Source organism: Chenopodium quinoa, unplaced genomic scaffold (genome assembly GCF_001683475.1).
Source record: "Chenopodium quinoa cultivar QQ74 unplaced genomic scaffold, ASM168347v1, whole genome shotgun sequence".
Lineage (NCBI taxonomy): Eukaryota > Viridiplantae > Streptophyta > Magnoliopsida > Caryophyllales > Amaranthaceae > Chenopodium > Chenopodium quinoa.
The window spans coordinates 1,458,470-1,586,581 of NW_018743033.1; the positions used below are offsets into that span (position 1 = coordinate 1,458,470).

Here is a 128,112-nt window from a genome sequence, read left to right on the forward strand (position 1 = left end):
TTGGCATCCCTCAAATACCCAACGGTTCAAAACCGGTGCCAAAGAGGGGGTTTGAACCGGTGCCTATTTGCCTTTTTCGCCTAGTGCCAATTCGAAATATCCCCCAACCACCCGCAAAATTGTCATCTTACCACCTTGAAAACCAAATCTCACGATGGTTTCGAGAGTGTTTTGAGGTCGGTCAACGCCGAAAATTAGGTCATCCATGGAGGAAATCCGGCCAAAAGTATAATTTTACAACATTTTACCTTTTATTAGGTAGTTTCTCACAAAATCAAGATTTTTATTAGGTAATTTCTCACAAAATAATCTAAAAATAAAAGAGCAATATTGGAAACATACACCTACTAGAGCGCGCGTTGAGCTAAAAGATCCCTTGATGAAGCATACGTGAAGATTGAATAGTCCTAGAATGAATGAAGCATCCAATAACTATGAAAATCAATACCTAGGGGCTTAACGACATCGATCTAATGTATTTTCTAGCTATAATTAGTAGCTGCTGCCGAAAGAAAAACACTTGGAGTGTTTTTAGATTGAAGGAAATGGATGGAAAGGAAGGGAAGAGAAATGAAAGGAAAGAATATCTTTCATTTGGATAACAAATTAGGGATGAAGGAAATTAAAGGAGTGGGATTAAATTTTAAAAAAAATGATCTCTCAACAATAGGGGTGTTCAAAAATTGGTCCGGACCGAAAAAATGGACAGGACCGGTTCGGACCGACCCCGGACTAGACCAGACCAAATTAATCGGCTTGGTCTTCGGGTTGAGAAATATATTTTTCCGGCCTTCGGTCCGATCCGGTCCAAAACCCAATTAAAACCGGTCTTAAACCGAACCGATTTTTTGCTTAAATTATACATAAAACCTTTAATAATAATTAAGATTATCCTTAACAAGCTTGGAAAACTTTAGTCGTATGAGCTTTTTTATACCAAACATACAAAAAAGACGTTAAAATATTGTTTTTCCTTTATTTTTTTCGTGTTTTCCATAAATTATTTAAAATTTAGGAAATTTTTTTATAAAAATTCTAAAATCGGTCCAAACCGGTCCAGTCCGGGTTTTGAAATGATTTTTTTGGTCCGGTACGGGTTTGGTCCTAGCTTAATCGGTCCGGTCATTGGTTCTTGAAATTCAATTTTTGTCTTCGGTCCGGTCCGGGTTGATCCGATCCGGTCTTGAACCGATAAACAACCCTACCGTCAACAATAGAGAGATTTAAAAGAAAAACCCATCATTCTTCATTCCCTTTCCTTCCCTTCACCTCTCTCCCCTTCTTTTTCTTCCCTTAACATTATATCCAAACAAACTGTTACTATCACATCTTTTAGTGCAAATATCTTGTTGTAATCAATGCCCTCCACCCGATATATGCTTTCCAAAGCCTTGGGCCAAACTATAGACCTAATTTGACTAATGAACTAACATGTACATCAACATTTCTTATCAGGCTACGCTGGTTTATTTCCACAAATTTATTTGGTTAATTAAATTAGGTAGCGTATTTAGTGTTTCTATTCATCTAAAAGTCATTTATCTTATTTAGCCAATTAACCATATTGGTATAAAAGTTAGCACCGTTCCCATGTGACATATTGGTATAAAAGTAATCGACGGCAACAAGTTGCGACATATTATATAAACGTTAACAAGTAACAATAAATTAATATAAAAGTTAGTGATTGGCGATGTTTAAGCCTTTTTTTCTTGCCTGAATGATTGCATATTGTACACATAATTATTCTTATTTTTGTAACTTTAAATCTTTATCTATTGCTTTTCTCCTCTTTTCTTTACTTTTCTATGCTTCAAATATTCATTTTCTTGGACACTATTGAAAGCAAAGAAGAAAATGGGGGAAAGATCGTAAGAGGGTTACATCAAATCATAGGAATTCTCATTCATTTTTGAGATTTTAAAATTAGTTGTTCATACAATTGTTTTTGGTTATTATTTTTCGATAATCTTAGTTGTATGGACTTGGAGAACAGAAATATGTGGGCATTAAATGAGTATTAACAAAAACATTAAAAAATGAAAGAAAATTGGTCAATGAATAAAAATAAAAAGGAATAGAGGAGTAGGTTACATTTTAATATTATTATGTAGAAGTATAAAAGAGGATGAGAATGTTGAAAGTTCTAGCATGCATTTTACAGTACTAGCTAGTTGTAACTTGTAAGCTAGTCAAAAACACATAATGATGACATGGAGTAGTTAACGTGTATTGATGATATTCTGTTCTTGGTATGATGAAATCATGGAAAGTTCAACCTTGATTAGTTACAGTCCAACTTGACTAGCCAAAGTGTTGTTACTAGGTGAATCAACTTACTGTTCGTTCCATAAGAAACAAAACAATTACAAAAAGTGGATAATGCTTTATTGACTGATTTGTTATTTCATTATATTGCTTCATGCATGTCCTAAATTATTCTGATGGAAACTTTGATGAAAAGAAAAATGGAGTGTATTATTCATTCAATGCCGCAACTGCTTTAATTTGTTCTCTTGAATAAATCCCCATTTAATTAAAATGCATGGTGGTGTATGCGGATGATATTTGAACTCGGCTGCGACTTTTAATTTATGTCACGCAAGCTCTTAATTAATACCATAATTAGATTAAATCCCGTGCAACATACGATTGTTACTAAATTTTATGGAGTATAATTTAACAAATTGATTGCAACATTAATTCATCAATATTGGTTCGCCATTATTTTTTATACTTATACCAATTTCAAGGCCATTAAAGCATTAGACTAATTTATTTATAAAAATACTCGTAATAATTAGGTATATGGGATTTTATATTAAAAATAAAAAATAAAAATCCAGTTTAATACCCATGCTGTCAATCAATAACATAATACTGAAACAGACATTAGGAATGACACATGTCAGTTTTTTTCCCTTCAAAACCTTTTTTTTTTCCTTTTTTTTTCGTCAAAACGTATTAGTGGAAATTACACGTGTTATTCCTGGTGTGTGTTTTAGTATTATGTTATTGATTGATAGATGAATAACTCAATCAAAAACTTAACTTAAATTAGTTGTTACTCCCTCCGTTTTCTTTTTTTTTCTTTTTTTTTATTTTTTTTTTTTAATTATTATTATTATAAGCTAGAGTTTCATTTTTGAAAATCTCTTACAATTTAATAATATTTCTTTACTCACTAATGTCCCTACTCTTTCTTACTTTATCATTTCTCACTTCTCCAATGGTCCCCACTTCCTCTCACACCACCTTACTTTTTAATAAAATAATAACCTTATCTAGCCCATTAACATCTTATTTTATTAAACTATCTAAAACTCCACATAATCCCATCTCTAACCTATAAAAAAAACGAGAGAGTAAAACACAGGATCGATTTTTATCTTCTATCATAAGAATCTAAAAACAAACTAACTAACTAAAAAAGAAAATGATGACTAAGTATAAAGCACACCGATTTATCCACGTTATGTCAAAAGTTTCTAAATTAAAACCACCACCGTCCCGTAATGTTTCTCTAGTATTCCATTTGTATCAAAATATTGAGCTTATTTCTAAACTTTTTATTTTTATTTCATACAAAATTACCTTTATATCCCCCTCTTACCTTCTTTTTCACACTAAGGCCATGTCCTGTTCTTTCTGCCTTAAAATGATAATATTAAGTAAAAATTGTTATGAAATTAAAGAGAAAGAGGAGAAAGTGGGGGAGAGAATAGATCTATATTCTTATTACTGAATGATATGGGAGTACATATATATATATACACATATAATACAATTAGGGTTTCCTTGTAGAATAATAAATCTAATATCTAGAATATCCTAGAATAATCATAGGGGTATAATGGGCATCCACTAAATACATATATTATATAACACCCCCCTTGTATGACCCTTATCGAATAGTGTGCCTCGTTAAAACCTTATTAGGAAAAACCATGTGGGATAAAAACCTAGTGAAGGAAAAAGAGTACAACACTTTCGTGATATGCCTTTTGATGTTGCCTCATTAAAAAACCTTACTAGGAAAACCCAATATGGGGCAAAACCATGGTTAAGGAAAAAAGAGTGCAACACGTATTTTCTCCCCCTGATGAATGCATAGCTTGAGATCTTCCAAGTCATCTGACACCTTCGGGTAACTTGCACAATACAATTGTAGTAGGATAACAAACATTCCGATTCTTAATAGCTGATCCTAATTAAACTTGAATCTTCAAATCTTCAATGTGAGTGACATCTTCATTTCTTCATACTTGTGAAAATAATACAAACACGTGTTCCATTTACCATTCTTATATATTTGATATTTGTGTTTCACATTGCCATAACCATTAACTTATGCCTTCTTCTGGAGGTCATATAAAGTAGTTATATATTGATAATCAAATATTGATCATAATATATGGCAACTTATGAATTATTAGTAATATATGTATTGTAAGTAATCATATAACTTGCTCATGATTCTTCTGGATCATAAGAAGTTTATTCTCACTATAAGATTATAACATAAAATATCTCATTGATATTTATTTTTTTGGACATTTTGTAATAATGTTCTCTAATGAATACAAAATCTAATTAACTTTTACATACTTAAAATTCAGGTTGAGATGTTAATAATTTAGTCATCAATACTCTTTGGGAGTTTGAAAATAACTTCAACACTGTGATATTCAAAATATAAAAACTGAAGGGCTAGATATTTGAATAAATAGTATATAAGTTTTTCGAGAACTTCTCAAGCATGATTCATAACATGTTATTAAATCGTTATCATATAGAATTTCATCATAACTATAAGCCCATCTGAGTATAAATTTCTTCTTGTAAGCCTTCATCATAATTGTAAACTCATCATACCATATTTTACACAAACATTCATATATACCACGATTATTGTATGAAAACTAGAATAGTAATATGAAATGTATAATTCTTAACATATATGGATGATGCAATTTAACAAAATATGCATAATGAATTATGCATCTAATGACTTCCTACACATGCAATAAATGATATTTTACCTATGACTCAAACATGCACATAAAAGACTCAAAATGCAAAAAACTATACAATGTGATTTTAGAAATCCATATTATTATTGCTTGGTCTTCTAGTCCATGACAAACTTTTGATCATCATCATTTACATTTCGTTGGACTTCTAGTCCATGATAAGATTTGATTGTTATTAATGTGTCGATATCAAGGTGGACAATAATTTTAGATCCCTTATTTTAAGCCCACCCCTTCTGCATATGCATAATAACCATCGGTTCCATCATATACCGGTATCATAATATAATTTGAGATTCAATTTTCACTTGCATGCTATTTTACAATGATATCTGACTACATTTCTCATTGGTACCATCATAACTTTTCTTACATCATAGATCATCTATTATAATAATTCAGATATCTATACCACTTTTGGGGTATTTCATACACTATGGTATTTATATACTATTACAATATTAAAAGTGTCAACTGCACTATCTTGCCATATATCACATCTTTATTTTGGAACCGATTATACAATATACACTTCAGGTGTAGTGATTCAAGTATACATAATTGACAAGCTTTATCTCAATGTATACACATGTTATGGCCAAAATGTATCTCTGTATGCTTCTAGATAGGTCATAACGGTATACAAATCAAATCATACATGTGCAACATATCTTGATAACATATGGACGAAAGTTGGCTAGAAAACATTTTAAATTACCATTATATATATAGGGATCATCAGTTTAATTAATTTTTTGTCAACTTACTCCAATTCTCCCCCTAAGTTGGTAAAATATCTCATATATAGGGGCATCACAATTCTTCACCAACTTAGTATACGAATTTGCAATAAAATTCATTTCATGGGATAATCATAATCAACAAAATTTATCTCTCAGAAGAATTATATTAAACAAGTTTTTATCTCTCCTAGAGAGCAATTTTAAAGAAAAATCATTTCTTCACTAACTATAAATTGCATAACGCATACGTATTTATTATTAAATCTTTCATAATCTGTTCTCTTCAGGAGATTAATAATTCAATATCAATGGGGAGACATATGTTGTGCAGTTTAATTTCCTTCTTTTCCCATTTTTTATGTGCTGACATACAATGGCCCCAATCAATAGAATTGTTATACAAATATAAACTTGATTGTAATTCTACTAGGTGATGATCTTCTAGATCACTAGAAACCTTGATAGTATAATACTAATTAAATATTCAGAATTTCCACATACAACTTGTATTTGGTGAGCTTCTGGTCACCAACATGTGACAACATATAAGTTATTTTGGTCAACTTCTAGTCATCTATTACTCTTTTGTATGAAAATTTATTCAAAACGAATATATTATCTCGTGAAATTTTCTTCAACACAAATCATTAAAAATCATAATCCAAATATAGCTCAATCTCAATGTTATGTCTTGTCATTCAATTCATTTTATATATCTAACATTGAGAGAGTGTCAGCACATTATCAAATGAAACTTCAGGTTTCCATCAAGGGTATTTATTGAACCCGGATGACCTAATTTAATTATCACATCCAATTGTTTATCTAAATTTAAATTCTGGTCATTTTTCCAACACTAGTGTTTACTTTATTATATTAGATATATTTTATGCATTGCCATGAGTATGATGTGATATTAGAACACCAATGTGTATTTCAGTATACATTTGGCAAGACAATCAACTAATACTTGAATACTTGATCCAATAAGAACTCGGCTCATACTCTGTTGGAGCATTGATTATAATCTTGATACATACTAATCTTGTTGGACATTTTATGCTCTTCTGGAGTATTTTATATAATCATGGTACATAATAATTTTACTAAACATATTCTCTTATATAGATCTAGCACAATGTATCACTTTCTCAAATTTGCTATTGTCAATAATTGCCCTAACCTATTTGAAAATTCTTATCTTTGGAACTTAATTGGCTACTACGCTTCAGGCGTGCTTTAGGATCATTAGAAATTATTGTTATCCTTCTGGGATATCAATTTTAATTGGAGCATTTACAGTTGGTATATAGTCAATGACATTTATTCATATCCATCTTCCGGATGGTGTCATTGTAAATTTGTAATATAGTTTATAATTATGTAGCCGCCCTATTAAATAAATCATCGACATTTAAGCTAATGTATGTACCAAACTGATCATCAATGTATCTTATTATTCATGTGCAAGGATTAGATATAATAATGAAATAAATGTTATCTCCCCCTAATCCTTGCATATGGGGGTATAGAACCAATTCTACAACCTTTATAAATTAATCCCTTGCACTTTTTAAGCCATAAATTCTTTTGACAATGTCATGCATCAACAAGGTAAAACTACTCTTATAAAACTCTTACTTGTTTCTCTTGCCCATTTATATTAATCTTTATATTGCAAATTCTTAAAATTATGGGCATATTAAATACATTTTTCGAGTAAGGTGCTCACAATGTCATGTTTAATTTCTTAAACTCATAAACACTATTCCTTGTTCAAAAAGATATTCTTATGAGCTTTTCCATGAATAATATTATCTAAATAAAGAACATCATGCAAATATGCTTAGTTTTCTTTCAATCATGCAATTTCTCATTCACTTCTGTGAATGAGCTAGTGAGTCTAGTTAGCTACTATTCACCAATTTGATCTCACACAGAGTTTGCTATTAAAAATATCCAACCAAAAGAAAGATACATCAACTCTTTACAAACGTTATATATATATATATATATATATTATATATATATATATATATATATATATATATATATATATATATATATATATATATATATTAACATTGTGGATAATCTAGTCAACATACTTTAGAAACTATATTAGTCATTTCTGTTTTGGTATTATTCTTGAGGGTCTTTGACCCTTGCTTTCATAAATTTAGGTAACTTTAGATCCATTATATGTACGAAAATTACATGTTCAAATAACTTCATCATTCCAATAATCCAATTTTACGTAGACATGTAATATCAAATACTATTGAATTTGATCACACATAAAACATCATGACAATTTATATTATAATACTATCATCTTAAATAGTAATATGACCATGATACTAAGTTCAATTCAATTGTAATTATAGTGCATGTACATGAACAAAATCTAGCTAATCCAAGGATGATGGAAAGACATCTGCAATATATTTTAAATTACTAGATTATTGCAAGTTACTAGCAGTACACTACATATATTTACCCATTTTCTAGAAAATCATGCAATAACCATTATTATCATCACAATTATAATTCATTAATCAACTACTTTCATATATGATTAACAAAATAAAGGATTGGACTCAAATTCATATTCAACATTAAAAGAAGATCATAGTGATTATACAACTCCTATCAACAAATTAAAACATCCACGTGGTCAATGAATTTAATTATGACACCGCATATAAAATAGTATGCTACAAAAATAGTGCAAAGAATTTTAATCACGGTAGCATAAAAATATCACAAATCAGTCACAAATACTTATGAGTTGCTATCAATTAATCGACATATATAATACCTTGAAGAAATCGTATTATATCAAAACTTTAACAAAAATTTCACATTAGACGACACTTAAATAATTAGATGTAATAAACCAATGTAAAATACAAGCTAGGAGTTAGGCACAAAATATGCTAACTGATTCCCTGAACATATGGGATAAATATTGACTATCCTAAAAGGCTGACTAAAGATATATACAATAAGTATGATAACTATAGAATATATGGTAAATATATCCTAACAGTAACGTATGATTACATAGTCGTATCTATAAGACTTATTAACTAATACAAAAAGTATGATTCTTAAACCAAAAAGTAATCCAGGATATTTGCCTAACCCAGCTTCAATACTAACAATCTAACATAGTACGACAATTTAGATAAAAACCTTAACACCATAATAAAGTACTCGAGTAATACCAAGGGAGTTTTCAATATGATGCAAAGTGATTAATGCAAAACTAATTCAACTGGCCGTAATAGTGAGTAAACAATAACAAAGTGGCGCACTAACACAGTAGAAACTGTTAATGGGTAAGTATTAAGTAAAACATATTAATACTGATGCAACTACTCGACTTCCTTTAATACTAGTATCCACTAAGTTATGTGTTAATTACTTGATAAACAACTAGTCGCAGAAGTTGTGCAATATGGGATTATATAATTATATAAAACAATATTATTTTTTAATTTTAATGCAATTTATACAAACAACCAGTATCCATGATTATAGATTAACATTCAACGAAAGTAATATGCATAATCAAATAGTATATATATAAGATCTTTTCACAAACAAAACCAATTAATCTGGTAAAGCCAAAGAATCCGAAACGATTTCATGCATGCTCATAATTATAGATAACAAAGTTTTATCAATTAATCACGCAAAATTAGTGAAACCGTAAGCGTACCTTCTATTGCGATCTAATTTAAATTGTAGTATAGAACAATCGTGATTAACAATATGTTCGCTCAGTCGGCTAGGATTGGTGCTGATAACGTGTTATGAAATTAAAGAGAAAGAGGAGAAAGTGAGGAAGAGAATAGATCTATATTCTTATTACTGAATGATATGGGAGTATATATATATATATATATATATATATATATATATATATATATATATATATATATTATGATACAATTAGGGTTTCCTTGTAGAATAATAAATCTAATATCTAGAATATCCTAGAATAATCATAGGGGTATAACGGACATCCACTAAATACATATATTATATAACAAAAATAATTTTATTTTATTAATAAAAGTTTTAGCTCAATAATTAATATATATATATATATATATATATATATATATAAAACTCAGTAAAAACCAGTAATTTCAAAGAATAAATATAAAAAGAGAATCTACAAAAATAATATATATATATATATATATATATATATATATATATATATATATTTTTTTTTTGAAACATACAAAAATAAGTTTTAATTAGTATAAACTAGTAATTTCAAAGAATGAATATGAAAGAAAATCGGTAAAAATAAATTTTAATCAGTAAAAATAATTTCAATTTAGCAAAATTAATTTTAATTTAGTAAATTTTTTTTTCAGTTAAGCAGAAAATATAAGGTAAAGGAAACCTGACCTAATATCCCCCAAAAAAATTTGATTACTACCGTTGACGGTGCAAAGTGATGATTTCACAAATCAACAAAGTACGTTAAATGCATTTTTATTATTATATACTACGAGTATAGAAGGGCTATATGAGGAGAACGGCGTTTGGCAGGAGGATGAGGAGAATTTTGAGACTATTGTCAAGTGACTACTACAATAATTTATTTAACTCTTCTTTGCCTTCGGAGTCGAGTTTACAAGAAGTGTTGCAACATGTGCAGTCTATTGTATCCCCTGACAATAATGGAGAGCTTCTTCGCCCGTATACAAAGGAAGAAATTTTTGCAGCTCTACAGCAAATGCACCTCTGTAAAGCCCCGGGGCCGGATGATATGCATGTTATTTTTTACCAAAAATTCTAGCATATTGTTGGTGACGATGTTGTAAATTTTGTTAGTAATATTTTGAATGGATTCATTTCTCCGGAGCATGTTAATAATACTAATATTGTGTTGATCCCTAAGATTAAAGAACCAACAGTGATGTCAGAATTTAGGCCTATTAGCTTATGTAATGTTTTGTATAAGCTTGTCTCGAAAGTGACTGTCCTCATATTGAAAAATATTCTCCCTGGAATTGTGACGGAGAACCAGAGTGCTTTTGTCCCGAGACGTCTTATTACTGATAATGCTCTAATTGCTCTTGAATTGTTTCATACAATGAACAAGAGAAGTCGGAGTAGGAAGGGTACAATTGCTCTAAAACTGGGTCTGAGTAAGGCTTATGACAGGGTTGAATGGGGTTTTCTGAAAAAGCTGCTTCTCACTATGGTGTTCGATGGTAGATGATGGGTTAATTTGGTGATGAACTGCTTGACGATTGTTTCTTACTCTTTCATCATAAATGGAAGTGTGTGTGGTAGGGTGTCTTCGTCTAGGGACTTCGGCAGGGGGATCCTCTTTCGACCTATTTATTTATTCTGGTTGCTGACGCTTTTTCTCATATGTTACAGAATAAAATTCAGAGGAAAGAATTACATGGGGAAAAGGCTAGTAGAAATGGCCCTGTCATTTCCCATCTCTTATTTGCCAATGACAATTTACTTTTTGCTAGAGCGAATCGACAGGAATGCGAAGTAATAGTTGATGTTCTCAACAAGTATGAAGTAGCATACGGGCAGAAAATTAATTATAAAAAGTCGAAGGTTTCGTTTAGCAGAGGGGTAAGCATTGAGAAGCAAGATGATCTGATGGGAATGTTGAGCATGAGGCGTGTTGATAGGCACACAAAATATTTGGGCATTACTACTATAGCAGGGAAATCAAAGAGAGCAATTTTTGAAGTAGTCACTGACAGAATATGGAAGAAATTACAGGGCTGGAAAGAAAAGTTACTTTCGAGAGCATGAAAGGAAGTACTACTCAAGGCGGTGATCCAAGCCATCCCGACATACCTTATGGGCGTTTACAAATTTCCATGCTCGGTAATCCAGAATATCAGATCCATGATGGCACGGTTTTTCTAGGGTCAAAAAGGGAATGCTCGTAAATTACACTGGAAATCTTGGGATGCCATGTGTACTCCGAAGTGTCTCGGAGGGATGGGTTTTAAGGACCTTGAGGTATTTTATTATGCACTTCTTGGGAAGCAGTCATGGAGATTGGTATACAAGGAAAACTCCTTACTTGCACGAGTTATGAAAGCCAAGTACTACCCAAATCGATCCTTCCCTGATGCAGCTTTGGGGTATGGAGGTAGCTATTCTTGGAGGAGCATTTGGAGCTCAAAAGCGCTCCTTAAAGAAGGCTTGACATGGCGGATTGGCAATGGGAAGAATGTGAATGTTTGGAAGGATCCGTGGCTAGCAGACGAGGAAGGGAGATTTATTACAAGCCAAGAAACCGAAGAGGTAACTCAGGTCAGTGATTGGATTGACTTATCATGTATGGAATGGAATGTAGAGCTCATCTCTTCTATTTTCAATGAAAGAGATAAAAAATGCATTCTCTCTATACCTCTAAGTTTAAGGGGTTCGAGAGATGTCTTGACTTGGGCTTTCTCAAAAGTTGGCTTGCATGTACTCCATGAAGACTTCTTATATGCTAGGGAAGGGCTGTAATTTTGATCTATTTCACCAGGTTCGGGTTGTTTGGGGCCTTGACGTTTCTCCAAAGGTCAAGCATTTCCTCTGGCGAGTGTGTACAAGGACGTTCCCTACTAGAGAACTGCTGGTGTCTCGTCATTTGCTTAACCAGGCTGCCTGTCCCTGGTGTGGTCTGGCGAGTGAATCAACACACCATGCCCTTTTTGAGTGTGGTTGAGTGCTTGATTTATGGGAGGAGAGTGGCTGTGCATCTATGTTGCATCATAATCACTACTACAAAAATGGCCTAAGAAAACACTCCAAAGGCACCGTATAATTCAAAAATTAGGTTTCTTAGATAAAGAAACCTCAATTAAAAGAAATTCGGTTTCTTAGGTGAAAATAAGAAACTGCATAGCCATAAATTCTGGTTTCTATGATTCTATTTAATATTTAATATTAAAAATTGAAATTCGTTTACGTAAAAATAATATAAAAAAATAAAAAGCCAAGTTGAAAACCAAATTTATTTGTAGAAATTAATAACCACCCGTAGACACCTGATTGTGTCTCCACAAAAACCAAACCTAGTGATGAGTACCTTTCACGTCTTTGATTTACAAGTTTGGTAAAGAGTTGAAGAGTCTCGTGAAGTTTCCTTAACCCTTGATCATGTTTCTAACTTTACTTAAAATTTTTTAAACCAAAATCATTCATTTCGTGTCTTCAAAATCATTCATTTCGTGTCTAATCCATAAAAACGTCCAAACCAGATTATTTTGGTCCATAATCCTGGTCAAATTATTATTTTTGTATGGGGTTTGAAAAGAGCTTTCCAATGATATATTATAAACCCAAATCCAACTAAAAACGAATAAGTTATGGCCAATATACTAAACCAAATCCAAACCGAGCCTAGGTTCACCTTACCTACGATCTAATGATCATGTGAGGGTTCAAATACCTTATTATCAATACTAAACCAATTAGAATTTCTTAGGAGCTTCTAGAATCCTATAGAAGGTTCTAATTTATCCTTTTTGAAAAGATAAAGATTAAAGAGTTCGAGATAGAATAAAACTCCTCTTTTTGATAATCCTTGTTCTATTCGAACTTAAAGACGTTCTAATATGATTTTCGTGCCTCATAATTCTTATCCAAATATTAGATGATTGGATAGCCCTTGAAATTATCTATACAATGATATATCATGATCCCTATTCCGAGCTATAACGAAAAAGATATGAACAAAATACCAAACTCTATCCAAAACCAACACTATTCCACTATTTTGGCCATAACTTTTATTCTACAGAAGATATCTATTTGATTTTAATTGGTTTAGAAAGTAGACTTCCATAGCTTTCGAATAATATATTATTTATCTTATTTCGATTTGTGGATAAAAAGTTATGATAAACAAAAAATCGCAAAAATTGTTGTCCAACGCGTTGCAATAGTTCCATTGCGCCACGATGGACTCTGTCGCGCTGCGATACTCTTATCGCGCCACGATACTCCTATCGCATCGCGATAAAAGGAGTTTTATTCCAATTCGAATTCAGATCTTTTCTAATCGCTTCGACCCTTTTTTTTCCTATAAATAGAGGTTGTTTCACCCCGTTTTCAATCACCAACAATCATCATCAATACCCTTTCTAATACTCTCTCTTTCTCTTGATTCTTCATATCCTTAGCCTTAGCCTAAACACATCCTTGATACTCATCCAAATCATTCAGAATGCCTCATTCACGAGATTTGAATACTCCTAGATATCCTCGACGTTGCCTTCGACCTCGACGTGAAATGTTTATAGTTCTGAGGGTTTGGTCCCAAATCTATATTTTAATTCATATTTGATTTATTTACTTTGTTGATTTAATCTTTCTTGAAGTTATTAACACGTTTGTTGTTTTAATAGCAAAAAATCCGAGGCATCAAAGTGAGTAGATCTACTATCTTTATTCTTTGATTTTGGAGTAGAAATCATGTTTACAATATTATTTTAATTCCTAGTATCATGTTAGGATATCTTTATGATTCCTAATATCATGTTAGGATGCCTTTCTTGATTTCTAGTATCATGTTTAGGATAATGTTTTGATTATGAATTTTATTAGTGACATGCAAGGATTTGTTATTAATCCGTTTAGTATCATGCCTAGGATTTTACTAATGATGTTCTGATGATATAATTATGATGATGATTGTTATGTTAATAAATCAATCATATGTTGCTTGATTATTCATGATTTATTATTATTGCTTGATCACGCCCCTTCTTGCAGGTTTAAAGGGAATTTGTACCTGAACTCACGCCTAATAAGATAATTAATAATTTGATTTAGGCTTAATATGATTTTAATTCAAGTGATCACCAATAATAGATTTGATTGTGCATTAATAATCAACCAACGTAGATTAAACAGGTTTAGGGCTAACTTGATGTATGTATGTTGATCGAAAAGCGCACATGAATATCATAAGAATTGAGTAGAGGCCGATTTAGGGCGGGTTCAATCTCTTTTAGATTGGATTCGTACCATTATCCCATAACATCCAGTCATGGTTTCGGACCACTATGGAGTTAGCGATCTCTGTGATCGTAAATGGGGTGTAACCTTCGCACCCGTGAATGGTCTACAAGTTCCTAAAACTTGTTGGCGACTCTTCTATCTCTAGCTCCCTTCCCTTGAAGCGCCACCATGCCTAAAAGCATGAACACAGTAGGGCTCAAAAGGTTGGGTTAAAAAATTCCCTACAACACCCATCTCCCCCTCATATTGCCGTTCTTCATTTGCTCTATCAACTTCCATTTTCATCCCTAGATCTTCCTCTCTCACCTCTATATTGGGTAATTTTCCCTGATCCTCACTGTAAGGAACAAGTTTTGTTCGTCATGGGGTATGTGTTAAGCTCACGGAGTTCCACTCATTACACATAGGCGGTCCCCACTAGTGAAAAACATCACATTATTTTCCAAAATGCCATTATGAGGAACCCGTGACGAGGAACTTGGGCTCCCTCCTCTATAATTCATCAAAAAAGTTTACTCATTGTTTTCTCAGTAAAAAAACTTAATTATTCATCAATTTTATCATTATCTCCAAGCAATTGTTGCACATCTTCTAGAACTCCCTCTTAATCACTGTTATTCACATTGTGCATGCCTTCATATTCGTTGCCGCTTGCTCGTCGTCGTGCCGTCATATTCACCATCATTGATCTACTCGTCGTGCTATCATACCTGTTCGTCTTCCTTCAACCTCCACACTTGATAAGATTATTTTTCCAATTATAATTTAACATTTGCATTGATTTATTTTTCTCTCCATTGTAATTCGCTGAATTTGTAAAATCTGATACTCAATAGCAATTACTTGTATGTTTTTGTCGAAGTATCTATGAAAGATATGGCAAAAACCTTACCTTTAATACTTAGTTTTTGTAATGTTGTCTCATCGTATTATTGAACTACAAATTTATTTATTTATTTGAAACCAATTTATTATTTTTTTTAATTAGAAGTATATTGCCGCAATTTTGTTGATACTAGATTATATAGTTTTTTTAATTTGATACAATATGTTCATTAATTGCAGAGAAATGATATTGAATCTGGCGAAGCCCGAATAAAAAGGTCATATGTTCAGTTGAAGGAAACAAATTGAAGAAGATTAATTTTAATTAATTGAATTGTTTCAAGGTGGAGGTTGTAATCTGAGTTTTATTAGTTATTCAAAATTATGTAATTTTTAATTTGTATCACTGAGTACTTCTTACGATTTGTACAATTTTATACTTTGAATTTTACCATTAATAGTGGATTTGTAATTAGTCATTCGCCTTCATATAATCAATATTTTCCATTATTTCGTGTTGAGATTTAATCATGGACGTAGCAACAAATTTGATCCAGCATTATTATTAATTTTTTTTTTTACAAAAATATAAGGCAAAGAGGCTGGTTATCTATATAAACTGGTCTCTTTGACTTTATCAAAAGAAAACGGTGACCAAAGATGTACGATGCCTTTGTTTCTGTAATTTAATGCTTTTTTAAGGACCTAAGAAACCGGTTGTCAGGTAAAACTGGTCTCTTTGATTATTCTAAGAAATCAGATAAAAAGTAAGGTCCCTTATGCTAAGAGACCTACTACCTAGGCACCAAACATTTTCCGGTTTCTTAGCTCTATTTTGTCCGGTCTCCTAGACCATTTTTGTAGTAGTGAATGGTGAAGATATGGTTGATCTGGTGGCTCGATGGATGGAGGCAGAGGCAAGTTTAAAGCAAAAAGCGGCTTATTTGGCTTGGGTGATTTGGGGTGAACGAAATCTGAAAATCTTTCAAGGAAAATGCACCCCAAATGACGTATTGTTGGCTAGACACCAGAGACTTGTGCGGGAAAATGGAGAGTATAATAAGAAGATCTATGCCACAACCCCAAAGAGAGCTAAATCGAGCAAGAAATGGGTGGCACCACCAGCTGGAAGGGCAAAAATTAATGCAAATGCAGCTTTGGGGGATGAAGGATGGGTGGGGTTGGGGGTGGTGGCCAGAGATCACGAGGGGAGAGTTGTGTTCGCTGCAACAAGGAGAACTTGAGCTTGGTGGCCCCCGGAAGTAGCTGAAGCAAAGGCACTCTTGCCCTTGCTGTGAAGCTTGCCAAACAGCATGGGTTGGAGGATGTAGTCCTAGAGTCGGACTGCCAGGTGTTGTGCATCATTTCTCAAAAGCTTCCATTTTTTTCACTGATTTTGATAATGTTTTAGAGGATATTCTGTCTTTGAGTTGTAATTTCAAGTCTTTTAGTTGGTCTCATGTAAAAAGGGATGGCAATTTTGTTGCGCAACACCTTGCTAAGCTAGTGCCATTTGGGATTGAACAAGTGTGGGTGAATCATTGCCCTTTGGAGATCTCTCTCTATGTACTCTTGGGCTTTTTGTCTTTAAATTAATGCATTAGCTCGGTTTTCCTATATATATATACTAAGGAGTACCTTTTTGTAATTATTCCAATGTACTTCACTTTTATTTATTTTTTATTTTTTTTGTGTGTGTGTATGCGCGTACACTCTCAAAAACAAGCAAAAAAAACTTTATAGATAAGACGTGGCTAAGCCACTCCAAAGTCTCCAACTACATCTCCATACAAAATTATCATCACCAGGAGCACCTTGAACATTTCATACCATACCATATTGCACACATGATCATTTTACATTACTTTCACTTTTCTTAATTTCTATGCAAAATGATAAATAAATACCACATTTTAAAAATGTATCTAATGCTTACCTACAATCTTTAACATCACCAAAAATAAAAAAAAATACTTAGTAATTGATAATAATCCTGTACGATTAAAAGTACAATAATTCGCTCACTAATTATTAACGAAGTTTAATAATTAGGAAAAATTAGAAATAATAATCCCAACTTTATGAATTTTGCCAGAATAATTCCAACTTTGGATTATTCTAAAATAATCCGAACTTTGGAGGTTCTTCTTTTTCTTCAATCCCTAACCGGTCAACAAAAGTCAATGACCTATTATGTTAGATCACTTGACACATGTCAAGTCCTGATTGGTCCAAAAATAAAAAAAATAAAAACAAAAACAATAATAATAAAAAAATAAAATCAGAAAAACCCAGCCCGCCTCCCCTCCTCCACCGTACCACCCTAACATCCACCACCACAGAGAGCCCGCCGCCTCTACATCGCCGAACCGCCATTCTTCCCTCGGTGGACCGCCACTCTTCCCTCGCCGTTTTCCCCCTTCCCCGAAATCCCCTCCAATCCCCTACGCAACCACCATAGAAAGCACTTTCCCACTTCCGAAAACCACCAAACACTCCTCCCCCACCTTGAAACCTTAGCAGCTAGGGTTTTCGATGGTAGGGGAGGAGTTTTTGGTGGTTTTTGGGAGTGAGCAAGGTTGTTTTGAGGGATTTTCGAGTGGGGTTGGTGGTTTTTGGGGATTTTCGAGTAAGGCTGATGGTGGCTTTGAGGGATTTTTTAGAGTTGGGCTGGTGGTTTTTGGGGTTTTCGGGAGTGGGGCCGGTGGTTTTTGGGGTTTGGCTGGTGGCATGGGAGTTTCGAGGAGGGGGGATGGTGGTTTGGCTCGGAGAGGCGACTTTAGTGGTGGGGAGGGCAGGCGGTCCGACGAGGGAGGTGGCTGGGCTGGCGGGTTGCCGGATCTCTTAGGGTGGTTGGGGTTTTAGCTGGGTGGTTTTTTTAAAAATATTTTGGTTTTTATTTTTTTGTTATTTTTTTATATTTTTTTTAACCAATTAATTTGTGACACGTGTCACTTTAACCAAAAGAAAAAAAAAAATTAACCCATTCAACCGGTATTTGGGATTGATGAAAAAGAAGAACCCCCAAAGTTCGGATTATTCTAGAATAATCAAAAGTTGGGACTATTCTAGCAAAATTCATGAAAATTGCGATTATTATTTCTAATTTTTCCTAATAATTCGCCCACGAATGTCATTATTACTAAAATCAAGCACTACTACAGTACTACTAGTCTACCGCAAATTTTAAGGTGAACTTAAAAATAGGTGCACCACGCCTACGCTTTTTAACATTTAGTAAAAAAAATCTGAACAATTGCAAATTTTGAACATCGCAAATTTTGAACATTTAATAAAGCACCTAAACAATCGCAATGCACCACGTCTATAGTAACACCCTAGAAATTTCTTTCCTTTAAAAATTACCTATTTTGCTCCTTTAAAATACGAAATAGGGAATTCTAAGACATTACCGCCACCGTGAAAACGGCTAAGACAATTATCAAAGACACACAGCGGAAGACTCACTTTAAAACCATTCAAAACAAGTTAACTTAAAAAGTCAGACCAAACGAAAGTAAAGTCAAACGAAGTCAACCTACAACTTGGAACCATTGTAGGCCCTTATCAAAACCCAAAATGAATAATAAAACCTTTTTGTTAGTCTCACAAGCAAATATATAATAATCAAAGCGAATAAATACATCATATTCTTATGGAAACTAAACAGGAATTGCCCTTCATTCATGCTCATCATGAATATGCTTCATCACCTGAAAAACTTCTCTTTACTTTGTCCCACTACTCGCCATTAGAAATGGGTCGTCGTAGGGCCAAGATAAAGACGAGGCCAAACAAACACACAATCAGCAAAGCTGAGTATATAAACGTAAACAGTACACACTAACATGCTTTTATCCTATCAACATACAACTTACCTTGTTGCACCTGTTTACAAGCATACAACACAACAAACCAATAAATAGCTAAATAAATTTCTTATTTAATTTTATTACGCATCGAACGAGTTTCCTACCAAATCCCTGCCCCAAATAAATTGAGGTAAACTACACCGGGAGCTAACCGGGTAGGCAAATGTCACATGAAAGTGACGGACGTCCTGCGCATAAAATAAATAAAGGAAAATACTGCGTCCTTTACTCTTAGTAGAAGCTATGGTTGAATATAAAACCCCATAACTCCTCCCATATGTTCATACTCAAGGTATATACATTCCAAGAGTTTTGGTGCGTAATCTCTTTCACTTTATGTTGTTTACATATTCTTAGACTTGGTGATGACTCTCAAACTATAACACAATCAATCATAATAAATCATTCAAGCAATCAAACATACCGATTTCATTCTTGAATAATTAGTGACCACATAAATTTAATGTTGAACCCTTTGTAAACTAGCTTGATGTAAAAAAAATACCTTAAGCGCATAAAGCACCGCAAATCCTATTCATCGGTGTTTAGAACACCTTAAGTGCATTTAGGCACCGTAATATATTTTATTCTTGTGTACTAAGACACTTAATAGCTCCACTCCCATGCTTAAAGCATCAATAAAAATTATATGAACCCTCATAAAATTCTCTTTTTATAATCCAAACAAAACTAAACATTTAGTTTAATTAAACATGCTCTAAATCATGCCAATAATAAAAGTGTGGTTCATATTCAACATACCAACATAATTAATTCCAATCATCTATTCACCTCAAATAATCCATACTTCACAAACCAATCACCAACATCAATTCAATCAACAATTTCAACCAATACCTATCATGATACTACCTTGGAATTAATTAAACAAAGCCTAGCATGCATCTACACAGTTAAATAAATACCGAGTACGCAAACGTACCTCGAGTATGATCTCAAAATCGCCACGACTACACGAAATCACTCACTTGGAAGTCTCCTACAATCCAAAATTACAAAGAGACATTAATACCTATTCATAATAAATTTCCAGCAATATATACACTCTTTAAATCACTTTTAAAACCTCTACAACATGTTGAAATTTAATTTAAACCACCTACTTTTATTCCTAATTAATGGGTAATTAAAAATCCTTTCAAGAAACATAATTCTAACCTTTATATAAAAAATCCAGCATTATAAATTCATATAAACTAGCTGTAATTTTTATTAAAACATTAATTTCAATAGTTTTCATCCACTGCAATCAAATCCCATCAGTAAACAATAATTTAGAAACCTAGGGTTTTCAATTTGGGATTTTTTAATTCAAAAACTAAATCTGAAAATTATATGCATACTAATCATAATTAAAAGATCATAAAATCATCACACAACCCAAAAACAATAATTAAATCAAGGCTAGATTATATTAAAACAAAGATTTTTTTTCTTTTTTTTGTTGTTAGTGTTGTTGGCGTTGCGCACGCACACACCACGGCAGGGTTGTTACCGCGCGCCTGTTGGTGTTGCTGCTGCCGGCGCTCGCTGGTGGCGGTGGCCGGCCGGTGGGTGGCTGTGGTGCGTGTGTGGTGTGTGGCATGGAGGTGATAAAATAAAAGAGGAGGGGGGAAAATTAAGGGGAATGAAAAATAAGAGAAGATAGAGAGACTTTACCTTTAGGTATATTCTCCACCTTAGGCAAAGTTAAATTTGCTCATATAATGGGTATTTATACCTTTTCTCAAAGCCCTCCTAACTTAAATTCTTTTTCTACCCTTAATGATTCCTACTTCTATTCAAGGTAGTCAGTCATTGACTTTCTTTAAAACTCCATTGACTTTAAAACTTACTTTTATAAAATAAATTAATGTGCCCCAAAGTTTCTAAATAATAAAATAAAATATTTCCAAAACGATTAAATAAATAAAAATGGACCTTTAATTAAGATAAACCTTTTTAAATTAATAAAATACCATAAATAATTCATTTCAAATTATTTAAATACTTTATAAAATAATGATTTAAATCAAAATACGTATAAATATACGGGGTATTACAGTCTACCCCCCTTAAAAGAAGTTTCGTCCCAAAACTTGGGTAACGAAAAATCAAACTTTTTCCTCACTTTGTGTAATATTGTTGTAGTCTTTTGACATACTTTTACCAACAAGTTGGTATTTAAACTCAGACACTTAACTTTAAGTCTCAGTTGACAAATATGTGGGCCCTTATCAATTTTATAATACTTTTAACTTTAATGTCTCTTGATATCAAAATTACTCGAAATAACCGTTAAAAATGTGCAAAAAGCACAAAAAATAACTGAGAATATAAGGAAAAAGTGCGAAAGTTTACCGCAGTCTACTCCCCTTAAGGAAAACGAGTTATGTCCCCGTAACTCAACATACCTTAAACAACTCAAGGTATTTCTTTTTCATCTCATCCTCGGCTTCCCAAGTTGCTTCCTCATATTCTTGGTTAGATCATAGCACTTTAAAAATCTTAACTTCCTTATTGCGTGTACTACGCACTTTACTGTCAAGGATCTTGACAGGTCTTTCCTCATAAGTTAAGCTTTGATCTAACTCAATTGTTTCAGGTTGTAGCACATGTGATTTATAAGGTATATACCTTCTTAACTGAGACACATGAAATACATCATGTACCTTACTTAGCTCTATAGGTAAGGCCAACCTATAAGCTACTTTACCTATTCTCTGTAATATCTCATATGGACCTATATACTTTGGGCTGAATTTCCCTTTCGTCCCAAATCTCATGACACCTTTCATTGTTGACACCTTAAACAACACTTTGTCACCAACCTCAAACTCTTCCTCCCGACGTTTCAAATCTACATAATCTTTTGACGATTTTGTGCTACTTGAATCTTAGCTTGAATCTCTTTTACCTGCTGGTAGGCGTGTCGCGTACCTATCAAAAATAACCTAACAGACCAATACTAATGTAGACTGGCAAGTAAGGGTCGGATCCCAAGAGACTACGGTTCAAAAATAATTAAATAGACTCGAATTTCTACTAAGCAAAAATCAATTATAATCAATTATCTACCGAACTAAGTATGAGAAGAATTCGAAAATAAACTAAATAAGATGATTAAATCAAGTACTTAAAACATCCAAGATCTAGTTTCACCACAATTATTATTGATGCAATTGTAATTCTACCCTTAACATACGATTTCAATCGAACGGGGAAAAGTAAACCCTAATAAATACCAAGGATCTCTCTCGAGTATCAATGGCTTCCCTAACATACAATCAATCCTATTCTCATGGTATCATGCATATTAAAGACGTTAAACACGTTACTCTTACTTCCCAATTATCAAACACAACTACTCTCGTGTTATGAATCAAACCCTAAATTAATTTATTCAAATCCGTTTAAACCCAACTCTCGTTGTGATAAAAACAATGGAATAATCGCAATACTATAGTTACGTCTAACCTAGCATTGGCATAATCACAATCAAATTAGCAATTCAATTGTTAAAGTTATTAAAGAATTTAAAGATTTAATTCATGCATCAATAATATTTGGGCTACACTAGACCTTGAATTAAAGAATCTACTCACACATTATTAAAGAAACAAAAACAATAATAAATAATGAAAGCATAATTAAATAACAAAGGATGAAAAATAAATACCAAATCTTGAATAAAATTGAAGGTAGAAACCTTGAATCTTGAATTACAAAACTTAGAGAAAAAAATAGATGGAGAACTAGTTCTTAATGAGAGAATAAAATAAAATATGGCTTCATGAATAATCAAGAAAAATAAGGCTAAAAAGTATTTATATGAGCCTAAAAAGATAAGAAAAACGGCTAAGCCTTGGCGCACAAGAATCCCAGGAGGCACGGACGTGCCTCTCTAAAAATAAAAACGCTGCTGAGTCTGTCTTCCAGGCGCGGACGTGCCTGATGCTGGGCACGGACGTGCCTGCTTCTTTACCTAGGCACGGACGTGCCTCTTCTGCTAGGCACGGACGTGCCTAGGGTCTTCCTTTGGCGCAGCTTCTGGCACAGAGGCACGGACGTGCCTAATGGGGAGGCACGGCCGTGCCTACCTCTAAAATGCCATTTTCTTGACTTTTCTTTAATCTCCAAACTCCATGGGCTTTGACTTACTTCGGGGATCTATAATTCATCCAAATTAGCTCCATTATTCCTGAAAATCATCAAAAACAACAAAACTACCCATAAAAGCATCGGATTATCCAAAGTAGAGCAAAATACGCCAAAACGGACTCAAATACTCAACTAAACTAACAAAACTAACTAAAAACCAAGCAAATAATATACACAAAACACGACTTATCAAACTCTCCCAAGCTAAACTAATGCTTGTCCTCAAGCATTTAACCATGAATCACAAGGGAAGAGAATGATAACTCCTCAAACAATCACAATGTGTCATCAAGTTCAAAACCACGATAAAAACGAAATCAAGAATCAACATGTACAAAAACCGCCATTCATCTCATATACTTAGACTTGACAACCAATCTTACCACACATCTCCCCATACCTACTCATACAAACATGAATAGTTCTCACTTTAGTTGTGAAAAATAAAAAACAATAACGCTCATGTGTTTTCGGGGTGAAATATGATGCCACTCAACCTAAGCATAGCATGCATATCAACTTCACACAACCGACCTCTTTAGGCTTGCAATGTAACTTTCTCCACTTTTAGTGATTGATGCAAACACGAAAATCATGAAATCCATATTAGGTAAGCTCGGTAGATAAGGGTTGGACGACGTAATTTGGGAATGTGGTGCTCAAAATAAAACAAATCCTAATCCCACTACACATTCCAATGTCGGGTTCAAGCCAACCTTATTTCCTCCAACTTCATACAATAGAAACATAGCCCTTTTATTCTTTCTTTCCTTTTTTTTTCCCCTTTTTTTTTTTTTTTTTTTTTTTATTTTTTTCACAAAGAGGAGGGAATTAATAAATAAGAACAAATGGAAGAACTCTCAATTTTTCAAAAGCCTTTAAGGCCACTTTTCTTTTCTTTCCTTTCTTCCCTTTTCTAATATCCCCTCTTTCTCTTGTTTTCTTTCTTTCTTTTTTTTTTTCATTTTTTTTTTTTGTGATTTCGCTTCTTTTTTTTCAACATCATTCACACTCATAGGGCTTAACAAATGTAAAACACCTTCAAAATAAACCTAGAAAAATAGCTCTAAAGCTTTAAATGTAGGGTATCAAGAAGGGGTTAATTGGCTCAAATTGGTTCAACCTACGGGTGAATGTAAAATAAAAAAAATAAATAAAAACAAAAAGAAAAAACATGAAGGCCTAGAATGTGGAGGCTCTAAATTCTACAAGGGAATTTCAATCATCTTTTCGCGACATGCATCATAAAGTCTCAAATAGTCAAAAAGCAAGACCAAGATTTCGATTATATGAAGGACAATCTAATCACACAAGAAGAAACATGACTGAGGTAGAGTGAAATAAGTCAAATAAGGCTCAAGACTCTCACCGGGTACACAAACTATTCACATAAGTAGAGCGGGGAGACCATCCTGGCCACTACCTAGCTCAATTCCAAGCACATCAATGAATGGGTTTTCGAAAACTCTCATTTTTTTTTTCAAAAAGCACACATATGTGATTATAATCATAGAAGCATAGTCATGCAATGGCATATTATTCGACACTAGAAAGAAATAAACTATCCAAAAACTGAAATAAAACTAATATATACATGGTGAAAAGCAAATCCTCCCCCAAGCTAAACCATACATTGTCCTCAATGTATGCATAAATCAAGGCAAATAAACAAGGGGAAGGGAAAGACAAACTACTGATCAGGAGGGGTGGGGGGGAAACCATACCTCGGGTCGGTACTAGGACCGCCCTGGAAGTGCTGTCTCATCATGCCCCCTATATCATAGAACTCAGACTTGAAGGCGGCAAGTTGATCTCGCAGGTCGCCGAAGGTGGTCGCCATGCTATCATGGGACATCGACATATTTGTGACCGCTCTCTGGGTCTCATTGACGTCCCTCCTCAAGTCACCCATGCCTAGCACGACATGGTTGAGATCGGCCCTTATGGAGGCTATTTGCTCCTCCAAAGTAGGTGGGGCGTGGGTCTCCTGATGTGGAGCATCTTGCTCCATGTGTGCATGTCCCTCACCACCATATGCACGCCCTTGTCCTCCATAAGCATGCCCCTCACCACCAGGCAACTGGACTCCCTCCCCCATAGGCATCGGGACTCCCTCCCCAGTCTGTGGTGGCCACATGAAATCAGGAGGGATAATCCATGTATCCCTCCCGGTCACCTGAGGGATCCCGAACTTCGGGAGGTAAGCATAAGGGACCGGTCGGGGCAGAGTGGGGCGGCCGACCAACCACACAAAACCTTGGGCGTTGCGGCGCCTCTTCACCCAGCACATCTGCTGGAAGCTCTAAAAGCTCATCGTGGTGGGGCCTCCAACCCTGTACTGGTCGATACCTGCCCAATCCTGCACATAGCCAACAACCAACAAAGAAAGCATACCACCTAAAGCAATCTCCCCAGATCCCATGGCTACATTATATAGGTGGTCTAAAAACCATGCCCCAGGGTTAATCATGTCTTCTGCCTCAGTGGGGTCGGGGTGGCAAAGCAAATGCCATAGAAATTAGAGTTCCTTGGCCGAGCAAACTCCTCCTGTGTTACATCTAGCAAAAAGGGTCCAGGAAAAGAGTCGGCAAATAAGTCTCATGGCCGCGTGGATTATACATGAGGTCTTAGAATGGCTAGGGTCATAGTCATCTAGCCCAGTCAAATCCCGCCACATGTTAAGGTCACTGTAGCCAGTCAACCTACTGTAGTTTGGCCTACCTATTTGGCCGAAGGTGGGGAAGCCTAACAAGACATTAACCTCCCTCACCGTAAGGGTGTGACGTTCACCAAACAAGCTGAAAGAAACGTCCCTAGGAGTGTGGTCGTCCGGTCTACGGCGGACCTCTAAGGTAGAAAGGAACTCATAGGTGATATTGGAGTAGGTGTTGGCATGTTTGGCTAAGAAACCGTCCCAACCTAGTCGGTTAAGAATGCGTTGAACCTCACCTCCCATACCCAAGCTTTCCATGGCCTCTTGGTCAAAAAACCGTGTAGGCACTAAGGGTCGTGATCTAATGCGAAGAAAATTGTTTAAGTGTTCTTCATTACCCTTAAAATCGATCCCAAAAGTCTCGATGGGTGGGATATGGGCAAGTGGTGTGGGAGTAGGGGTGAAAGGAATTCGGATTAAAACTGAACTGAACCGAACCGAAAACCAAACCGAATTAGTAATTCGGTTTGGATTTTTTTTGAATTCGGATTGGAAAAATTAAAAAATATGGATTACGGATTGGATTCGGTTTGGGGTTTTAAAAAACCGAAAACCGAATTTTAACCCAATACTTTAAGCCCATTTTCTTTTTCAAAGTATCCAACCACTTTCCCCTTTCATATATAAACTTAAAAATAAAGAACCTAATTCTCAATTCTCCTTTCTTGATATCTTACTCTCTCACAAAGAATGTAGTTAACAAGAAATGATTGTAGGAATTTTCGAGTAAAATTTGAGTTTCGGATTTGAATGTTGCAAAAGAAGGGAACAAATTTCGGTTTGGATTGGATTCTAATTTGAAAAACCGAATTAATTCGGTTTGGATTGGATTGGATTGAATCTTAATTCGGTTTGGATTCGGATTGAGATTTCCAAAACCGAATTAATTCGGATTGGATTCGGTTTTGACTATAATCCAAACCGCAAACCGAACTTTCACCCCTATGTGGGAGAAGGTTGTGGAACGGGTGGGGTTCTAAGGCCTTTGGTAGAGGTGTTCCTAGACCTATTTCTTCTTTGGTGAGACGAGGATGCCATGAGTTCAGTTAACAATCAATGTATAACAACTCAAGCACACAAACAAGCAATCAATCAACCACAATTTCACAAAGGTTCACAATAATTAAACAATACTCCAACAATGCTTCAAGATTAATAGTGGTTTTTCAGTCACACTACACCAAAATATAATCACAAATATCTAAACAAATAGAACCGACCAAACACGATTAACAATCTCTAACAATTTTTTATGAACAATTTATAACAATTTATTCATGAAAACCTAGAGAGAGAAAGTGTGAGAAAAGGGGTTACCCAAGGTATGGTGGGTGTTGGATGCCCACGAATGATCCACAATTGACGTATATAGCACCCTTGAATCCCTTCCTTGCCTTCCAATTGCTCCAAAGAACTTTAAATCAAAAAGCCCCAAATTGATTTTTTGAATCTAGGGTTCTTGAAAAATTGGGCAAAATTGTGTTTGGGATGATTTTTGTTGATAATGGAGTGTGAGAATTAAGTAGAAAGATGAGAAAGTTGAAGATTATGTAAAAATTTGTGAGTTTGGGTGATGGATTGAAGAGGGGAAGGCCGAAAATCTTGAGTGAAAGGAGAGGAGAGAGAAGCTCTTGAGTTTGAAAGTGGGGGAATTGTGGATGAAGAGGGGAGCCCGTGCCTATGTTTCGGGGGGGGCACGGACGTGCCTTCTGAGAGGCACGGAAGTGCCTCTTCAGAAATCGAGTTTCAAAAACAATCTGCCTCAGGGGCACGGACGCGCCTCTGAGCAGGCACGGACGTGCCTCTTATGCATTTTTTTTTAAATAATTCAAAAAAATAAGTACGGAAAACCGAGGCACGGACTTGCCTAGTGTGGGGGCACGGACGTGCCTCTGCAGAAATTTGTTTTTCTTTTTTTTTTCTTCCTTTTGGCGCTTTTCCTCCTTGTTTCTTCTTCTTTTTGCTCACTTTTCACCTAAATAAAAACCACAAACAACTCAAAAACTAAAACACAAGGATCAAACCAAAAAAAATCAAAACGAAACAAAGAAAATAAAAATAAAAAAAGAAAAATAACGAACTAAAAGTGAAAACTAGAGAATGGGTTGCCTCCCATTTAGCGCTTGTTTATGAGGTCTATAGCTCGACCGTATGGCTTCTCATGGGCTTGGTGATGGGGACGAGAGTGTGATATCCACCCCCTCATCGATGGGATCACCGACTCGGTAGTGCTTCACTCGTTGTCCATTGACTTTGAAGGGTTCCCCTCTTGTGTTTTCTAACTCAATCGTGCCATAGGGGAAAACTTTTCTAATCTTGAATGGTCCCGACCATCTAGACCGAAGCTTTCCAAAGAATAATTTCAACCTAGAGTTGAAAAGAAGGACTTGATCCCCTTCTTTGAACTCCCTTCTCACAAGATTCTTGTCATGCCACCTTTTTGTCTTCTCTTTATACAACTTCGAACTCTCATAAGCATCAAGGCGAAGCTCATCCAATTCGTTGAGTTGCAACAACCTATTCTCTCCCGCTGCTTTGGCATCAAAGTTCAAGCTTTTTATGGCCCAGAATGCCCTGTGTTCTAGCTCAACGGGGAGATGACATGCTTTACCATAGACAAGCCTGTATGGGGTCGTACCAATTGGTGTTTTAAAGGCCGTTCGGTACGCCCATAGTGCATCGTCTAGCTTCACAGACCAGTCCTTTCTTGTTCGCGCAACAGTTTTCTCTATGATGGACTTGATCTCTCGGTTAGACACTTCTACCTGGCCACTTGTCTGTGGGTGATAACCAATTCCAAGCTTGTGGTGCACTCCATATTTTTTCAACATCGCCTCAAATCGATGCTCCAAAAAGTGTGTTCCCCTGTCACTGATCAAAACACGTGGTAAACCAAAACGAGGGAAAATAACTTTCTTGAAAAACTTGCTTACCACACGAGCATCATTGGTTGGAGTAGCTATTGCTTCCACCCACTTTGAAACGTAATCGACAGCTAGCAATATGTAACGGTTGCCATGGGAGGAGGGAAACGGACCCATGAAATCTATCCCCCACACATCAAACAACTCGACCTCGAGTATGTTATTAAGTGGCATCTCGTTCTTCTTGGAAATCGTGCCTGTCCGTTGACATCTATCACATGCCTTGACATAAGCATAAATATCTTTGAACATCGTAGGCCAGTAAAATCCACATTGCAAAACCTTAGCAACTGTTTTCGAGGGGCCTGCATGTCCACCACAAGGTAGGTCATGGCAATGTGAAATAATATTACTTATCTCGGTTTCTGGAACGCATCTACGGATCATGGTGTCTGCGCATTCCTTGTAGAGGAAGGGGTCGTCCCAGTGGTATCTCCTTGCTTTAGAAAAGAATTTCTTCTTTTGTTGAGAAGAATAGCCATGAGGCATTGTACCTGTGGAGAGAAAACTAGCTAAGTCAGCAAACCAAGGGGATTCAGTCTGTAATAAAGCTAATAAATGTTCAGCAGGAAAAGAATCATCAAAAGGGATATCATCTCCATCTTCAGGGTCAAGGAGAAGACGGGAAAGATGGTCTGCAACTACATTCTCTGTTCCTTTGGTATCCCTGATTTCGATGTTGTAATCCTGTAGCTGGAGAATCCATCGAATCAGCCTTGGTTTGGCATGTGTCTTGGTCATCAAGTACTTCAATGTTGCATGATCTGTATGAATGATGACCTTGGAACCTACCAAATAAGAATGAAACTTGTCAATAGCATATATAACTGCTAACATCTCTTTTTCAGTTGTGGCATAATTCATTTGAGCAGAGCTTAAAGTCTTGCTAGCATAGTATATGGCATAAAGCTTCTTCTCCTTCCTTTGCCCCAATACGGCACCCACCGCATAATCACTAGCATCGCACATGATCTCAAACGGCAGACTCCAATCTGGGGGTTGCATGACTGGAGCAGTGATTAAAGCTTCCTTCAACCTGTTAAAAGCTTCAAGATAAGCATCAGAAAAGACAAAAGGGAAATCCTTGGCCAATAGCTCAGTTAAAGGTCTAGCAATTTTCGAAAAATCCTTAATAAAACACCGATAAAAACCTGCGTGACTAAGGAAGCTTCGAACTCCTTTTACAGAGTTAGGGGGTGGTAAGCGCTCTATAACCTCTATTTTGTCCTTATCAACCTCTATCCCTTTATTAGACACAACATGACCTAAAACAATTCCCTGTTGAACCATAAAATGGCATTTCTCCCAGTTTAAGATTAGATTAACTTCTTTACATCTTTGGAGTACCTTTTTTAGATTTTCAAGACATACATCAAAGGTTGTTCCATAGACAGAGAAATCGTCCATAAATACTTCCATAGAGTTTTCTATGAGTCCTGAGAAAATTGCCATCATACATCGCTGAAAAGTGGCAGGAGCATTACATAATCCAAATGGCATCCGGCGATATGCAAAGGTGCCATATGGACATGTGAAAGTAGTCTTTTCCTGGTCACAAGGACGGATGGGAATTTGAAAGAAACCTGAATATCCATCCAAGTAACAGAAAAAGGAATGCTTTGCCAACCTTTCAAGCATCTGGTCGATAAAGGGTAAGAGGAAGTGATCCTTCAAGGTGGCCTTATTCAACTTCCTATAATCTATACACATTCGCCATCCTGTGACAGTTCTAGTGGCGACTGGCTCACCCTTGTCATTATTAACAACGGTCATACCTCCCTTCTTTGGTACTACTTGTACAGGGCTAACCCACTTACTATCAGAGATAGGGTAGATTATACCTGCAGCAAGCAATTTCAGAACCTCTTTTTTAACTACCTCCATCATGTTAGGATTAAGTCTTCGTTGAGGTTCTACAGAAGAGGCATGATCGTTTTCAAGAATGATCTTATGCATACAAAAAGAAGGATTAATGCCCTTGATATCATCAATGGTGTACCCAATGACACATTTATATGTTTTCAAAACGTTGAGCAATTGCTCCAATTCTGTGTCCTTGAGTTCAGCATTGACAATAACGGGATATGAATTATTTGGACCAAGATATGCATATTTTAAGTTAGAGGGGAGGGGTTTCAACTCTACCTCGGGAGGCTTAGAACTCTCCCCAATGCTCATTGCTTCCAATGTCTCTCTGATCGGGTTCTGATTTGGATTGGCCTTTGCTTCATTAAGTAACCTGGTATACTCCTTAGACTGCCAATCTCCATTATCATCTTCCTTCCCTAAAAGCACTTGTTCGAGGGCATCATCATTCTGATTCAAGGGAAGTTGCTCGTTCTGCAGCTCATCGAGCACATCAACCTGACAAACAGTGTCTCCCATAGAAGGGGCACCCATAACATTCAAAAGTGAGTATTCCAATTTCTCATCACCTACTTCAAAAGTAATCTTACCTTTCTTCATATCAATAATTGCACCTGCAGTAGCTAAGAAAGGCCTACCAAGTATAATTGGAACATTCACATCTTCATCCATCTCCATTACAACAAAATCACAGGGAATGAAAAACTTACCTACTCGAAGGGGTACATCCTCAAGTACACCCAAAGGAAACTTCACTGACCTGTCTGCAAGTTGCAGAGATATGTGTGTGGGTTTGAGTTCACCCATCTGCAACTTCTTGCATATTGACAGTGGCATGAGGCTCACACTTGCACCTAGGTCACATAGCGCCCTGTTGATCTCAATATCTCCAAGCTTCACTGGAATTGAATAGCTACCTGGATCTCTTAATTTCTTAGGGAGAGTGTTCTGCAAAATAACACTGCACTCTGCATTCAAAGCAACTGTAGTATTCTCTTCTAATTTCCTCTTATTAGATAGCATATCTTTCAAAAATTTTGCATAGGAAGGCATTTCAGATATGGCATCTAGAAATGGAATATTAATATGAAGCTTTTTAAGTACATCGAGGAACTTACTGAACTTTTTCTCAAGTTTAGCTTGTGCTAACCTTTGAGGAAAAGGAACCTTAGGCACATACGGAGCAAGTGGCTTTGGTGGTGCTCCCTTTGAATCATCCTTGACCCTAGAGTTGTCAACTTCCTTCTCTCTTGCACCTGCTTCTTCAACAACCTCCCTTGATGGCTCCATGGTAGGAGGATCTTCCAATTGCTTTCCACTCCTCAGGGTAACAACATTCATTTGGCCTTTTTGAGATTGTTCAGTCTGGCCCGGGAAGGTTCCTGGAGTCTTTAGGGCTTGGCTAAATTGGTTGGCCAATTGGCTTATCTGATTCTCCATAAGTTTACCCTGAGCCAGCAACTGTTGGATAGAGCTATTTTGATGTTGGATGGCACTGTTTGTTGCAGTTATAAAGCTCTCTAATGTCACCTCTAGGCTTGATTTCTGAGGTTGTTGTTGCATTGGTTGTTGGGCATTGGTTGTTTTCTGTTGGAAACCAGGTGGTGGTTGGTTGTAGGTGTTGGATGGAGGTGGTGGTGGAGGGTTTTGTTGTGCTTGGGAATTTTTGTATGAGAAGTTAGGATGGTGTTTCCATCCTTCATTATAGGTGTTGGAATAAGGGTCATAAGGTCTCTTTGGGTTAGAGGAGTAGAAAGCATTGGCTTGCTCGATTGACATCTCTTCTGTATTCTGCGAAATCTGTGGGAAATCTGGAGCAACATGACCCTGCACAATACATAACTGACACAACTCCTGTGGGGTGTTAGAAGTTCTTGCTTGGAACTTATCAAACCTGCTTGTTAGTGCTTGAACAGAACTAGTTAACATAGTTAAAGAATCAACATCAAGTTTACCTCCCTTTTTCACAGTGTTTCGGCCTCCAGGATGATAGTTATCATTAGCCGCCATCTTCTCTATGAGCTCCCTAGCTTCGGTGGGGTTCTTTGTCAAGAAAGAACCTCCTGACGCAGCATCTATGTAAATACGGAACTCATGAGTCATGCCATTGTAAAAGGTTTGCATCAAAATCCAATCTGGAATGCCATGGTGAGGGCATTGTCTCTGCAATCTTTTAAATCTCCTCCAAGCCTCATAGAGAGACTCATCATCTGACTGCTTAAAAGTTTGTAGCTCATTCCTCAATCTTGCAGTCTTCTCATTCCCTGAAAACTTCACTAAGAAGGCTTTCACTAACTTGTCCCATGTATCGAACGAGCCAGTACCTTCATCTCTGAACCACTCCTTTGCCCTGTCTCGAAGTGAGAAGGGGAAAAGGCGTAGTCTGATTGCATCATCTGTAACACCATTTAACTTCATAGTGTCACATTTCTCCAAAAAGCTATCTATATGGCTTACGGGGCAATCGTGTGGTAGCCCTGCAAATGAATCATTGGAGATGAACTGTATGAATTGTGGCTTGAGCTCGAAATGCTGAGCCGTGACTGGTGGTCTTATGATGCTTGAAAGGACTCCGGTAGTCGTATCAGGAATACCGTACTCCAAAAGGGATTTCGTTGGTTGGTCTACCATGTTTCTATTGGCTTGATTTCTCCTTCTTCTTCTACCTGCCCGTCTTCTTGCGGTTGCTTCGATTTCAGAATCAAAAGGTGCTAGATCTTCTGAATCTGAGCTTCGTGTGGGCATGCAACAAGAAAACTAGAGAAAAAGTATCAAAAACACAAGAGAAAATAGCCGAAGCAACGAAATAAGCCTAGCAAAAATGAATCACAATTAATCTAATGAAACCGTTAGTCCCCGGCAACGGCGCCAAAATTTGGTAGGCGTGTCGCGTACCTATCAAAAATAACCTAACAGACCAATACTAATGGAGACTGGCAAGTAAGGGTCGGATCCCAAGAGACTAAGGTTCAAAAATAATTAAATAGACTCGAATTTCTACTAAGCAAAAATCAATTATAATCAATTATCTACCGAACTAAGTATGAGAAGAATTCGAAAATAAACTAAATAAGATGATTAAATCAAGTACTTAAAACATCCAAGATCTAGTTTCACCACAATTATTATTGATGCAATTGTAATTCTACCCTTAACATACGATTTCAATCGAACGGGGAAAAGTAAACCCTAATAAATACCAAGGATCTCTCTCGAGTATCAATGGCTTCCCTAACATACAATCAATCATATTCTCATGGTATCATGCATATTAAAGACATTAAACACGTTACTCTAACTTCCCAATTATCAAACACAACTACTCTCGTGTTATGAATCAAACCCTAAATTAATTTATTCAAATCCGTTTAAACCCAACTCTCGTTGTGATAAAAACAATGGAATAATCGCAATATTATAGTTACGTCTAACCTAGCATTGGCATAATCACAATCAAATTAGCAATTCAATTGTTAAAGTTATTAAAGAATTTAAAGATTTAATTCATGCATCAATAATATTTGGGCTACACTAGACCTTGAATTAAAGAATCTACTCACACATTATTAAAGAAACAAAAACAATAATAAATAATGAAAGCATAATTAAATAACAAAGGATGAAAAATAAATACCAAATCTTGAATAAAATTGAAGGTAGAAACCTTGAATCTTGAATCTTGAATTACAAAACTTAGAGAAAAAAAATAGATGGAGAACTAGTTCTTAATGAGAGAATAAAATAAAATATGGCTTCATGAATAATCAAGAAAAATAAGGCTAAAAAGTATTTATATGAGCCTAAAAAGATAAGAAAATTGGCTAAGCCTTGGCGCACAAGAATCCCAGGAGGCACGGACGTGCCTCTCTAAAAATAAAAACGCTGTTGAGTCTGTCTTCCAGGCACGGACGTGCCTGATGCTGGGCACGGACATGCCTGCTTCTTTACCTAGGCACGGACGTGCCTCTTCTGCTAGGCACGGACGTGCCTAGGGTCTTCCTTTGGTGCAGCTTCTGGCACAGAGGCACGGACGTGCCTAATGGGGAGGCACGGCCGTGCCTACCTCTAAAATGCCATTTTCTTGACTTTTCTTTAATCTCCAAACTCCATGGGCTTTGACTTACTTCGTGGATCTATAATTCATCCAAATTAGCTCCATTATTCCTGAAAATCATTAAAAACAACAAAACTACCCATAAAAGCACCGGATTATCCAAAGTAGAGCAAAATACGCCAAAACGGACTCAAATACTCAACTAAACTAACAAAACTAACTAAAAACCAACCAAATAATATACACAAAACACGACTTATCACCTGCTTAACTATATCCTCGATCATTTGAGGCCCTAAGATCATTGTTTCACTTATGTCATTCCAACATACAGGAATGCGACACTTCCTTCCATATAATGCCTCATATGGAGCCATGCCAATGCTCGCATGATAACTATTGTTATACGAAAATTCAATTAAGTCCAAGCTATCTTCCCATCCCCCTTGGAAGTCTATGACGCATGCTCTTAACATATCTTTCAAGGTTTGAATAGTTCTCTCAGTTTGTCCATCTCTGGCAGGGTGAAATGTTGTACTCATCTTTAGTGTTGTACCAAAGTTTTCCTAAGCACTCTTCCAAAACTTTGAAAGAAACCTAGAATCTCTATCAGACACAATATCCTTTGGAACTCCATGTAACCTCACAACATTTTTGATGTAAGCTTTTGCAAATTGCTCCATCTTCCAGGTCTCCTTCATTGGTATGAACACTGTAGATTTAGTAAGTCTATCCACCACAACCCAAAAGGTATCATTTCCACTCTTTAACTTTGGGAGGCAAGTCACAAAATCCATCGAAATGCAATCACACTTCCATCCAGGAATTTCTAATGATTGCACGGTTCCTTACGGTCTCTTGTGCTCTATTTTCACCTTTTGACAAGTTAGACACTTCGCTACAAAATCCGCAACTTCATTCTTCATTCTAGGCCACCAATACATCTTTTTCAAGTTTTTTTACAGCTTGTCCCCTCCTGGGGTACTGAGTATGGTGTATTGTGACCTTCTTCCATTAATTTTCTCTTTACTTCCTCACATTTTTGTGGTACACATCATCTACCCTCGTACCTTAAACTCCCATCTTCATGAATTTTGAAGTCTGTAGCTTTTCCTTGCTTTATTTTCTCACGAATCCTATCCAACTTAACATCTCCTGCTTGATTTTCCCTCATCTCATCAAATATTGTTGGTTGAATGCTTAGATTCGCAAGTATACCCGCTGGTACTATCCATTCTACCAATTCTACATTCATTTTCCTAATTTCCCTACATAACTCATCAGCCACTATCAAAGTGTTCAGTCCATGACTGGTCTTACGACTTAGAGCATTTGCAACTACATTTGCTTTCCCTTCATGGTATTGTATGTCTAAGTCGTAGTCCGTTGTAAATTCTAACCATCGCCTTTGACGAGAGTTTAGATCCCTTTGGGTGAAAATGTAATTCAAACTTTTATAGTTTGTGTAAATCCTACATTTCACTCTATACGAATAATGCCTCCAAATCTTTAGTGCAAAAATGATTGCATCTAATTCTTAATCATGAGTAGGATAGTTCACTTCATGAGGTTTTAACTGTCTTGATGCATATGCAATCACCTTTCCATTTTACATAAGCACACATCCTAAACCATTTTTGGATGCATCACTATATACATCGTAGATTCCACTATCATCTGGCAATGTAAGCATTGGTGCTGTAATCAACTTTTGCTTCAAGAGTTGGAAAGCTTCCTCACACTTCTCATCCTACTCGACCTTCTTATCCTTCTTCATTAGAGAGGTCATAGGCTTAGCAATTTTAGAAAAGTCCTTCACAAAACGCCTATAATACCCTGCAAAACTTAAGAAACTTCTAATGTCAGACACCGTCTTTGGTGTAGGCCATCCTTTCACTGCCTTAATCCTTTCTGGATCTACTTCTACCCCATCCTTGGACACAAAGTGACCCACAAATGCTACTTTCTCCAACCAAAACTCACACTTGGAAAACTTCGCATAAAGGTTATTCTCCCTTAAAGTTTGTAAAACTGCCCTCAAATATTCCACATGTTCCTCTTTATTCTTTGAATACACCAGTATATTATCTATGAACACCATGACAAACTTGTCCATAATGGATAGAACAACCTATTCATAAAGTCCATAAATATTGCTAGAGCATTCGTCAATCCAAATGGCATTACTATAATGTCCATACCTTGTTCTTAATGCAGTCTTGGGAATATCCTCATTTGCGATCCACAACTGATGGTATCCAAACCTAAAATCAATCTTGGAAAACAGAGATGCGCCCCTCAATTGGTCAAATAGGTCATCAATCCTTGGTAATGGGTACTTGTTCTTTATGATAACCTTATTCAACTCTCTATAGTCAATACATAACCTCATACTCCCATCCTTTTTCTTAACAAACAACACTGGATCTCCCCAAGGCGATGCACTTGGTCTAATGTATCCCTTTTATAGTAAGTCCTGCAGTTGCTCCTTTAACTCACTCATCTCTACAGGTGCCATTTGATACGGTGCCTTGGAAATTGGTGTCGTCCATGGGACCAATTCTATTGTGAAATCAATTGCCCTCTTAGGTGGCATTCCTTAAATCTTTTCTAGGAACACATCCAGAAACTCATTTACCACTTCTATGTTCTCAGGCTTAGCTGTCTCTTCGTGTTCCAAGTTTCTCACACTACAAAAATATATTGGATGTCCCTTCCTAATATATTTAGCCAACTTCATCATAAATATGATCCTTGGGCACTTTCTCTCACCATGCTTCCAATGTGTTACCAACTTACTCTCAGCTGTACTTAACTACACCTTCTGCGATAGACAACGAATCTCCGCACTATAATTACTCTACCAATCCATTCCCAAAATAACGTCGAAGTCACTTAACCCGAACTCAATGAGGTCAGACAAAAACACCTTCCCCTTGATCTCTAATGGCACATCCTTAAAAGTTTTGGTACACTGTACTACCCTTCCCGTAGGAATGGCTATAGGTACATCTATGACATCTACGGTTTTCAAACAGTGTGATAACTTTGAAATAACAGGTTTGAAATGAAAGAAAAGTTTGCACCAAAATCAAACAAAACTTTAACAGGAATAGAGTTAATAGAAAAAGTAACAGTAACAACATCCTTTGTAGTATCAGCTTCGTGCCTACTGATCACATTCAGTTTTCTTAGAGCTCCACTCTTCACCTGATTATTCCCATTATTGTTTCCTTTCACCCCGTTCTGCCGTTCCCCTTTGTTCCCTGAATAGTTGTTGTTCCCCTGAAAGTTCCTTTGAGCCCCTCCTGATTATTGCCCTGCTTGTTTCGATTAGAATCTTTGGAGAAGCACTCGCACTCCCAATGTCTCAACTTGTTGCAAGCGCGACAAGTAACCAAATTACCTTCACAATTTTTACCAGGGTGGTCATTCCTACACCTCTTGCAGTAAAAAGGCCTTGGTCCTTTGTTATTTCTTTGGTTAGAGTTCCTAGCTCCACCATTAAAGTTTCGCCCACCCTGGGGATTGTTACCTTGGAAATTATTGTTGTTGTTGAAGTTGTTGTTGTTGTTGTTATGGTGGTACTTCTGCTTCTTGAAGTTGTTCTGGTTACCTTACAGGTTTCCAGAGTTTTGTCCCATCTCTTTCCTCTTTTCCTTCCCTTCTACCTCAGCTAATTCTTTCTTTTTCTTCAACTCCAACGCATAAAGGTGTGCAAATCTCCCATAAACTTCATCTAAGGTTTCGAACACTTGTCCACACAGCTTTAGCTGCAAATCAGTGGTCAATCCACTCTCAAAATTCCTAGCTTTTGCCTTTTTTGTAGCAACAGACTCTTTGGCAAACCTTGACAGCTTAATAAACACTACTACAAAATATGCCTTAGAGACCTATTAAAATAGGCATAAGAGACCTCTTCTTTGGAGGTCTCTAGCTCACGTCTCTTTGGTTAAGAGACCTGGTCAATAGAACAAGTCTCTTTGGTATTAATAAGAGACCTAAGAAGTGAGACAATGGTCTCTTTGCGCGTGATTATTTTATATATTTTAGAAAGCAAAGAGACCTGTTACCATGGCCAACAGGTCTCATAGCTGTTATTTAAGAGACCTATTAGTAACGATAACAGGTCTCTTTGTTATTTTTTTTTTTAATTTTATTTCCCAAAATCCAATTATATTTGTATTTGTTCCTGTACGGTATATGAGCTGTATTTGTTCCTGTATGGCACCTGTAGGATATTTGTACCTATATTTTTCACCTGCTATATATATGCACATCATATACATTACTCCATAATTTTATAATATTCATGGAACATACAATAATAAACAAAAGTTGATAAACACTTTTACAAATATCCATTAATTATAGTATAACCTCCAAAAATACTATACAGCAATATCTGCAAAAAAAATCCAGTATTCTCCAAAAATATAAACCACTCATTTAATTTCCATGCCATCTAAGATAAGCTCCAAAAGTACTATACAAAAAATTCTAAAAATCGCAATACTTTTCCCAAAAGTAATGGACAAACTAAACTCACGCAATGTCTATACCATCTTCATTAACATCATCTTGTTCAAGCTCTAGAACATACTTAGCCCACAAGTCTCTAATTTCGTCAATATTTCCAGTTGAATATGTACAGGGGTCCACTTTAAAAAATTGTAAGATAAACAATAAATCGCCGTATATAGTCATAACTCATTGATAATAATAATGGAAGATCATGATATATTATAACTATATTAAAAAAAAAAAAATTACACATACAAACAAATGAATTTAATGATATGGGTTGAAATATGCAATGTCATGATTAAAATGAGGCATTTGGGGGTAAATTTTCCCAGTCTTTTGTGAGAGGCTGCAAAGCAGCAGCTGTACGAACATTAAAAGATTTTAGATATTGAAAAACGAGATGTTTAGATAAGTACCTATATATTATTGCTGTATACAATGTTAACACGCACATATACCGAATTAAAAAACTTGATAAGCAATACAAATTTTCATTATCTAGCACATGATCTAAAATCACATTCCAGTTTACTGAATAATGTTTGGATAAGAATACCGAAAAGTCTATAAATAAGGATACTTGCTCCGCGATCTTCCAAAATGATAATAACATGCTAATTAAAGATTCATACTAGTTTTATTTTTGAAATTGGCAGGATGCATACCATTTGTTCTGTATAAGTGATCAATCACGTAAAACTAGAATACTAAATGCATCTCTAACTAAAGCACACCCCACATTGAAATCCGAAGGAGAATACTAATTTTGAAAAGCCACATAAGACACAATAAATATAAATCACAATTTAAAAATCACCTTTACCACTTTGTATATGATTAATTAAAATAATACATCACCATTCTTAAAATAATCACAATATAATAATGTTTGAACTAAATTCATCTTAATTTGCATGTCTATGGTCAAGGAGCTAGTTCAATGCTTACTAGAGCTAAATAAGAACGACAGACAATAAGACCGAAACAGTTGAGGTTTGAGCTTACTAGAGCCAAATAAGGTGCATTAACAGGATGACATGATTGCAATATATCGAAAGTAGTCCATAAATAAAATTATAATGGGGCAAAAAGAGGCGAAAAGTACCTGGTTCCTAATTGTAGATTGAGCATAAGCTCAAAGTTTTTATGACCTCTAGTAATTATCTCTCCTTGTTTCTTCTCTAAGTTAATATCTAAGACATACAACATCTGCCAACTTCTTGGACCCTGCATGTGTTCATGTATCCCATTAATCATGTATTCAAGAATGTAAGCCTAATTATATTACCTAAGGAAAAGTAAAGCAACAAGATCTAAAAAAAAAAAAAGAAAAAAAAATGCTTGGGTGTGTTGTAAATTCTCATTGACAACTGAATGCTATCATAGCCAAACACAATCACATCTGACCAAACTAAAATATCAATAAAAAATATTGACTTACATGCCAATCATTAGGATTGAGGTCCATTAATGATTATGAAATTCTAGTTTCTATGTTAGTGCAGCTTATTGTTCCATCAAAGGATGCATCATATATAGTTCCATCATTAACTAAACTAAATCTGTAGGGCAAAAGATAATTGTCAACCGCAAGATCCTTGAAAATTATAAGCTTACTCATATTATCGAAGGCCACTGTACCAGAGGAAGTGTCTACACTGAGGCAGCTAATACATTAAGATTAACCTCATAGTGTTGAGCAAGCAAGAGTGAATATTTGTATAAACTCTTTTCTTGTATACATTATCGAAATCCTAGACTACGAGCCGATCTTTCTGAAGAAAAAACAAGGGATTGGAAGATAACATTAGAGGCATAAGTGATACAAACTCAACAACAACAATAATCTACCATAGCCAATTAATCAACATTTAAAATACACCCAATTCCCTTTTTTTAAAAAAAAATTACACCCAGTTCATCATTCAAATGGAATGATAAACCCAGACAAAGATAATCTTAATTAAGTCAACACTTGAGCAAAAAACAATAGAGAAAAAAGGGGTTAGATTTCGAATTGTTGTGCTTGAACAACAAGACTATCAAAGCAATTAATCAACATTTAATATAAATTCTGCATCGATTACTTAATTTCCAAAGAGTCATTCAATTTGTCGTCCAATTACCTCAATAGTGAAACAAAATTCCAAAAAAATGGACGATTAAACCCAATTTTTTTTTAACAATCAACAATTAAACATAACAAGCATAAACAAACATGATTAAATTATATGCAAGCAAAGAAAAACTATAATTTCTTGAAAAAAAAAACCCCAAACCCTAGACATTAAGATTCAATTAAAACCCCCCAAATTAAGCCCTCTCATCACAAATTACGCAAAGGTTGGTATGTTTGAAAAGGCAAACCAGTAAGCTTCAGCGGCCTCCCTGATCTATTACTTTCGATCTCACGAATTGCGACAATTCTAGGTCTGAAACGATGGGGCTTCCTTCTTTACTCTGCTTGTGGCTGGAGTAGACTTTCGTGCGACTTTGGTGGGCAAGTTCTTCCTTGCAAAGCTTCAATGGAGAATGAAAGTGTAAAACAAAGAGAGAAAGAGGAGATAACACACGAAGGTGGAAGACCGAATCAATTAGAGTAAGAAAAGGAGAGAGGTAAAAAAATGAAGGGTGGGTGGTGGACCCTTACACAAATAAGTGACCTGTTAGGATAAACAACAGGTCTCTTATTTCTTTTCCATTAACTTCCACAAATGAGTGGTAGGCCCTTTAATATATAAGAGACCTGTTATCTCTAATATTAGATCTCTTATACTAAAGAGACCTGTTATATTAATCAACAAGTCTCATATTACAGGTCTCTTCGCCTATTTTTGTAGTAGTGAAACTTGGTATAATACTCAGTGACTGACATATTTCCCATTGCTAGGTTAGAAAATTCCTCGGCTTTCTGTTTTTGTAGGAAACTAGGGTAAAACTTGTCCCTAACCTTCTCTTAAAACATAGTCCAATTGAACCCAGGTAGTGCCTTAATGGTAGCCTCATTTTGTTGCCACCAAAGGTCAGCTTCACCCCTGAGATACTAGGTAGCATAACCCACCTTCGAATTTTCTAAGCATCCTACTACCCCAAAAAGTTTCTCAAATTCCCTTAACCAGTTTTCCAGCACTGTTGGATCAGGTTTGCCTTGATAGGTTGGTGGCTTGCTTTGCGCCACCTTCTTAAATAGTTCCCCTTGAGCATCCCTATTGTTGGCCGAGTTTCTTGCTAACTGCTGGGCAACCACTGCCAACTGCCTTACAACCTCACTCAGCTCATTTCCTTCATTATTGTTCCCACTTTCTCCTGCCCTTTCTTCTCCTGAATTAAAACAAGGGGCCTTTATTAATTATGGTCATGGTTAGCTCTCAAGTTGGAAACCCATCTAACTAACTTATACCTTTCATACACACGCATTTAATTTAAGCTAACAAATCGAGATTGCAAAATTACGACTCTCAAATTTTACAGCTTGATCAACCAAATTTTGATTGCTAACCAACCATACAGTTAATAAAGTGTCACATCAATAGATAAAAATAATTTCCATGATTTCCCAGGGTTTAGAAATGAATTATTGGAATATTTAAGTAAGAAATGACTCATTGGAGTAGCGATAAGAAATGAATTATTTGGAAATGAAATGAATTATTTGGCTGTAAAATGAATTATTTGGCAAGGAATTGAATAAAGTTTTATTGCTAAGTAAGAAAATGAATGAAAAAAAATGAAATGAAATGAGTTCGAATAACATACGTAACTCAATAGGTTTATTGACTCACTGTGGCCATGCCACTTATTACTTTACTGAAAAAGGAAATAATTAAAACTGCGGAAATGAAACTAAGAATCCTAAAGGAAATGAAACTACAAAAATCTAGTCCTTTCGAACATTGTCCTTCTTGTCCTTCGATTGTTTGTAGCTTCCAGGATCGAATTCAGGGTCATCTTCCTTCTCCATTGGTTCAAGTGTCTCTGGATTTTGCTCTACTTGAATGAACTCTTCATCTTCCTCATCTTCAATGAAATGTCAATTATAATTGGAGTTGGGGGTGGATTTGAATTTAGAATCTCCATAATGGAACTATCAAAAGTATGGTTACTCTCATCCATTTGATCTCCTTCCTCCTACCCTCCATCTGTTCCTGCTTGATTACCCTGTGGTGGAGAAGAATTTCCTGATTGATGACTAGTGGAAAGGGTATCATTCCCTGTTGGGTTGTCATATTAGTATTTTGGATATGGAATGTGTAAGCACTCGTAATGATATTTCTCAACTCGAACGAGGTAAGAAATCAAGTATATGTAATCAGATACCACTGTCCATAATAATCTTTGTATTTGGAGTAATTTAGGACGTCCCCAGGTAAGTAGAAATCAGAAAACTTTGCTTTGATAGCAAGATATGGGGGTTCGTCTGCAAGACAATGAATTATCATAGATGAAACACGATCCGGAAGGTCATAATGCTTGTCTCCTAAGACATTGCTCATGTGTGAACAATAGAAATGAATTTTCTTGACATAGTTAAAGGGATGTTCAAAATATTTCTCAATTAGAGTACCAATTTGAGAGTGTTTGCTAGGAAATATCGGCATCCTGTAAAGGAAAAGACTTAGAAAAGAATTTTCTTCCCACATAAAATAAATTAACACAGTTCTTGCATGAATTTAGGTTCAATGTTCAATCAAACAATTTTACTTATTTCTAGTCACATAATTACATGCTTCCAATTAATCAATTTACATGATTAAACATCACAACCTAAACATTAATGCATACAAGAACATGATTATTTCTAACTTATATGCCCCAAATTCTTCCTATCCAAGCTCACACCAAGCTTTAATTTTTAAAGCAATTAACACATAATTCTTACCTTAATCCTTCGTTTTCCTGCAAAATGAACAAACTAAAAATATTTTTGACTCCTCTTTATTAAAAGAAAATTTTCGAAAATAAATTCCAGAAAGACCAAAATTTTCGGCCATAATTAAAAAAAATTCGGCACCCAAGTAAAATAAAAAAATCCGGATTTTTCCCAAGATAAAAAAAAATTCGGACCTTTAAAAAAAATTTCGGCCCTCGTTTAATTAAAATAAAATAAAATAACTCACTTTTTAAAATTACTCAATTAAATAAACACTTGGCCAATTTTTAAACAAAATATTTTGAAACACATTTTTGGCTTTAGTGGTAATAAAAATCTCAACCTAAGCTCCCATATACCACTTTGTAACAACCTAAAAATTCTTTCCTTTAAAAAATACCTATTTTGCTCCTTTAAAATACGAAATAGGGAATTCTAAGACATTACCTCCACTGTGAAAACGGTTAAGACAATTATCAAAGACACAAAGCGGAAGACTCACTTTAAAACCATTCAAAACAAGTTAACTTAAAAAGTAAGACCAAACGAAAGTAAAGTCAAATGAAGTCAACCTACAACTTGGAACCATTGTAGGCCCTTATCAAAACCCAAAATGAATATTAAAACCTTTTTGTTAGTCTCACAAGCAAATATATAATAATCAAAGCGAATAAACACATCATATTCTTATGGAAACTAAACAGGAATCACCCTTCATTCATGCTCATCATGAATATGCTTCATCACCTGAAAAACTTCTCTTTACTTTGCCCCCACTACTCGCCATTAGAAATGGGTCGTCGTAGGGCCAAGATAAAGACGAGGCCAAACAAACACACAAATACACAATCAGCAAAGCTGAGTATATAAACGTAAACAGTACACACTAACATGTTTTTATCCTATCAACATACAACTTACCTTGTTGCACCTGTTTACAAGCATACAACACAACAAACCAATAAATAGCTAAATAAATTGCTTATTTAATTTGATTACGCATCGAACGAGTTTCCTACCAAATCCCTACCCCAAATAAATTAAGGTAAACTACACCGGGAGCTAACCGGGTAGGCAAATGTCACATGAAAGTGACGGACGTCTTGCACATAAAATAAATAAAGGAAAATACTGCGTCCTTTACTCCTAGCAGAAGCTATGGTTAAATATAAAACCCCATAACTCCTTCCATATGTTCATACTCAAGGTATATACATTCCAAGAGTTTTGGTACGTAATCTCTTTCACTTTACGTTGTTTACATATTTTTAGACTTGGTGATGACTCTCAAACTATAACACAATCAATCATAATAAATCATTCAAGTAATCAAACATACTGATTTAATTCTTGAATAATTAGTGACCACATAAATTTAATGTTGAACCCTTTGTAAACTAGCTCGACGTAAAAAAACACCTTAAGCGCATAAAGCACAACAAATCCTATTCATCAGTGTTTAGAACACCTTAATTGCATTTAGGCACCGTAATATATTTTATTCCTGTGTACTAAGACACTTAATAGCTCAACTCCCATGCTTAAAGCAGCAATAAAAATTATAAACCATCATAAAATTCTCTTTTTATAATCCAAACAAAACTAAACATTTAGTTTAATTAAACATGCTCTAAATCATGCCAATAATAAAAGTGTGGTTCATATTCAACATACCAACATAATTAATTCCAATCATCTATTCACCTCAAATAATCCATACTTCACAAACCAATCACCAACATCAATTCAATCAACAATTTCAACCAATACCTATCATGATACTACCTTGGAATTAATTAAACAAAGCCTAGCATGCATCTACACAGTTAAATAAATACCGAGTACGCGAACGTACCTCGAGTATGATCTCAAAATCGCCACGGCTACACGAAATCACTCACTTGGAAGTCTCCTACAATCCAAAATTACAAAGAGACATTAATACCTATTCATAATAAATTTCCAGCAATATATACACTCTTTAAATCACTTTTAAAACCTCTACAACATGTTGAAATTTAATTTAAACCACCTACTTTTATTCCTAATTAATGGGTAATTAAAAATCCTTTCAAGAAACATAATTCTAACCTTTATATAAAAATTCCAGCATTATAAAAACATATAAACTAGCTGTAATTTTTATTAAAACATTAATTTCAATAGTTTTCATCCACTACAATCAAATCCCATCAATAAATAATAATTTAGAAACCTAGGATTTTCAATTTGTGGCTTTTTGATTCAAAAATTAAATCTGAAAATTATATGCATACTAATTATAATTAAAAGATCATAAAATCATCACACAACCCAAGAACAATAATTAAATCAAGGCTAGATTAAATTAAAACAAAGAACAGTTTTGTTTTTTTTTTTTCTTTTTTTTGTTGTTGTTGGAGTTGCGCACGCACACACCAAGGCAGGGCTACTGCCGCGCGCCTGCCGGTGCTGCTGCTGCCGCCTGCCGACGCTCGCTAGTGGCGGTGGCCGGCCGGTGGGTGGCTGTGGTGTGTGGCATGGAGGTGATAAAATAAAAGGGGAGGGGGAAAAATTAAGGGGAAAGAAAAATAAGTTAAATTTGCTCATATGATGGGTATTTATACCCTCTCTCAAAACCCTCCTTAATGATTCCAACACTTATTCAAGGTAGTCATTGACTTTCTTTAAAACTCCATTGACTTTAAAACTTCCTTTAATCAAATAATATGCCCCAAAGTTTCTAAATAATAAAATAAAATATTTCCAAAAGGATTAAATAAATAAAAATGGACCTTTAATTAAAATAAACCTTTTTAAATTAATAAAATACCATAAATAATTCATTTCAAATTATTTAAATACTTCATAAAATAATGATTTAAATCAAAATACGTATAAAAATACGAGGTATTACATCTATACTTTTGAACAATTAGTAAAAAAATCTAAACAATCGCAAATTTTGAACATTTAATAAAAAAATCTGAACAATCGCAAATTTTGAACATGTAGTATATTAAATATGAACATTTAGTACAAACGAGTATTTATCATTAAAAATGAACATACATTTATTTATAATGATCATATTTTAAACAATTTATGTTATCTTTATTTGTATTATACATTGTATTTCAACCTTTTTTTTTTAAGATCAACATTATAATTTAAAATATGAACATGAAACTATTAGAATTTGAACATATAATTTTTGAAAATAAACATTGAAATTTTTAAATATAATCATTACACTATTTTATATTGAGCATTAATAAATATGAACATGACACTACTCGAATTTGAACATTTATAAATAAATTTATGTTCATTGAAATTTTAAATATGAACACAACACTAAATAATAAACATCAATTTTTTGAAAGAAGTTTGTCTGACTCCTAATAATTCAATAGTTTTGTAATATAAACTGAACATTTACTGCATATAAAATGAACATTTCTTTATAAAATATGAACATATAAAATTGGATGTTTATGTTCATTTTTTGTGATGTGTACTTATTTTTTTTACTAAATGTTCATGTTTTTATAAAGTGTTTAATTTTTTTTACTAAATACTCAAAAGTATAGACATAGGGCATCTAGGTTTACCATGATGCACATAATAACTGTTGCTAGTAAAGTCGACTATCAATTTATTCACTTACTGACCCACCTCTATTGACGAATAATTGTGGATCATCATGCAGTGTTTGTAGTAGGTTAAGATTGTATTTTGACTGCTTTATTAATCCATGTGCTATTAACTTCAACAAGTAGTACTGAATCTGAAGAAAAACACGCTGAAAGGTACTCTTCCATAAAATTAAACAATTAAACGTACTTTTTTCAAAAACTGCTTAATAAAATCTAAATTTTATGAGAAATTATCTAATAATAAAGTATTGTAAAAAATACCTAATAAAAAAAAAAAAAAAATTGTAAAATATTACATTTGGCCGAATTTTCACCATTGACCTAATATTATAGCATTGACCCATCCCAAAACACCCTTGAAACCACCGTGGGGGTTGGTTTTCAAGGTGTTAAGGTCATTTTTGGGGTGGTTGGAGGGTCATCCGAGTTGGTGAGGGTAGTTTCGTGATTCGGGATGGTGGTTTTGGGGGTTAGAGGTGGTGGTTTTGGGGTTGGAGGGTGGTTTCGGCGTAGTGATGGTAATTTCATGCAGGTTGTGTTGGTTTTGGTGATGAAAACGGTAGGGATTTCGCTAATTCAATATAGATTTTTGAATGAAATTACACGTACTCTATGAACCCGAGGAAAGGTTGCACAGTTAAGACTGGAGCTTTTCACTACAAGAAAAATACCTTTTCGTAGCGATTATTTTAACATTTCGTATCGATTGTAATTGCTTAAAAAAAAATAAAAAAAAATCCCATCGAATGGTTATTCGATACAATATCCGTCGTTACCATAGCCTTTAGTAGTGTTTTTCGCTTTTGTTGGGGTTGTCCTCATTAATCGATACGGAAAACTACATTCAATTAATCGCTACAAATGTTAAACTCATTTTCTAAAAAAAAAAAAAAAAAAAAATCCCTACATATGATCTATACAAGATTCGAACATGCAACCTCAAACTCTAATATTAAATGTTTATCCAATAAAGCATGATATATTTTATGTTCTCTTTGTTAAAAGAAATTTTAAAATCTAATGTAAAAAAAGGCTTTTCATATCTATTTTTGGGTTTTAGCGGCGATTGTAAACGATACGCTTTTCTATAATTTTATAAATGTGAAGAAAAAAGGTGAATAAATATTATTATGTTTTTCGTATCAATTTCATATGGGTTTACAATGTCGATTGTATAATGATACGGATTCCTCTACTATTTCACAAACACATATGCATATCATAGCGAATGTACAATCGCTACGAAAAAGACAATTTCTTGTAGTGTTTTGTAGTGCTAGCAAGAATGCAAGTGATTCAATCGTTTCGGGGGTGTTTTGAGGTGGGTCAACGGAGGAAATCCAGCTGAGATAGTATTTTACAACATTTTACCTTTTATTATTAGCTTATAACATTTTAGCTTTTATTAGGTAGTTTCTTACAACAATGTTTTTTATAGTACCCCTCATGATTGCTTTAAAGGAATTTAATATACTACTCATACCAACAAAATGCATCTTTCTTTTAGCGAGCTCATATGCTAAGATACTTCTTAGTTAAGCGTGCTTGGCTGAAAGTAGTCTTAGGTTGGGTGTAATAGTTTTTTATTAGGTAATTTCTCACAAAACTTGAGTTTTATAAGGTAGCTAGATTCTGGCAAAAAATCCAAATTAAAATGGAATTTTGATCTGGTGGTGAAAAAGTGAAGGACAATGGATGTCTATCATTGTTATTAGGACGTGTTGAACAAAAATAACTACATATTGCACTAGTATCTAGTAGCTGTCTTTATACGTTACTGAAAAACGGCAGCTAAGATGGACATTGACTTGGACCAACTTACCCGATGGCCTCGGCTAAGACTGGCCTACCTATGGTTTAGTACAAGGCACAAGCCTACCGATGCGAGGGTCGTCGTCTTGAGCTTCATGTTTGGTAATCAAGAAAGGAAGTTACCATGTTCCCCAAAGTAGTGGAGATCAGATTGTGGGAGATTGGTGCTACCTAGAGACCGCCACGTGAGGTCTGATCATGGTTTGGCCAATTATTTTCGTTGACCCTACGTAAGTGAAGATCAAGGAGACTTGCAATCTTGGGATGGGTGCTTTGTGGGATGGTTTGCCATGACCACATAACGGTTACGTTGGTGTGGTTGTGGACACTATTGCTTTGATTCTAGGAGTGCTGAGTAATATGATGGTGGGACAGTTATGCTGATGTGTCATTTGGTTAAGTGTCGTGGTTCATACAAAGCGTAGGTCTTAGTGGGATGATCGACAATTAATTAGCTGATCAGGATTCAATGGCGCGACAGTTCCAATAAAGTTACCACTAACCAAGTGGCTCCTAAAAAGTAGAATGAAGCACAATGTTAGTGGGCGTGCTAGAAAGTGGGTGGTTGGAAGCCTTACTAGCACCACTTATGCATGACTTCGAAATTATAGGAGACATGGAATTTGCAAGGCGCTGCAATTGGGCGACCGTTACTCGAGCAGTGCTGAACATGGAGCACCGTGCCCTAATTACGTGGAAAACGCTAGATACACTCAAGGGAGGTATGGTGAAGTAGTGGGCAGCTACTATAGATATAGTTGGTGTAGTGGGCAATATTTATGCCTAAGTGAATGGGTTGTAGGCCTATAGTAAGACGTTTAATAAAAGTGACTTTTGCTTGTGTGTGCTTGTTATCCATCGTTAGTTATATGTGCGTTCTTGCATACTTGAGTGTGCGGTTGGTCTACATGTAAGTAGTGTGACAATTCTTCAAAAAATATTCAGCCTCTAAAGATTCATGTGACTATAACCATTATTTTTATTACTATTATCTCTACTCACACAATTCCATGGATTGACCTTGAATTCATTAAACAATGACACACACAATTAAATAACCTATTATCAAATATTACTAATTCACCGTGCTTTATTTGAATTTCAAATTCCATATAACTTATCTAGCTTATTCAAACATATTAGAATTGAAATAAGTGAAGGTAAGATGTAGAAGAGGAAAAATGCTTAATGACTTACACAAACATGCAAAAACCATACATGGATTAAAAAATACATTCATTTAGGACGAGATGCCAAATGTATGGATATAGATTTGAGCAAATTGCCAATATTAGTGATCAAATATCTTTTTTGTTAGGATTTTTTGTCAGAAACTACCTAATAAAATCCAAATTTTTCGAGAAACTACATATTAAAAAAAAATGTTGTCAGAAACTACCTAATAAAAGGTAAAATGTTGTAAGAAACTACTTATTTAAAGGTAAAATGTTGTAAATAACTACCTCCATCGAATTTCCACCTATTGACCCACCTCAAAACACCCTCGAAACCACCACTTTCATCCCCAAAACCAACACAACTTGCTTGAAATTACTTCCATCATGCCGAAACCAACCTCCAACCCCGAAACCACCACCTCTAGCTAACCCCAAAAACCAACATCCCGAATCACGAAACTACCTTCACCAACTCGGAATATCCTTCAACCTTCTCGAAAAATTGAAGTATGGGACTAGCTTTTCGCCTGACTTTGAGAAGGTTTTTGAATGGAAGGATCACCTTAGTCTCTTTGTAAATTCTGAGGAGGATGCCCTTGCTCATTGGCCTCTTCCATGCAGGTAAAGTTGTTAAAAACTTTCATTTATTTGGCTTTTAATATCTTTGATTTGTATGAATTCCCATGCACTATAGTGTTAGTTCCAACCCTCTATGTCCCTATTCTTTTGCTCGCTCCATTGCCAATATTTTTGTTAATTTTTGAAAACTAAGACATATATTCCGGTTAATCGATCTATAAAAGGTGGTATAACTATGTATGATCTTGATTAATTCGTCTCATCGTAAATTTAATTATATAAAGTATTTATAATATTTACAGGTATAGAAATGGAGATATATATGTTTTAAGATATGTCTTGAATCTTGATGACCTTGAAAAATCAAATGGGACATAAAGTAGGGACGGATGAAGTACATAATTTAAGCAAAATGTTAGGGTTATCCATGGAACATTTTATATAATAAAAAATCAATCATGTGGATTTTTTTTATCGATTTGGATTTTTGACTGAGTTGGTCCTTTAGCATACCATTAGAGGTAAACCCACGACTGGAGCCTTGATAACTTGGGTTAAATTGAAATCAATGATGGTTTTCGGTGGGCGACCACGCAAAATTTAAATTTCATTTTTTTAAGTATTCTTGTTCCACTATATATAAAGAGAAAACTTGTTGATCGATAATTTAATTTTCAATTATATCATAAATTTGATGATTTAGTACATATGTATGTTTGGTTAATATTAACTATGTAGTTTATGAATTAAGGGTCCGATTTTGCAGAGTTGCCCCGAACCATCGTCATTGTTAGCATTTGTATTTCTACCTTTGAGTAAAATGCATGGTTTTCACATGTGATGGAAAGTGCGTGTTGAAAACGTATGTAATATGTTCCCATGATACATCATATGTAAATGTAAATGAATTTTTTTTTTTTTTTAAAAAAAAAAAAAAAAAAAAAAAAAGGAACCTCACATGCATGTGGGGCAAAGTCAAGGACACATACGAGTGTCCTATGAAGTCATGATAAAATAATGGAGTCACTTTTATATATTGTCATACAATTTTTGACATGGGACATTTTTTGGTCTTACTAAGTGTTGGTCTTATTAATTATGTAGATTCTATTAATGATAGATTGGTGTGGCCAGTGGCCTAGATTCATTTTTAACATAGTATCAGATATAAATTTAAAATCTTAAAGACTCAAACTAATAGACTAAACTTGAGCTTGAGTTGGATCCTTTGATAACTTTCCTTTGAAATAAAATGTGTATAGTGTACATACGTGGGCACAGCAAAATAATTGGACTAAGAGAATAAAAATAATTAAAGTTCTGAATAAAGTTTTGATTATGACAATAGCCATTATTTTGTGTAACATACTTGACTTTTCAATCTAAAGTACGCAATTTCAAGTCATATAATCATGATTCTTTAATTTTTTTTCTACGTAGGGATGAAGCATTGGAATACTTGAGAAGTACCGAAAATGTTATAAGAAAACTTTGTAACATACTAATGAAGGGATTAAACGTCCATGAGATTGATGAGCAAAAGGAGTCTCTTTTGATGGGTTGCAAGAGAATGAACTTAACTTTTTACCCTAAGTGTCCAAACCCTGAGTTAACCTTTGGTACCGGTCCTCATTCAGATGCATCAACCATTACCATACTTCTTCAAGACGACGTTGGTGGCCTCTATGTTCGACGGTTTGATGATGAGAGTTGGATTCATGTGCCTTCTATCAATGGTGCTCTAGTAGTAAATGTTGGCGACGTGCTTCAAATACTTAGCAATGGCAAGTATAAGAGTGCGGAGCACCTTGTAATTCCGAACGGAAACAAGTCTAGAGTTTCTGTCCCAATTTTTGTGCATCCAACCTCCGATGATGTTATTGGTCCGTTACAAGAGATTACAGATAGAGGAGAGAAGCCAATTTATAAAGATGTTCTTTTCTCGGATTATATTGGGCACTTCTTCAGTAAGCCTCATGATGGCAAGGCCACGATGGAATTTGCTAAGTTCTAACGTTAATTAATAATCATGTGTTATTCAGCATTAATAAAGATGAAAGATCATGTACAAAAATATATTTACATGAAAACTCCTTAGATCATGATCTTTTAATCAAAATATCCTTCCTTAATTCTAGCTAATTTAAAGCTAGATCGAGTTAAATTGTTGTTTGCGTATCTTATCTTTCATTCGTTTATTTTTATTAGACTTGTTTCATCTACACACTTTATCAGTGCATAACTTTAACCATCAATATCTGATCTTTAATTTCAATAAATAAGGGTTATAAAAAATAGATTATATGAAAGTAGGTAATGAAACGATTATAAGAAGATTCTACATGACAATGTCTTTCCTTATGTATAACGAAATTTTGTGATAACACCTTTTAAAAGACTTTTATTGTGAACAACTACCTTATAAATTATTTTTTGTGAAAACACACCTAAAACCAGATTTTTATAAAAAAAAAAAACCATGACTTCGGTTTCAGACCCCTGACTTGGTTTGCCAGCGTTGACTGGTCACGTGAGCCTCACGTGCTCCATTTAAAACCCCCCCCCCTCCCTCTTATTTTTTCCCCTTTTTTATCGAACTCTCTCCAATTGAAATTGCTTCAATTTTTCTCTCTCCCTGTTCTTCCACCCAAACCTCACTTTCTCTCCATTGAAGAAGAAAACTCCATTATTTATCTCGAATTTCTGCAAAGAAACTCAATTCACCTAATTCGAGGCTGGTAAGTTGTTTTAATTAATGATACCGGTTGTTAATTTTGTTGGGTTTGCAAATTTTGCGTAAATTAGGGTTTTAAATTGGAATTAGGGTTACAAATTTGGGGCTGATTTATTCCCAACAATGTTTTGTAGCTAGCTTCCTTTTTTTACCCCCTCCATATGTTCTCTTTGAAGCAAGCAAGCTTCCTTTTTTTTACCAATGGCAGACACAGAGAAAAGGACGGAGATAATTAGCCAAGTACTATGGCAGAAATTGAGTAACAAATGAGAGGAGAGAGAAATTTTAAACTTACTCTTTCACTTGGCCAGAATTCATCCACGAATTGAAGAATTCAATTAGTTCCTGTCATGGCAGACATTCCTTGCTGAGCAATAATGGTGAGGTGAGGAAGACAGAAAGATGTAAATGAGAGGAGAGAGAAAATTCAGTTGGAGAGAGTTCAATTGGAAGGAAAAAAGGGGAAAAAAATAAGAAGGGGGTTTTTAAACGGAGCACGTGAGGCTCACGTGACCAGTCAACGCCGGTAAATCAAGTCAATGGTTTGAAATCGGGGTCAGCCGGTCAGGTGTGTTTTTGTAAAAAAAAAAAAAAAAAAGAAATCTTGTTTTAGGTGTGTTTTCACAAAAAAAAATTTAAAAAAAAAGAAGGTGATTCTTCACAACAAAAGTCTTTTAAAAGGTGTTATCTAACAAAATTTCCTATTTATAAATAACAAAAAATAGTTAAAAGTAAATGCGTGAATAGTGGCAAAGTCAAACTAGATTGTTGTTGTCAAGTTAATTGTAAACTTATTGAGCTTATGTAATGAAAAACTTCAAGTTTTAATTCAAAAAAAATAATCAAGTCTTTTGTTTACAATAGATAGTACTCAATTTAGAAAAAAATCTAAAACTATGATAGCTTTAGTCATATATGACTGTAATTAACTTTTTTTTTTTTTTAAATGAAATCAATTCATTAATAAAAAGTCATCCAACATCTACAAACAAAATCTATATTAACAAATACATAAAATAGAATCAAATAATGGGTTTCTTCATCAATGCTACCATCGTTGAAGCGATTTTGCACTGTGATACATCCCTCGCACACATCGCTGAAAAATGTAGCCTTTTAGGAGAGACGCTCTAACGATTTGTTGTAGCCGTAAGGATTATTATTATATGATTCGCTTGGACGCGTTTGAGAATTCGACAACCGTTGCGATCCCAAACAAATGTTTACCAACGAACTGATAATAAGGCAAAGGATGATTACTTTTTTGATAAGCTTGACACACAAATAAACCCTAACGAAAAACAAACAGCTAAACTAACAAAAACTAACAATTCCACCATAGAGAGACACGCACTCCACTATAGGTAGACGACGAATATCTACACTACTTGTTATTGAAACCTAAAATGCAATGCTATAGAAAAACAAGATTAAAGGGTTGGAAATAGTCTACTTTCTTCATAAATTAGACTATTTCCAGCCTAAGCAACCCAAATATTATAAACTCTAGAAAATAAGAGGAGAGAGGAGAGAAGAGGGGACATGACTGTAATAAATTTGTTGTACTAAATGGTGTTTAGATGGTCATTTTGTACAAAATGATACCATCTAAACACAATTTTGCATCAACGGACCTTATTGTAATCCTATATAATTAAGCTATTATAAATTTAGAATTTGTCCTCAATTCAATGCACCAAAAATAGAAAGTTGATATCGTTGAAAGCTTGAGCTTGTGTTGTAATTTTTGACTCGATTATAAGACTTATCAAAGTTACTAGTATAACGGTGTGACCTTAGCTGTTGTATACTTGTATGCATCTACGCTTAACTTTTCTAATTTTAATAATTCCGGCCTTTGAAAATCCATCATGACCAAATTGATAGGGTAGAAAATTGTTCATCAAAAGGAATAATTTAACTTTCATTCATGTTGGTGGTATGAGCTTTAGATGATTACAGACCAGCAAGTAACCTTATTTGCTTATATTAGTAATACTTATTCATTCAACTGAGTAACCTCATTTATTCCTAAGGGTAACCTTATATTGTACATAAAAGTATACCTAATTCATTATAGAAGTAACATTGACCCATTTGTTCATTCGAGTAATCTCTTTTTTTTTTTTTATAATTTTTTTTTACTATTAAAAGAACGATTTTACTTGTTAATTAGAGTACGTAACTTCATTTTTTCATAGGAGTAGTACCCCTATCCAACATGTAGGGAATTTTCATCGCCCCACAAGTGGGTCATGTTTTAAAGCATGACGGCGCTCCAAGAAAAAGAAGCTAGAGAAAAAGAGTCGACAACAAGTTTTAGAACTTGTAAACCGTTCACGGGTGTGTGAAGGTTACACCTTATTCACAATCACATAGATTGCTAACTCCATAGTGGTCCGGAACCATGACTGGATGTTCAGGGATGATGGTACGAATTTGACCTAAGAGAAGCCAAACCCGCCCTAAATAGACCTCTACTTGATTCTTTTAATATTCATGCACGCTTTTTGATCAACATACATACATTAAGTTAATCCAATCCTAAACCTGTTTAATCTGCATTGGTTGATTATTAATGCACAATCAAATCTATTATTAGTGATCACTTGAGTTACAATCATATTAAACCTAAGTCAAATTATTAATAATATTATTAGGCGTGATTTCAAGTACAAATTCCCTTTAAACTTGCAAAAAGGGGTGTGATCAAGCAATAACAATAAATCATGAATAATCAAGCAACATATGATTAGTACAACAATCATCATCATAAGAACATCATCCAAACATCGTTAGTAGTAAGATCCTAGGCATGATACTAAACGGATTAATAACAAATCCTAGCATGTCACTAATAATCAAAATCAAAGCATTACCTAAACATGATACTAGAAATCAAAATAAGCATCCTAAGCATGATACTAGGAATTAATATAACATTGTAAACATGATTTCTACTCCAAAATTAAAAGAATAATAATAAGGATGATTGAATTACTAACTTTGATGCCTCAACCTTCTTGCTATTAAAACAATACACACGTTAGTAAACTTCAAAAAAATCAAATCAATATCAAATATGAATTGAAATATAGATTTGGGACCAAATCCTCTGAACTATCAACCTTTCACATCGAGGTCAAAGGCAATGTTGAGGATGACTTAGAGTATTCGAATCTCGCGAATGAGGTATTGTGACTGATTTGGTAGAGTATCAAGGATGTGTTTAGGCTAAGGTTATGAACTTCGAGGATTATGATGGTTGTTGATGATAATTGTTGATGATCTGAAACGGGGAAAACGACCTCTATTTATAGGGAAAAAAGAGAGCGTGGACAATCTTAAAATATCATAATTTGGAACGGAATATAACTGCTCTTAACGCGGGGGGACAGAATTGTCGTGACGCGCCAGATTCCATCGCGGCGCGATGAAGCCGACGTGTCGTGATGGTTCTGTCGTTCTGCGATTTTTTCTAAAGATAATAAAGGCGTACGAAGTTTGATTTCTTATAGAATTAGATTTATGAAATATATACGGATGTATTTTAATTTGAATAGAACAAGGACTATCATAAAAGAAGTTTTATTCGACTTCGAACTCTTTTGATCTTTATTTTTTCGGAAAGGATAGATTAGAACCTTCTAGAGACTTCCACAAGTTCCTAACTGACTTAGGATTGGGAATAAGATATTTGGACCCTCATATGATCATTGGATCGTAGGTAAGGTGGACCTAGGCTCGGTTTGGGCTTGGTTTAGTATTTTGGCCATAACTTATTCGTTTTAAGTCGGATTAGGGTTTATAATATATCGTTGGAAAGCTCTTTTCAAGCCCCATAAAACTAAACAATAATTGGACTGAGATTATGTACCAAAATAATTTGATTTGGACGTTTTTATGATTTGGACACGAAATGAATGATTTTAAGAACACGAAATAAATGATTTTGGGTTTAAAGACACGAAATGAATAATTTAGCTTAAAACAGTTTAGGTATTGTTAGGGGTAGGGTCAAGGTTTAAGAAGATTTCACGAGATTGTTCAACTCTTTACCGAACTCGTTAATCAAAGACATGAAAAGTAACATGAAAAGTACTCATTACTGGGTTTGGTTTTTGGGGAGACACAATCAGGTGTCTACACAACCGATTAACCATATTCGTTCATCATTGTAACCTAATAACTCAATTAATTACTATATATGTGAAATGACAACACTATATGGTTGGCCATGTTTAAGAAATTATGATTACCGACAAGTAGAGCTGTCAAAAGCTGACCCAACACTACTAGAAATAGGTCGTTTTCCGACGGACCTAAATTCCGTCGGAAAATTCGAACTTTCCGACGGAATTAGGGTTTGTCAGAAAATTCCGTCGGAAAAGGTCCGTGACGACGGAAAATCCCTCGGAAGTCTTGCGACGGAAATTAATTCTCTCGGAACTCTAGGCTTCCGACGTAATATTCCGTCGAAAAGTTAAATTTTCGACGGAATTTAAATCCGTCGGAATTTTCCGACGGAATATTCCCTCGGAAATCCCAAATATTCCGACGGATTATTATTCCGTCGGAAATATTCCGTCGGAAAATTCTAATATAAAAAAAAAAAAACAACACCCACAACTTTGATTTTTTTCTTTTTCTCTTTCTCCTCTCCTCTCCTCTTTCTCTCTCTTCTCCTTCTCTGACCTCCCTCCTTCTCTCAGATTCGCCTCTCTTTCTCTCTCTTCTCCTTCTCCTTCCTCCGTTTCTCTCTCCTCCTTCTCCTTCCTCCGTTTCTCTCTCCTCCGCGCAACCAACACCAAGCACCACCGTCGCTGCGCAACCAATACACTACCACCACCTTCTCAAGGTTTTTCATGTCAAATTCGACCATGAAAACCCTAGATCTAGAGTTTTCATAGTCGAATTTGACCTTTAAAACCCAAATTCAAGCTAATTTAGGGGTTTTGATGGAACTCAAGGTAAGTTGTCGAATTTCTTCATTTTTTTTTTTTGAAATTTCTGGGTTTTTTTCTTTTTAAATTTTCGGGTTTTTTTGGGTCGAATTTCTGGGTTTTTTTTGGGTCGAATTTTTAGGGTTTTTTTGGGTCGAATTGCTCGGTTTTTTTGGGTCGCATTACTTCGTTTTTTTGGGTCGAATTTTTGGGGTTTTTTGGGGTCGAATTGCTCGGTTATTTTGGGTCGCATTACTTCGGTTTTTTAGGTCGACTTTCTAGGGTTTTTTGGGTCGAATTACTTTGTTTTTTTTAAGTGGTTTTCTGCTGTTTTTTTGGGTGATTTCGGTGGTGGTTTGGGAGGGTGTGGAATGGCGAGGTGGGTGGTGGTGGTTTGGGTGGTGGTATTTGGGTGGTTGGGAAGGGATACATGTTAGGGTGGTAAGTGGGTTTTTCGGTTGGACGTGATGGTGGTGGGTGGTGTGGGAAATGGGGTTGGAAGTGGTGGTGGTGGGTGGTGTGGGAAAATGGGTTGGAGGTGGTGGTGGTGGGTGGTGTGGGCTGGTGGCGGGGGTGGATCTAAGTAGGGTAAAGGTTAGGGGTGGGGCTCTTTTTTTTTTTAATTGACTTTTCCGACAGAAACTTCCGTCGGAAATTTCCGTCGGAATATACGTCTTCCGACGGAATACTTTCCCAACTCCGCAGAAATTTCCGTCAGAAAATTGCGACGGAATTTTGTTTAAAGTCAAAAACAGCTCCGACAGAACAGATTCCTTCGGAAAAGTGGCTTCCGACGGGATTTCCCTCGGAAAACGTCGAATTTCCTACAATGTGTTTTGCGACAGACATATTCCGACGGAATTCCGTCGGAAGACCATTTTCCGACGGAATTTCTGATGTTTTCGACGGAATTTTTCCGTCGGAATGAAGCTGTTTTTTTGTAGTGCAACCCGAAAAATTTACCCTAATCCGATTATGGACCGACTTGTTTGAACCTAGAAAAATGGTGACCCAAACTCGATATGATTCAATTGAAACCAACCCTAGACCCGAATTAACCCAAGAATTTGAGACCTGAACCCAAACATGAACCGACCTGGAGATGACCCGACTTGAATATAACCCGTAAATTATTGACCTGAACCGAGATTGACCCAAACCTATTTTAACCCATCAAAACCCAAATTTCACCCGACTTGAATTCAACCCCACCTGTTACTAACTCGAACCGAATTCAACTCGGCTTGTTATATTGACCCGACCCAAAATTTTTAGGAAGATTTAATGTTTAGATCCATAATTTAAGAGTAGAATTCGAACCTGAAATTTGGACCGATTACTCACTCCTTGTTAAAGATAGAAAGTGACAGTGAGAATTTGAGATTTAGAGTGGGAGTCTGGGAAAGGCGAGCAGGCCGAGCAATGATGAATTATAGCCATGGGTTGATCACTAAATTTCAGTATATTAGGAAAGCTACACTCTAATGGCAACATTATAGGATTTTTAAATATAAACTTCTTTTGTTACTTTTGTTACTTTTTATTTTTAGCTAACTAAGTCTGCAAGTATATATTTTTTTTTCTTTTAATAACCCAAGTATTTGAAACCTGAACTCGAACATGACCCGACCTGAATATAATCCATAAATTATTGACCTGAACCGAACCCGGCCTGAACCGAGATTGACCCAAATCTGTTTTGACTCGTCAAAACCCGAATTTAACCTGATCTGTTACTAACCCGACTCAAATTCAACCCAACCTATTATTGACCCGACCTGAACCTGACCCAAACTTGATAGGATGCATGACCCAATGTGACTCGACCCGAACATGACTCTACCCTAACCCGACCCGCATAGGTAATGCTATTAACCCGACCTGAGTTGACCCGACTAAAATCCAACCCAAATACTCGAATTGACAGCTCTACCGACAAGTGATCTAATAACATATAATTTTGTTAATTACAATAAGGTGGCTCAACTTTAATAGATTTATACATTTGTTGAAATTTGTTATCATAAACTTTTAAGATTTTTTTTTCTTTTATATATAGTAGCATTTAAAATTAAATAAAAAACGTAATTTTTATATATAAAAAAGAGATGTTGTTTATAGTACTTTAAGTAGATGAGCTGTAAAAAGTCGACACAATACAAACCTGAGATGAGAAAAACAGGTCAGTGTTAATAGGTTAGGTCCATTTCACAATTGTTAAATGGGTAAACACGACACCACATGTTTAATTCAGTATTAAGTTTCTAACACTAAACTAGAACAACTAACATGTCTAAGAAATATAACTAAAATAAAATATATTTTTTAGCAAGTAAAAAGAAGGGTTCTATGAGCCAAAACCTCTCACATGTCAACTTTATTATGCAAAACATCACAATACAACATGAAATAAAATATAAACAAGCGTGTCAGTATTAAGGATTCTAAACATATTAGTATATATGACATGACATGTTAAGTGTTTTTTTTTTTTTTTTTTTTTTTTTTTTTTTTTTTTTTTTTTTTTTTTTACAACTCATAAAACAGAAAATTAGCCTTTCCTAGCTTTAGTGGCCAAGTTGTGGGATTCAGCAATGATACATATGTTAACTTTCCTAACCATCAAGGAGTTGAGTGAACTAGCTATGCTTTTGATGTTTCTGATGATTGGCTTGATCTCTCGAGCCGCTCCTGAACTCCTGTAGTGTTGGTAAGGCTCTGTACCAAGGCAGTTTAGTCCGTCAGCATGAAGACATTCTTGCTCTTGAGATCATAGCTCATAGGGGCGAGGAGGAAAGCCACCACATCAGCTTGCAGAGGAGTAGCAGCAAGGACTTTGCTATTGTCCTAGATCACTTTCTTGCCTTCGTTGAAGATCACCCAACCTGTGGCTGCTTCCCAGTCTTCTCCATCTTCTCTCCTTATTTTCTTCCAAGCCCCATCAAAGAGTATCTTTATTGAATGGCCTGAAACATGACCAGAGTAGCACCAGCAGATGTTCTAATAAGTTTGAGGTTTCTTGACCCATTTTTCTTCGACACGAACACAAAAACAACCTGTGTCAGCTTTAATTTAGTTGGTTTATTCATAGTCAAAGTCTTCACACTCAGGCTCAAAACGAACAATTCTCTTTTCGTAGTTGGTTCTTGGATCTTAATATTTGTTTATGGCCCCATAAGGTCAAATGGGTTTTTGGATCTTAACTTATTGGGCTAGAGTTTGGCAAAATGTTGGGCTTCTGTATGTGAATAGTCTCTGACTTTGAACTCGCGACTTTGAATGAGCAACTTTGGCCTAAACGATTTAAATTAGACTAGCGTTTTTTAAATAGAGGTTTCCAATATTTGGCTAATTACAATTATTGTCTCTCGGACCTTACATTAATTTTATCATAAAATGATCCATTTAAAGGTTATTTTAACAATTTTTGTGGTAACTTTAATCCCTTTAAGGATAACTTTTAATTATAAAGAGTTTGATTGTATTTTAATATGTAATTTCTAATGAATACATGTTATTAAGGCTAATATGATTAAATCTAATACATTATAAGTGTTTTTAAGGGTAAAATTTATGTTAGGAAAATGATAATTTTTGTAGTATATAGGTGTAACCCTAAATATTTATAGAGTAACGAACTTTAACCCGTCTTTTAATAACTTAATGAAAGTTTGCCTTAATAAAGAATTTGTGATGTCTCTAAGACTCTAAAGTCTAAATGAGGGAATATCTGGCAGTTTGGTTTTCAACTGAAAAGATAACATGTTAACTATTGGAGTGCTGAGGAGGAAGTAAATAGCTTTTTATTACCAACTCTATCAAATTAACAACTAGCAATTCCATACTAAATTACCAAAGCCCTTTCCATATACTTTCGTATTTATATATGTTGCTAATACTAATAGCTAATCACTGCATATAAAACAACTTGCAAGTAGTGAAAACAACAAGTGTGATCAACTATTGCTAATAGGTAATCACTAACTAAGAAACAAGACCTACGGAGTGATAACATTTAAATCATATTAGACCACATTGCTTTTACAAATCAAATTTTTTAAACAAATCAATTCATTAATAAAAAACGGCAATTATAAATGAGATCTAAATTAACAAATACATAAAATTCAATCAAACAAGGGTTTCCTTCATCAAAGCTACGATCGTTAAATAGATCATGCACTGTGGTACATCTCTCGCACATATCGCTGGAATATACAGCCTTTTCGGAGAGACAGTCTAACGATTTATTGTAGTCGTAAGGATGATTTTCATCTTATTCACTTGAACGAATAAGAAAATTCGACAACCGTTGCGATCCCGAACAAATCTTTACCAACGAATTGATAATAGGGCAAAAGATGATTACCTTTTTGATAAACCCTAACATGCCAAAGAACCCTAAACAAAAACAAACAACTAAACTAACAAAAACTAACGACTCCACCATAGGGAGACAATCCACCACAGGTAGACGGACGAACATCTACACTACTCGTGTAGATTTATTGAAACCTAAAATGAAAAACTAAAGAAAATTAAGGGAAAATGTTCGGAAATAGTCTAACTTTTTCAGCCTAAACCGCCAAAATAATTTGGGATTTGTTAAACATCGCCCACAAATTACTACATAAAGCCCACAAAATATACTTGGTTTGACACTTTTGCCCATTTGTGAAATCTTACCAAAAACGAAAAATTATGACATCAAAAAATCAAATTAAAAAAGACACTTGGTTTGACACTTTTGGCCATGTGTGAAATCTTACCAAAAACGAAAAATTCTGACATCGAAAAATCGAATTGAAAAAGACACTTGGTTTGACACTTTTGCCCATTTGTGAAATCTTATCAAAAACGAAAAAATTCTGACATCGAAAAATGTGGAGCCGTACTAGGTCCCCGAGGGAGACCGGAAAGCCGAGGGACGCCGAAGAGTCGTCGTCATCGCAGCAAAACGAGGTAAATCATCGTCGGCGGCGTGAGCATGGACCACCACCGTCATGGTCGGGGCGCCTGGCCAGGACACCGGTGCCATGGTGGTGGTGTCTGGCTAGGACGCCGGCACCGTGGGGGTGGCGCCTGGCCAGGACGCCGGAACCATGGTGGTGGCTTCCAGGCTAGGCGCCACTCCCACGGTGCTGGCGTCCTGGCCAGGCGCCACTCCCACCGTGCCGGCGTCCTGGCCAGGCGCCACTGCCTTTTATATTTGTTTTTTTTTTTAATTTTTTTGTTGTTTGTTTTTTTTTGTTTATAAATTTGATAAATTGAAATTGTTAAAAAAAAAAATGTTTTATTTGAAATTATGTTTTAAATATTTGTTAATAAATTTACTTTATAATTTTGTGTGGAAATTAGATTTTTAATTTTTTTTTTGTTTTTTTTTTTTATAAATTTGAGAAATTTAAATTGTAAAAAAAAATGTATAACTTGAAATTATGTTTTGCATATTTGCTAATAAATTTATTTTGTAATTTTGTATGTGGAAATTAGATTTATGTTAATAATTTACAAAAAAATCAATTATGTTTTAATTTTGTTTGTGTATGAATACTTTTACACATAATTATGTTTTAATTTTGTATGTGTATGAATACTTTTATAAATGATTATGTTTTAATTTTGTATGTGTATCAATACTGTTATACATAATTATGTTTTTAATTTTGTGTTAATTTACGCTTTACATAATTATATGTATTTAAATATAATATCTAATTGATGCAGGACTATGGTGGAGACGAAAATGATTACAGTGGAATATTTGTACATGATGGTCCCTTCGAAGATGCTCAACAAGCGATTGATTGGGCTAAACAGGTTGCAATTACTTCTGGTTTTTGCTTGGTATTAACAAGTCATAAATCTCAACGAGATGGTAGAATGGATCGCATTTTGAGATGCGACCATTATCGCAAAAAAGAAGAAAGAGATTTTAGTACAGCCACTCGGTGTGATACAAAGCGGAAAGGTTGTGGGTGTGAGTTCAGAGTAAAGGTTCGGCAACTAGAGAGTCGTGAAGGTTGGGAAGTGAAGGGTTACTCCAAATGGGGGTATCACAACCATGAGATGATAGTATATGAAGTGGGTCATCGACAGTTGAGCGGCTTAAGTCCTGCTGCAAAACTGGTTGTCAAAGAAATGAGTGATGCTCAAGTGAAGCCTGCTAAAATATTAGCATCTGTGCTAGAGAAATTTCCTGAAGACCAGCCAAACCGAAGACACATCTACAACGTTAGACAGCAACTGAAGTTTGAACGGTCAGAGAGAAGGAACCCTATACAGCAGCTTCTACACCAGGCACAAGCACGTGGTTACCTGTTCTGGTATGATTCTGATGAAGATACAGCGGAGGTGACTCATCTATTCCTTGTGCATCCTGATTGTGCTGATATGATCAAGTCTTGGCCATCTGTGATTTTGATCGATTCAACGTACAAGACAAACAAGTACAGGTTCCCACTGGTTGAGATGATTGGGATGACTCCAACGAACCAGAACTTTCTGATTGGTCATGCAGTCATCAAGGATGAGACGGCTGCGAGTTATTATTGGGTCTTGGAGAAGCTGAGAAACTACATCGGCCCTAATGTTCAGCCATCAGCCATCGTCAGTGATTGTGAGGGAGGTCTCTTTGCCCCCATAGCAAAGCTGTTTCCAGAATCGAAGCACTTATTATGCACATGGCACATCAACAACTGTGTGGAAGTGAAAGCCTACAACCTTTTCAACTAGAATTTGGAAAGTGTAGAGAGATTGATAAATGGTAAGTGGCGGAAGATCCTGCAAGCTACCACAGAGGCAGAGTACGATCGAGCCTTGGCCAACTTCAGGGATTCGTACCAATGGTGTCCGGCACTGATAAACTATGTGATGCAGCAGTGGGTACCTCACAGGGAAAATTTTGTCAAATATTGGACAAACCAAGTACTTCATTTTGGAAACACTACAACATGCAGAGTTGAGAGTGCTCATAGAGCTACGAAGGACTGGACTGATTCTTCCACCGCTGCTTTGGATACACTGTTCGAGAGAATAAACAAGGCAATTGAAACTCAGAAGAACGGCATCAGGAACTCTCAGGAGGACTCTAGGCGGCGACATGGTACGATGTATAGCCATTTCATATTTAAGATTCTACATGGGCGTGTGTCACACTACTGCTTGGGGTTGATTCTGACCGAGCACAACAGGATGAGGGAGTTGGCGGATGAAGTTGATGTTCGGTGTGGATGTGCTATATCAGTAACTCATGGATTACCTTACGCATGCACCATTCACCGCGTAATTACCCAAGATAGGACGTCGTTACACGTTGATCAGGTTCATCCATTCAGGTGGACGCTCATTATTAGTGAGCATGCAGATACGCAGACGGTCGACCGCGAATAGGAGGAGTTGGAGCAGTTTCGTTCGATGTATGACCGAGTGTCCTCCAGTCATCCTTCCATTATTCGTGATGCTACTCACGTACTGCATGACATGTTCAACACGTCCTGCTTAGATCACGAGGAACCTGAAGGGGTCGAGCGACCTAGAGGTCGCCAACGGCGGAACAGGAGTGCGTTTTAGTACATTCGTGGTCGTGGTCGTACATCGTCATCCAGTCGTAGCCAGTCTTCTTCGTCTGTGAATATGCCTGGCACTGGTACAATTGCTTACTTTAATTTACGTTTTATAATGGTTTTAAGTTTACTACTGACTTGTTCACTGTGTTTAATGATATGTTCAACAGGAAGATTTGATATTGACTAGTTTCCATACAAGGATAGGATACCTAACATCATCATGTCATACTTGGACGGCTGGAATGATGTAGTTGGAGATGGTAACTGCGGATTCGGGTCGTGGCTGATGTGTTTCAGATGGGCAAAGACAACTACGGTTTAGTGCGTCAGTTGATGTACAGTGAAATTGCCTCTAACCGAGATGTTTATCGTCATGTGTAACAGGACGACTTGGATAGTGCTCTGCGGCGTATCCGGTGGGGAGGAGGACCTTGCGGTCTAAATCATTATTTCGATGCGCCACTAGATCTCTTTGCCGTTGCAAACATTTACAAGTGCGCAGTAATGCATTTTGGGCTGGGATTGCATAGTCGGGCTTATTATCCTTGTACAACGGTTCTCCCTTGGTCTTCGCGTGAGACTATCACTACACCGGTCAGAGAGCTAGCTATTGCATTTCTTGGGTCGTCATACAAACATTTCATCCGACTGGACCTGTCATCCGATTTTCCTGTCCCACCGATCATACCTCGGTGGTACGACATTTGCGCAGCAAGCGTAGAGGGTTGGGATGCGCTGTATCATGACCGGATCCATCAATGGAACACCCTAGCAGCTTTTTAGTTTTTCATTGGTACACTATTTCTATGTAACCTTATTTTTGCGTTGCTTATTATCCTCGTACTGTACTGTTGACTACATTTATATGTTACGTGCATACTCTCAAATGTTAAAAACTAAAACAATAATTTCAAATGTTAAAAACTAAAACGATAATTTCAAATGTTAAAAACTAAAACGATAATTTCAAATGTCAAAAACCAAAACGATAATTTCAAATGTTAAAAACTAAAACGATAATTTTAAATGTTAAAAACTAAAACGATTGTATTAAATTCTGCAAACTACAAAGATAATGTCCTATTTCACAAACTAATTTGATAATGTAAAAAATGTTCAACAAACAAAATTCCAATAACATCAGTAATCCCTCTTTGCCGCAGACTCCCAATGCGCAAGGGTCTGTTCCAACTCATCAACAGCAGCTCTCCCTGCTGCACTCATGCTGTCCTTCTCCAAGGAGAGTTTTTGTACGCCTTGTATTATCTTTCCCATCCACTACACACAAGAAAAATAAAACATGAAATTGAATAACTATATATAAAACTTTAAAAAAACGCAACAATAAATTTTTGTTTAGACATACCGCATCTACGGCAGTTGGCGGTGGCATATCATGATCATCGGCGTCGTCGCCATATTCGAGGTCTCTAATCAACCTTGGGTGCAAATACCGATTATACCATTCCATGTAGTGCTGGTCACACATGGGAGGCACCCCAGTAGGCGGCCTCTGCAGCTCCGCAGTCCATAAGCGGGCAACCATCGGGAACTGCTCCCACTTGGCAATCATGCTATCCGGCCATTGGACGACGTACTCCTTCGACGACGCAGATCGGACCGCCTTACTCGGCCATGCCGGTGGAGGAGGGACAACTTGGACGAACCCAAGCTGGCGAAGACAGCGCTGGGGCATGTACGCCTCCATGATCTCACGATACTGTATGAGTCCCGTGTAGAGGGTCCTAAGTACCCTATTACTAGGGTTCTGGCCGAAAGGCATCCAGTTCACCTGCACAAAATTTTTTAAATTAGTAAGATTCATATAATAAATGCATAACAGTACAAATTTAGAAAATAATTTGTACACTTTACCTCTGAGGGGGACATCCTGTCAAGCGATAACCGTATCGATCGGAGGCGGTCAACGGACTTCTTCTCCAATCGCGAACTCCACGCACAGGCACGGGGCATCCCATCACTAATAGGAACCGGGTCACGGTGTGGTCGAAATGCAGGAAAATACTCGTATATCTAGGTCTGCAATAAAGTCAGACATCCAGTGATACCTGTCGCGTCAGCCCGACTCGAAAATCCTAGTTGGAGATACAGATACGCCAACATAGCCGACCCCCAAGAAAACTGGCCTACACTGTCAGGCTCACACGCATCAACTATGTCGTGTGGCCTGAGCTTGTTTCCGCTCTTATCCGGAAACAAGGTACACCCGAGGAGAAGAAAAACATAAGCAGCCAACTGTGCGTCGTGCGTCCTACGTGCACCGGGGTGCAAACAACGCTGCAAGACGGATGCAATCTTCACACCGCCGTGGTCCCAAACACCAAGCGCCCCAGTGTATAGCGCAGTCCTGTCCACCGCCAACAGCTCCGCCAACAAATCTGCCTGATCTGCATCAGTCACAACAGAAAGACGTTTACCCTCTGCGCGAATCCCAAGAATGGCCTCGACGTCATGCAACATGATCGTCATCTCACCGAATGGAAGGTGGAAAGAGTTCGTATCCGGCTGCCATCGCTCAACGAAAGCCGTGATCAACGTCCAGTCAATCTTATCGTGCATGGTGGCAGGAAGGTGATTCACCCCAGTGTCCTCCAGTCGCTCGAACATCTCGCTCTCCACCGGCCAAGACTCAGCCCATCTGCTCAAAACGGTACAAGTCTTTTCCCAGGTTTAGCATTTCAAAATGCCCGTCACCAAACCCCTCTCCTGGTCCTCCCAGATACAAGTAGCTATGTGTCCTAGAAAGCTAGGAATCACACTCCCGTCTATAGGCCCCCCAGGCACCTCACCCTTAACCACCCAAAAATCATTAACGGCCCTCGACCATTTTCTGCTTGCCCTAGACACGGTGGACGCAGATAATGTGCCAGATCTACTAACAAACCTACCATCCCTACCCTTACGCACATCTACCCTATGCGTCTCATACATGTCATCTAGCCTCTGAATGGACCGTAATCATCATATGGTCCACTCCCGTCGTCCACATCCTCGTATGCGCCCTCCTCCTCCTCCTCCTCATCATCATCATCATCATCTTCATCCTCATCCCGATGGTGAACCCGTTCTCTACGAGCCGAGGCCGAAATACCACGGGATCTAAGATGTCTGGGCCCCGAGCTCTCCATCGAGTAGTTTCCACTTCTAATAAGGTCTAGATTCTTCCCGCACCATGGCGAAAATGCGACACCTTCAAAAAATTAATCAATGTACACACAAAAAAAAAAATTATAACAAAAATAACTACCAAAAACCAAATCAAATAAACTAAAAAAATACTAGCAAAGTAACCTGAAAAAGAAACTAACAGAACACTTAAAATAAATTAAAGAATAAAATATACACAAACAAAGAAAAAAAAAACCAACACATACAAAATATATATAAACATAAAAGAAAAATTTTAAAAAATAAACTAAACGAAAACATTATCAACTAAACAGAAAAACGTACTAACAGAAAACAAACATTATCAACTAAACAGAAAAACGTACTAACAGAAAACAAACATTATCAACTAAACAGAAAAACGTACTAACAGAAAACAAACATTATCAACTAACAAATACAAAAAAAAAATGTACAAAACAAACATACAAAGAAATGTAAAAGAAGTATAAACGTAAAAAAAATACAACAAAATTGAAAAAAATTTATACAAATAAACAACAAAATATACAAAAAAAAAAAAAAAAAAAAAAAAAAAAATCTGATTTTTTAAAAAAAAACACTTAAAAAAACATAAAACAAAAACAAAATTTTAATTTTAAAAAAAAAAAACTAAAAAAAACAAAAAACAAAAATCAAAATAAAAATAATGATTTTCATAAACATAAACAAAATAAAAATACTCTGATTTTAAAAAAAAAAAAAAAAAAAAAAACTTAAAAAAACAAAAAAAAAAAAAAAAAAAAAAAAAAAACTCTAATTTAAAAAAAATTACTTTAAAAAACAAAAAAAAATTCTGATAAAAAAAAAAAAAAAAAAAAAAAAAAAAAAAAAAACTGATTTTCAAAAAAAACAAAAAAATTAAAAAAAAAAAAACAAAAACAAACCGGTCGCATGAGGAGGACGCCACGCCGGTGATGGCGGTGCTAGATCCAGACGCCAGAGCCGTGGCGGCGTCGTCCTACCTAGACGCCTGAGCCGTGGTTTCGACGTCTGCACCTGGCGCCACCACCACCGGCGTGGCATCCTCCCCAGGCGCCCTGCCTTGCCACGACAGTTTTTTTTTTTTTTTTTGGAAAAAACCAACCTTTCCACCGTGAGACCTCCTTCCCTCCGCCATCGCCGCCGCTAATTCCTTACCTTGCCGCCTCGACATTGCCGTACTTTGAAATTTTTTTTTTTAAAAAAACATAGAATGAAATTGAGTGAGATTTTTTTTTTTGGTGATGAGAGAGTGTGTCTTTTTTTTTGGTGAAGGGCAATATTGTCAATTCAATGGAATTTTGTGAGATTTAGTTGGTAAATTGTAGGCGATGTTTAGCAATCCACAAAAATTTGAAAACCCTAGAAGAGAGAAAGAGAGGATGTGAGAAAAGGAGAGGAGAGAATTTTTTTATTTTTTATTTTTAGTCCTGCTTTTACAAATCAAATTAAATCACTTTGTTCTTGCAATAAATTTTAACCTACTATAGTTGTTTCATATACAAATAGGTTTACTATTTTACAATTCTACAGCTTTATAGCTCGTAAATCAGAGAAGAACTACTACCTTTGTTAATTTTTAGTTGCAGCAAAGAGATATTTAATACCTCAAAAAATACATCCATATATTGCAACTAAAATTAATGGAGGTAGTACAAAATTACAAATAATACACTCTAATTTTTGACAAGTCTACTAGAAGAACTATATTTTTATACTTCCTCCATTTTTTTACTTGACTTGTTTCTTTTATTACGCTAGTCAATACAAAACTTTGACTATCAATAACTTTAATTATTCATAAGTAAAAATTATAAAAGTTACGGATTATATATTATGATAGTACTTATTGTGACGAATTTTAAAAAATCCTACATGAATATGTTTTTCCTTACATATTATTTACAAAAGACGGTCAAAGAAGATGTGGTGAATAGTGGAAAAGTTATAGCAGGTCAAATAAAAAAGAACGAATGAAATAAGAAAGAAGAAAAACATTTTAAAAAATCGTATGTACCGTATATCTGATATACAGTTACCTTAAAATGAAAAAAAGTTACCCTGCAATGAATGAAAGTTACTCAGTACATATAAGTTATCCTAATATAAATAAAAGTTACTTTACTGACAAAAATTACCCAAAAAGTCTAAAAGTTATCCTAGAATCAATAAAAGTTATTTTAATATATATAGTAATAAAAAAAATTTAAGAAAGAATCCCCTTCTCCAGAAACGACATAAAAATCAAAATTGATGACCGTATTTTTCAAAACTGTAAACGGTGGACCTTCCCTTTGTTTCAACAACACCCAAACTTGTCAAATCCTTCATTCCTAGGAATCCCATAATTTCCCTTGTTTTCCATCATTTCCTTTTTTTTCTTATTCCCAAAAACAGAGTCTGGTTTCCTGTTTCCGCCGCCTACATCAAACCAAACCCACTTTAACCCCTTCTTTAATTAATCAAATTCCCCCATTTTAGCTCACTGATTACTCTCCAACTGCCTAATTATATTTTCTTCCACTCTTCCAAACACTAAAACATCATTCCTCAAAAACCTTCAATCATTCCCTTAAACTTGTTTTAATGGATAACGGAGCCTTACCAATCACACCCCTCCAACCTGGTGCAGGTACACTAGGCCGGCACCTCGGGCGCCGGCTAGTTCAAATAGGCGTGAGAGACGTCTTCTCAGTTCCCGGCGATTTCAACTTAACTTTATTAGATCATCTAGTCGATGAGCCAGAACTGAACTTGATCGGGTGCTGCAATGAGCTCAACGCAGGGTATGCTGCTGATGGGTATGCGCGAGCGAAAGGTGTTGGCGCGTGTGTTGTCACGTTCACTGTTGGCGGGCTTAGTGTGCTTAACGCCATTGCTGGAGCTAACAGTGAGAATTTACCTGTGATTTGTATTGTTGGTGGGCCCAATTCTAATGATTATGGGTCTAATAGGATTTTGCATCATACTATTGGGTTGCCTGATTTTACTCAGGAATTGCGTTGCTTTCAGACTGTCACTTGTTTTCAGGTATATATTCCCTTCATTTTGTTACCTTCTTCATTTACCATCCTGATTTTTAGTAATTATGAAAGCATTAAATAATAAGTATGCAGCCTTTCAAAAAAAAATAAAAATAATACGAGTAATAAGTATGCAGTATTTCTAAAATTGGTATGATCCAGAGAATTTAGGAGAAGTCCTAAGAAATGGCCGCTATATATTTTGAAACTGAAAGTATAGCAAAATTGTTGATATACTAAATGCATAAAATACCAGAAATTGGTTTCATCCATATTCTAAGTTCTCACTTTTACTAGAGGTGCAAGCAACAAAGTGTTCACTCACTTGGTAAGTTTCTTATTTCAGATCCTGAAAGTCTAGGTTCGAATTCTACCGAAAACGGTGAGGGTTGAAGTCTGGTCAAGGTCTTCTTTACCAATTAAAATTTTCTTTTTTACTAGAAGCGCAATTGTATTTTGTTAATCCCTTATTCTCTATCTCTGGATCTCATTTTAAAGCAAAAATACTCACATGTATGCTTCTCTTTTTTTTCACATTTTCTTGCTTTGCGTAGCTACATCAACTATGTCTCAAGAAAACGAAAGAGTTTATTTTTCTAATGATACTAATAAATATGTAAATAGTATAATAATTATTATATCATTGTGAGATATACAAGTACTAATAGGACATGTACTGAGTACTCTAACGGTCATTAAAGATATTTTTAGGATTATAATGACATTTATTGGGTATCACTGTGTTAATGGTATATTAGATATTATACCACAGTGACATATAATAGTACCTATAAATATACAAAGAGTATTTTGTTGTTGAGGTACTTTGGCAAATGTTTGGGTAAGTTTCATCTTTCATTCGCTTTTAGTTAACCAACTCAAAGTAACGCAGTATGCATCTTTTTATTAAATTATTGGAAATGGGAACAAAATGTTACCTGCATGCTGCAATTTTTTTGGTTGGGAGTGCTCTGTTGCTCATGTTTGATGTATAATGTGTTGATCATATAAACATAATAGGCGGTGGTGAACAACTTGGATGATGCACATGAGCTGATAGACACTGCAATTTCGACTGCTTTAAAGGAAAGTAAGCCAGTTTACATAAGCATAGGCTGTAATCTGCCTGGAATTCCTCATCCAACTTTTGCTAGGGATCCTGTTCCATACTTCCTTGCACCACAGTATGCATTTTCATAATGATTTTCTCCCCTGTATATTTTAGATAAAACTAGAATGCGTAAATTCTATGTTCTGTTTCTGGTTTATGACACTGACTTTGCAATGCAGCATGAGCAATCAGTTAGGCTTGGAAGCTGCAGTGGAAGCAACAGCCGAGTTTCTAAACAAGGCCGTGAAACCTGTTATAATTGGCGGACCCAAACTTAGAGTGGCAAAGGCGCAAAAGGCATTTGTAGAACTTGCAGATGCATGTGGTTACCCTATAGCAGTCATGCCATCAGGTAAAGGGCTGGTGCCTGAACACCTTCCCCACTTTATCGGCACATACTGGGGTGCTGTCAGTACTAACTATGTTGGTGAAGTGGTCGAATCAGCTGATGCTTATGTATTCGTGGGTCCTATTTTCAATGATTATAGTTCAGTTGGGTATTCCCTGTTGATCAAGAAAGAAAAAATGATCTTAGTGCAGCCTAACCGCGTGACTATTGCTAATGGTCCCTCATATGGATGGGTTTTCATGGATGACTTCTTAAGTGCATTGGCAAAGAAACTTAAGAGAAACACCACAGCCATGGAAAACTATCGACGGATATATACCCCTCCAGGCATGCCTCTAAAGTGTGGGAAGGATGAACCTCTCAGAGTCAATGTTCTCTTCAAGCATATACAGGCAAGCCATATTCTTCAATTTATTCACACAACATTCATTGCATTCTTGGTGTTTTTCAATTTATGCACACAACATTCTTGCCTTTAATGATTATAGCTCAGTTGGGTAATCCCTGCTATCAACATTCGTTGAAATCAAGGATCATTCAGCTATATTCAATTCTTTTGGCATGCTTTTCTATATCCTTGCTGGACCCATACATAATAAGTAATTTTATTAAATTGTTATTTGACATTGGTAAGGTTATGAAAACAGGCTATGATTGATGGAAATACTGCAGTGATTGCAGAAACTGGAGACTCATGGTTCAATTGTCAAAAGCTCCGGCTTCCAGAAGGCTGTGGGTAAGTTGAAACACCTGGAAAACATTAAGTCTTTATTGAAATTATTTCTGTAACTTTTATGTAATTCATGCTTGTACAAAAATGAGTTGGATCCCATTGTGACCTAAGTACCTACCATGGTGTACATGTCATTCATGATGTTTTGTTTCCAGCCAATGGGTTTGGGCTAGAATGTACCCAAGCATGCTTTTTGACGTTTTGTGGTTATGTGTGAATGTTGTGAAGTCTGAACATGTATTATTCACGCCTGAAACTGTGGATGTGCGCTCAATATATGCAGGTTTGAATTTCAGATGCAATATGGGTCAATCGGTTGGTCTGTTGGTGCTACATTGGGATATGCTCAAGCTGCCAAAGACAAGCGAGTTGTTGCTTTCATTGGTGACGGGAGTTTTCAGGTCAGCTGCTAATCAAAACTTACCCCTTTGGCAAATGTAACTTCTTTATGAATCTCATGCTCAGTTCAGCATATTGAAACTGCTATTCAGTCTGCCATCCTAACAATTTAAAGTACAGTTATTATGTTTGGTGAAATATGATAGAGTGTGGAAAACTGACAGCTTCTTTCTATCTTATTAGGTCACTGCTCAAGATGTTTCAACAATGATTCGGTGTGGACAAAAGACAATTATATTTCTCATCAACAATGGCGGATATACAATTGAAGTCGAGATCCATGATGGACCCTACAATGTGATTAAGAACTGGAACTATACAGGCTTTATTAAGGCTATCCATAACGGCCAAGGAAATTGTTGGACCGCAAAGGTAATTTACCACTAATAGAAACTTGTTTGAATTCTGCATCTCCTTCTAGTTATATTTTCTTCGACTTTTATGGTTGATGCATGTTTTCACTCGTGTTCATTAGCTCAACTGAGACCTTAATGAGTATGACCAATTCAGTTTTTTGGCCACTTAGAGAAATGTAGAATCATGTGTAGTTTTAAAAGCAATTGTCAATCAATTATCTTTTCTAAAATATCAATCATTTGGTGCATAATTTCTCAATTATCAAACGGCTAATAACAAAAATGTGGCTTAGCAAATGATTTAAGAAATTCTTCATCTCGTCAAGTGTTAATTTTGTTGTTGTGAACAATTATAAAATGAAGGTCCAAACAGAGGAACAACTGATTGATGCAATAGCAGCTGCCACGGGTGAATATAAGGACTCTCTTTGTTTTATCGAAATCCTTGTGCACAAAGACGATACCAGCAAAGAACTGTTGGAATGGGGATCTCGCGTTGCCTCTGCGAACAGTCGGCCTCCAAATCCTCAGTAGTGATTTTGTAGTCCTTTCATCAAGCTTATCAACTGTTGTAGCTATCTGTGGTGGCTTTGAATAAAGGCTGTACTAAACAATGACAGATTTTGTATGGTTTGTATATAAATAAATGTTTTCGTCCTGTGATATATGTATATTGTTGATTGACTGATAATCTACCAATCTGAGAGGATAAATAAATTGTTGGTCCTAGTTTAATGCTTTGTTCTTTTAAGCTTAAACAGAATAGCCCAACTTTGATTTAAAATGAGCTACCCTACTCCTACTTGACATGAAAATAAACAAGAAACATACTCAACTATGGCCCAACTCCAATAAACCCGCATCACATTAGTCATTACCCAATTCAAATAATTCAATTTAGACTTAAATTATAAACTCCATTTTGCCATCTAACAAATCGACCTAAGGTCCTAAGACACCTTATGTGAAAATGAACATGACAGAATTAAAATTGATAGAATTTTTTACCATTAAGTTACTTAATAGTCTTCTCGATTTGAAACATCGTAACTTGCATTGTAATTGTTTTATACATGAGATATCGGAAAATATATGTGTGATATATTTTCCGTAGATATCATTAACAGAATAATAAATTTAGGTTTATTTTATGTTAAGATATTATTTAGAGAATATATATTTAAAATTTATGGTTATGCTAGTATATCCTTAAAATGACATGATTTTGTACCTTGAAACGACAGGACAAGCATATTGGTTTCCTTGTACCTTGAGACGACAGGACATTATACCTTGAAACGAAAGGGCAAGCATTAAAAAAAAATATGAAGTCGACATCAACAGAGTAGTGCATCTCGATCAACTTCAACAAAGTGAAGAATTGAAGTCGATCGATTTCAACAAAGTGAAGAATTTCTAATCGCAACGTTCATGTTACTGCGGTTACGATTGCAGGAGGGTGTTAAAGATATGAGATATCGGAAAATATATGTGTGATATATTTTCTGTAGATATCATTAAGAGAATAATATAATTAGGTTTATTTTATGTTAACATATTCTTTAGAGAATATATTTTTAAGATTTATGGTTATGCTAGTATATCTTTTAGAAAGATTATTTCCTATCTTATAAGCTTAGGTTTTGTATATACTCAACCTATCGATGAATAATAAGGAAGTAATACGAACCCATACAATTATACTCTTTCACCCTAACTTGTATCACCGGATATAAGAAATTTACTTGATTATCTTTACATCAAAACATTTGTCACCCGATTATAACCCGAATTGACGTTAACCAATTAAAGTACGTATTAATCACACAATTATGATCCAAACCGAATTGACACAAACCAACCTTGATTCGAGCAATCCGTTGCCCACCCTCTATAATGCATGATATTCATTCACAATTCATATATCCGTCAATTTAAAACAGGTTAGTAAATCAAGCAATTCCCAACAACTTTCCATGTGGGAGGGCAATCACCCCATCTAAATTCCACATCCTCAAGAATCATATTCCATTTTCCAAACTAACACCTTTAAACAACTAATAAATGCAACACTACCTCTTTACATATACACCAACCAACTATACCCATCAAAAATTTAATTCTTTACCCATAAAAAAAATCAATTATTTCTTCATACTTTAAACTCCTCTAGGCTCTATATAAATCCTTTTAAACCCCATTATTCCTTATAACCCCAAAGTTCTAAACCTTCCAATTATTATTTTATTTTTTTTAGTCCCGAGAGAAAACTGTCCTAACCTCAGTACATTTTTACAAATTTCCAAAAATGTCAGCTCAGTTCATAGAAAAACACCGCGAAAACGCGGAAATATACACCGGTTCAGACCTATGCAAGCAAAAATCAATAGAGCTTTTACTCGAAATCAACATGCCTAATGGTCTACTACCCATGGATGATATTGAGGAAGTTGGGTATAATCGTACGACCGGGTTCGTGTGGCTAATCCAAAAGAAACCGATCCAACACCGGTTCGAAAAGATCGGTAAACAAGTATCATATGATACTCATGTTACGGCTTTTGTTGAGAATCGTCGGATGAAGAAACTTCATGGAGTTAAAGCTAAGGAGCTCTTAATTTGGATCACTCTTAATGAAATTTATATTGATGATCCTAATTCTGGTAAAATTACCTTTGGTACCCCTACTGGTATTTCCCGCTCTTACCCAATTTCTGCTTTTGAGGTGGAAGAAGAGAAGAAATGAAAGGATTTTTCAAGGGGTAATTTTGGGATTTCAACTTGCTTAATGTCAACTTACTCTTAATCATGGAGATTTAGCTATGTTTTTAATTTGATCTTGCCCTACTAAACCATTATCTATGCTTTTAATGATTAAGTACTAAGAATATGTTTACTTTTCTCTACTAGTATTAAGTTGTGTGTTATTATATAGTATACCAAAGCGGAAGCTACTAATGCAAGTTTTACGTTTTATAATATTTTTATGTGATTATATTATAATAAATGTATTCTCCGTATGATAATTGTTGTTATAAGGCATTTTGTACGAGTATAATTGTTGTTCATTATTAATCTTATGTTGTTGTAAGATATTTTATTAATTGACTAAAAACTCTACAGAAGTTAATAATAAGAATTAAAGGTCCAATAATAAGTGGCTAATGACATTAGGAATCAATTAAGTATATTTTCTGAAAGTCGAAATATATTGTTCAGTATTCATTATTCTTCACCCACTTGCGAAGTGTTGTGATCACAGCATAAGTACATTATACAATTATCTTTATTCCTTCCCCAATTAAGACCAAAATATACCTACACATACCAATTAGGACAATTTGGTAAGCACGGCATACATTTTTTTCTTCATCCTACAATTATCGTTAAAGTGTTAGAATTAAAAAGAGATCCAGCTTTAAAGTGTTAGATTCAAAAAGAGATTTGTAACTTTTTATTAGTATTTTTAATATGACATACACCTTTTACTAGCCAAGCAAGCTAGGTGGACGTGTAGCCGTGTAGGTCGAATTTCCTTAATTTGGAAGGAACAAGCTAACAATTTTCTCACAAAAGGAGAAGTTTGAAGATTAATTCCAAATAATGAATCTTGTGCCCACGTAAAATTGACCTAAAGAAAATATACAGATTATAACGTTTGTGACTAATAACAACCATCCTTGTAGTCATCATGCATTTCTTAAGGTATAAATAAATGACATATTTGTGCAATAAAAACAGCTTCAACTACCAACAAGACTCACTTATCTCATATTTATTTTGTACTCGTATAATTAATGATTTTCACAAACTCTTATATGTGGCTTGTCACACGGTGTAGCCAGCCATCATGGGGTTTACTTCATTAGTATGTGTTATAGGGGTTACTTACTTACTTTGTCAGTGTTATAGAGGTTACTTGGTCAATGTTATAGAGATTACTTTGTTTTCTTTTACAATCAGCCACACGGTGTGACCAGCCGCACACAAGACGGGCTAGATAATTTTTACACCTACATATTTTCTTAAAAAATTTCACATAGAAACTTGCATAAATATCCCATGTCCACCTTTATAATTCCAATATAATTTTTTAATTTTTCTAAATTTATTTATTGTCTTGTCTTTATTTTTTTTTTTAATTACTTCTTATTTTTGAATGAAAGTGTCTTGTCTTTATTTACTTCCCTTTATAACCATTGTTGTGGTTTCCTTATTATGGATATTATTGTATACGACTATGTCAAAAATATCATTAAATTGTTATCTTTTGTTGGTATAAAATTGAATAATTTGCAATCATTATTGATTTGCACTCCATCCATTTTTTTAAATGCAATAATTTAATTTCACGGAGTTTAGAAGACATTTTATTTAAATTTCTTTTTTTTTTTAAAAAAGAAAATTAATTCATTAATGGAAGAGTCATACAACATCTACAATATAAATCAAAACTAGCAAATACAATACAAACTGAATCGAATAATATTCTTATTTGACAAAACTACGACTGTTGTTATCTAGATCTGACATTTCTAAATGCCCTCTTTCACACCGCTGTTTGATACAGCTTTTCACGAGGGGGTCTTTCGATCTATTGTAGCTTTAATTTGGAATCGAACACCATTCGGTACAATTGATTGTAGATGTAGAATTAACCTCCATGGCAACACATCACAACTCCTCATCAACAAATCAATTTTTCGTACGAAATTAAAGAACATAGCCCCAAAACTCTCAAAAAGAGAGAAAAATTAACTCGATATACGGGTAGAAATAACCCGATATAAGGGTAGAAAAACTCTCAAATAGAGAGAGTACAATTATTGTGAGCATAAAGTAAAAAACTAGTAAGAAACTAAGAGATTAGGGGCTTACCATCAACCAAAAGGTTGGTGGTAGCCCCTAGAAACAAGAATTTTTTTTTTTAGGGTTTTTGAGGAGGAAGAGAATAAGAGGAGAGGCGGAGTGGAAGGGTTTATTTAACTTTCTTTATAACAAAATATATGTGAAGTGATACGTATTGTGAGGAGGGTGTGCCCGTCGTTGGGAATCCTTCTCCTCTATGTCCATGGCCCTTTAAAAGCCTAGGACTTTACACCGTTTTAAAGCGTGTTAGGATTGAATTCCTGACTGTTTGGGGGACCTTGAATTAGAGTTGATTCTATCATTATGCTTTTTTGTAAGTAACTAGTAAGGAGTCGCCAATGAGTTTTAGGAAAACTCATAAACCTCGTTCATGTCTTTCTCCCGATTAGAGTTCAAGGGATATTTTAGCATGAATCATAAGTTTACCCATGCCCAAATTGGACTACGTGTACCAGGAATGAGTTTGGGAGCGAGAGTACTTAAATAATGTTCCTTTTAGGGAGGAATCGCTATTCTAGCCCAAGTGCGGCCTCTACTAGCTCTTTCTTTTTCACAATTTCATTACCAAACAATATATGCAACGTGATACCTAAAACTAAGTTAGTTGATTTTAGTTACACACATTAATCACGTAGGAATTACATCGCAAAAGTCGTTATTCTTATTTATTCAAATTCGTGAAAGAACAAAAAGTAAACAAGATTCGCCTTAGCTTAAGTGATAAATCAATCAATTAATTATTCAAATTCTAGTCTTGATTAACGAAAGAATACTATGTGAATTGATTGATTAAACTTTGTTTAGAGTGATTAAACAACACTAATTAGTTGATTAAAAGTTGTTTAAACAAGAAAAGAAAAGGTGATTTATCTAAGTGCTCGGGATTTTACCACTTTTCCTTATTAGATCTTCGTTTAGAACACTTATGGACTCCTTCTTGTTCAGGAACCTCCACCGTAAGAACAAATGATTAAAATGGGTGAGTGTTTAGGACAAGGAGAATGATTAGTGCATAAGATCACAAGGTTTTTGCTGACTTTTGGTTAATTTCTGTCTATTCAAAGCTTCGTATTACACCTCAATTTATAGGGAATGGGTAAATTTAGGGTTTTTAACATTCTGCCGCAGCAGATGGCACGCGCATCTCAAAAGGTCGCACGCGGCTGCTACGCGCAAGTGGTTGAGTTGCGCTGCTGAGGGTTACACAACCTATTGTCTTGCGCGTGGCTTCATGGTAAGATTTGATTTAGTATTTTTATAATATTCTGAATCTTCTGCGAGCGCACCACTGGAGGTTGCGCTTGACGTCACGCGCAACCTTGTGGGTTGTGCGTGCCAGGCCAGCGCAACTCCTTAAGTTGCGCTCGGTTTTTCCTGCGGCAGCCTCGGATTTTAACCTAGGCACCTCTAAATTCGTCCAAATTAGGTTTAATCTTTTGATATTAGGCCTAATTACTGATCGGGCTTAGTTTTAGTTAGCTTTGGTTCATTTCGTATTGGGTCAAGCTAGTTGTTATATGTGTTTAAGCCTTAATCAACAATCCATAAGTATTTCTTCATGTTGATCCAACACAAAGATGGGTTTTATTTATCGTCATAGCACTTTCGATCGAGACAGGGGACCAAAAGTAGATGTCGACACATACCAGTTATTTTTTTCACCTAATTTGAACTTATTTGATCTTATCTTATCTTATCTAAACTTATCTCGACTTACTTGAGCTTTTTAGAATTTATCTAAACTTTTTTTTTAGAGAGCTACAAGGGCGAGTGATGAGAATCGATATTAGAATCACCTAGAAACGGGAGGGGAGCTCTGATTTATCTAAACTTATTAGACCTTATTAAAACTTATTTTTTGTTATAATTTGGAATTGAGTATCTCTTATTAGAACTTAGTTTACCTGAACTTATTAATCTAAAAAAAGTGAAAATAACGTAAACAAAACAGACCCTTAGTAGAGTGTGTTGGGGAATTATAAAAAGGAGAAATCGGATTAATAGTTTCTTTTATTTTTAAATTATTAAATAAGGGAAAATAGAGTTTTTAAAAGTAAGAAATAGAAAAATTTGTCAAAAATAAGTCACCTTTGTGCGGTTAGCTTAAAATAAGCCAACCTTTATATTAACTCAAAATAAGTCAACCTTTATAAGATATCTTCCCATACTTGATGGTTTTGGAGGTAACTGGTTGTTTAGCTTAACTATGCCACGTGTCTTAATATGATTGGTTTGTTTTAATTTTATTTATTAAAATTAAAATTTTAAATTTTTTTAAAACAAACATTCCTTCCTTCACTCCCTAGTTCCCCCAGCTGCTAAACAACCCGCACCCTCACGCAAGGGTTGGTGGGAAGAGAAGAGTCAGTCGACGTTTAAGGAAAAGGGAAAGGAAGGGGTTGGGGTGGGGAGGGTTGGCGAGAGGGCAGAGAAAGAAATGGATCAAGGGTTGGGGAGGTGGCTCGTGCGGTGGTCGATGGGGGTAGGGGTGGGGGCTGGTCAGTAGAGGGGCGGGTTTTTTTAAAAAAAATTAATTAAATTAATAGTTTTTAATTTAAAAATTAAATAAAGTGACTTGTTTGGTAGGTTGTAGGTCATTTGACCTATTTATATAAAAAAAAATAATAAAAAATAAAAAATGAAAAAAAAACCCTTTAAAAGGGAACTTATTATTAGTTAAACGAAAAGTTGGCTCATTTTGAACAAATCGCACAAAGATTAGCTTATTCTTGACAAATTTTCCTAAGAAATATGAGAGGAAGAAAATAACTAAAATAAGGTGGGGATCATGAGTGGGGGATATATATATATATTATTAAAAAAAAAAAGTGTAGATGACATCCATTTTAGAATTGTTGTACAAAAATAGGAGGAAGTATATATGTTAATTAGTTAATATATAGTACCTAATCATAGTTAAATGTGTGTCCAGTCATATACGTACTTTATCAATTATTATATTCCATAATATAATTTACACGGTCAAACTTTTCACTACACCTTCCAATGTGTGAGTTTAACCATATTGATACATGGACTTTAACATTAATGTACTTCCTCCGAAACTTTTTATTTGCAACATATACCAAATATGGCCGGGAAACTACATTTAATATGCAACAAATTAAAACCTTTTTAGTAATTTTTTTAATGAAAAAATTACCAAAATAACTTTACTTAAATTTAATTAATACATTAAATATAATTAACCTAACTTAATTCATCCCCAAAACCCTAACCCACATTCTCTTTGCATTTCTCATTCCGAGCCACCACATCAAACACCAGTACCACCTTTTTTTTCTCTCTCTCCTCCCTTTTAGCCACCATTCCCCTACTTTATCCCTTTTCTTCTTCTTATGTCACAACCACCACACCACATTTCTACCACCTATTTTCTCTCTCCGGCCTTCCTCATAATTAAACACCGACACACTTTCTTCATTCAACCTTGGTCGTCAATGTTTGCCGGCAAGTCATCACCACCCTCTCTCCCACAATCACACTTACATCGCCGGAATTCCACTACACCACCGTAAAATTCATTGCCGCCCAAATCCATTGATCAAACGACTTCAAACACTCCAAAGTCGAAGAATCCCCTATGAGATTCACCGCGCTTTTCTGTAATCTCTCGCCACCTCTACTTCCTCCCACGCCGCTTTCTCTTAGAATTTATATATGTTAATTAGTGATATTCTAAGATATATTTATGGTAATTTGATATTTTCTAGGATTAGGAAAGTTTACATATGGTAGAGTTTTGTTTAGGCTATCTTTTGTAGGCTATAAATACTAGCCAAGATAAACAATATTGTACAATTCAAGCTATTATCTCATAAATATTTTATATGGTATCAAAGCCAGTTTAGATCTTGGGAGCATTAACTAAAAATTCCAATATTCTTTACAATAACTATATTTTCTTAAAATGTATAATTATCCTAAATAATATCATAATATATATAAGATCTATATGGAATATATATCACAATAGTATATTTTCCTATATTCTTAACGATAAGTCTTATATAAAGCAAAGCGGACTTACGTTAATTTTATTGTAAGACGATCAATTTTGAGGGTAACTTTAATAATTTTTATGTTTAGTAACTTTAATCCCTTAAAGGGTACTCCCTTCGTATTTTATTACTTACTCCACTTTCCTTTTGCGGCCATATTTTATTACGTGATCCATTCCTTTTTTGGAAACTTTTAACAATATTTTTCCTCCCTACTAGTCCCCTTATATCATATTTTAATATTTCTCATATTCTCTCCTCCCCACTTATACCCACTTTTGCTTTTTAAGATTTTTTATTCTTCAACCAACCCTTCTTCCATGTTTATTTGTTACTTTCTACTATATTCCTCCTAAAACTCCGCGCATGGAGAAATGTAGCAAATAATAATAAAATACGGAGGGAGTAACTTTTAATTTGTAACGAGATTGATTTTATTTTAATGTACGTATAATTTCTAATGGATACATGATATGAAGGTTAATATGATTAATCTAACACGCGAAGTTATAAGTATTTTTTAAGGATAAAATTAATGTTAGGATAATGGTAAATATAGTTGTATATAAGGGTAACTTAAAATAATTTTAGAGTAATTCTAATCCATCTTAGGCCCTGTTTTAGTTCACCTTAAAAAAAATTAGTAAAAATAATTTCAGTTCGCTAAAAATAAGTTTAGTTTAGTGAAATCAAGTTAATTTCGATAAAAATTAATTAATTTTAGTTCAGTAATAAATTTCAGTTCAGTAAAAATAATTTAAGTTAAGCAAAAATAATTTCAGTTAAGTAAAAATAATTTTAGTTTAGCAAAATTAAGGTGAAGTGAACGAGGCCTTACAATTGGTAAAATATTAGTGATCCTTACCAAATTAAAAAGTGTTGCAATTATTATGAAACAAATGTGAAAAAATGAGCATTTTCCCTAAATATTGTCGGGAAAAGACCCCTTATATATCATCTTTTTTTCATGAGTTCCCACATTACCGTCCACGTAAGCATATAACAGAAAACCGATTTTTTTTTTTTTTTTTTTTTTTTGCCAGTTCAGTTGAAAACCGCCAATTGAAGTAGCGGTTTATATAAAAAAAAACCGCCACTTGAAGTAGAGGTTTCTATAACTGGAAACTGCCATGTTAGGAAATAAACTAAACTTACCAAATACCAACGAGATTTGTTAGGGAAAAGATATGATGTATATTTTATTTATTTCTATCTTTTATGTTTTCCTAGTTTGATGAGGATTATAATTAAGAAACTAGATAGATTTTATAAATATAATCAATGTAGGATTATTTAGGCTTGGGGAGCAAGTAAATATCCTAATTGATGTGGGATTCTAGGTTAGCCTATATAAGAGAGTTTAGACTTACTAGAAAATTATGATGGTTGAATTGATAATTTATTGAGGAGGAAAATCATCAAGAGGGTTATTGTCTTATTTTGTAGGAACTTAATAAAACATTATTTTGGTTTGAGGGGAGGAAATCTAAATTTTCTCATAAAAACTTGTCTCTTTTATTATTGTGTTTTTGCTATTTATTTTACATTGTGTTTGAGGCTGAGTTCTCAAATCGTTCCATTGCTCACATCTGTTATAACACGCCACTTGAAGTACCGATTTTCGATCTGTTACAGAAACTGCCACTTGAAGTGGCTGTTTAACTGTAATTCTTTTTTTTTTTATTTTTAAAAGTTTGCATTTTGCAAAGCAGCCTACATTACCTGTAAGAGTCCATTTATACCTGCAGAACCTTCAATTTGAACCTACAAAAGCAACCAAATCACATAACAAATCTCATCAACAAATCCAGCATAATAATAAATTATCAATTCCATTGCTGGTTGGCTCGCCAAATTAAGAATATAAAAATGGTGTAATTGGCTTACCAAATTAATCCCTACCTTTTAAAAAGTATGAGATAACTCTTGTAAGTAGTGTTTAGACAATGATACCCTCTAAAACATTTATTTACTTATTTTCCTTTATTAATGTTAATTGTCATTTCTTTTGAACTCGTAAGAATAGTATGCAAACATTTATACCCCTAAAAATATTTATTTACATGTTTTCCCTCATTAATAATATCAACAACTAAATTTGTGATTTAAGGCCAAATCAAAAGAGCTCCCCCGACATGACAAGTTATAGCGGGCGCATCGCGTACGTTAGCTACCCTAATAATTAAAAAGGTTGAACACAAATTTACAGTACTTGCATGTGATCAAATACATATGCTTCTGTTGGTAAATTGAACAAAAATTCATTTAGGAATTGATATTACTAGAAAATTTAGGGGAATTGATATTTATTTGATATCAGTACATGTCAATTCAAATAAGTAAATTGATAATAACATTAGAATTAACAAGTTAATTGGGAAAAAAAAGAAATTAGGGCATAAGATAAACAAACCCTTACCAAGAAACAAAAAGCAGCATCGATGGAGGTTCAAGTGATGGGGCTGGCGGGGCAGCCTCCACCAAGTTATTCTGGCGACTCAGAGCAGCTATGAGGGAGGTTCGGCGCTCCAGCAGGGTTACGACGCTTGACCACAGTCGAGTAGCGCTCTTTTTTTTTTTTTTTCCTTGTTTGACAGATTGGTTTTTGGGTAATTAAAAAAGTTAACTGCCACTTCAAGTAGCGGTGTAAGTAGCGGTTTACGCAAGAAACCCGCTAATTCAGGGTTCGTTTGACATCGTTGTGGTTTTTTTTTTTTTGGTTTTTTGTTTTACAAAATCATATGATTATGTCATATTTTGAATGAAAAATTAGTTAAACTTATTAAAATCCTAATAATTTTATGAACTGACAATAGAAAAGTGGAAACACCTTTTCCTTGTTTCCTGCTATTGGTTTTTGTTTTTTTTTTTTTTAAAAAAAAAAAACTGAAAACAAAAAATGATGCCAAACAAGTAGCGATTTTCTGTAAAAACCGTAATAATAAAACACTTGCTCGAACCAGTGACGTGGACAGTAATGAGGGAATTAAAGAAAAGGACGCGATATATATGGAATTGAGTCTTTTCCCAACATTATTTTGGAAAAGGGCTCAAAAAAATGTGGCTATTATTATGAAACAGGAGTATAGAGAAATTAGGGGTCGTTTGGTTGGATCAATTGGAATGGGTTGGAATAGAGTTAGAATCCATTCCATCTAATTCTTTGTTTGGTTGAAGTTTATAGTAATAGAATCTCATACCCAAAGGGTTCTAACTCCCCCATACCTATGAAATCTCAAACCCACCCCTTCCCTCTAAGATTTTAATTAAGGATATAATCCATTCCAACAATAAAACCAAACAATTTTAAACTATTACGTGTTTTTAGATTTCATACTAATCCATTCCAACTTGATGAACCAACCACCCGCTTAATGTCGTTTTTTATATTTTTTTTTAAAAATAAACTTTTTTGGAGCTTTCACTTTTAAGCTGCACTCTCTTCTCCATTGAAGCGCGTACTCTGAGCTTTCTCTTCTCCATTGAAGCAGCTTCTTAGGTAAGATTTTATTTATTTATAATCATTATATATCAATTTCACAATCTATGGTTTATCGTTAATTTATAAATCAGTATAGTCAATTTAGGGTTCTTGTTAGTTCCATTATTGAATTATTGGACTGTTGGTTATAATTACTGAAGTTATGCAAGATTATAACCATTGATTTTGTTGCTAGAATTTCTCTTTTAGCATTTTAGGTTGATCTTATGCAGAGAAATTTTTAATTGTGATTTTTGGAGCCTAATTTGATGATTGAGTCAAATTTAATTGCTAATGTGTTGTTGATTGTTTTTGAGAAATGTTGTTTTGCTTCATCATTACAATTTGTCCACATTTTGTTGGAGTCGTTGTATTGTGAGTTGTCCGACATAAGAGATGATGAGAGATTACCAACTTAAAAGCGCGATTAGTCAATCCCTTCCCACAGCTAATCGGTTTTAGGATGGAACATCAGTTAGGCTTATAAGGGGTCTGATTCTGTTTCTTGATGGATGCGGCCTAGGTCCATTTTATGAAGTTGAAAGATTTTCCATTGCACACTTTTTTTTTCTTTTCTTGTTTTTGCATAATCCTCTGACTATATAGTGTCCTGTACGTAGGTTACTTTTCTTTAGTTCATTTTTGTTTCCCTGATTAATAGTTAATATGGCTGTTTAGCATATTGGAATTTTCCGTGGTGATATGATTTTTGCTAATTCTTAGGAAGATGGTTTGTCCATCAAAATTTGATTCAAGCTGCAAAAATTAGGAAAAATAAAAATTAGAAGTCAACCTGTGAAAAGCATGAGCAAAAGCTCTTAAAAGTCAAGATAAAAGGGTCGAAAGTTTACTCGTTTGACCTCAGGCGTTTAAGACAGGGACTAGTATGTCGTTTTTTTTTTTTTGTTTGTTTCTTCAGGTAACTCAAGTAATCGAGTACTTGAGTGAGTACTTTGATGTTCTTTATTTTATAGTTGAAGTGAGATTGTTGCTTACTTTGTAGATAGGCTTGAGATTTCGTTAGCTCCTTTGTCTTCCTATATGTTGTAGATTTTCTAACTTCTACCATTATAGGCTGAATGTGCTTTCAATATTTACTCCATTAAAGAAGTTTTTGGATGTTCTCAGAAGTCTTTGCAGGTTAGCTATTGGGTTGTGTCATTATGTGACAATGTATGTTACAATAGTCAGATTTGTCTTTAGTTGTATGCTATTAGTGTGTTTAGAGAATAGTGACTTATCCGTAATTGAACCTAGTAAAAGAAAGATATTGGGAAGGCATCATTCACCATAGCATGCCAAAACGTTGAGTTTGCTTGCTTTGCTACAAAAAATACTAGGCTTTTATAGTGTTCTACCACAAAAAGAACACTCTTCTTCTGTAGGTCTAATCCCATTTTAGGCGGGTGTACAATTATACACCTCTGTTGGAGGAATGCTTTTAAGACAATATCCAGACTCTGCATCAAGAATTTTTATATATTTCTCTTGAATCGAGTGTGAAAATATCAATCTGTGAGTCATTAGGGCTATGGAGGCCACCTATCCTTAAGTTTGGTAGAAGACTGTTCTGTTTCTTAAGGATCTCAGAATCATGGTTCATCATTAGCCAGGGGCTATTATCAAGCTGACACAATTATTAATGTAGATATAGTGGTTCATATAGTTATCAAACTACAATTGCTTACTTTATTTATAATGGGGGTGGAAAGTTCATTATTATTTGGTTTTGAATTATAGTGGACCAATATAGAATGACTTATCAAACATCTGCACTTATTTTTTGTAAAGTAGCTGATTGTTGTTGCTTTGAGGTCCAAGGTCTAATGCAAGCCTTACCATTGTCAGTGATCTTAAACCCTTTTATCCACTTAAGTTTGAAGTCATTTCAAAGGCATTTAGATATTTTGTTGCTGGTGTTGATTTGTGGTCGTTACCCGTAATTGAGCTTTATTTTTGTATGATTGTTGCTGATAACCTTCTTAGATACTCTTTGGCAAAGAGAAAGTTTATCTGTTTTATATATTACTTCCTCTGTTTGACAAATATTACAACAAATTCTTATTTGCACATGTTTTCTCTCTTTCTCTCTCATCATCACATGGGTCTCTACCTTTATTCCTCTTTATCTCTCTCTTCTTCTTAAAATTTGTGCCCCCTCCCCCGGTTGCAATATTTGTGGAATAGAGAAAGTATTTGTTTATCTACTTTTGACTGGTGTGCTTAACTCAGAAAACATCCAATAGATGCCTTGGTGCTTCTATTACTTGTATACACTGGAATAATTGATCATGGTGTTCATGGCTCTGTTGAAAATGTGATCTAATTTCTAAATTGAAATACATTCAATAAATTTCACATTTGAAAATCAAATGTAGCTGAAAGCATGTAGTTTATTGCCTGGTGTTTTGTTAAAGATTTGTTTTTGTTTTTTGAATGTTACTGTGATTTTTCTGACTTATCAGGTCATAGTGAGTCCGGGTTATGGTGTAAGATGAGAAATGCCAAAGTAATTCAAATTAGATCTCTATGCTTCTCAGCTTTGCATGTGCCGAAATTCCACTCTTCCAGCTCTTATACTGCACCAACAGCTGCCTGCTTTTCAAATTCAACTTCAGTTTTTCTTTCAACCACTATTCAGCAGTTCATTAATTCAGATTCACCTTCACATGGCTTAAAGATTCATAGCCATATTCTAAAAGCTGGTTACAAATTGAATAAGAACATTTCTATCAAACTCCTCATCCTTCATTTGAAATCTGGCTTTGTGAATTATGCAAGGCAGTTGCTTATAGAAATGCCTGATCCATCACTCTCTGCTTATAATTATTTGCTTAATGCTTATGTGAAGCATGGCAAAGCTCTGGAAACTTTTGATTTAGTCCGTCAGATGTGCAATTCTGATGAAAAGCCTGACAGCTTTACACATTCATTGATACTAAAAGCTTGGGCTTCTATACCCGTTCCCGTATTTTTTATCTGCGACATAGGAAGACAAGTGCATGCTCGGATTCTAAAATATGATGGTATAGCGGATGATGTTCTTCTTGCTACCTTAATAGATATGTATGTCAAATCTGAAAGGCTTGGTTATGCAAGGTGTGTGTTTGATTCAATGTTAGTGAAGAATGCCATATGTTCTACTTCATTGATATCTGGCTACTTAAAAAGTGGTAACATGGAGGATGCAGAGTTACTGTTTCAAAAGATAGTTGACAAAGATGTTGTGGTCTTTAATGCTATGATTGAAGGTTATAGTAAATCAACTGATACAGCAAAGAAATCGGTTGAAATTTTCATTGATATGCTGAGACAAGGTTATTTACCTACACTTTCCACTTTCGCGAGTCTTATTGGAGCATGCTCTCAGTTGACGTCAGTTGAAATTGGTCAACAAGTACAGAGTTACCTGGTGAAAACTAAGTATTTTATTAACGTGAAGATTGGGAGTGCTCTAATAGATATGTTTTCAAAATGTGGGAGAACTGATGATGCTCGTCAAGTATTTGATTCCATGCCTGAAAAGAATATATTTTCGTGGACATCCATGATTGATGGGTATGGAAAAAATGGGAAACCCTATGAAGTGATTGAAATGTTCAGTAATTTGCGAGCGAAGAATCAAATAAAACCAAATTATGTTACATTTTTGTGTGCTATCTCGGCATGCACATATGCTGGGTTTGTAGACAAAGGTTGGGAGATCTTTGAAAGCATGGAGAGGGACTATTCATTAAAGCCTCAGATGGAACACTATGCTTGCATGGTGGACCTTTTAGGGCGCTCTGGGAATATAGAGCAGGCATGGGAATTTGTGATGAGAATGCCCGAAAAACCTAATTCTGACGTTTGGGCTGCTTTGCTCAGCTCATGTAAAATGCATAACAAACTAGAGATGGCAAGTATAGCAGCAGATGAGCTTTTTAATTTGGGTGCTAATGATAGGCCAGGTTCATACATTGCCTTATCTGACTCACTGGCTGCTGCTGGAAAGTGGGACTCTGCAAATAATGTTAGGGAACTGATGAAGCAGAGAGGAATATTAAAAGATACAGGCTTGAGTTGGACAGGAGGAGATGATGGTCTGAAATGGTTTCATGTTGGTCTAAGGTGAAGGTGAACAGCTGAAATGGATATTGACATCATATGAAGAGCCTCATGTTTTTTAAGCTGGCAACAAATCAGCTTACTTGCATTTGCATGATTATTCAGATAATCAATCGCCTTTGGGGTTTTTCTGCATCAGAATTACTTTTGCCAAGCACAGAGCATTCAACATTTCTAGTTATACAGACCCTTTTTTTAAATGACTTTCGGCTCTGGCAAACACATACTGGGACATTACTCTGCAAGATCCAAAAATGTGTAAGGTCTGTTCATTTGCTACAACAAAGCTTCCAGTTGAAGGGCTTGCTCACTCCAGAAAATGCATCACCTATTGATGTATGCTGTTGGAAAGAAGAATGGGTAAGTTCTGGTCTTTACATAATATATTTTCTTCCAAATTATAATCTTAATGAATCAATTGTGTAGATTGGTTTTCTCCATCACAAATGAGTGCAAAAGGTAGAAAACTAGATAAACCACTAAAATAAGTACTTTAATTAATAGTTGTACTATTGTCCAATTGGATGATTGTTAAATAATTCCCTAAACTTGAATGGGTTCTTTCATTAGTTCATTTATGCTGACATGTTACTATCTTAATCAACGAACCTGAAAAGACTTGTTTATGCTTTATATGTTATTTTATATTTGATTTATGTTAATTCTAGTAGATTTTTCTTGTGTGTTATCTTAGCGTGCAGATATGCTGTATTTGTAGACAAAGGTTGGGAGATCTTTGAAATCATGGAGAGGGACTATTCATTGAAGCTTCAGGTGGAGCACTATGTTTGTATGGCTGATCTTTTGTGGCACTTTGGAAACATAGAGCAAATGTGGAATTTTGTTATGAGAATACCAAAAAAAACTATTTCAACTTTTCTAGTGTCTGGGCTGGTTTGCTCAGTTCATGCAAACTGCTTTGCTAAAATGGGAAGTATAGCGGATTAGCTGGATGAATTTTTTAAACTGTGTATTGATTGAAGGATTGGCTCACACATTGCCCTATTAGACTCATTGGCTGCTGCTGGAAAATGGACTCTGTAACTGAAATTTGGGTTCATACTAACTGATGAAGCATTGGATCGAGTGAAAGAGTGGAAGAGTGGGACCATGGAGGGGTTAAACGAGGGAGAGGGAGACCGAAAATAACTTGGTTGGAAGGAGTTAGGAAGGATATGAAGTGTATGGATTTGATTTTTTTTTTTTTTTATTATTGTATTTTACCCCTACTACAACAATAAAAAAAAAATGACTTGGTTGAAAGGAGTTAGGAAGGCTATGAAGTGTACGAAATTGTGTGAGTTAGAAAGGAGCTAGATGATTTGTTGTAGCAAAATTTTTTTTTATTTTTTTTGTATTTTACCACCTACTACATCCTAGAAAGTGAAATTTTCCCACCAAATTGCCCAAGCCCTAATATATGACGTCATTGACCTTCTTCTCCCTCGATTCTCAAGTTCAAATGTTTTTTTTTCAACATATATTAAAATTAGGTTGGGAAAAATCAAATAGTAGTTGATTTAACATCATTCAAGCTCACACAAAGATAATCAAGTCACTAAACATTATCAATTATAATTTGTTGTTCTTTCTTTAGGTCCCAAATTTGGGAAATTTTTCAAATTGAGATAATTTTCTAAAATAAGCATTATTTACTCTATATGAACCAAAATATATGCTCAATTTAGGATTATAACTCTTAATTTAGAAAACCAATTAAATTTTAAAATCCCAAAATACATATGAACCCTAATTCTTCGTAATAATAATTAGTACTAATTTATGAACAATAATATCAATTTTGATACTAATTGAAGACATAATACATGAAATCGATGCAAACTAGTCCTAATTTCGTAAATTAATCACTAAATAACAAAGCCCCAATTTTGATTTAAAATCCTAAATGATGAACACCATCTAATAATTACCCTCAATTTCGTAAATTAGGTACCTAACTTTGTGGTTTGTTTGTATAATTTATTTTACAATTAAAAAATTGAAGAACATAGGGTAGGTTCAAGAAAAAAATCAAAAAAATCTATCGGTGGGCCCCCCAATGACGTCATATAGGAGACTTGGGGCTATCTAGTGGGAAAATTTCAAGTTTTTGGAAATAGTAGGTGGTAAAATACAATAAAAATAATTTGTTGGTGGTTATTACTAAAACGGCAACAATAGTATGTGGATATTTCCAAAAAATCCTTAAGAAAATAAAGTGTTTTATAAAGAGGTTTCTAGCTATTTTTTTTATTAGCACCCTGAATTACATCACACGTGTGCCCCGCATGTAGAGGAGACATTTTAAAGGGAGTATAACATTGCATTTGCTGGTGTATAAGAAGGGGCATTTATGTAATTTTTTATATGGATGAATAAATTTATTTCCGAAATTTAGAGTAGTATCATTGGATTATCAAATAATACCACGTGGTACTTTATTTTCATATAGTGGTACCACTGAAAATCCAGTGGTATTATGTAAGCTTTCATTGGAACAATTAGCATGAGGGTCTTATCACGTGATGGCAATTTGACCCAAAAAAAAGGTGGGGTCCACCTATATACCTCTCTCTTCTTTTCTCTCTTTACCATGTGTTTGTAGAATATTTTAATTATGTATTTGCGTATTTGCAAATACATAACAATCCTAAAATAAAAATTGTAAATTCAGTGGAGACCATTTAAAAAGGAAAAGGTGAGTAAATTAACAATAATTAGCTTTACAATATACAATATAATATAATTAACAATTGCGTATTTGCAATGCACGGGTTGTTTATAGATATACAATATATTTTTTTTTTAAATATGGTTTTATTGGAAAATAAATAGTTTTTAAAGGAGAAGAAGGGGTGAAAATTAAACGTAATTGTAGAAGATATTAAGTTGGGGAAAAGTGAACCAAACAACATTCATAGTTTCATACATGTATTGAATAAAAGCTAGTTTTTTTTTTTTTTTTTTTTTTTTTTTAGTTTTATTTTTTATTTATTTATTTTTTAATATGAGAAAGGGGATTTAAAAAAGAAAAGATTCAATAAAGTAACATGTGACATTGGTGAAAAATAAAGTTTATATATGACATAATGGACATGATGGTTTATGTTTTTAAATACTAAGTATAGATTTAAAAATTGACATTCATACAAGCTAATGGAAACCAAATCTTGCAAACATCAAGCTTAGTAACAGTACATACAATAAAGCATTTAAAAAAAAAAAAAAACCACAAAGTTGATAGATTTAATTATTTTTGGCATATAGAGAGCCACAACGGCAGGTGATGAGAATCAATTATAGGATCCCCTGAAACCGGGAGAAAAGCTCTATCCAATTGAGCTGTACCTCACTCTCGACAATTGTTGATAGATGGTAGTTCACCTTATTCATCATACACAAGAAAGTTTATTTATTAAATAATTATGTTAGCATACATAATTAATATTTAAATATAGTTGCAATAATATAATTTGCAGTTTGACCAGGTCCCTTAAAATTCCAAGAAGGAAGCAATTTAATCCATATGTGAGAGCTCATAAGCAAGGGCCAGCCGTCGGAATAAAATTTAATGTCATCCAGGTTAGGCGGCTCTTTACCACCGGACCCAAATATGACATCAAGCAATGCACAGTTGCTGCAGCGAAGAAAAAACCAACCACAGCGTCGACAACAAAGCCAGCCATTGACACTACCAAAATGCCAGACTTCATGGTTGCTGTCGTTACGGTTGCTTGAACAGCCACTTGTGGCGCAAAGGAGCTAGCCTCCTTTAGGGTATTCTTCAGCAATGACTCAAGCTTGAACTCATTTGTGTAAATGTCCCAAGCCGTCATGGCAGCAACCTTCGACAGTGACTTGATCACGCTAAATGATATGCTTCTCCCTCTCTTCCTACGCATTGATTCCCAGTTGAATGCTGGGATCTTTGCGCGTCCTGACTCCTTGATAATGCTATTGTACACCTGTTTGGTACATCATGTTGCCCTTGTTTGATTTGTATTCTTTTATAGGGTTTACAAAAAGCACTAATTATGTGATAAGACTAACCTCAAGCTTTTGTTCTTCTTCCAAAACCTCAAATTCATCTTTATTTCCAAGTCTGTTCTTGTGTCTGCATGCCATGAAGATTGAAGAATAATATCAAGGTTAAATGTTACAAAATGGTATTCTCTCTATTTTTAAATACTTGTTCCATTTCTTTTAGGCACGTATGCCAATGCTATCAATAGTATCTTTAATTATCAATAAGTATAAATTCTAACAATTAAAAATTAATAATCTATTAATTGAAACGATTCCAGCAAGTACCCACAAGACTATTTTTTTCTTATGTATAAATCACAAACATTAGTCAAAGTAAGACAAATGAATAGTGCAAAAAGTTGAATGGAGCAAGTATTTAAAAACGGAGAAAGTAACAATGTTAGCATATACACCGTACTAATTATTCATAGAGACGCTTGAAATTATAGGGATGGCGCTCTGCACGCACCTGTTGATAAGGTCAGGGAACTACTGAACGCCCTCGTGCATAAGATACAATGTATACTCCCTCGATCGTGAGCGGGCAGTGGCACTTTGAAAACTATTAGCATATTCCCACATAGCCTTCTTGTAAAATGGCACTTCTTCAGATAAATGTTCAATATTGTTCACATCATCAAGTTGAGCAACGAGGTCGTCAAGGTGCTCCTTAAGGCTCTCAACTTACGAACTTTGCAAACAGCTATTCCTAACACACTGCAGGCTCATGTTGTCATGTTGACACCATAGTTCATATACTCCTGGACATCATCTAAGGTGATTTCCGCCGCCTTGGCTACTCCCTCATGCTTTTTCCGCAGTTCATTGCTGATATCTAGTATTTTAACCACATTGTTATAAGCACCATTCACTTCTTGTAGGAACTTGACCTGATCAACTGCAGATTGGATGTCTCGCATTAGTGGCACTTCTTGGTTCCTCACCCGTAGTGCAAGCGTCCGTAATTTCCCCTCCACCATTATCAATAGGTCGCCTATTTCTTATGGCACAGTCTAACTAATCTTATAAGAAGAAACAAAGTACCAAGATTGAAATTCATTATTACGAATTATAATTACGGATTTATCATATCCATAAACTATCATTGACTCGTGGCACAGAATTTGAGGAATAAATTAGAAAAGGTAAATGGACAAAGTTTTCAAAATAAATACCTATAAGAGGGAAGATAAGAATATTACGAGTAAGTGTTTAAATGATCTAAGGCTTTCAAACTGAAAAAGAAGTAGAGGTGTATAAATGCTTTAAAAAAATTTATCCTTACGCCTTTACCTTCTCTAATTATTCCTCAAAGTGGGCGCATCAAGGCAATTTTGTGAGTAATAAATACCGGCGGAATATACTATACTCCATATATGTTTACAGCTTCTACAAAGCAGTGATAGATAAAGAGGGAAGGCTGGGATGTGCATTGGGATAATTACGAATGACAAGTACTACGAGTCCGTTTCCTTTCTTAAGGGCTAAATCTAAGGGCTCTTAAAGAAATCGTTGGAACTAAAAATGGCTTTGGGCTGGCTGGGTTGAACTGTGAGTATGGCCCATAATAGGGTTGTCTAGGCCTGGCCCACAACCAGTGGACTGGTTTAGCTCGGGCTCAAATTTTGAAAAGTAAGGCCCAAGCTCGGAAAGTGTCCATGTGCGGATGTGCCTTGTGGGATGGGTTGGGCTGATCCATACTAATTTATTAGACAAAATAAACTTCCATGTTAACTGTCACCAACAATTTATAGGTATTAAAACAACAACAACAACAAAAAAAAAAAAAAAAAAAAAAAAAAAAGCCCAGAAGCACCGCAAATTCTTAGCTACACACTTGTGTAGCTAAGCTAGCTGCAACAGTCATATATATGAACATATAATACTTCAAAAACCATTGGATGAAAACCATAAGTACTTTCATTATTATTAGTTCCATTAGTCTTGTGTTATCAAGCAATGAAAGAACCGTTCATTCAAATTTCTGGAAATTTTATGTTTAAAATTACTGTAGTTATTGAAAGGGTGTAACACATACTCTATGGGTATGATAAATTCTACCTTTCCAATTCGATTTAAATTTCTTAAGTATATTTTTATTCTCCTTCAATTGAAATAAAGTACAAAAGATGATCACTTTTGGTTTGTCTTAGAGGTGATCAAGATGGGCTAAACCCAATTTTGGGCTAAAACATAAATTTTTGTAAAGACATTTAATTTCTAATTTTGGATATGAATTTTAAGGATATTTAGTTGACAATTTTTGGCCCAGTTCAAAAATGCCCGAAAAATTTAGCTCTCCCAACTCAAATTCAACCTAGACAACATTATATATGGCCCACTAATTTACCTTTTTTTTTTTTTTTTAGTGCCCACTAATTTACCTTTTTTCCCTACCTTTTTTTAAAAAATTTGAAATAACTCTAATAAATAGTGTTTAGGCAATTTATACCATTTAAAATGTTTATTTACTTATTTGTCCTCATTAATTTTAATTTCCTTTTATTTAGTTCTCAAAAATAGTGTGTGGACATTTATACTCAAAAATTATCTGGTAACATATTCCTCGTCATTAATGCTCCTTACATAAGGCCAAACCGATGAGTTTCCCGCAACGACTAGATATGACACGCGCATCGCACACATTAGCCACCATAGTAATAAAAAATTATTGCACCAACCCACCCACACGATATCCTACCTATTTTATGTATATCATTAAAATTTATCCCACCAATCTATAAAATTAATCCTTCACATTTTTCCTTGAATTTTGTGGAATAGGAAGCGTTTTAGATGTTAACAGTGGAATTAATCATATGCAATTGTACAAGTTATGTCAATTTCATGGCTTGTTTATACGGAGTAATTATATTACCCGATAAGGAAATATCGGAGATGAGATTTTGGGAGGTTTCGTTATAGTCGTCCTATGTGAATCGTCTTTCAGTTTGCCAATGTATTTTCTTTGTTGTGATTGGTGTAGACACCTGATTGTGTCTCCCCAAAAAACCAAACTCAGTGATGAGTATATTTCACGTCTTTAATTAATGAATTCGGTAAAGAGTTAAAGAGTCTTGTGAAGTTTCATTAAGACTTGACCATATTCTAACTTTTCCTAAAAGTTTTAATCAAAAATCATTTATTTCGTGATTTTAAACCAAAATCATTCATTTCGTGTCCAATCTTAAAAACGTTCAAACTAGATTATTTTGGTCCATAATCCTGGTCCAATTATTGCTTAGTTAGATGGGGTTTGAAAAGAGCTTTCCAACGACATATTATAAGCCCAAATCGGACTTAAAACGAACAAGTTATGGCTAAAATACTAAACCAAGCCCAAACCGAGCCTAGGTCCACCTTACCTACGACCCAATGATCATATGAGGATCCAAATATCTTATTCCTAATCCTAAATCAATTAGGACTCTTTTAGAAGTTTCTAGAAGGTTCTAGTTTATCCTTTCCGAAAAGATACACTACTAGAAATAGGCCGTTTTCCGACGGAATTGTTCCGACGAACTTAAATTCCGTTGGAAAATTTGAATTTTCCTACGGAATATGGTTCTGTTAGAAGAGTCCGTCGGAAAAGCTAAGTTGTGACGGAAAATCCCTCAAAAATATTTCGACGGATTTTTTTTCCCTCGGAATTTACTGATTCCGACGGAATATTCCCTCGGAAAATTTCTTCCTACGGAAATTTCCGTCGGAAGCTGTAAATTCCGAGGGAAAATAAATCCCTCGGATATAAATTTCCGACGGAATTTTACCCTATTCCGACGGAATTTTATTAAAAAAAAAAAAAACCTAAATCTAAAAACACGGAACTCACATAACACCCCCCTAATTCTCTTTCTTTCCTATTCTATCTCCATGCCCCTCTTCTTCTTCTCTCTCCTCTCTCCTCTCTTCTTTCTCTTTCTTTCCCTCTCCTCTGCATGTCTGCCTCTTCTTTCCCTTTAATTTCTCATCCCTCCTTCTTCTCTTCTCATCCCTCCTTCTTCCCCCTTTCTCTTTCTTCTCGATCTCCTTATCACTCCTCTTTGCAACACCACCACCATTACAACAACCACCATCCGCAACAACCGCCAAGAAGAACACCACCGCAACAACCACCGGCTACATCAACGCAGCGCAAGAACACTACCACCGCAATAACCTCCGACAACACCAGCACCGAAAACAGATCTATATTTAATTTTGGTTAGAATTAGATCTAGTTTTATTTTGTTCAAATTTTCAATGTATAACTTTTTGTTTTTGAAATAATTGTATATTTAAGTTAAATTTTTGCTAAATTTCGAATTGTTAAATTTCAATGTATATTTTTGTTAAATTTCGAATTGTGTTGATTTTAGATCTATTTATTTAATTTTTAATTTCTGTTTTTTATTTTATGTTATGAATTTTGTTTAATTTTTTTTTTCACGGGTTAGGGGTTTTTTTGGTGGGTGGTGAGGTGGGTTCGGGTTGGTGGGTTATGATGGGGTAAACCGGATTATTGGCGACGGTGGGTTAAGGGTGTGGTTAGGCGTGGTGGTTAGGTAGTGGTGGGTTAAGGGTGTGGTTAGACGTGGTGGTTAAGGCGGTGGTGAGTTAAGGGTGTGGTTAGGCGTGGTGGGTTAGGGTTTCGGTTAGAGGGTTTTGGTGAATTATGGTGTGGTGGGTTAAGGTGGTGGATCTGGTGGGTTAGGGTTAGGTGGGTTAAGGTGTGGTGGGTTAAGGTGGTGGATCTGGTGGGTTAGGGTTAGGTGGGTTAAGGTGGTGGGTTAAGATGGTAGTTGACGGTGGTGGGCCTGGTGGGTGAGGGCGAGGTAGGTTTTTTCCTTTTTTTTTTATTTTTTTTTTCCGGCAGGTTCCGACGGAAAATCCATCGGAAATTTCCGACGGATTTGATTCCGTCGGAAGTTTCCGACGGACTATTCCATCGGAAGGTAAAGTATAACGACGGAAACAGTTCCGTCGGAACTTTGCGATGGAATTTCCATTTAAGTCAAACTTGACTCCGACAACCATAAATCCGTCGGAAATTCCGTCGGAATGGACCTTTCCGACGGAATTTCCCTCGGAATATCGCGAAATTCCTACAAAAGGTAATGTGACGATGCCTTCCGACGGAATTCCGTCGAAAATGGGCATTTTTGACGGAATTTCAGGGTTTTTCGACGGATTTTTTCCGTCGTTGATTGGCTGTTTTCTAGTAGTGATAAAGATCAAAAGAGTTCGAAGCCGAATAATTTTTTTTTGATAGTCCTTATCTTTATCAAATTAAAAGACGTACCGATATATTTTGTTAACCCAATTATATTGGAAACCAAATTCCGTACAGCTGTTTATCTTTAGAAATCATTGCCGGACGACGGTACCAATGCGTCGCGATAGTCCCCTCGCGCCGCAATAGGTCTATCGCGCCGCGGTGAAACCTGTTATTATTCCGATTCAAATTATGATCTTTTCTGATCGGCTGACTCTCTTTTTTCCTTATAAATAGAGGTCGTTTTCCCAGTTTTGAAATCAGCTAGAACCATCAATCATAAGCTATAACCACCTAGCTCCAATGATCATCAATCCTTATCAATCATCCATCTTCTTAGCCTAAACACATCCTTGATACATCTAAACAATACCTCTTTTGCGAGTTTCGAATACTTCAAACCATAATCGACGTTGCCTTCGACTTCGACATGAAAGGTTGATAATTATGAGGGTTTGGTCCCAAATCTATATTTCAATTCATATTTGATTTATTTACTTTATTGATTTAATTTTCTTGAAGTGTACTAACGTGTATATTGTTTTAATAGCAAGAAGGTTGAGGCATCAAAGTGAGTAATTTAATCACCCTTATTATTATTCTTTGATTTTGGAGTAGAAATCATGTTTACAATATTATGTTAATTCCTAGTATCATGATTAGGATGTTATTCTGATTTCTAGTATCATGTTTAGGACGTTGATTATGATTTCTAGTATCATGTTTGGGATAAAGCTTTGATTTTATTATTAGTGACATGCTAGGATTTGTTATTAATCCGTTTAGTGTCACGCCTAGGATCTTACTATTAATGTTGTTTTGATGATGTTGTTTTGATGATGATTGTTTTATTAATCATACGTTGCTTGATTATTCATGATTTATTGTTATTGCTTGATCACGCCTTTTTTTGCAGGTTTAAAGGGAATTTGTACTTGAAATCACGCCTAATAAGATAATTAATAATTTGAGTTAGGCTAATATGATTTTAATTCAAGTGATCATTAATAATAAATTTGATTATGTATTAATAATCAACCAACGTAGATTAAACAGGTTTAAGATTAACTTGATGTATGTATGTTGATCGAAAAGCGCACATGAATATCGTAAGAATTAAGTAGAGGCCTATTTAGGGCGGGTTCAATCTCTTTTAGGTTGGGTTCATACCATTATCCCCGAACATCCAGTCATGGTTCCGGACCACTATGGAGTTAGCGATCTCCGTGATTGTGAATGAGGTGTAACCTTCACACCCGTGAACGGTTTACAAGCTCCTAAAACTTGTTGGCGACTCTTTTATCTCTAGCTTCTTTTCCTGGTCTTGTTTGAGTCAAATTACATGTTTAGTAACATGGTCATGACATGAGTATTGTAAATATCACTTACACTCACGAGTCATTGCACACTTGGTACATACTTTCTTCACACCATGACCATGTCTTAGGTCTATGCATGAGTCATCCTTTCCGTCATTCGAGTTGAGGGTCCTTCTCATTCCGGATGTTTCCATGTTTTCCCCACAAATACACCCTTTCCTTCTACATCACATTTCATACATTACATACCTTACCATGAATACACTAACCTTCTTGAACACTTTCCACATTCCACATTCCACATACTTTTCTCTTTCATGCTTCCCCATACATATCATTCTCCTCATACACTATGATCTTTCCCATCTATGCATGTTGAATCGAGTTTGAGTCATGTGATTGACAAGAAACATCCATAGTTTCCTTTTCTACAACCTTTGGTCAAGGAAAACATAATGTACGAGGCGGACTTCAACAACAAGATTTCACGATTCTTTTCTTTTTTTTTGATTTTCCTTTCCCTTAATGAGTCTAGCATAGGCACTTTCCATCATGTTTCTTCATGAGTTTTTTTTTTTTTTTATCCTTTCCATTTCAATAACATGAGTATTTATTTTTTTGTATATGATCATTGCATTTCATTAAAAAAACAAAAAAAAAAATCCTTGCTCAACTAAGCACAAGGTATACCAATGATTTTAGGCACCCCTTGTAGCCTAATGAGAAATCTATTAAAAATTAAATTTGTACTACACAATTTTTTTTATTTATTTATTATTATTATTATTATTATGAAAAATAACAAAAACCTACAAAGTCAACCAAATTACAAGAAATTAGTCGGGAGCCGAGATACAATCTGGGCCCCCACCCCTCTAACAATAGCGAACCTGATCTTGCTGTAGATGTGAGCGGCTACACGAGCACCAATATCCTGAGTTTTAGCGAACGCCTGAATCCGCTTCAGCAACGCAACATCCTCCTTCTCTAATTCCCCCAATGAAGAAAAAGAGAAAGGAAGAAAATTATAGCCAATAGCCCTACAACGCGTCTCATACTTTTCCCGCTTCCGCTGAGTTGCAACTGACACAACAGGAACGAAGTCAGAAAACCCAGATTGTGTTAAAGGAGAAGACCCCGTCAAGTCAACACACACATCAAGGCCTCTATCCCAGGATAAATTAACCCATTTTCCAGTCGAAGAGTCCTGTCAATCCCTCCAGTCAACCCAACGTCAACCTTCTTTCTTGTAGAAATCCCAAACCGAAAACAAATATCAACAAGGGTATTTCAAATAACACTATGCCGATGTTTAATACCCACCATCCCAGCACAGGACACTACATGATCCCCAAAAATATCCCCATAAAAAACCCTCGAGCAAGCTGAACACGGTGTTGAAACGGAAAACAAAGGAACACCTAAGCGGTAGCAAAGAACACAACGGTAAGCCTTACAAGTCATAGTCTGACCCAAACCCGAGATTAAGACCTCCCGCAACTAGTCAGAGGTGTGATCCCCCTGCTGGGACTCCTATAAGGCAACTTGACACAGAGATAAGGAGAAAATGGATTTTGCAGATGCAGTAACCTTTGTGAAATACATATTTTCCAATTTCCTCATGAGTTTGGGGGCAGCCATCTCACTAGGGTTACTCATAAGGTCAGTCTCCACAATCCTATTAAAAAGACTAAGAGCATCATCGAAGGCTAGTCCCGGACCAATAATACTAGAATTGCGAAGAAGCATAGCCTAAGATCAGTAGGCTACAAACGTGATGCAAGAAAAGCATGGTGCCGAACATCACCCGCTGAATAAACACCCAGTCCTCCATAAGAAAAAGGTAAGGTGGCAAGTCACCATTGTCAATCACCAAAACCAGGCCTCGAAGCAGTTACAATGCGCTCCAAAGAAGCCCGAAGGGCCACATCAAAAGATAGCTAGGCCGCTTCAAAAAGACAAGGGGGACAAGTGCGCATAGCAAAGTAGAGTTTTGAAACCCTAGTACACGCACGAAGTAATAACAACTCACATTGGGGATCATCAAGTTTAACAACAGCATCCATTAGCACAATGGTCTTCGACACTCTATGCGAAACAAGCTCACCACAAAAAGTGGAATCCGCACTGACAGGACCACCACGTAACTTAACACCATGCATCGGACGAGCAATATCAGGAGGAAAGACACCTACGAGACGACTGCGTGGGTCCTTCGAGAGCCAGAAAACTTCCGTTTTCTCAACATTTACATGGAGGCCGAGATGAGGTCCCTCCGCCAAAATCAACTCCATAACCTTTCCTACCACCACAGTGTCACCAATAATAGTGCCGTCATCCAAATACCAAGCCTGCAAACATAAGTCAAAAGAATCCTTGAATCGGAACACCAATGGATGGAGAACCAAAGAAAGAAGCAAAAGGCCAAGAGGATCACCTTTTTGCATTCCTTGACATGACCTTAAGGTATGCTCCCCATAAAATATCCTAGCTAGAGTAGAGTAACAGAATTCAACCCAACGAGAGAGAGCTGGACAACGTAGACGAACCTCACACAACAAAGGCGTACGATAAACCAAATTGAAGGCATTCTGGAAATCACCAGCGACATAGAGAGGCCAACATCACCACCACGAGCCTCAACCAAACGATTAACAGCATGAAGAATAGTGTCACCGCCCGCAGGCACCCCTACACCAAACTGAAGACCTCCTAAATAGCTTCCCAGACATGGACCAATTAAAGCAAGCCCAACCTTTGAAACCAAGTGCCTCCAAACGGTACCCACAATAATATGTCGAATACCACCACCAGGCTTAACAAGTGGCGTGAGAGGAGCACTAGAAATATATTCACCCAACTCAGTAGGAAATTTCCCAACAAGAAAGAGATTAACCACCTGCGTAATAAAATCCATCAACTCATCTGAAACAGCAACTAAAACACCACTCAAGCAATCCATAAGGTGTTGAGCACGCAAGCCATCTCTACCGTATGACGTACCACGCGGAAAACCCCTAATCTGGTCCAAAACAGTAGTGGGAGTCGCAATAAGGTGATGATCAACATGGATATCCGGTAAGGTAGGAGCCGGAAAGGAAGGGTGCTTAGCTTGTAAAATTGCAAGAGTAGCTTCATTGTAAGGGGCGATACCAGAAGACGAAAGAACCCTGACCGTAGTAGTGTAATGTCCGTCACAAATCTTTCTCTTACATTGCTTAATATTACGCTTAGACAAATCATGGTCCTCATCAGCATCCAACAAAGGTGGAGACACATCAGCCAACGTGTCCCGCACAAGTTGCACAGAACCACTAGGATCACACCAAGAACGAACAGCAGTGGTGATACTATCTTCCTGTCGTTGTCGTTTGATAGCTAAAGTACACTAACAATTACTCTGCAGAAAAAAAGTTTTAAGGACACAAAGAGGCAACACAAGCAATTGAACCCAACAAGAGATGTCATCAGGCTTGCAAATCACCTTATCAAGCTCTCCTTTGAAAACCCATGAAAAACCCAAGCGACACTTAGGAGGGATAGATTTCACCGAATGAAACCGCTTAGATAGTAAACTATCAAGGAGAGCATAATTGAAAGCAAATTCAGGTTCACGAGGCACACTAGGAACAAGATTAGATACCTCTGAAGAAGGACCTTGTGGTTAAGGAAAACCATAAAGAACAAACCAAACCACACCATCCCCAAAATTAGGTGGGGCCACAATATCAAAACCAGGACCATGTCGACACTTAGAACGAAGAGTATGTGTCTTGAAACAATCCCCACAAAGACAAATGCCCATACGACGAACGATCATCTCACCTCTGAGAAAATAGCCAAATCAAAAGTAAGAGAGTTTCGGGTCATATCCCGCACATCCGCATAACAATTACGGTCACGGAGATGAGTGAGCAAAGAACTTCTTGTGAGCCCATTACCCCTCGCCACCATGACACCCATTAAACCCACAAACGGACAATGAAAGCGAACAATAAGAGGCATAACACCTATAAACTGCAGAAAAAACCTACCAAAACGCAACTGAAACCACAGCAAAATAGCCCTTTAATGTAGCCTAAAAACAGCCCCCAGAAACTGCTAATAAAACTGTACACAAACAACCCTTAAAGCTGCGTGAAAACTGCTCCCAAACAACCCTTAATACCGCTTGAAAAATGCACCCAAAAATCGCTTAATACCGCCTGAAAACTGCACCCTAATAGAGCAAAAAGCAGACCCAAAACGAAGCCAAACCGCCCAATAAACCGCCTGAAAAACAACCCTAATCTAACACTGCCGGAAAATTGACATAGAAGACTACCAATGGAAGCCTGTTGTGTACCTAAAATACACCAAAAAATGCGCACCACTGAACTGTAATTTACTACCGGCAAACATAACCAACAAAGCCACTGGAAAACACCCCTGAAACCATGCCTGGACTGCCGGAAACCACCCTTAAATCCATGCCTGGACTGCACATCAAAATAGAACCCCCGGAGCACCACGCTGAAATCAAATAAAACATTGATCGCAACTTTGTATATTGCCTTAAAACTGCACCAAACGAAATGAAGTACGCTACCCTGAAAAATGCCTGACCTGAATGCGCCACCACCAACCCTTCGTCGGACCTGAACGCGCTTAAAATCACCGAAGAAGCTGCCGAAAAAAGGACGCGGGAAAAAAAACCTACCCCACCCTGCCCTAATCGCGAGAGAAATTATTATTATTGTTTTGGGTGTAGTTCCGGAGCTAGGTTGGTGGTCAGATCTGGACTTCGGCTAGGATTACCTGCACAATGAGCGGTGGTTATTGCCCTCGGGGGTGGTCTCGAGGAACCCCCCCGATGCTTAAGTTAGTATAGCTTTAGGTGAATAATAATGGATAAGTGATGAAATGTAATTGTCTAACCTCTTTTCTGTTGTACTTGGCTTGCTATTTATAGTTGTACTATTTTTAGTGCCGCGGGATGGAGCTCGCTGGGGTTAGCTATGAGGCTGAGCCTTTGGGAGATTATCCCTGACTTCGGGCTGCAGCCCGTTGGGGTCAACCATGAGGCTGAGCCCCTGGGAGATTATCCCTAGCTTTGGGCTGCCATGAGGCTGAACCCTTGGGAGATTATCCCTGACTCCGAGTTGGAGCCCGCTAGGGTCAGCCATGAGGCTGAGCCCCTAGGAGATTATACATATTTTTGGGCTAGACTAGCGTGAGCGCGCACCTCTTAAGTGGTGTTGGGAGCGCGGGTCTGCTCAGCGGGTGCTACCCTATACATCTAGCCCCCTAAGAGGTGGTTTGAGGTACTCAAGCTAGCTCTTGCTAAGCGAAGATGTTCTTCTGAGCTAGGGTTCGTAGCATGGGGATAGCTTTGTCAGAGCTACTCATACAACCAGCCCCCCAAGAGGTGGTACGAGGGACGTGCCAACCTTTTCAAGTGTCCGACATCTGGTGGCTCATTACTTGACTGGATTGGCTGACCGAGGTCGTTTCCGTACAACTATCCCCCCTGAGTCTCATATTTACGTTCAGTTGATTTGAGGCTTAGGAATTTCTGCTAGTGGATGCTGCTGTGCTGAATTGACGTGATGAGGAGCTTTGATTACTCCTGCTGATGTTACTCAAAGCGACGAGCTAGGCTGAGCGAGGAGCTTTGATTATTCCCGTTGAAGTTATTCAAAGCAACGAGAAGGGTTGAGCGAGGAACTTTGATTATTCCCGTTGAAGTTATTCAAAGCGACGGCTCGTTCAGGTGAGCCTCATAGGCCATGTGTTCTTTTTTCTTCTCCCGTTTCATGTACTCCCCACCAAGTTGTGTTTTCCCCTGGTTATGATGCTTCTACGGGGAGTGCGCTTGCCACTGGTGTTTTTATCCGTGCAGAGGAGCCCAGCGGTGGTTGCTCTGCCCCCAACGCCTTTCATCTCTACCTTTGTGGTAGGGTTCATGACGACACTTTTGACCCTTATTGTGAGAGGGTCTTAATGACTATGGGGTTGCGATGCCTCATCTGCTCCGTTTGCGGCTGCACGCTCCTCGTCATCCGCACTTGGCATTAGAGGTTAGGGCCAACCCTCCTGCTGATGCCCCTAATAGTCCTTTTCCTAATGTACTTCCTTTGCGTGAGTTTGCTTGGTTGGATGATATATCTAATGTGCACCGTTTTGATCACACTACTACATTTTTGATCTAATGCAACGGTACAAAAATAGCTAATACAACGGCTAATTTCATACCGTTGTATTAGACTAGGATAATCCGTTGTATTACACTAAAACAGGGCTAATACAACGGTTTATACTAACCGTTGTATTAGATATACTAATCTGTTGTATTAGATGAGCTAATCCAACAGATTATTCTTCTAACACAACGGATAGTGTTCCCGAATTTTTTTTTTTTTTTTATATTTCAATTGGAGCTAATCCAACGGATCAGCCACAAAAAATAAAAAAAGGAAAAAAGAATAAGACCTAATACAACGGATGAGTAAAAAAAAAAAAACCGGGAAATGCTGAAATATTAGAGCCAAAAATGAAATTGAAACCCCTTTTCCAAACTTCTCATCAGTCTTCCTTTGTTCTCCTCCCTAGCTCGCTGCTGCTCCTTCCTTCGTTCTCCTCCCTCGCCGCCGCTGCTTCGTTCTCCTCCTTCGCCGCCGCTGCTTCGTGCTCGAATCTCTATTTAAGGTATACCTTGAATTTTCGTCTACCAATTATGGATTTGTTGATTTTGTTTTGTATTTAGTTTTAGTTTGAACCTTGCATGTGGCTGATTGCTCGAATCTTTGGATTTAGATTCGTTGATTTGTTTGAATGTTGCATGTGGCTGATTGCTTGCTTTAGGGTGGTTGTTGGGGTGGTTTTTCGATTTATGAACCCTAATTTTTTTTGGGGGTTTATTTGGGAATACTTGACATACCTGTTGAAGTTAGCTGCTCGAATCTTAACCTTTTCTCAGTTCTTTCTGCTGGCCTTTGCATTTTGCTTCTTGTAAAACCTGTACAATTAATATGAGGTTAAAGTATCTAATTTTCTTCTGTAGTATAATAGACAACTTATTTTGTGCTGTTAATTTTGATATTATTTTGGCTCAGACATTGCTCATAATTATGCTGCAACCTTTGTTCTTTTTTATGTAAATCTGTTTGGGTGGGCGTATTTGGACAATTTGCTATAAACAGAACCCAACAGGAAATTCGCTTATGTAGCTTTATGCAATCCGAATGTTTTTTTTGCTCCTTGATATATAATTCGGCTCTATGTTCTGTTTTCTAAATCTTACTGTGGTCTGTGCTTTGGATTTCCTCTGTTATCGAGCTGCTGTCCTTGCTTTTCTAGGTTCCATGTTCTTGATTATGTTCCCTTTTTTCAGAAATGAGTTAGATGAATTGATCTTAGGTGCACTGATGAACTACAACATTCTCTATCTTAAAATTGGAATCTTGAAGCTATTTCTTGTCAGGTACTTTCTACCAGGTTAGTTTGGCCTGTTCAATTTCCATGGACAGATGGACTGAATATCTGAATGTACTCTTTTGCATGAATAAATCAAAATATAGTGTTTATGACCGAATCGCTACTTTCTTTTTCTGTTTTGATAGACACTACTTCATATTAATTTTGAAGTGGATTTTCTCATCAAATTTCCTGTTTTGACTAATTAGTAGCGTGAAATATGATCTGGGTTTGATTCAATTTTAATATTTTCAAGTGGGTTGCTAATTATACTTATTGGTTTTGACTAATCTGAAGTATTTCATTGTAAAGTTTGATTTGGGTTTGTAGTAATGTGGTTAGAATCAATATTACTTTTCTTTGGGGTAAAATTAGTGTACTTATCGATACAGGGATAGATTATGTACTATTTTGGTCATTAAGGTATTAGAGTCAGTATGGAGTTATGGACTATGAAAGAAAGATAGTTTCTTATTTTAACATCCACAAACTATCTGACTTGTTAGCTCTTTCAACTTTTAAACCGACAAATTTATGGACCGCAAGGAACTTAAATGCAAGAGTATGGAAACTAATAGCTGTGCCTGTGCCTATTTGATTGTTTGCTTTATTATTTTCTGTTCATTACTTACTGTTGAATGTCAATTGTTCAGTATGATGTAAATGGTAAATTAAATATGGGTTTTTCTTGTTTTTAAATTCTAATCCACATCAATCAAAATATGGAACATTATGTAACAGCTAAATTAGGGACTTAAGTCAAGGCCTTCTAGAATTATCAAATAATTTTTCCTATTTACTCTGTTGATTTCTATTTTTACCCTAAGGAATGGAAGGTGGAACTAAGAATTGGTGGATGTTTGCCAAATGGAGCGATGAATATGAACAGGGAGTCGACGAATATGTCAAAAGGGCTTTTGCTATAAAGTCTCAAGGAAATTAAATTTGTTGTCCATGTCAAATTTGTCATTATCGTTTTTGGCGGTGTGAAGGTGTGGTGAGAGACCATCTAATTTGTAATGGTTTTGTTCCAAGATCGGATAAGTTATCAGACTTATGGTTCAATATCCAAAGAGAAGAAACTATTTTGGATAATGATGAAGGGTCAATCCCAAATGACTCTAGCGATGACGTAGTGAGGTTGTTGCATGATGCACGTGATGCTTTTAGAGAGGGGCCAAATGATGAGGCAAAAAAGTTTTGAGGTTAGTTGAAGAAGGGAAAGAAGAATTGTATCCTGGTTCCAAAAATCACTCAAAACTTTCCTTCATGATTCGACTTTTTATTTTGAAGTGTGATCATAATCTAACCAATGCCGCATTTGGAGATATATTGGAGCTTATAAGGGAGGTGTTGCCTGATGCAAAGTTGCCAACTTCTTTCAATGAAGCAAAAAGTGTTTTGAAAGTGTTGGGGTTAGATTATACAAAGATTGATGCATGTCCAAACGATTGCATGATATATTGGGAAGAGCATGAAAATGCAACAAGCTGCCATGTTTGTAAAACACCAAGATGGAAATCAAAGGAAAAAGAGGATGACATAGATAATGGTAAAGGAAAGACCTATAGAATTCCTCAAAATATTCTTAGGTACTTTCCGATAAAGAAAAGGCTTCAACGACTGTTTATGTGTCAAGAGACGGCGAGATACATGACTTGGCATGCGGATGGGCGTGAAAATGATCATCTTTTACATCATCCAGCTCACGGTTAAGCTTGGAGGGAATTTGATTCCTTTTACAAAGAGTTTTCTGATGACCCGCGCAATGTGAGGCTAGGACTAGCCACAGATGGCTTCAGCCCGTTCAACTCAATGAGTATTGTACATAGTACTTGGCCAGTTATGTTGATCAATTACAACTTGCCTCCTTGGTTGATTATGAAGCCTGAGTATTTGATGTTAGCACTACTAATTCCGGGTCCTTCTTCCCCAGGCAATGACCTTGACATATATTTACAACCACTAATGAAGGACTTGAAGGATTTGTGGGAGTTCGGACTGGAAACTTATGATGCTTTGAGTAACCAGAGGTTTCACATGCATGTGGCATTGATGACTACCGTGAGTGATTTTCCTGCTTACACGATGCTTACACGATGTTATCTGGCTGGAGCACAAAAGGATACTTGGCGTGCCCTGAGTGTCATTATGAATTAGATTCTGAGTGGTTACCTTATAGTGCTAAGAATGTGCATAGGGAAAATCGTAAATTTCTACCTCCATTTCACCCTTGGCGTCGTGATAAGAGGAATTTTGATGGGAAAGTTGAGGAAAGACATCAACCTACTCCATTGAATGGAATTGATGTAGCTAGTCTGTTGTGCGATTTTCCAAATGAATTTGGAAAGAAGCAAAAGAAACCAAGGTGTGATGTTGATGATCCGAACCCGTGGAAAAAGAGGGTCATTTTCTTCGAGTTACCATATTGGAAGCATTGTCTTAATCGTCACAACCTCGATGTAATGCATATTGAGAAAAATGTGTTTGATAGTGTCATTGGGACATTGTTAGACATTTCTCAAAAGACCAAGGATCATGTGAGTGCTCGTCGAGATTTGGTAGAGCTTAATTTGATGCCGGAGCTTCAACCAAGAGAATTGGAAGATGGTGGCGAAGAATTTCCAAGATCCCGCTGTTGGATGCCATTGGAGCAAAAACGTAGGTTCTGCCAAGTCTTCAAAAATTCCAAACTTCTTCAAGGCTATGCTTCTAACATTGGTCGATGTGTACAAGTTGGGGAAAGGAAAATTGTAGGCTACAAAAGCCACGATGCGCATTTTATGATGAATTATTTGCTCCCAATTGCAGTTAAGACAACATTATCCAAAGATGTTGCTACTCCTTTGATTAGACTTTGTGCTTTTTTTAAAAGTATATGGAGTAAAACTGTTGATCCTCAACATCTTGAAAAATTGCAATCTGAGATAGTTGAAACATTATGCCTACTTGAGAGGATTTTTCCACCTGCCTTTTTTGATATAATGGTACATCTACCTCTACACTTGGTGGGCCAAATTAAGTTGGGTGGACCTGTAAGTTCAAGGTGTATGTATGGGATTGAGAGGTATCTTCATGGACTGAATCAAGATGTTCGAAATAAAGCTCGTCCAAAAGGCTCAATGGCAGAAGGATATCTAGCCAAATAATGTGTTGCCTTTGTAGCTAGATTTTTGAAAGGATCAAACTCGGCCACACCTCAGGTTAATGCTTGTAGTACATCACAATCATTTCTTCCTAAGTTAGGACGTCCAATAAAAGGGAAAGGAAGGACATCAAAGAAAATAGACCGTGAACACATACTTGATCACAATCAATGGGTACAAGCGCATCGTTATGTATTGTTCAATTGTGATTGCGAGGAAGTTGAGAAATATATAAGGTTAGATTACCAACTAAAATGTAGTTTCTTTTCTTTTGCTCTTGGTTTTCAATATGTTTTATTTGTAGTGTTAATAAAATAATCTTTTTATATTTCATAGTGAGCACAAGGAATTTGTAAGCGCTAGAGGAAAAAGGAAATGGAATAGCGTTCAAGATCACAGCAAGGATTTTGTGGATTGGTTTAGGGAGAAAGTTGATTTCATTGTTGAAGAGGGTCAAGACATCATCCCTAACAATATCATATGGTTATCAAAAGGGCCTTCTTACATTGCTAAAAAGTATACAGGGTACTCAGTCAATGGTTATAGGTTCCATACCATGAAGCGCGATGCTAATTATGTAACTTAAAATAGTGGAGTCACTCTAACGGCCATGACATATAGCTTTGCGAGTTCCAAAGATCAAAATCCTATTGAGGCTAATGTTAATTATTATGGTTCAATAACAGACATCATTTCAATATCTTACCATGGCTACTTTTGTGTCGTCTTATTTAAGTGTGTGTGGTTTCACTCTGAAAAAGATGATGATGAATGATTAATATGTGTAAGACGATTTCTAAAGAAGAACCATTTATCTTGGCATCTCAAGCACATCAAGTGTTTTATGTTGAAGATCTTAATAGAGATGGTTGGCATTATGCTGTTCAAATCCCTCCTAGAGAGCTTTCTGATGGTTTTTTCCCTAACAATTTATATTACATTATATTGCATTGCTTTCCATATTATATTATATTATATTATATTGCATTGTTTTTCATATTATTATCTTTTATGGTTTGTAAACATGTTCTCATTGAATGGCTTTGCAGATGAAGGAGAGTAAAGCAAAAGCTTCTGATTCCCAAAGTCAGCTTTTAGACTATGAGTTACAAAGGCTCCGAAAATTGAAGTATAATGCTGAAAGAATGTCAGCCCAAGGATCGGGATCCTTGGCGAATAAGATACTGCAACAAAAAACACGCGACATACTTTGTTCGAGTGTGAGGCAGAGTGTGAGGCAGACAGATGATGGCTCCTCAGGAGATTCTGATATGGAACAGGAAACTCTTGGTACCGGAAAAAGACAAGTATGTGAAAAGGTATCTTCAGTAACTTGAATTTGTTGCTTTGTATATATATGTATTATTTATATATATTACTTGTTTGATTTATGCATTACTTGTTTCGCTTTTGTTTTATAGGTCTCTTCTCAACAACATCCAGTTCCTGCACGGGAAATTCAAAGGAAGCAGCAAGAACAGCAATTGGGGTTAACAAAGGCATCTGTGAAGAAAAGAGAGTTCTGTTCTCCTGGCTCAATGTCAGCGTACCTCGAGTTTCGGAAACGACAAAAAGATGAAGCGCTGATGATGAGCAGTGAGGTGCCTGAACAAGGGAAAAATTATGATGATGAGCAGCTGAATGAGACCGCTGATGCTCTTCAGGAAGATTGTGAGGGCAATGAAGCAGCGGACCGAGCAGTTGTAGCACAGTTTGGAATGGAAGGTATATTCTGATCATGATATTCTTGTTATATACATACATACATATATGTACTTCATGTACAAGAACAAAGATAGGAGCTAACAAAGAAAAGAAGAGGATTTTGCTCTTCAAATTGGTGTAGCATGAGATTAATTAACTTTCAGGTATTTGTAGGGCAGGGTGGTAGAAAGGGGGTATTTCGACAGGTATTTGTAGGGAGTATCAATTTGGAAGATACTTTTGGGATTAGCATGAGACTAATTAACTTTATGTAATTATGAATTATGTTTCTTACTCTGAGAAATGATGTAGTGTGTAGTTACATTCCTGAAGCATTTTGTAGTCAGTCCTTGATTTCTCTCAGAAAGCTGGGCTGCATTTTCCTATTAGTCCTATACTTAAAACAACATTTCTGCTGCTTTCCACCAATATCTGTAGGAATGCAGGTCAAGTCTCTTTTTTTTACGTGGTGGAATTGAATTATATTGCTGAATTGGTATCTTGATGCTGAAATCAATTGTGAAATTTATGTGATCAACTTGAGCTTGTGGCTTAAAGCTTGGGTGGCTTTGTATATATGATGAGTGGGTTTATGAATTTGATGTCAGATTAAGGTCCTCAATAGATTAGGGACTTAGGTTCAAGTGTTCAAGCTCAACTGTTCAAGACTTATTCAGGCAAATGAACTTTAGTATAAATTGGATAATTTTAAACCTAGAAAACCCAGTTCGACCTTTGTGTTTGTTGATAGCTATTCAAAACCTGTCATGACTAGCTAAAATGGATTTGGATTTTATTAGCTAGTTTATTACTGGATAGCTAACATCGAAGAGTTAATAAGAATGTTATCTAATTGCTAGTTCTGCTTGAAAACTAAAAGCTGTTTATTAGGACCTTTAGATGGAAACATGATTTGACTGACTACTTTGTGTTGGGACTCCTAAGTCCTGACTCGTAACTGAATAGTACATTATTCTGTGACTTTTGGTAAATTCTGAAAGTGGAAGGCCAGGCATATTTCTATGTGAAAGTCCAACCAAAGTTAAAGATAAATTCACCCTCACTATTGATACCTAATAGGGTGACCATTTCTTCCTGTGTCAGATTTCTGTAAAAGCTCTGTGTGAGTTGGTCAACATTCATTGAGGGTGTAGCGATGTCTTGTAGCACCTCTGAAGCTAAAGAGACTCTTTCAACTGATTTTTTTTATTTTAAAATAGTACTCAGGTATAAATTTTCTCAGGTGATTTAAATATGCTATCCAGACCCGTAATATTATGGAATTTTTATTTATGGAATTATGTATATGTGCAAGTGAAAGGTTTGAATTTGTATGAGTTTACTCTGTTAATGCAAATATGTTTTCTAGACTGTGTTGATTGCATAAATATGTTGACTACATTTTGGAAACCGTGTGGGCCATAGTGGTAGTATTATCTGGATCACGAATTTGTTGTGTTACTTGGTTTGTAAATATTCGCTTACGAGTTTAGAATGGTCATGATCTATATTTACCATCAAACAAGGGGATAAATTAGAAACAAGTTGAATTTTTTTTAACCCTTTGTTTAGTCAGGAAGATTTATTTATTTTTTTTTTCTGTGGATTTGAATACGCTGAGTTCATAATATAATCATTTTTGTAGATTATTTGGGTTAAGGAGCAGTGTATAAAATATATATGCTTAAGTCTTGATGGCTGCCTTTTAAGAATTCCGGGATTTGATCCTACAAACTTTTTTAGGAAGATTGAATTCTAACTACTAGGCTAACCTCAACATGTTTCGATGTTTACATAAGTTTAATTCATGGTGTGCTTAATTCAATGTGTGATTGATTTGGTCTGATTTTCATGTTGAAATGCCGATTAATTGTGAATAATGTTGTTAAGAACAAATTCAAGGAACATGAAAACAAATCCATCCATTTGACTAGTGTTTATTACCACAGAAACATCAAGTGAATTGTCCTTGAAAAGGAAAAAACGAGGTCGAACAATGGTCCAAAGAGTTCACGCACGTTCACGAGAGGAGCGTCCTGTGATTGTTCTGAACTCATTAGGTCAGCCAGTTGGACCTACAAAGGAGATTGTGCAAGAGTTCAAGTTTTTTTTGGGAACGGGGGCAAGGGATTCCGAACTTGCACCGCTTAACTACAGAAATTTTCCAAGCCTACCGACACTTGATAAGATATTGGATTATGTCCAGGTAAGTGATACTGTCTTAGTTGCATTACACGTACACCTCAACACGTTACTAATGTTTTAGCTTGAACAGGAAAAGTATATGGTCCCCCATGCCGGGTTTAATTGGGTGATGGATGCTATAAATAGTTGTTGGAAATATTACAAATGCCAAATCAAGAAGAAACACTTCTATGCATATGATACGGATGATTTAAGGTGGAAACATAAACCAGATACAATCTCCGAACAGATGTTCCAAGATCTTCTACAATATTGGCATACCGATGAGGCGAAGGTACTGTACGTATATTGATTCTAATCTAATTTCCTGAAATAATTTTATCTAATATGTGTTTAATTTTGAATTAAATGGTGGTTCCCGATTTTCCTTAAGCAATTAGCGACAGCAACAATGGCAATCGTCTAATGTTAGATGATATGCATACTTTGGGACGCAAATCATATGCTATTTTACGCCATGAGTTGGTAAGTACATTTTGTAAAATCTAAATTATAGGCATGTTGCATATACTTTTATTCTAATTTCATATATTATGATTTACATATATATAGAAACAACAAGATCCAGACAAGAAAGAACCTTCTCAAGCAAAGGTTTACAAGGAATCAAGAAAAAGAAGTACTGAAAGGACATACATTAGCAGCTCTGAAAAAGAAAAAGAGAATATTGTGAGTTATTCGATATTTAGTAACATTGTACGCCTAAATATTGTTAGTTATTCGATAATTAGTAACATATTACTATGTTTGCCTAAACAGGCCAAAATTGATGCTTTGGAGTCAGCAGAATCACAAGAAGATGGTAATGTATGCAATGACCCTTACAATGAAGTGATTCCACCTCCTAGACGCAGAAGTCGTGTGCATCTATATGGCTCGGGTGTGAAGAAGAGTGATTTGAAGAACAAAGATACAAAGTCAAGTTTCATACTCCCGGAGGAATTCCAAGTAGGCATAAAAGCACAATTAGTCCAAGAAATTGCACCTACTATCACCACTGCAGTTTTGGATTCGATTCGCGAGGTGAACCCCGGGATTAATCTTGTGGTTCCTAGTACTCTGCAGCAATTGACTCCGCATGATGCATCTAGTGCACCAAATCGAAATACTGCCCAAAGTGGACAATCTTCAAAATCATTTAATCAGGTACAATATGCACTTCTCTGCTCTGAACTTTCTTTTCTAAACTTCTCTGAATAGAAACAACAAATGGTGGTGTTGTGTTGTTATAGCAGGGGAAATTTGGGCTAACAAGGTGAATTTAGTAGAAACTATCAGAAATGTGATTACTAAAATACTAAATCATTTTGCGTTGAATCTTGAATTCTTATGTATATATTAATCAACTGATTTGATGAAATACACTATTTCTCATAGTTATAACTGTCCATCTTTAGGGTTTAGGCAGCTAATACTAGGGGAAAGCTTAGAAATATGAACATACCAATATATAAGAGACAATCCCTGTCACAGTGTAGCACAAAAAATAAAAAGTTCAATCAAATAGTCAGTGAGGGATTTCATGAACCTGAGAGGTACTCCTAAAGACCTAATCCAATCTAAGAAAACCTTGAAATATTTTAAGACTTACCAAAGTTTCATAAAACATCTGTGCACATAACTTCCTTCGTCTCCCTTCCAATATGGTGCTTAAACTTAAATTATCAGAACCATTTGCGAAGTTGGATACAGGAGAATGATTTTTCAGAAATTGAGCCACTGCCCTGCACCCCAAAAACACAAGTTTAATCTCACAGTATTCAGCCTAAAATGCTAATGAAGCCTAAAATGTTTAGTAAACATAATGGTGACCTGGTCCTCGCAGACATGGTATCTCCCGTTTGAGCCCCTTGAGAATCTGATACAGAAAGCTAATGTTAACCATAATTCTACAATTGGATATTAAATGCCTATAACTGGCCAGATGTGAGCAATTATTAATATAGTAAAACATGCAGCTTACCAGTGGGGATGTTGTTATCTAGTTCCAAAAAAGAGAGCTCCTGCAATTGAATTAGGCAGGTGTCTCAGCAATGATAGGCAAAAATACTAACAGTGTGCTAAAGGCAGCTTAGTAGCTTAAAAGATGCCTCAGACAAGAATTAAAGACTTCATTTGGACATGTCAAAGGTGAAAACTTTTAGAAAGGTTCAGAAATGCAAGCATGGCAGTGAAGATCATTTTAGAATTTAAACTTAATTTAACTAAATCCAAAAAACAATGACCCATAAGATACAATTCCAATGCTACATTGCAAATAAACAAATGGTAGATGAATATCAAAATAACCCTACGACTAAAAGTATAACACTGGAAGTTATATTGAAATTTGTCAGTAAGTTGTCTTTCAGACTAACGAATGAAGCCAATTACTATAATGAGACCATAAAGATAGACATCGATGTGCAATGGGACTCAAGTATGAGCTAGCTAATTGTGTTTAGCATTTGTTGAGAACAGGCCTTTGCAAAACTTTAAAACTTGCCGGAACATCCTTAAGCACTGTTGAAACAGGTGTATCCCTCCTAGGTGTGCCATAAAAGTTGATCAAAAGTAATCCTAATAATAGCATTCAATAGGGATTATAGGGTTCTGTGGCTCCTGCCAAGGATCTATTGGTGGCTTACATTCTTCCTCCTATATTCATTGTGTTGATCATGTTAGGTGTCAATTATGAGACGTGATTGAGCTTTCTTGGCCTTGGTGCCTAGGGGCTTGGCTAAGTTCTAGCCTACTAACAGCTGATTAGGTTGGTACTTGATAGAAAATAAGGAAGAATCTACTAAATTTTTGGAAATGAAGAATTCAAAAGACTAAATCAAGTTTCCTTGCTTGCCTTTCAAAAATTAGAGGTGCCTAACTCCTGGAAGAGATGAGCAGTGGCTAATTGTGTTCAAGCTTGTTGAAAGGTAGTGGCAGTAAATAATTAAGCCTGCCTGCCGCTGCTGCTGCCTGCCCGTTGCTGCTACCTGCCTGCATGCTGTTGCCCGCCTGCTGCTGCTGCTGTGTGCTGCATTGTGTGGTGTTGTGTCGTGTTGTTGTGTTGTTGTGCGTTGTGTGTTTTGTTGTGCGTTGTGTTGTTGGTGGTGTTATGGCTTATGCATTACTTGTTTTAGCTTTTGTTTGGCTTATATGCATTATATTATTTGTTACTTGTCCCTAAAAGTTGATTTATATACATTACTTGTCCTAATATATTATTATTATTATTATTTTTACATGTAGGTGCTTGATGACGATGAGCTACCCCGGGATGAATGAAGTACGGACTAATGTTGATTTTATGTATCTATTGCAAGTACTAATTTTATTTCAAACGATTGTTAATTAATTAGTGAACTTTCATTTATTATTAGTTAGTATCGGCACTTTGTTTATTTTGTAATCCAACGAATATATTATATGCACTTCGTTGATTTTTAATTATAAATATACTAATATAATTTATATTTGTTATATATTATACCTTTTAGATTTACAATAATTAATTATATATAATATATAGCTTAGGTATAATATATAATTATATATTCCAAAAAAAAAATTAAAAAAATTACCTAATACAACGGTTTTTCAAAAAAAAAAAAAAAAGAACAAAAAGGGTCTAATACAACGGTATCAAAAGAGAAAAAAAAGGGCTAATACAACGGATTAAAAAAAAAGGACCTAATCCAACGGATTGGGCGAGCAATCTGTTGGATTAGGTAGATACCTAATCTAATGGATTCCTCAATCCGTTGGATTAGGTCTAATTATTCCCAAAAACAAAAAAGGGAACCTAATCCAACAGATTGCTCAATCCGTTGGATTAGGTCACTTTTGCCGTTGTATTAGACCTAATCCAAGCCCAGCTAATGTGACGGTTGCTAGCCGTTGTATTAGGTCTAATACAACGGTTTTTTACACCTAATACAACGGAAAAAGCCGTTGTATTAGCTCTTAAATGTAGTAGTGTCATTATGCAGTGCGCAGCTTGACTTCGGCTGTTAATCCAATGGCTGCTCCTCAACAGTCCCCTGGTGACGCTGCTCTGAATGCCTGCCAGCCCTGGTATGTAAGTGATGTGGTCCCTCCAGCGATGCTACCTTCTACTTGGACGAGAAGGCTGAAGGTCCCAGGCTCTGCACCTTGAGCTCTGACTGGCGGTTATTGGCAGACCGTCTAAAGCTGGCCGAGTGTGGTAATTCTTTTTATGTGTTGGGATCAGGCTATGAATTGGTGTTGCCTAAAGCTGGGGCCAGCCTTTCTAGCCCTTATGATGGTCATATTGTTGTGTTTGCTTCTCATTTTGATGTAGGGTTAAGGTTTCCCCAAGATCCAACCTTGGACAAGCTGTTGTGTGCTTTCAACATTCCTCTTTCACTGATTCTGCCAGCATCTCTGCACACCTTAATTTGTTTGCTCTAGACGGTGCGTTTCAAATGCTTCCCTGAGTCTTTGTCTCTATTTCAGTCTCTATTTAGTTTCAAACGAAGTGCTTTTGGTGCTGATTCTGGTTGGTTCTATCTTGCGCCCAAGCCTAAGAGAGTCTTGTCTTACCTCAAGTTGGGTCATTTCAAGGATTGGGAAGGGAAATTCTTCAGGCTATGCGTTCCTGTTGATTTTGGGTGCCCTCGCTCTTTTTGCTGTGTGAGGTCAAATATGGGGGGTATCACTTTGCAGACGATTGACGCTATCAAAGAAGCTCAGGCCTATACCCACTTTAAGGGTGAGACTTATGCACTCAAAACGTGGCTTTCCAACTGGCTTATATATTATAGGTAATGCTCAGCATTCTGCCATTCGTCTATGTTCGACTCATGAGTCTGGTAAAGTTCCTCATGCCTTGCCTGGCGTTTTACTTGTTATTTTTGTTTTGTTTATGTGACATTGTGACTAATTTCCTTTCTTCTTCCCAGGCTATGACAAGTTGGATAAGGCATTATTGGGTGTGGACGATAATTGGAAGCCTGTTATCAAGACTCCAGGGTATCCCTCGTATCCCTTTGAGGTGCTGGAGGTCTACGATGCTGCCCGTATGGGTGAGACACGCCTAATCCCTGCTAAGTTTAAACATGGTTCAGCTGCTGCTAGTAATTCTTCTTGTTCTACTCCCACCATTCAAACAGAGGCTGATCCTAAAGTTTCTACGGCTGGTAGTGGTCAAGTCAGGAGGAATGCTGATTCTCCTCAAAAGTCTGGGTCATTGATGGCGCCGAATTCTTCGGCTGCGGTCTCCGGTCGGTGGACACCCCAGACTGTAGAGGAGAGTAAGGATAAGGCTCACACTACTAGAAAACAGCTAATTTACGAGGGAAAAATTCCGTCGGTATGCCTTAAAAATCCGTCGGAAAGACCAGTTTCCGACGGAATTCTGTCGGAACACGTTCTCGGAGATCAATTTGTTGGAAATTTGGGTTATATCGAGGGAATTTCCGTCGGAAACGTCCTTACCGACGGAATTTCCGACGGATTTTAATTTCTCGGAACCTGAGTTTGACCAGAAATGGAGGTCCGTCGCAAGGTTCCGACGGACTAATATCCCTCGGAATATTCCAACCTTCCGACGGAAATTTCCCTCGGAATCTTCCCATCTTCCGACGGATTGTTCCGTCGGAAGCTTCCCCCCTTTCCGAGGGAATGTTCCGTCGGTAGCTGCGAACTTTCCTACGGATATTTCCGTCGTAACATTCCGAGGGATTATAATTCCGTCACAACCTACTGACGGAAATGTCCGTCGGAATAATTCATCTTTGCGACGGAATATGTTTCCGTCGGAACCTTGTGACGGAATCAACGACCGCAATTTTTCTATTTTGGCTATATATTTTCCTCCGGGACAGACCTGTAATTCCTGCTTCTTATATTACTCACTGAATAATTTATGCAAAAATAATTATATATATATATATATATACTAATTCCAATGTCTACAATAAACACTAAGTTAATCTAAAATTAGAAGTAACAAACACTAAGTTCATCAATGCTATACAACGGCGCGAGAGCTCCACCAAAACCCGGGTCGTCGTCCCTAGGATCTCGAAATGGAGGTCGCACGTTGGAACATGGGTCATTGGCATAACGACCCATCATCCTCTCTTCCAGCCTCTTCTCCATTTCTTCCATTTGGGCTCGTACTTGGGCTTGAACTTGGGCTTTCATGTCGACTTCCATTTGTTCCCGAAGAACCTGGACCCTGGATTCCATCTGATCCTGCATCTGAGAAACAAAGGAGGGTGTGTACTGCATGGAAGAGGTGGAAAGTCGGCGACCCATCTGGCTGCCATAGTACAAGTCAGCACTTTCGCCTAGTCCCTTCACACGTCCTTTTTTGTTTTGACCACCAACTGTCTCCCAGTACAACTCATTCGGACTCTTCTGGATCCTTTGAGTGCTAGCCTCCTCAACCCTCTTTTGGTAGGCCTCCTACAAGATAAACATATAAAAGGGAACAAACGAGGTAGTAAGTTATACAAATAAGCTAAGCTTTGTGTACCATAATTATGAAAAATAAACAAAGTAATATGACATGGGTGACTTCTACTTAGGCCATTTACTTCATTTCTTATAAAATGAGGTCTTTTTTCTCATTTCATATCAAGTAAAAAAAAAATTAGTTGTAAAGTGCTTGAAAAAAAAAAAAAAACAAATTAACAAAGTAATATACCCTAAGTGACTTCTTTGCCCATTATCTTCATTTTTGACCAAATGAACTATTTCTCTTTGTAATCATGTATATTACAGGTATTCTAAGGGGCACTTGACTTGAAATTCCAAAAAAAACTAACTCCCTAAGGTTTTGGACGCATTTTAAGCCAAGAATGAGACAACTATGGCCTGTATAACCCATTCTTTGCCCATTTTCTTCATTTTCGACCAAATGAACTATTTATTTTTGTAATCATCTCTATTATAGGTAGTCTAAGGGGTACATTCCTTGAAATCCCAAAAAACTACAACTCCCTAAGGTTTGGGACGCATTTTGAGCCAAAATGGACAAACTAAGGCCTGTATGACCTATTATTTGCCCATTTTCTATGTTTTCGACCAAATGAACTATTTTTAAAACTAAACATCTCTATTATAGGTAGTCTAAGGGGTACATGCCTTGAAATTCCAAAAAAATACAACTCCCTAAGGTTTGGGACGCATTTAGGAGCCAAAATGAACCAACTAAGGCCTGTATGACCTATTCTTTGCCCATTTTCTATGTTTTCAACCAAATGACATATTTTTTTCTCTAAACATATATATTACAGGTATTCTAAGGGGTAAATGCCTTGAAATGCCAAAAAAATACAACTCCCTAAGGTTTGGGACGCATTTTGGAGCCAAAATAAACCAACTAAGGCCTGTATGACCTATTCTTTGCCCATTTTTTTATGTTTTTGACCAAATGAACTATTTTTTTCTCTAAAAATGCATATTATAGGTAGTATAAGGGTTAAATTCCTTGAAATCACAAAAAACTACAGCTCCCTAAGGTTTGGGACGCATTTTGGAGCCAAAATGAACCAACTAAGGCCTATATAACCTATTCTTTGCACATTTTCTATGTTTTTGACCAAATGAACTATTTCTTTCTCAAAACATGCATTTTATAGGTAGTTTAAGGGGTAAATGCCTTGAAATCACAAAAAACCACAACTCCCATAGGTTTGGGACGCATTTAGGGGCCAAAATGGACCAACTAAGGCCTATATGACCTATTCTTTGCCTATTTTCTATGTTTTCGACAAAATGAACTATTTTTTTCTCTAAAAATCTCTATTACTGGTATTCTAAGGGGTACATGCCTTGAAATCCAAAAAAATACAACTCCCTAAGGTTTGGGACGCATTTTGGAGCCAAAATGAACCAACTAAGGCCTATATGACCTATTCTTTGCCCATTTTCTGTTTTTTTCGACCAAATGAACTATTTTTTCCTCTAAACATCTCTATTATAGGTAGTATAAGGGGTACATGCCTTGAAATGCCAAGAAAATACAACTCTTTAAGGTTTGGGACGCATTTTGGAACCAAAATGAACCAACTAAGGCCTGTATGACCTATTCTTTTCCCATTTTCTATTTTTTCGACCAAATGAACTATTTTTTCCTCTAAAAATCTATATTATAGGTATTCTAAGGGGTAAATGCCTTGAAATGCCAAAAAAATACAACTACCTAAGGTTTGGGACGTATTTAGGGGCCAAAATGAACCAACTAAGGCCTGTATGACCTATTCTTTGCCCATTTTCTATGTTTTCGACCAAATGAACTATTGTTTTCTCTAAAAATCTCTATTACAGGTAGTCTAAGGGGTACACGCATTGAAATGCCAAAAAAATAGAACTCTCTAAGGTTTGGGATGCATTTTGGAGCAAAAATGAACCAACTAAGGCCTATATGACCTATTCTTTTCCCATTTTTTATGTTTTTGACCAAATGACCTATTTTTTTCTCTAAACATGCATATAATAGGTATTCTAAGTGGTAAATTCCTTGAAATCACAAAAAACTACAACTCCCTAAGGTTTGGGATGCATTTTGGAGCCAAAATGAACCAACTAAGGCCTATATGACCTATTCTTTGCACATTTTCTATGTTTTTGACCAAATGAACTATTTTTTTCTCTAAACATCTCTATTATAGGTATTCTAAGGGTTACATGCCTTGAAATTACAAAAAACTACAACTCCCTAAGGTTTGGGACGCATTTTGAGCCAAAATGGACCAACTAAGGCCTGTACAACCTATTCTTTACCCATTTTCTATGTTTTTGACCAAATGAACTATTTCTTTCTCTAAGCATGCATGTTATAGGTAGTCTAAGGGGTAAATGCCTTGAAATCACAAAAAACTACAGCTCTGTAAGGTTTGGGACGCATTTTGTAGCCAAAATGAACCAGCTATGGCCTGTATGAACTTTTCTTTGCACATTTTCTATGTTTTCGACCAAATGAACTATTTTTTTTCTCAAAACATTCATATTATAGGTATTCTAAGGGTTAAATTACTTGAAATCACAAAAAACCACAACTCCCTAAGGTTTGGGACGCATTTAGGGGCCAAAATGGACCAACTAAGGCCTATATAACCTATTCTTTGCCTATTTTCTATGTTTTCGACAAAATGAACTATTTTTTTCTCTAAAAATCTCTAATACAGGTATTCTATGGGGTACATGCCTTGAAATCCAAAAAAATACAACTCCCTAAGGTTTGGGACGCATTTTGGAGCCAAAATGAACAAACTAAGGCCTATATGACCTATTCTTTGCCCATTTTATATGTTTTCGACCAAATGAACTATTTTTTCCTCTAAACATCTCTATTATAGGTAGTATAAGGGGTACATTCCTTGAAATGCCAAAAAAATACAACTCCCTAAGGATTGGGACGCATTTTGGAGCCAAAATGAACCAACTAAGGCCTGTATGACCTATTCTTTTCCCATTTTCTATTTTTTCGACCAAATGAACTATTTTTCCTCTAAAAATCTCTATTATAGGTATTCTTAGGGGTAAATGCCTTGAAATCACAAAAAACTACAACTCCCTATGGTTTGGGACGCATTTTGGAGCCAAAATGAACCAACTATGGCCTGTATGACCTATTCTTTGCCCATTTTCTATGTTTTTGACCAAATGACCTTTTTTTTTATCCCTAAACATGAATATAATAGGTATTCTAAGGGGTAAATGCCTTGAAATCACAAAAAACTACAACTCCCTAAGGTTTGGGACGCATTTTTGGAGCCAAAATGAACCAACTAAGGCCTGTATGACCAATTCTTTTCCCGTTTTCTATTTTTTCGACCAAATGAACTATTTTTTCCTCTAAACATCTCTATTATAGGTATTCTAAGGGGTACATGCCTTGAAATCACAAAAAACTACAACTCCCTAAGGTTTGGGACGCATTTTGGAGCCAAAATGAACCAATTATGGCCTATATGACCTATTCTTTGCACATTTTCTATGTTTTCGACCAAATGAACTATTTTTTTTCTCTAAACATATCTATTATAGGTAATCTAAGGGTTACATGCCTTGAAATTACAAAAAAACTAAAACTCCCTAAGGTTTGGGACGCATTTTGAGCCGCAATGGACCAACTAAGGCCTGTATGACCTATTCTTTACCCATTTTCTATGTTTTTGACCAAATAAACTATTTTTTTCACTAAGAATGCATATTATAGGTATTCTAAGGGGTAAATTCCTTTAAATAACAAAAAAATACAGCTCCCTAAGGTTTGGGACGCATTTTGTAGTCAAAATGAACCAACTAAGGCCTGTATGACCTATTCTTTGCACATTTTCTATGTTTTTCGACCAAATGAACTTTATTT

General features: G+C 35.9%; 5 protein-coding genes and 1 long non-coding RNA gene across 13 annotated transcripts; 5 read left to right on the forward strand and 1 right to left on the reverse strand.

The window, feature by feature from the left end:
- Positions 1 to 39,519: 39,519 nt before the first annotated feature.
- LOC110730550 lies at positions 39,520 to 42,317 on the reverse strand. Its single transcript, XR_002513082.1, has 3 exons — positions 41,360 to 42,317; positions 40,848 to 40,969; positions 39,520 to 39,876 (listed from the first exon to the last, which is right to left on the reverse strand). It is a non-coding gene; the product is annotated as an uncharacterized LOC110730550 (long non-coding RNA).
- A 9,200-nt stretch (positions 42,318 to 51,517) lies between these two features.
- On the forward strand, positions 51,518 to 55,151 carry LOC110730632 (feruloyl CoA ortho-hydroxylase 2-like; the record flags this gene model as incomplete). Its single annotated transcript, XM_021910450.1, has 2 exons — positions 51,518 to 51,861; positions 53,260 to 55,151. Coding segments are annotated over 2 exons (918 nt in total), but the record flags the coding sequence as incomplete, so codon positions are not given.
- A 17,218-nt stretch (positions 55,152 to 72,369) lies between these two features.
- Positions 72,370 to 76,941, forward strand: LOC110730551 (pyruvate decarboxylase 1-like). The gene is made up of 7 exons (XM_021910361.1): positions 72,370 to 73,265; positions 74,279 to 74,442; positions 74,549 to 75,110; positions 75,366 to 75,454; positions 75,735 to 75,852; positions 76,034 to 76,222; positions 76,570 to 76,941. Exons 1-7 carry the CDS (start codon positions 72,822 to 72,824, stop codon positions 76,738 to 76,740), a joined length of 1,737 nt encoding a protein of 578 aa, XP_021766053.1. The 5' UTR covers positions 72,370 to 72,821; the 3' UTR covers positions 76,741 to 76,941.
- A 1,401-nt stretch (positions 76,942 to 78,342) lies between these two features.
- On the forward strand, positions 78,343 to 79,244 carry LOC110730552. Its single transcript, XM_021910362.1, has one exon. The coding sequence runs from the start codon at positions 78,515 to 78,517 to the stop codon at positions 78,950 to 78,952; it is 438 nt and encodes a 145-aa protein (XP_021766054.1). The 5' UTR covers positions 78,343 to 78,514; the 3' UTR covers positions 78,953 to 79,244.
- Positions 79,245 to 88,109: 8,865 nt separating this feature from the next.
- Positions 88,110 to 93,712, forward strand: LOC110730553 (pentatricopeptide repeat-containing protein At1g28690, mitochondrial-like). Its single transcript, XM_021910363.1, has 3 exons — positions 88,110 to 88,596; positions 91,044 to 93,045; positions 93,380 to 93,712. The coding sequence occupies exon 2, from the start codon at positions 91,073 to 91,075 to the stop codon at positions 92,690 to 92,692; it is 1,620 nt and encodes a 539-aa protein (XP_021766055.1). The 5' UTR covers positions 88,110 to 88,596; positions 91,044 to 91,072; the 3' UTR covers positions 92,693 to 93,045; positions 93,380 to 93,712.
- A 15,785-nt stretch (positions 93,713 to 109,497) lies between these two features.
- On the forward strand, positions 109,498 to 118,259 carry LOC110730554. 8 transcript variants are annotated; one of them, XM_021910370.1, is made up of 7 exons: positions 109,499 to 109,971; positions 110,657 to 110,760; positions 114,935 to 115,204; positions 115,307 to 115,610; positions 117,539 to 117,795; positions 118,007 to 118,068; positions 118,168 to 118,259. In XM_021910370.1, the coding sequence occupies exons 3-7, from the start codon at positions 114,935 to 114,937 to the stop codon at positions 118,172 to 118,174; spliced, it is 900 nt and encodes a 299-aa protein (XP_021766062.1). In that variant the 5' UTR covers positions 109,499 to 109,971; positions 110,657 to 110,760; the 3' UTR covers positions 118,175 to 118,259. The 8 variants fall into 8 exon arrangements, with proteins under 8 accessions (XP_021766060.1, XP_021766062.1, XP_021766056.1 ...); XM_021910364.1 differs by having other exon boundaries at positions 109,501 to 109,971; positions 117,865 to 118,068; XM_021910367.1 differs by having other exon boundaries at positions 109,501 to 109,971; positions 117,871 to 118,068.
- Positions 118,260 to 128,112: the final 9,853 nt, after the last annotated feature.

What these genes read in the sequence shown, in the direction of transcription:
- LOC110730551 (XM_021910361.1), top strand. Translation starts at nt 72,822, where the DNA reads ATGGATAACGGAGCCTTACCAATCACACCCCTCCAACCTGGTGCAGGT. An exon ending in CCATACTTCCTTGCACCACA is followed by an intron (nt 74,443 to 74,548) that starts GTATGCATTTTC and finishes TTTGCAATGCAG; the next exon opens with CATGAGCAATCAGTTAGGCT. An exon ending in TTGGTGACGGGAGTTTTCAG is followed by an intron (nt 75,853 to 76,033) that starts GTCAGCTGCTAA and finishes CTATCTTATTAG; the next exon opens with GTCACTGCTCAAGATGTTTC.
- LOC110730552 (XM_021910362.1), top strand. Translation starts at nt 78,515, where the DNA reads ATGTCAGCTCAGTTCATAGAAAAACACCGCGAAAACGCGGAAATATAC.
- LOC110730553 (XM_021910363.1), top strand. Translation starts at nt 91,073, where the DNA reads ATGAGAAATGCCAAAGTAATTCAAATTAGATCTCTATGCTTCTCAGCT.
- LOC110730554 (XM_021910364.1), top strand. Translation starts at nt 114,935, where the DNA reads ATGAAGGAGAGTAAAGCAAAAGCTTCTGATTCCCAAAGTCAGCTTTTA. An exon ending in AAAGACAAGTATGTGAAAAG is followed by an intron (nt 115,205 to 115,306) that starts GTATCTTCAGTA and finishes TTTGTTTTATAG; the next exon opens with GTCTCTTCTCAACAACATCC. An exon ending in GGCATACCGATGAGGCGAAG is followed by an intron (nt 118,069 to 118,167) that starts GTACTGTACGTA and finishes ATTTTCCTTAAG; the next exon opens with CAATTAGCGACAGCAACAAT.